This window comes from Amphiprion ocellaris, chromosome 21 (assembly GCF_022539595.1).
Source record: "Amphiprion ocellaris isolate individual 3 ecotype Okinawa chromosome 21, ASM2253959v1, whole genome shotgun sequence".
Lineage (NCBI taxonomy): Eukaryota > Metazoa > Chordata > Actinopteri > Pomacentridae > Amphiprion > Amphiprion ocellaris.
The window spans coordinates 8,281,928-8,426,106 of NC_072786.1; the positions used below are offsets into that span (position 1 = coordinate 8,281,928).

The 144,179-nt window shown below is 42.0% G+C and overlaps 2 protein-coding genes across 8 annotated transcripts; one reads left to right on the top strand and one right to left on the bottom strand.

Moving 5' to 3' along the window:
* Nucleotides 1-1,805: 1,805 nt before the first annotated feature.
* Nucleotides 1,806-103,340, bottom strand: foxp2 (forkhead box P2). 7 transcript variants are annotated; one of them, XM_023262472.3, is made up of 19 exons: nucleotides 102,906-103,340; nucleotides 94,146-94,212; nucleotides 93,434-93,499; nucleotides 62,011-62,197; nucleotides 44,715-44,804; nucleotides 35,333-35,470; nucleotides 33,661-33,750; nucleotides 31,106-31,292; nucleotides 29,688-29,973; nucleotides 27,722-27,826; nucleotides 21,868-21,955; nucleotides 20,012-20,095; nucleotides 15,869-16,079; nucleotides 14,772-14,848; nucleotides 14,490-14,591; nucleotides 11,945-12,066; nucleotides 11,653-11,722; nucleotides 10,471-10,778; nucleotides 1,806-5,720 (listed from the first exon to the last, which is right to left on the bottom strand). In XM_023262472.3, the coding sequence occupies exons 4-19, from the start codon at nucleotides 62,185-62,187 to the stop codon at nucleotides 5,576-5,578; spliced, it is 2,280 nt and encodes a 759-aa protein (XP_023118240.1). In that variant the 5' UTR covers nucleotides 62,188-62,197; nucleotides 93,434-93,499; nucleotides 94,146-94,212; nucleotides 102,906-103,340; the 3' UTR covers nucleotides 1,806-5,575. The 7 variants fall into 7 exon arrangements, with proteins under 7 accessions (XP_023118240.1, XP_023118223.1, XP_054862335.1 ...); XM_023262455.3 differs by having other exon boundaries at nucleotides 14,772-14,875; XM_055006360.1 differs by lacking the exon at nucleotides 62,011-62,197 and having other exon boundaries at nucleotides 14,772-14,875; nucleotides 102,906-103,339.
* ppp1r3aa (protein phosphatase 1, regulatory subunit 3Aa) lies at nucleotides 101,966-114,104 on the top strand. Its single transcript, XM_035944620.2, has 5 exons — nucleotides 101,966-102,143; nucleotides 107,774-108,641; nucleotides 109,539-109,597; nucleotides 109,708-109,799; nucleotides 110,388-114,104. Exons 2-5 carry the CDS (start codon nucleotides 107,875-107,877, stop codon nucleotides 113,373-113,375), a joined length of 3,906 nt encoding a protein of 1,301 aa, XP_035800513.2. The 5' UTR covers nucleotides 101,966-102,143; nucleotides 107,774-107,874; the 3' UTR covers nucleotides 113,376-114,104.
* Nucleotides 114,105-144,179: the final 30,075 nt, after the last annotated feature.

The following is a 144,179-nucleotide window of genomic DNA, read 5'->3' on the forward strand; positions in this document are numbered from 1 at the left end:
AGTGGTTTGAAAGTTGTGCCTGACTGCTGTTCCTACATGACCTTTGGTGCTTTCTGAAACCGAAGCTGTCTTCAAGCTCAGACAAACCAAGTGTAGCTTCGCATTCACCAAACAGACATGAGATTCAGTGTTCTCGTCTAACTCCTGACAAGAAACTGAATAAGCACGTCTCGCCAACTGTCTAACAATGCTTTAAAGCTTCAAAAAACATTCACTTTTTCAGAAATTAACTCCTGTTTCAGTGCATTCTCCCGTTTCCCTGCATGTCATGTACTATACTGCACTGCCACTGTATATTAGAGGGTCCCTCCCCTCCACCTCCACCACCACCACCACCCTCCTCCTCCTCTTCTTCTTCGTCGTCTCCCCTCAACACACCATTCATGTGGAAAAGGCTTGCACCACCAGCTACCCTTTCTTTTATTCATCGCACTGTAAATAACTCCACTTTATGAAAAGCAGCCAGTGTGACTCACGGATACCTCTCTAACCACAACCCATTATTATTTCATGGCCTTTGAAAGAAGGGGTCTATAGCAGGCGCTCTCACACTTTAATGTCGGAGCTCCCTCTGATGTTGTGTAGTACACAGCGGCCCTTGTTGCGCTCCGTATGCAATCCCTCACTTGAATTCACAAACACTTCCAAGTGCATAAATAGCACGGAAAGACAAGTGCCTTGCGAGCTAGCTAATGCTCTGGAACGCCATTGCTGAGGAGATAACAGGAAGCCTGCCATGGCTGATGCCTGGGACTGTCATTGGAGGGGTGGGGTGGGGTGGGGGTGGGGGTGGGTTGAAGAGAGAGACAAGTGTGCTCCCTTTATGAAAAATGCTGTTGTTTTCTGACCTCTCATGGGACATCATATGGTAAAGGAAAAAGAACATGCATCAGCGTTGCAATTAAATGACCAGCGGATATGATTCAAAGGGTCCCACGGTGTCCCTGAGCACCCTTCGGAACGTGTAGGAGGCTCTCGGCATACAGACGAGCTAATGGGCAACCTATTGGTCATGGTAGATTCAGTTTGAATCCAAATGAGGGTGTCAGTGTGTGGCTGCTCCATGACCGACAAGGTGCGGTAGGCCTGCTGGAGTTGATTTAGCCACATTGCCTGTCATAGCGTTTTACCAGTCAACATCCATCAATCGGGAGGCTAAAAAGCATGGTTTTTTTTTCCCTTCTTCGTTTGAAGTGTCAAGAGACCGACTTAGAGATGGAGTTGGAAAATGGAAGCAGCTGATGAAATTTCACATCTTTGTTTTCTCTACATGATGTTAATTAGGCAGTTTTTTTTTTTTTTTTTTTTTTTTTTTTAGCATGACAACAGACTTAATAATGTGGTTTGTGCCAAAACCACTTTTTGCAGCATGGAGTGCATGAAATGGGTCTTACAAAAGCCTTTCAGAGGTACACAGCAGTACTTCCGTGTAAACCGAGGCATGCTTGTGGTACATGAAAGCAGCGGGCTTGAATCATACAAAGGCTAAACCCATTACAGGTCCAGGGGGTGGGCAATACAGTGCCTTGTCCCACTCCTCTAAACAAGACTCTAGGTGCAGGAAGCGGGGGGGGGGGGGGGGGGGGGGGGGGGGGGCCTTGTAACATATACATTAAATTTTAATTGTTTTTTTCCAACCTCCTTCCTTCACATCTCTGAAGTAGCAGCTCCTGAAACGTTAAAAGTGTAATGCCAGCTAGATTTTTATGGCTGTGCCTTTGTAGAATAAAAGATATATGTGTAACAGCGGTGGGGGGGGGGGGGGGGGGGGGGATAATTTACTCTCTGATGCTGGAGGTAGACAGTTGCTTTTTCAAATTCCAAGTTTTGGTCCTTTATTTTATTCAGCAGTGAAATGCCATGAATACAGAAAATAATGTCTGTTACAATTCTCAACCATGACCTTCTAATGTCAGAGAACCTTTAACGTATGGACACAGTACACAGTAATGAAAAGTATCAAAAAAAGTAGTTGAATCTCGATCGAAAATAAAAACAAACGAACGAAAAAAGTTTTCACCAATTACATAAACATATGTTTGCTACAGTCCCAATTTACTGTATACATAGGGGGATCATATTCTCAATTATTAGAGAAGGATAGCAGTAGAAAGGATACATGACTCAACTGCCAGACATAATGCTTCATAAAGTATGCACAGAGGTACAAGCAATAAATACACACATTAGGTTAAGCCTTACAGCTACGCAAAGCAGATGCAGAAAAAGCAGGTTTGCTATTCTTAGCGAGCAATGAGAGAGAAACAGTAAAAATTCAGGTAAGTCAGAAAAGAAACACTGAGATTTTTTTTCCTCTTAGAAAAAAGTCTGGTAAATTTATGGGTCCACCAACATTTTTTTTTTTTACATAAGTATGCACAGTTATCAAAATACAGACAAAATCAACCCAGAAAATCCAGACAATCCTAAAATCTAGTGGAGGAGCAGATCGCAGTTCTGGAGGTCTTTCTGGTATTATGTGCAAGCAACTATTTTAGACATTTTTTTTTTACTTAATTTATACAAAACCCATGCAAATCTACAGGTAATATGCATTCTGTGGCTGACAGGTTTTATCCCTCCCAAAACAGTATATCTGAGGTAATGCACTCCTATGCATTGTACGTACATTTAGGCCATCATCCCGATGATTTTTATTATATTCTTTTTATTAGTTCTTGTTTCCAGTCCACCAAATGATTTTTAGACATGCATTTTTAAAACACAATATTCCCTTACAGGTAATCTATACATTATCATTCTACAAATGTTTGAGGACAACCTATTACAATGCAAATCTTCCATATCTTGACGCAGGGAATGTAAACGTTGGTTTGAGCCACCGTCCTATGAGACAAGCGTAGTAAAGTGTAACAGCTCTTGTGGCATTCTCGTAACTTCGTGCAATCTGTCATAATTGTTCTGAATTTGTTGTGCAGAGGTAGAAGCTTTTAGAAAGCCTTTTTGGGTAAGTGGGAGAACCCTTTTTTTTTTCCTTTTTTTTTTTTTTTTCCTTTTTGAAAGACGCGGCGTCCTTTTTATTTGGTGTGATAAGATTATTAAGAACGTCGTCTTCAAGTCGTTTTGCTGACTCCAGCTAAGTATTGAAGGGATAAGCTTTGTTCCTGGGCCCCAGTCCCCTCTTGACGTGGAACTGGCACATGTGTGTAGCGTGTGTGTGTGTGTGCTTTACATGCTGTGTGTGTGTGTGTGTGTTTTGTACAGTACTGCACGTGTCTGTGTGTTAAGCTCCTGCAGCCGCTTCCTTGGCTTGGCGCGACGCTTGAAAACAACATATGCACAGTGGTGTTTCCATTTTGGTCAGAAAACAGGCAGACGCGTCGCTCGCCGCTGCAGCACGACACGAAGCCACGTCGGTTTCTTTGACAGCTTTTTTCTGCAGCTGGAGATTTAAACCAAAACCAGAAAGTTGGCAGAACAAACAGCATCGGGGGTCTGTGTGTGTGTGTTTGTGTATGCTCGTCTCCAACAGGATGTGTGTGTGTGTGAGTGTGTGTGTGTGTGTGTGTGTGGTTCAGTTTTTTTTTTTAGGATTCCTTTATCCCATACAAGAGGAGGCAGAATTTTGTGTAACTTTGGTTTACTGAAAACAGAAATGACCATTAAAGCAACAACACTTTTCTAGATGACATTGGCTGCGAGGAAAATGACGGGACGTAGTTTCCACAATAACTACTTCTCTTTAGTCGCTAGAAATACCGAGTGTGTTTTACAAAAAGCTGGCTACCTATACAGAGTACATCAGTGTGAACACCAGTTGTATCTATATAGTTTCGAAGCTGTGACCCACACAATGAGTATTTGATGAAGTTTAAAGCAAATATCACCTAGAAAAGGTTACCGTTCACCTTAGATATCCTCTTCTGCAATGGCTATTACTATTTGCTTTTACACGGTAACCAAGCCACATCATTTCATATTAACTTGAAATCATGACTTATTTGGCTTCACTAGATATTTTTCATGTTTGGTTAGCGATGTTTTCAGTTTCGGTTTCGACGCGGCTCAGAACAAAAACCGCCACGGAAATAAGACGTGACATTACTTTGACAGTCCCACTTAGAACAATACATATTCACCAGGTTAGAAAAAATAATTCAAAATGAAACAAAAATAATGACTTCTGATGTGTAATGCGTAACCAAAAAAAAGTTTTAAAAATTAAAATAAAATTAAAATAAACTTCACAACAACACAATGTTTCTGCACTTCCATTGAATACACAAATGTTTCGTTTTGGTCATGATCCACTTTTACAGTTAGCTGCTCTCTACCAGTTAAATCACCAGCACAAAAAAAAAAAAAAAAAAAAATGCCTGCAGTTCAAATGTCACATCACCTTTTTAACCTACAGTACATCTGGCAGAAAATCTCCAAAGTGGACGTTTTATGAGTTATCAAATTACACATCAAAATCAGCATTTATTTCCCCTCTCTCTTTCTTCTCATGATCATCTTTGTATAGGGCTAAATGAAACAATCCCAGAGGTTATTCCAAGGTAGTTTGCGGAACAAAAGCTTCTCTTTGTACTAGTTTAAAGTCACAGAAGGCGGACCAAGAGGAGTTTGGTGGCTTCTGTCTATAAGCTATTGGCCATTGCTAGTGTTGGCTTTGGTTTCTAGCTGTTGCCTGTGACTGTTTGCAGGTAGACAAAGCTTTACAACGAGGAGGTAAGGAGAACAGCGAGAAGAAAATTATGCAGAAATGCATTTGTTTTGTAAATGGTGCTTGAAACAAACTGTTTTTTTTTCTCCCCCCCCCCCCAACTTAATTTCCAGTTTTTTTGAACTTTTCATCACAAACATAACAGACTGGAAGCCAACTTTTTCCTCTTTTTTTTCTCCTTTTTTTCTGGACAGCTGCAACAACAGTCTTGGTACCGCAGTTGCTTTACTGGTGTGATTTAGGGAAATGGCATTTACAGTTGGTGGTGTCGGAAATCATATTTTGGAAATTAACGATGGCAAAAAAAAGAGCTGAAAATAATATACTGGTTTTTATAATAGTAGCAACATACAGGCAGTGACACAAATTTCTGAGACTACTCCTGTGCAAATGATAACAGAGCAACAACTTGAATTGAACCAGCAATTGTCTCTAGACATTAACAACTACTGTGGGTTGGATTATTCACAAACATAAAATGTCTTCCTTTTTGGCAGTATATGAGGCCGCTAGCTTTCAACGGAAAAATGATTTGCTCATTTGTTGTCATGTTTTTTTCCCCATCCATGAGTCCGTCATCCTTGTACTGTACGTGGCCACGCCATCCCTAATGAAACAGGTCTCAAAGAGTTTTTTTTTTCTTTTTAAATCAGACATCTCATGCCTGTCATGTTTGGGGATCCCAAAGGGCTGCAACAAAGAGTTCCTTTGGACCGGTCTCTATCCGGATACATGCTCAATAAATAGTCCCAGTGGTGAGAGAGACAAAGAGAGAGTCAGCTGTGGTTGCGTGGACTGTGGAGTGGTTTCTAGTCTTGCAGGAGGTCTGTGTGAGAGAAACAGTGCAGTTGGGCTGAAGGGATACGTTCACCAAAAACTGTATCCTAGTCACTCCAGGTCTTCCGATAAGTTCCCTTCCTCCAGCTCCCGGTCGTCATCCAGCTCTGGACTGTGATTGGCTGTCGTCACGAGTGACATCGGACAGTCGTCGTCGTCCATATTAAGCGGCTCCTCCTTGACGTGAATGGGTGGCCTGCGACACAATCACATCGGCAATAAATGTTAGATTCCTTCGAGGTTTTGGGAGAAATCTCTGCAGCCACATCAAGAACTCACATGTATATTTGTCAAGTGCAACTTTAACCCTCGTGTCGTCCTGCGGGTCAAATTGACCCGTTTTAAATTTTGAAAATTTGGGAAAAAAAATATTTTCATAGTGAAACTTCTGATGTTCACATTTTCAACATTTTTAGGAAATTTTTGAACATTTTTTTGGTGGAAAAAAAGAAATGTTAAAAATGTCTCTTAAGAACATTGACAAAAAAAAATCAACCAAAATCCAGTGAATTTCGCTGGATTTTGGTTGATATTTTTTTTTGGTCAATGTTCTTAAGAAAATATTAGAAGTTTTACTGATATATAAGTAATCACTTTAGATATTTTTACTCATTTTTTGGAAGATTTTTACTCATTTTTTGAAAATATTTACAAGAATTTTCTTGTCAAATTTGGGGGATTTTTTAAAATAAAACTTTTAAGGGAAACTTTTAAGGAATTATTGGAATTTTCTTCCTGCAGGTTTTGCAAATTTTCAGAAATTTGGGGAATTTTTTTTTGCTGAATTTTTGAATTTTTTTCACACAAGGAAACAATATTTTTTGGTGCCTGTAAATGAGGACAACAGGAGGGTTAAAGTAGCTGGAAAACTCCTGAAGGAGAGAAAAAAACATAGTAATACCAAATAAAACTGCAAGAAAATAATATGCAAAAGAGAAAAAAAGGAAATGTTCAGCCATTACTCCCTTTTACTATAATGCAAAGTGTCGCTCGGCGTACAGATAAATACTCTGCTGTATCAAAAAACAGGCATTACATGCATTATCTAGTGAAAGTAACAACCATGTTGTTTGCAAGACGCTAATTCGACATGATGCCTCACGTCTACTGTAAGTAAGCGCATGAAAATTGCATGAAAAACATGGCCCCTGTAAGGCCGATAAGCTGTGATGTTCCAGACATGTTTGGCATTTAAAAGTTTACTGATGACACCAGGTTGAAATACATGAAAAAGGAAAAAGGGGAAAAAAAAAAAAAAAAACAGGCCACATGATAAATAATGGAGAATTTCTCATCCCTGAGCCCCCTGGAGCAAAGGCAGAGGAGAGGCTTTTTTATCTAGTTAATAGAAAGCGCAGCCACTCGTTAATATGCAGGGGCTGTACATGTCGCTCCTCAAGAGGAAAAACCGGCAGCTAGGTTCTGCCATTAATCAACTTCAGCCCCGGCAGTTCGCTCGGACACCATGATACATGTTTTTAACTCTAAATGGATGAATATCTTTAGCCATTGTCAATAAGCGCTGGGCAGGAAGCGGCTCGCAGGACACCTTTCCCTTCAGAACAACAGAGGAGTGGGCGGAAAGGAGAAGAAAAAAAAGAAGTGTTGGGCGACTAACAAGAATAATAATGCTGTCACACACAAACAAGGCATAACATGATCTGGGGCCCTAGTTGGGTAGAAGGGTTTGTGCCACGATGATAAATCTGACAAAACCTAATTATTTCTGACACATCGGATGCATCAGAAAATCCCCGTAGACTTTGAAAGAGGAGAGTGGGGAGAGAGGGAGAGGGAGACTTATCAAGTGGTAGTGCGTTAGGATGCGACTCTCCTGGGCCGCCTTCATCACTGGAAGAGGGGAGGGCTTTGAATTTGAAAAGAATTTTAAAAGGTACAGATGACTTTAATATTCAGAGCCAAATACTGTAAATTAATATTCTGATGCGGTGGGATGTGAAGAGGAGGCTGATCTTAGCAGGATGCGAGGCGAGCGATGAATATTTCTGTTTCTGCCCCTCAGATTTATGGAGAGAGCGAAAAGAAAAACACCTCTGCCAGAGGTTAGAGAAGCAGAAAAACACCAACCGTGCTCCCTCCCTAACCCTAACGCTGGATTGAAAGATGACTTTTAAAGTATAAATAAATGAGGTTAGGCTGCTCTTTTGTGAAATACAGGAAAACTAGTGCTGAAACCAGTGACTAATTTACAGAAAACGTATTAAATATAGCTGTGATATTTGACTAGATTACCTTTTAGGCCTACAAATTTCAACCACCACTAAAATCATTGTGTTTTCCAAAGGCACATAGTAATACTTTTATTAAATCATATCAACAGTTAATTAATATTTTCTAACACACTACAATGTGCTTTTAGGTCACTAGAAGGTGACTATTAATGTTGAATGCTGAATTGTCTGTTTATACTCTATTTATTAGCACCTAGCGAAGAAGTTGCAGCTGTTGACAAATAAATTAATAAACACTAATCCGCATAGCGTTCTCTACACGTTTATTAATTAATACATAAATACTGCTTCTGAATGCTAAATAGCAAGACTTGTAGTGCAGTATCTCCTATTAGACAGAGCATTATTGGATTACAAAACAATGCATGCCTCATTTTGTGAACTTGTTTTCTACAAAGATTCTGATCATGTTTTACTTCCAAAATAAAAGCACGTGAAATGGCTTCCATACATCAGCTGAATGTAAATCCCCTCCCCCACCCGTGTTCTCACGCGCTTTTAACACACAGCTCATTAGATGTGTGTGTGGCTAGGAGGAAATAAAAAATATGCAGGAGCGTATTCACAGGCCCGAGCTTTCTGACACTTTGGTAAAATATGTGGATGAGCCATTTAGTGCTTAATGGCTAGCTGCCATTATTGAGTCACTCAGGAGTAAACGTCGGACTTTGCGCTTGTAATAAATACTCGCCATACATGTGAGATGCCTGCTCTCACATCAATTGGAGATTAGCACCAGCAATCATGCAGAGGTATGTCAGGGATGCAAATAAGGTCATTAGTCCACAGGCCTAATGGTGGGTTGGAGGGGAGATGTAGTGAGGAAGAGGGGGTGGAGGGGTATGGGAGGCAGGGAGGGGTGAGGAGGACGAGGGTGGGCAATCAAAGACTTTCATAACTCAGTCTGACTCATTAACTAACACCAAAGAAGGGCGGTCACCAAACAATTCCATGTGACGGCACAAGATACAGCTCATAAAATGAAGTCACATTCAATAGATTGCGTTTGCGATGAAGTTTTTAAAGCCTAATTTTGAATAGTTCTGATCTTTCCTGGTTTTTCTGCTTCTTTTACCCCTTAGGGTGTACAAGATTCATGCACACGCATGCACAAACAGCGCATGGCCCAGGGGCAAGTGGGTTTGCGGTTAAGCAGGTATCATTAACCTCTCGACATTTAGGGGAACTAGAGGTTCTTCTAACTGTTGAATTTGCCGAGGAGTCGTCTCCTGAGAAAGGCCCGCGAAGGTGATGTGCTATTTAGTTCAGCGCTACGAGCAGCTCTATTATTTAAACACATCCTGGAAAAGCCAGTCGTGAAAAACACATTTCTTCCATTTTGAGGTTGTCGTGGCTGTGTGAAGGCAGGCGGGGATGGATGGAGGGAGGGAGGGAGGAGAGGGGAGAGGATGGATGGATGCATCTTATCCTCCATGTCAGTGTCAAGGTGGTGTGGCCAGAGAGAAAAGCAAAAGAAGTCAGCGCTGGTCTGTTACTAAAAATTAAATGACCTGAGGGAGTGGTAACACTGGGATTCTGTCTAGAGCTAGGCAGATTTGCTCCACTTAACACCCCATTTCAGAGAGGGGTAAACACGTCCAAACAGATTAACGTATAGACGTCTGGTAGGACTAAACCAAACGCTCCTCTGTTCTCCGAGACACACTCAGCCACACGGAGTGCATCCTTTATCCATTACAGGAGTGCTTAGCTAATGTCGACTGACTTCTGCAACATGAGCTTTGATGGACAGTGGATAAGAATCATTAAAGTGTAATTTCAGTGTGTTTGCCTCAGAATGTGAGTGTGTTTCCCTGCATGCTGCCTTCACAGACCTGTGTGACGCCAGTCATTCCTGAAACTCACATGAGATCAAATTCTAAAAACACTCTCTTTCTCTCTCTCAGCTACACTAGCTGAGAAAGGCAACGATTTTAAAGGTAATTAATGCTACACTTGCTAAATATTAATAGGAACAGTCTTGCATAAAATATAGCAGCTAAACCCCTACAATGCAGACAGTGGTGTAATTAAAGACGAATATGTAATAGAGACTATTTATAGGCTTGAACTAACTGTTACCCAAAACGTCAGGCTCACCCCAGGTATAAGCACAGACACAAATGGAAATACCAAAGCAGATACAGGAAGGGAAACCGTCTGCTTGTGATACAATGCATGCTGGAAATTGAGCCTTGCCCTCAGGTCATGGTAGAACTGACGAAAATACTGATACTGCGGGTTAAATGTCAGACAATTAAGCTAACAAAGGGCAAATAGACAGCGAGTGAATTCAGTGTAGGAGGAGAAATGGGCAGGGTGGGGGTCAACATTGGAGATAAGAACTCTTAAAAATCTGTGAGGTGGAAATTAGCATGTTCCCATTGCATTTAATGTTTTTTAGGCGTTAAACAGGCCTGTGATCCATCATGCACTCAATGAAAAAACATGAAGGGATTTAGGGTTACAGGATTACAGATTCACTTTGGTGCTCGTCTGTGAACAACGTACAGTAGCTGTTCTGGGTGAAGGATGTGGATAATTTGGGTAAAGGGCAGAATAATGACATCCATTAAGGTGCACTGTTGTTGTGTTTTTTGTTTGAAAGGTTTAAAACATCTGAAAGTTGAAGCGAGATCCATGCACTGTATGTGTGAAGCTGCAGGAATACTTAGTCTTTCTGCAGGAACTTACATGTGTACTGGAGGGGAGTATCCGGGGCTGCTGTGTCCGTTGGTGTCCAGGTGGTCGAGCGAGCCGTTCAGCTCCTCATGGGCGGACTGCAACAGGGTGGGGGGGCTACCGCTCAGCGTGACTGGAGGGCTGCCGCCCAGCAAGCCGGGCGGACTCCCGCCCAACAGCCCGTGTGGACTTCCGCCAGTCAGTACGGACGGGTCTCCACCGAGGAGGCCGTGGCAGCTGCCTCCCATCGGGCCTGTGGCACCGCTGTTCATGAGTCCGGGGGTCCCCAGCAGAGGCAGGGAGGTCTCCGCCAGGGCAGCCTGCAGTACAAGGAGGAAGAAAGGGAATATTTCAATAAGGTGGGAGACAATTAAGGAACAGTGAAGATTGGTATCCACTGGGTGAAGCATGAGAGGGCAGATGAAAAAAGCATAACAGGTAGGAGACAGGTGTGTTGTTTGAGGTTTGGATTCAGTGTATAAAGTGCAAAAAAAGGCAGCCGAGTGAAAAATGCATAACAGTAATTAACACAGTAATAATTAAAAAGCATTGTGTTAGTCTTATTCTGTTGCAAGCTATTTTCCCCCCTGTGACACCTTCCTGACAACTGCCTCCCCCAGCTGCCATTCCTATGCCCTTGTGTGGTGTGGCTATTAAAGAAAAGTCCCCCAAAAACTTTACCTCAAAATAATAAAAACTCCTGACACTTTCGCCTGCTGCGCATTAAACTTATATACAGTGATTAAATTTTTAAAGTTTTTGCCATGAGCACCTCGCCGGCGTACACTATGAAGCCAAATCATTTATGACAGCTTAGATAAATATTAATGCACATGCCCTTGCATTTGCACATGCCGCTATCAATCTAGGGTGGCTGCCACAGATGAAGAGAAAAGGAGAAAGAACCGAAGGAAGGAGTGAGAGTTGCTTCTGGATTCAACCACAGGGTGGCCTTCTGAGTCTGACGGTGTAGAGGAAGGAAGGAAGGAGGTGGGAAGAGAGAGAAGGTGTGAGAGAAAAGAGGCAGTGACATGAGTTAGGAGGGAAAAAAAACTTCTTATGCAAAGTGCAGTATGGAGTTCTTTTGTGCACAGTAACCACATTCATTCAGTCACTCAGGCAGCCGTCCTGTCTGTCAGTCAAATAAACCGGCAGCCGGTGACTCAGGGGTTCTCTGATGCTTTTGGTTCGTACCTGTAAGCTGGCGTTTAGTGCAGTTCCATAGCCAAGACTGGAGGGCAGGTTCTTGACAAGTGATGGGCTTCTAGATATGATGTAAACAAAAGAGAAAAAGAACAAAATAATTAGTTTTCAGACAAAATAGTGTTTAATCTAATGTTATTAAGGAAAGAAATGGAGTATATATGTAAAAAATAAGAGAAAAAATAAAGAAACAGGAGAACAGAAATAGGCCCTGCTGACGTCCTGTCATTTTCTAAATTCATTGAAGTACAGATTCTGATATAAGAAGCGACAAAACTCCTACCCTGTGATCTTCTGTGACCTGCGTTTCTGGTACTCCACCTCATCCACCGTCCACACCGCCCCCTTCACGTTCTCCACACGCACAAAGCACTTGTGCAGACTGAGGTTGTGGCGAACAGCGTTCTGCAAAAAGATGTGACACACAGGTCAGAGGGATGAGGGAAAACGAATTCATTCATTATCTATCAAGAAAGGAAAAAAAAGAAGAAGGCTTGGAAATTGATTTTTTCTTGCATTTTGAAGAAATTCTTAACATTCACGCACCATTGATTTAATTAGTAAAAATTGAGTGAGAGCGAATGCTCTTACAAGTCCTGCACACAGTACATATCAATCAGAGTAAGTAGGCTAAAAGGAGGTAATCAGCATAGCGAATGGCTTATGGTGGTGACAGAAGTGGTAATGCCGGCCTTGATAATGGTGATGTCAGTAACCCTTCCTGCTCCAGAAAAGCATTGCTCTTAATGGACACATCGCTTTAAAGATGACAGTATTGCAAGAAAAAAGACAGTCATCAGGAGGCCCCTGTTCTAGTGTGTGTGTTGGAGAGAGGGTGTGTTCGTGCACAAGTAAGCAGGATTAAGTTGAACTGTATCTGACATCTATATGTCCAAATATTCTCCATGTGGTGTCATATCTGGTGTTGAATACGTGCTTACATGACGCAATAAGCTTTTAAATTTACTATCAAAGCTTACTATAAATTAAAGCATCATATATCTTTTGAAAAATAAACCAGTGAGGTGTTTTTTCTTTAATTACAAAATAAGAAAAATCTATAGAAAAAACGCCTTCTTATATTAATACGACCATATGACCATAATTAAAACATGCATCAGACTCTACAAATAATAACCTTGGCTTTAATATCCCTGCTGCTCATATTTATCATCTCCCTTAGCTTGGTGTGTACTGCTCTTTCTCCAAGAAAAAGGGATTCAGAAAAAAAGAAAAAAAAAACTCATAAGCAGATCTCGCATCTGACCTGAAAATCCCAGGATTTGATTGATCTTAATGCCCATGGCTCTGAATATGATAATTTTAATATTAATGAGCAAATGAGCAGTTTTATTATGCATGCTATATAGTTAGAACTAATAAGCTTCTGGGTGAGAGAAAAGAGAGAGAAAGGAAAAGTAGGGTGGGGGGGTAGATCCCTCTTTGGAGCTGATGAGACCAAGCTGAGATATTAAACTACCTTTCATTTCTTTCTTTCTTTTCTTCTTCTTTCTTAAAAAAAACCCCAACAAATTCTCACTGTTAATCAAACGACAAACCCATCGCTGATCATCCCACTAATGCTTACAAAGGGAATTGTGGAGATGTAAATAGATCACCTTGGTGATTGTGCAGAGTGGGAGACATAAAGACAAGACATTTCTGAAGTCGTTGTGGCACGACGGCTACCGCATCACAGAGGAACTTAATCAGGAAAAACGGAATAAAGAAGGAACATTTAAAGCAGCACGTCCGTTGTGTTGTTTTCTGCTACCAACAGCCACACAACAAATTCCACTGAGAACATATCTTGTCATTATATTATTACACAGCAAAACACGGAGCGAACTGTACCTAACAAACTGGAAAAGGGCACCGATCTTTTTGCATGCCCTCCTGAATTGGTGATCACACACCCATGTGCTCATTTGCATCCCAAATCCAAATTAATTCACTTTGCTAAATCTAGTGCTGCGACACGTCTTGCATGCTGATGAGCGGCTGGGCCCAGTTTTCCCTCCAGTCTTCCTGCGTGCAGCCACAAAGGCTAAAGGCAGCTAACGAATGACGCGCAGGGGCCACGGGATAAAAAAAAAAACAAAAAAACACCGAAGACACTGGCTGCTCGGTTGGGGCTTTCTTTATCAGCAGGCAGACACACTTCTGGTTAAAACATGTGCTGCTGGAGAGACATTTTTTACCATCTTTGTGAACGCAGACAGGACAATAAAGTTGTAAGGACAGATATACAAATGGGCCCTTTTGTGTGGGTAAGTAAAGAGTGCTGCCTCCCTGACAGGCCCATTCTCACTCCCCCCCACCTTGGCTTTAGTTCAGCACGAGGACCACTCTTAACCCCTCTGTGAGACGCAATTTATGTGTTTTTGGCTGCTGAGAACTGGTTAACAGGCAAACAGCCATCTTTCTCCCTAATAAACCAATGATATGCGAGAGAGGAAGGTGGTTTCAGGAATAGGAGGAGGGCTGTATCTCTTAACAAAAGGTGCTGATGATGGAGTGGCTGCCGTATAATTAGTGCGTCAGAGCCCTCTCCTCTCCACGCCAAGCCTTCGCTATTAATTGCACCAAATTAGAAAACGATATCTGAGGGAGAATAATTCTTTCGGCTGTCATTTCTAAACAGAAAAGGTGGAAAAATAAATAAGGAGAAAGAATGGGGTCTATTCAGAAGAAAGGTTAGAGGAGTGCTAATGGCCCTGTGCTGAGTAAATGAATGCTTTCTTAAGGTTTTCTTGTGTTCGGCAAGAGGAAAGGCCTTTTACTGTACGGAGGAGTGAAAGGGCACAGCGAGGGTTCATCGAGGTTACCTTCCAAGTTGCGGCGTTGCGTCTGAAGTAGGCGAACGTGCGCGTGAACCAGCTGTAGATTTCATTAAGCGTTAACTGCATGTCGGCAGAGTCCATGATAGCCTGAAATGAGATGACATCAAATAATGGTTTACTAACGAGACCAGGTAACTGACACACACACACACACACACACACACACACACCAACAGATTGAGAGTGGAGGGAGAGAGAGAGCTGCCATGATTCATGCAGCAATTAATTTTAATCTAATCAGGCAAAGTTAATTTATTTCCCACTCACCTGTCTTATGAGGGTTGCATAAGTAAATGGCGGTCTGACATCTGCGTTCTTATAAAACTCGTAGTTTGGGGCAATCTCTGGAAAAATAAATACTGTGTCACCACCTGAAATAATTGGTAAATTTTATTCCTTTAGGTATTGAATTTACTCAAGGTTTCATCAAATTAAAATGGGGGGGAAAAAAGGGAGAAAAGGGGGTGGGAAGGTGGGGGAGAGAAAGAGAGGGTTGGTTGGATGGGTGGAGGGGGGACACATCAAATCAGCATTTTCCATGTCTAACAAAATGCATTTTTAATTAATCTCTCTCGTGAGAGATCTTAAACACTAATACATCCATAAAATGAGATCCGTGTAGTTAGTTAGGGTGAAGTTGAATAATTTATGTTTCTTCACACTAAACACAGAGAGTAAATATAAACATCAAAGACGGACCGTTTAAAATGCAAAGCTTAACACATGGAATGTCTTAATGTAATAAATATTGTATTTTTTCACCATTATTTGAACTTAATTAACATTCATGTAATATTTATGCACAGAGGAAGTTCTTGTCTATTTACATATAGAGTGATTAAACACAGGCTTCCCTTCATAAACCCACCCAGACATCTCACATTGGTAAGACCAACAAGGATCTGTGGTTGTGGGGATGTGTTTATGTCATGTCTGTGCACGTGAACTATGTGTGTGTTATAGTACTAGAAGGTAATTACCGGATTGAGGTATCGTGTGTGATTTGCAAGTTTAACATTATTTTTTCATTAAATTTAAATGGAATATCAGATGAATCATAAAAGTCTGAATTTTATATTAATTTTAAGGCAAATCAGTTGTAATTCTGAATCAGAATGAGAGCTGAAATAGTATTTAATACCTCAATCCTTAAACGTGTGTGTGTCAGGTTAGGCAGAAATGATATTAAATCCAAGAAATTTAGGAGGTAATTTTCCTCAAAAATCGGACATTTTTATAAGCATCTGTGTGATTCTGATTTGTTTAAAAGTGAACTGTGTTCATTTTCTGCCTTGTATACTCTGCATATTCTGTATTTGTGCATGTGTGTGCTACGACGTGCAGTGCTGAGTAGTTGGTCCTACCTGACGACAAAGGCATGGAGTATTTGTCTGAGTGGCGTCTGCGCATGGCTCCCATGCTGGGGACGTTTGCTCCTCCCAGTACTGACGGCACCTGGGGCATGGCGGCCATGGGTGTGATGGGCGCTGTGGGCGTGGTGGGTGTCTGAGGTAAGTTGGGGGGGGACGCTGACGGCAAGTTCTTGGACATGGTGACGCTGGACACCAAGTTGAGCTGGAAAAAAAGGGGGGAAAGAAGACACAGCGCGATTGGTGGAGAGCGGGAAAAGAGATAGATGCAAGTGGGAGGTAGAGGGAGGAGGAGGAAAGCATTATTTTGTGGTTTCTCTGACAGAGCAGAGTGTCTGCTCTCCTCCTCTCTAACACAGCTGTGTTTCCACTAACAAGGCTCGTGGAGAGGAGCCAGCCCATCTCCACTAATTACAACCACCAAATTGTATCATAAGAATTCTAATTAGAGCACGCTGTTGAAGATTATCCGACGATCAGCATCCGTGTTATCCCGGCCCCATCTCTCTTTATCTCTCTATTTATCACTCCCTCCCTGCCTCCCTCCTTCTCTCCCTCTCTATCTACCCCACTGCAACCACCCATAATCCTTATACACTGAAGAAATGAGCCTCGGAAAAAAGTCTTGCTGTTGGGGTGATTTTGCCAACATCTGACCCTGGTTCTAGAAGCCTAATCATGACATAATTCCGCTTTGTTATGAAAAGGGTGAAGCTAAGTTAGATATCATCAGGAAATCCAAATCATCTCAACAAAAAACCCAGATCCAGGACACTCATTCATTTAATACCGGTCCACTAAAGCCTGAGTCTTAACACAAGGCTGTGCAAGAGTGAATGAACAACTACATATAACTCAATAAGATATGTTTTTTTCGTTTTGAATCGATCCACATTGTTAGTCGTGCTTTATAATCAAGTGATTTTGCAATTGAGAAGAATTTATAGCTGGAGTTTCTGGACAAATACATAATACAACAGCGCTGTTATAACTTAATATATCTTAAAGTGACCTTGCGTTTAAAAGAGCAATCCAAGACCCCTATTTAATACCACCCGATTTCGACCGATACAAAGCCTTCTTCATGGCCAGGCTTTACAGACATTGCTCGATAATTTATGTTGGCTAGTCCCCACCAACAGCAAAATTCCTGGTTCACTACCTCAGTGTGAAAGAGGTTTAAGTAAGAGAGTAGCCTCCTGGTCAGGACAGCCATGCAAAATGATTTTGGTGTACGTGCAAAGCAAGAATAACTTGAGACTATAGTTGAGAACACTTGCAGAACTTCACAGGAGGAATCAACAACACAACTGGACGTCATTATTGCAGTTATAGTAGATTTATTGGCCCTAATTTAGCAAGACTTCTAGTGCATGAGGAAGTGTAGAAAGTTCTTTCTTAGGGCGAAGCTGATAAGAGGCTTCAAGCAATCTGCACAGACAGCTATGGTCACTCCACACTCGTGCACTCTTCCTCTTCGTCTCCTCCACTCCTTCAACATGAGAGAGTGTTACTTACCTCTGGCTCGCATGCCAACTACGCTTTGCTAATCGCCCCAGCTTTTCCACCACTTTTGCATTTGCCTTCCCAAATCTCATGTGAGAGGCTCTAACCGACTGGAAAATTCCTAACTGACCTTTTAGTCTCTGCGCTAATTTAGTTGGAATGGTAATGACATCGTTACATATTCAAACCAAATTGCCTTAATTGTGAGTCTACAAGTGGAATGCATCCGTTGCGGAGAGTCTGAATTAAAACCGACTTGAAAGATGGAAGGGAATGAGGGGCCGAAGGCGCTGAGAGACGGGAGGGCTGAGGAGAAGGTATCAGCGGTCATTTGTGGCATGTGTTGATAAATACGATAAAATGTCAAGTTTGAGAGACTCCCGTGGATGTAGGGGGCTTTCAGATGATAATTATATGCCCACTTAGCTGTAATGAGCTGCTATAGTGACGGGCTGGGACAAGGGCTGGGTGCCTATACAGGAGTACAGAGACTGAGGAAGAGAGTTATGGAATATTAATCTGTACTAATATATCTACTTAAAACAATATATTAAGCCATATTAGCATTAATTTAGCACTCCCTGTTGTGTAGTCTTTTTCTCCTAGTTACTGTTCTCCGCTGCATAAACACACGTGAAACTTTTTTTTAAAAATTGTCCAGCATTTCTACACACTGCACACACACTCATAAAAAGTACGTAATGTGCAAATCTCTGTGTAATTCATCCTGGATGAGGTCACGACACCTGCACCTGACACGACTGTTCATTCCCTGCATCCTGTTACATGCAAACCGCACGCCGAACCGTGAAATACAAACTGCATTTTCCTGTAAAGGTTATTTGATAAACACTCACGTTCTATAAGGTGGAGGTGGAGGGGGGAGGGCCTCAAAATATGCAAACAAAATTCAAAGTAAATGCCCTCATATGCGCATATGGGCATGTATATTTATAATGTTAAAACACAATTTCCTGTCCCTTTTTGCAGCCTCTTTACCAACAAGACGCAGCAACAAGCGCAACATGTTTGCAATCCCATTTTGACCAAACAGAAATGATTACAGTCAAACGGAGGGAGGAGTGAGCACTTTGTCACCTCTCGCTCATCTGAATTCACACTCAAGGTTGGGAGAAGGAGAGAGAGATAGCTTATTATTCAAAACTTGCGTTCTTGCTAACTTTGATTCTCATTCATCCATAGCATAGCCAAAAGGTAGCATTTAATGAAGTGCGATTCAGGGAATAAATGGGGTCATATTGGAGACAGTGTACCGGTGTCTTGTATTGGTTGAGCATTGGTTGGTCATAGGCGCTACGAATGAAAAAACTGGATTTATTTCAAGCCCTGATAGGCGAACGTGATTTCTTATTTTAATCAAATGCTTGAGAAGTTGATATGTTGCACCAAATTCATGCTGCCACTTGAAATCCACCAACTATCTCTCTTTTTTAATATCTATTCACTTTTGCACACATGCATGTTATTCTCCCCCTTGCAACAAATCTTTATCTTACCTCTCCTTAAAAAAAAAAAGAAAAAAAAAAACGGGGAAGCCTTAAAACTGAGGATTTAACTGTTCGTTTAGGAATTCTGTCTGAATTGCCCCCACCATCAAATGCAATTAGCTGCTCTTTCATGTGTGCTTTATGTAATGCAATACTTCATTAGCATCATTCATTCATATTCAGGCATGGATTATAGGCTGCAAATTCTTTATTGGACGAGATGGAACCAAGCTGCTGGAGTTTTGAAGATTAAAAAAAAAAACTACAGAGAGGGGGAGAGAAAGAGAGAGAGATTGAATAATAAAAAGGGAGTTTGATTCCTGATGGAATTATGGGATAATTATGCTATCTTGTGATTATCTACATTCTATGATGAGAGGTGATGAGGAAAATTATTCTATTGAAAGTAGGCACTTACTAAGCAGCAGAAAGACGCTAACAATGTTTTGCTCTCAAATATTTCAAAACGTCTAAAATTGGAAGGAAATAATGTTTGCAAAAACGTATCATCTTAATATCAAATTCAAATAGTGGCTGGGAGAAAAAGGCATTTATAATCATTCCATCTAAAAGTAAAAGGCAAGCGAGAGAGAATCCAGAATGACATCATTTTCCGTCTAAGATGACCCCTTCCACAATTTTGGATTTCTTCTTTTTTCTGCAAGCAATTTCTGCTTCACTGTGGGTATTTATGTCAACATCGCGCTATCTTCACCACTCAGCTGTAATTTTCAGGTGTTGGTTGTTAAAATGACACATCTTCTCCTCTCTCATTCCAGTTTTGAGTGCCGCTGCGGCCACTGAGCCAAACAGTCATCAGCTGCCAACAGGTTGTTTTGGCTATTATATCTATCACAAAGAAATGACCCAGTGTTTTAGCCAAGGACTCCACCGCTCTGCCATCTAATACACTTCCAAACTCTATTGTCCTCTCGCAGGCGCACAATAACTGATAAGAAGCAGATGTAACTCGGCATTACAAATCCCACTCCCCCCCCCACTCCTTTCATCTTCTGTCACTCACTTGCCCCAAACTGCTGCACGCTTAAACTGTTCATTTTCTGTGCGGCTGCCTCATTCACAGCCGAGCCTGTTTACGGTAGCCGGAGCAATATGCACTCACTGGTTTGGGAGATGACTTGGGTTCTGAGGGCCGCATGTGCAAGTGGGTCATCATCGCCTGAAGACGCTCACGTTCTTTAGAAAGCTGTTAAGAGACAAGAAGAAGAAGAGGAGAGTACATTAGGGTAGATTAGAGAGGAGAGCAAAGGATAGGAGAGGAGAAGGGAGGAAAGGAATACACAAATGAACGGAAAAAGGTGACGGGAAGAAAGAAAAAGAAAGCAAGGCAGAAAGGAGACAACTGTGCTGCTGGTAATGTAAGGAGAATATGAGAAACTGGGGGAGAAGGTGCAGACAGGTCAGGCAAAACAAATAGCATTTCATCTTTTTGTCAATAGCAGAATTTAGGTCAGTGAGGCTCTGACAGTAACAAGCTAGTCGGGCCATAAATTAGGTGGTCCTGAGCGTCTGCTCAAAGTCCTGTGGACACTGTTAGGGGGATGGAGCGCAGCCAGCAGCTGCTGAGAGGTGAAGGGGTCTTCCAAACAGGGTGCCAGGCGGCCCCGCCTCCCCGGTCCAGTTAGTGGCCCCAGCCATTGCCTATCATCAATCTAATTCACAGGGAGTGACAGGGACCGGACCATGCGAAAGGCTGAACCCCCACGCCCTTAATACAACACACACATACACACACAGGGATCAAACACACTGAGAAACAGACAAGCAAGTAGGTGAAGTGCACACATACACAAAGCTGGGCCTCATTACTAGTGACGGCTCTCGTGGACAAAAAAAAAAAAGAAAAGAGAGAAGGATGGTGGGAGTAAAGAATGGAAGTAAAAGGAGAGAGGAGACAGGACAGCTTGCAACACAAGTGCACCGCTGTAATTGGTCACACTGTGAGGAGCAAGCTTCAGCAGCTTTGTGTTGCAATGAAAAACAAAACAGAGAAAATGAAATAAAATTATATAAACAGCACAGATCCTTTTTTCCCTCTCTTTTTTTACCCCACAGTTTATTTACTTTTAAAACACCCCAGATGCCTCCCAACAAAATGCAAACAGCTTATCAGACCAGAAAATAAAATGTGTGGGAGGGAAAGCTTGACTTAGCACTCTTGTAGAGGGTAAGTGAGGAGAACACATGATTGGATCTGAATTTGGACTCCTTTATACTGTACATACTACACTTTTGCCATCATATTTCTAAAATGCTTTAGACAACTAAGCCAATTTTAATAACAATGATTTTTCTATTTATTGAGGAGAACTGTGTCACTCAATTCAGGCCTGGTTTCAACTGGAAGGCTGAATATTTCCACCTGGCACTGAGTTAAATCCCAGTTTAAAAACATACATGTCTATTTGTTTCTAAAGGAAGAGCAGCGCTTGTCAGCAGTGCTGAGTAATAACGTCGCTCAATCACCGCTCTCATTATCTAGCCAGCATGACTTCTTAATAAGGTCACGCTCCACCTACTGAAAATAGTTCCCTCCTTTTGAGCTTTCTTCAGGTGCAAAGTGCAGTTAATTAACACAGCAGACTGGGAGAGATGCGCTCGCTATTAATTGGAAAGAAAAAGAGAAAAAAAAAGAAAGCAGAGAAAATAAAGCATACGCTTAATTCAATTAAAACAGCCATAATGGCTTTCGTTGTAAGGCCTGAGGATTCCTTTGTTTAGTGGCTTTGTTGAATTCAGCAGGTCCTGCTTGTCTGGAAGTATTAGGCAGACCACAATATTGGCCTTTCTCTTGCTCACACAACTTTCAAAAAATAAAGTTTTTGACCGGATGATTCGTGACTTAAATGTGAACATAACAGTTCAGCACTGTAAAATGTGATAATGGTGAAATGTGACAATAGATAGAACTTTTTTCCAACTAGTTTACACTCATTTTTCATCTAAAAGAAAACTTACCTGTAATTCCAGCTGCTGTACGACTTGCATCTGGACTCTACACTGGGCTGTGCTCCGGTCATCGAGGGCATGTTCACTGTTTAGGTGCCTGGTGAAGGCAGGAGACAACAAAACAGAGATATTACAGTCTAACTTCAAAATTTATCAAATAGTCACAAGTAGAAACAAATTAGAATCATTTTCACCCTGATCAAAATTGTAGAGGATGATAATTACAGTATCAACTTCACCACTGTTTTGTTTTAATGATAATATTTCTATACTGGGACAATTATCTATAGGATCCAGTTAGGACCCATTGTTCCACTCTGAAATGAGGTAATTAGAAGTAACATGACGGTGTGTGGTGCCATGTTTAACATGACAATAGGCCCGCGCCAGTTTAGATGGCTAACTTCAGTGCCACCCCGAGCGCTGCTTTCTACAGAGAATAAAAGATGCTGGCCCAGCAGAATGGCTTTGTCTCCTTCGTTTACCGAAAACAATACACACAATTTAACACCAGCAACATTTGACACACAAAAGCAGCTCCTCACTTGAAGGTGCATTATCCAGCGGCAGACATATTAAATGTATCTGGTGTGTTCGCCTCATTAGAAGAAAAAGGCGGCCAGACAGCCATAACAGTCAATGAGGGTTTTTGTCTTGATTGGATTTCGTCTGTAGGACACAAAAGCTCCACCATTAAGATAGACCTTTATTCCTGGTAGCGCACACATATACACGGACACACACACACAAAACACAAATATGGGGCGAAAAGGGGTTTCTAAAGTGTTGTGATGCTGGGTAATGAGCCTCTATCTAAATGATCATTGGTGACAAACTCACAAAGCAAGCTTTGAGGAGGCATGCTTATGAAATGCCAGAGCTGCCACTTTATCTCCAGTAATTATAGGTTAGCTTGCAGACCCTTCAATGATCATTTACAGCGCTGCCTCCAGTGCATTAGAGGGAGTACAAAATCTCTCTCTCTGGCGTTCACTTTATCTAAGAACACACACACTCGCTTACATTATCATGGACTGGCGCAAACACTGATTGGCACACACGAAAATACACACTCCCACCACATATTCCTCTATTCTCTCGCTTCTTGTTTATCTGCAATGTGCAAAACAAGACAACTCATCGAGCCGGCTTCTCTTGGCCTGCCAATCAAAAGCTGAATAGAACATTTGTAATCACAATAGCACTGTACCTTTCAATTAGACCCAACACATTTAAATCCATTCCATCTTGTCCCTGCGTATACTTTTGTGACCATTTCAGGTCTAATGCTCAGAAATTTTTCATTATAAATCAAGAATGAGGTAGCATTAAAAAAAAAAAAAGGAAGGGGTGGGGACAGGGACGGATGAGGGATAGTGGCAGAAAGGGGAGGGACGAACTGGTGGATTTCTTCAGCCCTGTGCCTAATTGCTGTTTCAGAATGCGCATGCAAAAAGGGGGCATTTCATTAATCATTTAATCACGTCCCTCGCAGGATGAGGGAACTAATGTTGCAAATACCCTTTTCATTTCACTGCCCATAATGCTATCTTATGCACTTGATGTATGGCGTGTGTCATGAATTACAGCTGCTTCAAAAGCACAGAGCGGGCTGCTCGCTGTCCCTGAAGATACCTTGTTTCAAAAAAAAAAACCAAAGACATAGAAGGGGAAATCTTTATTAAGCCTCTCATCGACAAGCAGCTTGTTTCTCTTATATTTTGTGTGTTTGTGTGTGTGAAGGCCTCGCCACAGACCTCCAGCTTCCTGCATCCTTCCACTGCTGGCCAGTTAGCAAGGCGATTACAGGAAGATTACTGAATGCGTTTATGAAATATTCAAATGGCAGCGTGTCCTACTGAGCATTAATAATGCCACACAAAGACAGAAATGGAGGAGGGGGGAGACACAGATGGGCAGACTGAAAACAATAATGAAGGAACACCTTATTTACTGGAAATTGTCCCTATATTTGCATTAAAACTATCTTTACTCTTATTGTATTGGAGGTGGTTTTTGTTATCCACACGAAAAATTTGTCACAACACTATTTCTGAAATTTGCTGAATATTTTTCTGCCTTTATTATGAACAAAACTAAATCATTTTAAAGCAAAAACATAAATTTACTCCAAGACAAACAGAAGGACTCGTCCAAACTGTAGCATCCAGGTAGAAGCGTTTAAACTTGCAGGTGGATGAAGCAGGTCTCACCGTCAGGCCTGGCTATCTACTGTTTATGTTTACTGTTCATGACTCATTCTGGAGGAACATTGATTTCTGCCTTTGAGCGAATTACCCATGTGATGAAGGCCATGTGAGAACAGGGGAAGAAAGCATGTAGATGGAGATTGAGGGATGTAGCCAAGGTAGAGAAATCAAAGCGAATAACAGCAAGTAAAGAGACAAAGAGGCCGATAAGCAGGAAGATGAGGGAGGAGTGAGACACAGCTGTTGTTTTTCAACCCCTAGATAAAGATTTCTTTTTCTTTTTTTTTTTACTGGATGCTGCAATTTCTCTTTTCTCTTAAAGAGATGGGAACAAAACATCTCAAAGGTGTTTCCCCCAATGCTGGGTACATGAATATGTATATGCCATCAACGTACACTAAGGGCCCAATAAATCTACTCAAGCCAGCATATATGGATGATACACTTTTGCTAATTGTCTGTGTGTATTATCAGGGGTGAAAAAGGCCCAGCAGAGAAAGTTAGCCCCCCTAACTGTCTGACACATTCACCAACTCAGTCAATGCACACATGGAGTATACAGCCAGCCATATGTGCTACACACTTACGAGCATGCATAAACAAGGACATATTCACAAGCATGCACACACATTCTCACACACTTTTACACACGCTCCCCCCTTGCCTTGGTGGTGGTGCGTAAGTAATGCCCTCCGTTTTAAAGGTCTTGTCACAGTGCAGCAGACATGTGGAATAGTAGAGGAGAGCATAGCTATCCAGGGGCCTGCATGACTGCCTGCCTCCACACTGTGTGTATGTGTACGTTATATAGAGACAAAGACACTTGGCTGCTGCCTTGTGGGTTTAATTAGCAGTGGCTTACAGACACCAGCGTTCAGGTTAGCGGCTGAGCTTGCCATTTTAACATAGAGTCTGCCTTTTCTGCCAGTAATAAGGAGAGCTGAGTGGTGACAGAAAGTGGAAGCGTTCAGTGTGAGTTTGGGTGCGAGTGTCTGTTTATGTGTACTTTATTGAGGTGGGAGGACATTGGTTTAAAAGGGGTACACAAGGTGAAGAGTCAAAGTAGGGGGGGCGAAGGTGTGTGTACTCTGGAGATGAAACAACAACCTGCATATGTTTATGCTTTGATATTCTATAAAATCATGCAGAAGCCAAAAAAGAGGCACTGCCTTGACAAATATGACAAATAATACTTATGAAGTTTCATTAATTGCATTTTCTCTCTCTTATGTTTACCAAAAGGCTCCCACAAAAATAGCTCACCTAAAAGCATTAATGTTCTTCCCTCTCTCTTTCTGTGTAACTAACACAAATACACCCCCACAACTCGCAGCACCCACCGCTCAAGAAACATTCCCTGCGATATTATTTCATTTTGAACTTCACAGAGCTAATTCGGGGTGCCAGCCACCTCGCGGCTACCTTTTCCAGGTGAGAACACTTAAAAGCAGCGCTGAAGAGCTATTAAATGCTGATCTTGACAAGTTTCTTCATGCAACAAAACAATAGATGACTAAACGTGTCACCGCCGCTGAGCCGAGCTCCTACAGCGAGCTACGAGACGCCAGCTTGACTTGGGTTCCCCTCCCCGCACACGTAACCCACACCCAACTACCAACATCTAAACTGTCATCTAAATCTGACACCCACTTTATGTAACCCCGTTTAAACTGTGCCTGTGTGTGTGTGTGTGTGTGTGCACGTCGGTGTGTGTGTAGTCGACTGGCATCTCCGGAAACATAAAAGGACTCCCTCTGACACCTACAATCACCGCTCCAAGGCACGCCACCGAGCAGTCATCTTTGTTCTGATGACGAGCCTGCCTTCTTTGTCGGTGTCTGTTTTCATGTGCCGGCTGGGTTACAGTATAGAGCCAGCCTCTGACTTGCAGAGATGCGCGTGTTAGACGGTTCTGTTTTGTAGCAGCCAGTGTTCTGGCAAGTGTTCTTACAAAACCGTCTGCCAACCTGTGCTCTCGCTTTTAAGTTTGAAATCTACCTGTTTTCTCTCCTCGTGTCTCTCAGTTTGTCTTTACAACCGTGCAGCTGCTGCATCGGCTTACCCAGCTTACGGGATTCACAGACACATCGCTTTGCACTGTGTTTCTCTGGACCTCACCTAAATAACCGGCTAAGCTACCTAGACACAGTATCCTCAGAGCACACAGACTTACGTGCGTTTGCGTGTGAACAGAGCGTAAAGTGCAGAGGAATAGACTGATGTCTTCTTTAGGAAAGTGTATTAAGGTGATAGGACAAGATATCAGAAAACCTACTAATCCGATAGAGGCTTGCCTCATCATGCACGCATCCGGTCCCAAGCTGCAAGGCAAACTGTTCTACCTGGACTAGTGTACATGTAGTCCAGGTCGGACAATGGATTGTGCACAGCAAACTGGCTTTACATAAGCATGACTTCTAGAATTACACTACATGATGCCTATGGATGTGCTGATATTGACACTGACATGTATGTGGCACGTTTTCTGCATGGGATAAGCAAACACACTTGTCAGGCTGTAGTTGTAATATATATTCACCTCTGATTCATTTACATCCATCGTTGTCAATTACGGTTCCTTGAAGTGTATCATACGTCTTGACAGTGTGTGAAAACAGAGCCTAATGTATTGCCTGGCTGTGTCTTTGAAAAGACTGGTAAACACTGTGTTTATTAGAGTCATTTCATTTCACAGACGCACCTTTTAGCTTTAATTCACAAGCTGCTGTAGAATTAGCAAAAGCCTGACCTAAATCCTACAGCGGCTCCCCATGGGTGCACCAGTTTCTTGTATAAGTGCAATTTTTTTTTAGCTTTCTGCAACTTATTACAGTCACTACTGTAGAGAAATGTATAATTTGGAAAATAAGCCGGAACAATGTCCTGATTTCAAGAGTTTATGCGAATTCACATGGACATTTACAGCCCATGAAAAACACTCGCCAGATCGTTATTTCACAGTTAATTACAAATCTAATTAGAATATTCAAATTAAAGCTTTCCCTTTCTTTTCTTCTCTGTGTGAGAGCAGGGAACCAGGGAAAGAGTGAGAGAGAGACGGAGGGAGAGAGAGAAAGAGAGAGAGAGAGAGACTCTCGGTGAGTGGCAATGTGATAACCTGTAATCGGCAGTGCTGCAAACACCTTCTTCCTTTGATGTCCCCCCACTAACATCCAGGCAACAAAGCCGGCCAATTACAAATGAGCTAATTAACTAAATTGTTGATGGAGCATGAAGAGTTCATTCGCTCTGGCGCCTGCACCATGACAACAGTGAATGGGGGCCTTTGTTGTGGAGGTAAGTGTGCGGCCGTGCGAGTTGTCATTAGCTTTTGACGCTTTTTTCACAAACCTATCAGACCCCTCCATGCCAGGAAGGAAATTTGTTATGGATCAGAGTTGGTTTGAATCCTGCATTGCTAGAGCAGAACCCTGTCAACTAGCTGTCTGGAAGGTCAAAATGTGCTCTTTGAAAGGCAGTGATGTTTTCTTTGTTAAGCCCCTGTACCCACTGAGAGAGGAGGCAGTGTACTGAGAGGGGGATAACGTTTGTGCATTTCACAATAAAACAGATTTTACCACATGGTGTTAACAGGGAGAGGTGAACGGATGTCGTCTGCAGTGTTACACCTCTGTCATGGGGCGTGCTCTTACTTCAAAAACTGTCCAAAGTCCTCGCAGATGTTCTCACAGCCGGGCCACTTGCACACGCCATGACCGTACAGGGGGTGAGTGCCTCCGCTTTCTTCATGTAGTGTACTAAAAAAAGGGAAAAAAGGACAGGGAGAGTAAAAAATTAGCAAATATGAAACCATGGATGAGGCGGCAGGAGTGTGTGGAGAGTGAGAGGAGCAGGGGAGCATCAAGTTCATCATAAAGTTTTCTAAAGACAGTCTGTGTAAGATTAAAATCAAATAGAAAGAGGTCAAAACATGTCAACTGCTCAATAACCAAGGCTAGACAGGAGTTAGAGAGGGAAGGGCAGACATACAAATACATTAGCAGAAGCTGATGAACACATGGATGCAGGGATGTCAAAAAACAATCACTGATCTTCATTCATTCTAAATAATCACTACATGCTATAGTATACAGTAGAGACTAATGTGTGAGAAATATGGGTCCAACTAAGAGCCCCAAGTGGAAATCTGGAGTGAAGTGCAGCTTTGTCTCCACCACAGCCACCATCCCATCTTGTAAAGCTATTATGGGGAGGAGGGGTGGAGGCTTTCAAGTAAACATTAAAAATCCAGACAGCCATATAATTTTCATCAGGAGATTAATACTCTGTGTAACTTATGTTCTTTGAGGACAAGGGGAGCAGGGTGTTCTGGCGTTTCTCAAATGGCACCCAAATAAGTTACGACCCTGCCTAGACAGCACATCCTATTAAAGATGACAGTTTAACCTTTAGGCTTGGCACTGGTGTGTGTGTGTGTGTGTGTGTGTGTGTGTGTGTGTGTGTGTGTGTGTGTGTGTGTGTGTGTGTGTGTGTGTGTGTCTGTCTGTCTTTGTGTGAAAACGTGAATGAGAGTATGTTGTGTACAGCCAGTGTTTCGGCATGTTTGTCTGCTTATAGGTTATGTCTGTGCGTGTGTGGTCGATGACTACATGCATGCATGCCTGCGCCCATGAATATATGGGTGTGTGTGTGTGTGTGTGAGTGTGTTAGTGCTGGCAGAGCTCACACTGTGTTTTACAGAGGGGCTTTCCCCACATCGATCCATGGCATGTTAGTAAGCAGTGCGCCTGACAATACCCCTTGTTCGATCATTATGAGACACCACACACCCCTCGGGACACAAGCAGATAAAAAGTCCTTTTTTTTCCCTCCCTTTCTTCCCTCTCTTCTCATGCATTCCCTACCTCTCTCTTTCTCTCTGTCTTCCTTCTAAAGATATCTTTTTCAAGCCTCCTTTTAGTGGTACTGGAAAGATAGCATCTACTTTAAACCAATTACACAGCACTTCCACCTCCAGTGTGAGTCTCTACCAAGCATCTACGCAGACACACACACTGCTACCCTAAGTCCTTATTATAATATCGCCCAAGAAAAGCCTTTGAATAATGCATGGGCCAGATAGGCAGATATGTGAACAGTCAGTGTTTCGGTGCTGGCTGCATTTATAAAAGACGCCATCGCAAGGATAAACATCCTGGAAACGCCACTCAAGGCATCACGTATTCTGTTTACATGACAAGCAAGCAAGGAAGGTAATTTTCAAAAGAGAAAAAAAAAGAGAAAAAGCACTAAATACTTAATGTACAAGGGGGTTACCTTGTCTTGCCTGCCAGAGAGGTTTGTTCTAAGTGTGTCTGCCTGCATGGCTTCCTCTCCTTGCGTTTGATATGTGTGTGCAAGCTAAGTGTGTTCAATGGCACGCATGGTCCCCTGGGAGAACAAGGCTCTTATTTTTTTCTTAATATCACCAAGACACTAATAAACTATTGAATAAATAAACAAAACATCCTTCTTTTCCTCCTGAAGAAACAATGCTGCAGATTGTTGTGCTCAGTTCTGATGTGTTCCTACACTGAACAACAAGAAGCTTATGCGCTGCTGTTAACTTTTCATCTTCCCTGCCTTGTTTCTTGTTGGATATTATTTCAGTTATTTTACCTCTCTCGCTCCCTTTCCCTTTCCCGCTCTCTTTGTCTGTGGTTGAGGGCTGGGGACTGTCCGTTGGCGATGGAATGGTGAGAGATGGGCGGCGATGCTTTGGCGGGATTGGAGGAGGAGGTAGTTGAAGAAGAGTTGTTGGTGGAGAGGTCTAAACCGCCGCCGCCGCTCACGCCGGTGCCGGTGCCACTGTTGCTGTGTTTGATGCCGTTATCCTCCATGGCGTGACCGCCGCCTCCGGTCACATCCTTCCACAACTGCTGGAGCTCTGCGGGGCTTAAGCCAGCTAAAGATGCCAGGAGGGAAGGGGAAAAAAGGGAGGAAATAGACAGAAAAGCAGAGACAGAAAAGAGAATAAGAGGATGAGCAGGAAGAATATACTGTACGCTAAATACAAACTCTTGCATCTGGTGTGAGGCAACTCTGTAAAGTTTTTTCAGCAGCCAGAAAAGTTCCACAAAACTGCATGACTCAAGGCCTCACACTAAGTGACTATACCACTGTGCTGCTTTCTTGCAGCGTTTGAACTTTACTGATCAATAAAACCAAGTGTGATGCTCTTCATCTCGGCCCAGTTAGATGCCGATTTAAAACTGATAACAGATCACTTGTGCAGCTCTCAAACACAAAGACTTGAATGTTTTCAATGAGGAAGAGCTATGAAACATCACGTTATAACTCCATCTGAGATAAACAAGCTTTGTCCACTGCTTGTTTTCAGCTTGGCAACTAATTAGGCAATAGTCACTCCTTTGATTTCCTTCAAATATCTCCCTGCCTGTTGTGTTCTGTCTCCACCATTTTAGTGGTAAACAACAAACATAGGTGTTTACTTGGCTCAGGAGGAGAAAATGGAGCCTCTATCTCTCTCACACATTTTATTCTTCTCTTTAGCCTCTCCCTGGTTCTCAGTAAAGGCAGTAAACAAAAACAACAACAACAACCGCTGCTGAAAGAAGGAGGGGGGTGGCGGGGTTGGGGAGCGGGGGAATAGAAACAGAGATGGAAAAACAACAAACACAAACAGAGGCAAGAGCAGAGCTGAGAGAGAAACAGAGGTAGACAAAGAAAGCCATAATCAGACAAGAAGAGAGGGAGAGAGAGAATGGAAGAATGAAAGACTAAACAAAAGAATCATGTGGAGAGTTAGGGACAAAGTGGATGGTAGAAGAGCATACCAATGAGGGGAAGGCACACAGACAGACATACTTAGAGATAACGCAACAGGGACACAGGTGCATACCAATTAGAAAAAGCAAAGGACAGAAAGACAGAGGAGGACAAGGAGCAGGAACCTAACAGCAGGAAGAAACAAGAAGAGACACCCAGATAGACACCCAGGAAGTATGTGCAAGTCACGTGCTCAAGATCATCCCTACTCCCTCTTCCTCCCACCACTTCTCCCCTCCTCCTCTTACCTGGTGGGGGCAGGGTCTGTCCGGGCAGGGCGGCCTGGCCTGGAGCGGGCCCAGGCAGCGAGAGCAGGCCCTGCCGCTGCATGTTGAGCAGGTGCTGCTGCTGCTGGAGCTGCTGCATCTGCAGGAGCTGCTGCTGGAAGACGAGCTGCTGGGCGGCCAGCTGCTGCTGCTGCTGCTGCTGCTGTTGCTATAGAGAGGAGGAGGAGGAGGAAGTGAGGAGCAAGAGAGGAGCGTAGAGGAGAGGAGAGGAGAGGAGGCGAGGGAAAATTACAGGCAAATTAACAACTGAGAGAGCGTGGCGAGGAGAGAGAAGATGGAGCGGCGTTTGTGCACAGAGAGTCGCTCGCCTCTGCTGTGACCTTAGCTATACCTCTCTGCCTCTTCTTCTGCTCCCTCTCACTCTCTGTCTGCGCTCACTTTCCTCCTGGTTTTTTTTGGGCTGTACCACAGTGCTGTTGCCTTCCCTCTTTATGTGTGTTCATGTCCACAGAGCGCACACACACAAACAGACACAAAGCTGTGCTGATATACCAGCTCTCCAGCCTGTCAGTGTATGTGGCTTGTGATTGTGTATGATACTAAGCCTCTGGTATAATCCCCCGTCCCACACCCCTCCACCACCCCTGATAGTTAATTGTCTCGCCTTCACTGATGGTCTGTTACAGCTTATGTGACCAGAGGGAACCGGCAGAATGAGAGATTTACGACTTCACGTGCACGTCACATAGACACAGGCGCAAACGCACACATGCACGCACAAATACGCTGCACCACCCAGCCACCCTCCCCGCTTCCACTCCTTCTCAGCTCTCCTCGCCGCCTCACAGAGTTGTTTATCGCTAGGCCAGACAGGCAATTGCATAAGCCCTGTGCAAAACAACAACAAAAACAACAACAAAATGGAAAACACCAAACTCAATCACCGCTGCAAAACAAGTCAGAGAGGCAGAGAATTTTAGGGACTCACATGAAACTCACGTCATGATTACAATCTAGACGCACATAAGTGATGTTTTAACTAGCTAGTTTTTGTTCTCGTCTCCTCTCTATACACGTGTATGTGCAAACACCATGTCATGTGTTGTATTGTGGTGCACCTGGAAAAGTATGGAGGTGGAGGGAAAGAAGAAGAGGAGGAGGAAGGAGGGGGCCAAAACTTGTGATGCGCTCACTGGAAAACAGGCTGCATAATGGAGTGGTGGAGGGAGGCAGTTTGTCGCCCCCACAACCCTCCACCCCGCCTCAAGAGAAATAAGGGAGCAATTTCTATTCCATATTTGATGGCGAGGCCCCTTGAAAAACTCTATTCGCAAATCCAAACAGAAACAAAGCCGCCGGGAGGTCAGTTGCGACTTCCTGTAGGGGCAGCATAATGGGCTGCTTGAGGAGACACTGAGAGGTACGACATGGAAAAAAAAGAAGGAGAATGGCAGAATGTGTGTGTTTATGCGATACCTTTTTTCCTTATCAATTTAACTGCTTCCACACATACAGTGTTGTCTGGATGTGGCCCTGGACTGGCTCTTGAGGACTCAGCACCAGCACCGTTACGCAAATGTGGTTAAGGCTGTCATGCTTGTCTCCTCTCTTCTGATAGCCAAAGAGGACGAGACAGAGCAGTTGTCTGTCGACCGGCTGCCTGTCACCGTGATTTATGAGCGCTGCACGTTGTAACTTTAGCGGTGGCGCGTGTGTTTGTGTGTGTGTTTGTACGCCCAAAGAAACAGTTCATTAACGAGTTGGATGCAGGACCCTTTGTCTCTGGTCTCCTTTCTATAAATCAGCGCGAGAGCATGTGTGCAAACGTCACTTGAAACAGTTCATTAATGGACTCGTTCCCTGGGTCTTACATACCATATGAAGATAGCAGAAACTGTCACAAAAGTAGAACTAGAATTGGTGTACGTGTTATAGGGTTAGTCTAATTATGCTTCTCATAACTCAAACAGTTTAATTAGTTTACTTTAAGGCCTGAAACCTGTCATCTTTTTGAGTGAAAGAATGGGGAACGTATGCTGAATATGAGTGCACTATATTTACCATCATTTCCTTATGCCAAATGCAATATGAGTCCACATTTCTATCCTATTTATGCCAAATCTTTGATTAGGTGCTGTAGGTGTGTGTGGTAGGGCTGTAATGTCTAGATCAACTGGTCAACTGGTTGGTCGATAAGGTCACATGTGACCAAATTCTCATTGGTTGAACAATCTCCAGTGGTCTTTTCAAGGGAATAAAATATTTTTGGTGGGAGGAGGACCAGACTACTTGAGAACACACCACATCTCAGAATTCATCAGTGTGGCTGCATTTTCTTAAAATGCATGACCAAAAACCATGCAAACTCCAGTAACCACCATGATGTATCATCTAAAACAGTACTCTAACTTGTCTGAGTTATATTCCTCGAGTTCTTGTGCTAGGACCATGAGCTGATGAATAGTAGTTCTAGATGCATGCAGATCTTTCCCTCAAACGAATTGATTGGTTTAAGAACAGGTAAGACTTCAGTTAACAAAGTTTCTCTGTGACTGACTAGTTCATGGTGCACATACCTCTTTAACCTGTTTGCCAGGGTGTTGCTGCTGGAGAAGCTGCAGATGAAGCTGCTCCTGTTGTTTCTTATAAAATTCCTGCAGGTGTTGCTGCTCACACACAAACAGAGAAACAAAGGTGGAAGAATGAGTTCATACGTATTTGTACACACCTCTGAATGGTCTCACTTCTAACCCTAAATAATTCTGAAATATCCATAGACTACAAAGCTGACTAGGTGGATCTAGGATGTCTATTCAATGTTATAAATTACATGGCTCCGGTTCAGAGCAATGTTGGGAATGTATAACTAATTCCATCTGATACACATGCAAAAATCCTCAAAGCACATCCCTTACAAATATCGAGACATTTGTTTGTAATCTTGCCTGCATAACTTTATCTCCAACTGAACTTCACATGGCTTGTTATACATAAACTGCTGCACATTGTCAATAACATCTTCTGTTGCTTTTGGCATTTGTATCCTTGCTGTCTGTCACAGTTCTTTTCGTGTTTAATAGTCCTGCAGTTCTGTAGGGACAACAATCCATCATATTAACTGTGCATTTGGCCTCTGGAGTGCACTAGCTTCTTTTGGAAAGTCGATGAAATAAACAGAATAAACTCTCTCAGGATTGCAACACTGAACTGACTCCTTTAACACACACTGTCCAACGGCTATTTAGAGCAATGTTTTGTTTCATGTACTCTTCAGGTGGCTGTTTGGCCTGAAACAGAAGTCCATGAAGCAGGCCAGTTGAATGCATGTCCCAGTTCTGAGCAAATTGCCACTGAAATATCCACGATTTAACGGCCAGGACTGCAACAAATAAATGGGAGCTTGAGGAGCAATTGAAATGAGTAGTGACTTCATCTACATAAATCAACAACAGAACTCTGTTGTGCTGACTTTGGGAAGATTTTGAATTGTGATTCCTGTTGATTTAGAATTTAGGACCGCTGATCTTTATGACACTGACATATGACGTATCAGATTGAAGATGATCAACATTGCTATGTTAAGATTGACCATGTTATCTGTATTAAGTTAAATGTTTAAGAAAAATGTTGAGTCAAATTTTCAGACAAGTGCTTTAACTTGCAATGAAAACCCCAAGCAACGACAAGCGATTGTACTGAAACTAAATCTCGAATCATGGGACTCTTAATGAAGAGGAATAATCAAAATGACTGACATTCTTAATTAAACTATTCTCTTTGCCTTAATCAAATCTACGAATGAGACATGCATTTCAGCTCTGACATGAGACTGCACCAAGTGTGTTCCTCAAGTTGATTCCAAATATTACATCATCCATCACCCATCACTCAGCCCAACTGTGCCCTACTCTCTCAGTCCCTGATGGATGCTTGTCAGGGAATTGAACCAGCGACACACTAGAGACAGTTAATTAGAGGTGACACGAACAAGTACGTCAATTTCAGATCCCTCTTTGTAAGCGTGTCAAGGACACCGGGCTGCGGTGAGTTGGCATGAGTGACTGGCGGCTGCGATACACTGGCACAGGAATGACTCAGGGGTTGTGTGGGGGGGGTTTATGTGTGAATCTTTGAGTCTGTCTGCAAACGCAACAGACAGTCGTGCCGAATGAAAAGCCAGCGTCAGTGTAGTCGTGTCCGCGTGCGCCACAGCGTCCGTGTCAAAATGTTTGTATTCAGTGTGTTTACCTGCTGCAGCATCACGGCCTGCTGCTGCTGGAGCAAGGCCTGGAGCTGCTGGGGGGAAAGCACCTGCTGCTGGAGGATCTGCTGCATCTGTTGCGGCGTGATCACCTGGGGACTCATCATGGCCACTGACACTGGAACCTGGACATGGAGGACGAGGGAGAAAATGGTGGAATGAGCGACAAAGGAAAAGAAAATGGGTAAACAATGAGAGCACAGGAGTGAAACGGATGGTAAGACAGGCAAAATGGGAGAAAGTTGGATAAATAGAGCATTAGAGAAGTGCGTCAGGCACAGTGGCACGGATCTATTGGGAATGTGGTAATTGGTGGTTTGAGAGGTAGGGAGAGCGGGCCTCCCATGGCCGTGACGCTTGGCAGCCTAGAGGAGATGCTGAAGGACAGATGGGTGCTGTGCCTTTGTGTTGCTCATCTTATTTTCCTGCCTTCACCCCACTGGGAAAAGTAAGGGATTTAAATAGACATAGACCTTAATTAGCAGGACCCTTGAACTCCCCCACTTTAGCGTGCCTATCAGTGCTGCTATTGTGAAACAGTGTGAAAATGCACAACTCTGAAGTTGATTAAAACTACTGTACACTGATGAAGTGGACACATAGGAGGCACAATCAGTGGGATGTGGTGGGCCGTGGCTGGGAGGTTGAGGTTCACCCTACGCATTTTTTAATGTTGGAAGGGAGAGAAAAAATTACACAATTGTGTTTTATAACTAGGTGCCTTCAGCAGCGAACAAGGTTTTCAAGTTTTCCCACAAAAGCAGCGGAAAACACACGTGCTTTCTGGTCTCCACGACATGTCATTTTGAAAAATGTATGTCATTTTGAAAAATGTATGTCATTTTTCGGCGCTAATCATTAAAATACGAGCTGTCAAAGCGCAGTAGAAGAACTTCACCAAAACAAAACAAAGATACATATCCTGTATTTCCCCCAAATTCTTCTAAGGCGGCAGCACAAGCGACTTCTGAGGCAGCAGATCAATGGGAAGACGATACGTTTCTCCTCTGTCTTTGATTGCGTGCACACGTTCTAACAGGGGAGTGCAGGCTAAGGGGTATGTTGTGGAGTTTCAGCTCCTTGTGGCTGCTTAAAAATTGAACAACTTTTTGCAGAGAGAAGACGTTACTTTTTTTTGTTTTGCTGTTCAGTTATGGAAAATATATGTGTGAATGGTTTAGTAGCCACTTCACAACACGGTGGTTCACTAGATTGGCTGCATTTCATCCCTTCTTTCCTTATATGACCTTGCCGTGTAATCAGCTCAGATACAAAGTAGTTTGTATGTCCTGCTGTAGCTTGTCAACAAAGACTCCTGACAGACAGGCTTTATAACACAATTAAAATATCAACTTGTAGTAGCACCTTCACTGATGCTAATTGCGACAGTTTTTGGCATAGAGCTGCCATGACAGTAGCTAGCCTATATGGTGTGTCAAGGGGCCAATAAGACATCCCTGTCCTCATCGCCAGCTAATCAAGCTGGCTTGATTACTTTCCATGCATGTCTCTCCTCCCTCCCTCCTCCTGTCTTCCTCTCTCTCCCCCTTTTCTCTCTCTCCCTCTGTCAGGCCTTGACACGTCCTTGTTTAGCTCTCCTCTCCTCGACGCCCACCCCCCACCCCAGGTTTTCCCCCCTCTTTGATTAGCCGAGACATTTGCATGGTCACTACACATTTTTCATTTTAGAAGTCATTATGCATTAGTGGCTCCTGATCGCCCGCCTTGACTAATCCTGATGAACTGAAAATCACAGCTGAAGGTCAACTTCCAGCCAGCCCCGCTGCACATTCATATTCATATTCAAACAAATCCTGCCTCCATTGTTCATTAGGGTCTTAGAGAGAAGGGACTCCATCTAAGGTGCAAGAGATGGAGGAGGAGGAGGATGTTGTGGTACATCTCTTTCTTCTCCGGACTCCTCCATGCAAGAGCACGGGAGAAATTGCATTCACAATAAGCGAGGCGCTGAACAAAAGCCGTCAAAAGTTGCAAATTAAACAGTCTGTGTGTAATTATGCAAATGCTATGCTTACACCTTCAAAGTTATTAACCCTTAAAGGTACATTTGCTAGGTAAGTAATTACCCCTGCAGTCACTCCTGGTTTTGTGTTGGATGCCATTACAATAGGACAAATGCAGCTGAGAAACAACATGAGAGATGCACTCATTAAGACTATTAATTGGTTGCTGGCTCAAAGACGGTTTGGCTCACAAAAAGGATGCAGGCTTACACACGGAGGATTTACAACAAATGTATGTGCATGCATATGTGAAGTAGGATGAAATATAAATTCTACACTGGACTTCAAACAGTTTCTTCATGTGTAAGTGCTAAAAATTAAGCATTCAGAGTCAGGTACTTGTAAATGAATAATGCAGGATTTCAGCAACAAACAATACTTCAACAAAGAGCAAAAAATAGTAAAAAAAAAAAACAGCAAACAACCAGGTTATGAAATAGAGAAGTTGCTTTTACACTTTCATTAGCTTTTTGGAGGCATAATAGGTGATAATCATCTTCATTTCACCACTGCTCCAAACAAAAAAGAAGGGGGAATGAAAAAGAGAGAAAAGGCAGCAGGAAGAAAGCGAGGGGAGAAAAGGCAGTGGCCCACGTCCATTGTGAAGTGCAGCACAATGCTAATTCCAGCATTTAACTGCATGCTTTTCTGCTTGACGTATCAGAGGCTCCAAGATGAAAGCAGATAAGTAATTGCTCTCCTGGTTCTTATTCTTCACTGACAACCCATAAATTTAATTTTACACACACGTTCATTTACATTTTCGAGTATATGACATGATAATTGCAGGAATATAACACCTCCATTCTGCAGGATACTGCAGGAGGGCTTGATTGACGTGAGCGGTGAATTGAAAGGAACAGGAGGCTGAATTGCTTCTCCTTGAAATGATTTTGCCACGAAGGGATAAAATTAATGAGCATTTAGTAGACGTCGGCAGTGGCGTAAACATCCACGTACCGTGAATAGACTCTCTTTCGTGGAAGAGGAGCTGTGATATCCAATTGGTCTGTGCCTCTGTTTCTCTGGAATCCAAAATGGATATATTTCCAGTACTGGTGCAAAAAAAATAAATAAAGAAAAGTATTAATGGGATTTATTAAATTGTTTGAAATTAGCTGCAGCTGATGTAGCCACTGGGGACCCTAATAACAGAAAAGGTTGGTCTGTTGGTTTTATTAGTGCAAATTTGGATTTAAAAAAGGAGCAGCTTGCAAATGAATTTTAAAAAAGACATCTGAATATAAAATGTGCTCGCTTGAGACTGTCCTCGCCATTTTAACTCCTATTTGTTTATGTCTCTTGTCTTAAAAAGAACAATGAGTTTTATTGGCATGAACTTTGAAGCCATGTAGTTTGCCCTCAAAGTTAGAGAGCAAAACAAAAGACCTTTAAATTGGCTCATGATGTAAAAACACTGGTGGGGCCCTCACCAGAACAAGCAGATCATTACACCACTCTTGTCACACCTGCAGCCTGTATCCAGCCTCTCCAATGCTTTGCAAAAGGTCAAGCTCTTCCACAGAGAGCTCAGGTATCTCTTCCAGGCAAATCTGGCACCCAAGTCTCTCGTTATGTTTGATTTAACGAGGCATTCTGGCATTAAATGCAAAACGCCACATCCCCGCTACCTGCTGCTGCTGCACTGGCTGTTGGACACAGCTGTCTATCCTGACCGGTGGACAAACACACCTCCGGCAGTTACACCCACTCCACTGGGTGGCACTTTATCTGTACAGTTTTATGACTGAACTCAAATTACCTAAAGGAGGAGATAAGTGAAATCAGAGTTCAAACTTAAACAATTAGTCTAACAGAGAGGAATTCCTTTTATTCGATTTCCTTTCCATACAAATCACTTCATCCAGCAGTAATAAGCAGGAGGAGGGAGGGAGGATTGGAAACTGGTGATTAGATGGCAGCCATAAACATCGCAGGGGTAACGAATATGTGGTGGTTATCAGCGACAGAGGTTCCTGTAGCGCTGGACAGGGTAGCAGCGCGACAGACACTACTGAGATAAATGCAATGAGAAATGGAAGGGTCCTAGTCGGTAATTACTCTGGATCCTTGGCAGGAGAGTCACTGCTAATTAAGCCACTAGCTTGATTTTACACACAGAAAAAGAGATTATGAAATCAAGGGGGAAAAAATGAGAGAAAGCCCCTTCGCCACTCCTCCCCATTCCTATTTCATCTCAATCTCCGGAGCTTCCCAGGGGCGCAGAGGGCCGAAACCCAGACCTCCATCGTAGCTTGTGGACTTCTGACCTCTCAACTCCCTCTCGGTTGACACTGCTCATTTACTGCCAAATGTGGCCACGCAATTATTGATAGCCAGGACTCTCCGCCACAGGACTACTCAGGGCAACAGGGCGAGCTGGTCTGGCGAGTTCCTGACTCTGAACTTCAAGTGTATGATATGCAAGCAGCACATGTGTGTTTACTATGTAAAATCACATGCATGTGAGCCTCGCTCAAACACATGTAGTGTGTTCAGCTTAGGAAGATCAATACTCCAGATTGTCAGGAGTGAAGCTAAGTAGATAACTGAATGTTTTCCTAAATCAATTTCCATAACAGTTTGGCAGCAGTGCATGGAAAGTGCAATTTATCATAACATAAAGACCCATCATGTAAAAGCCTCTAATAAAAAGCCCGAGGAGACTGGGACGGGCTTAGCACAATTTCCATATTGATTTATCTCTACATGTAGAAAGTCACTGATTAAGCCTCTTGAATGCAGTACACACTAGTGTGGCTGTGCAACATAGATTGCACACATTGTTTGTGTCATTATCAGTACAAATTGCCACACCTTTATCATTAAACTGGCACAATTCACTCCCGACTGATGCTTCCCCGCAGGTGTACACAGTTCAAGAGTAAATGGGAGCGACAGAAAGAGTGAGAGGGAGGGAATTAAAAAAGAAAGTGAGGAGAGAGCTGAAATAGAAAAGAAAGTGAGAGAGTAGAAGTGAGAGCAGGTGGTAGAGGAGGGGTGCACTTTCCTCTGATGTTGCAGGTAATATGGCCTCCACTGGATCAGCCTCTTCATCAGTGACACACAGTAAATTACAAGTGCTTCAAGCAGCTCAGTGAATTATAGTTCATCACTTGGAAAGGCTTTCCCCCTCACCACCGGGGCCCAGGCGTATCAGATCTGCCGGTTAGGATCCAATTAACACCCTGGCCAGAATCATCTGATTGCATGTGTAAGGGCTGGTATAACTCGTTTATTGCAGCCATGTATCTTCTGTCACAAGGTAAATTTGTTGCTGCTACATCAAAGGTCTGAGCTACTTTTTTTTTTTTTTATCCCTCCCTCTCACTTTCTCTTGATCCCCCAAACTCAGCTACCTCGCCTTGGGGTTGCATTTCAACTTCTTTTGCATCACAATGATGAACCTGCTCTGTCCTCGCAATTTAGCAATCTTGTCCTGTAGGTGTTGTAAATGCAGGAGGGGGGAGAAGAAAAAAAAGAGAGGTATGGAGGGAGATGGGACGTGAAAAAAAATCTTGTTTTCTGGTTACAAAAGCAGTAACCAAGGGTGTTTGACTTAAAATGTGCTGACGCTTTTTTTTTCTTCGCTTTCTCTCTCAGTCAACAGAAGTTTTCCTCATGAATAACATATTATTTTCCCTCCTCTCTTTTTTTCTCCTTCGCTGTGATAATTTTTCTCTATTTTCAGATCCAACCAGAGGGGATGCACAGAGAGATATATTCATAAATGTAAATGTGAACTAGCATCCTTTAGCCACGCACCACTCGAGTCAGCTAACCTATACTCACGCCTAGCGTCACAGCCCTTTTCCCCACATCTGTGTGTGTGTGTTCCGCATGAAAGCCAATAAGCAGATGAGTGCTGCTATTGAGATGATATTGGCTCAGTGGTGAGACGTGTGGACCTGACCTTTAAAAGTGTGACACTTCCTCCGATGGCCCAGTGCCCACAGCCGGAGCTGACTGGCTTGGGCGGAAAAGCTGCAAATTTACAGAAAAACGCGGCTAAACCAACATCTCCCGCGATCCACAAACCAACCATTAAATATTTTCAGTCATACTCGGAGCTGAGCATTGCACAGATGGGACTGAGGTTATTAGTCTTGTAAAAAAAGGTATTCACAGCTTGGTAGTGTGAAAGGGGCAGAGCAGCAGTCGCAACACTTACTTGCTCGGGGGGGCAAAGCTCTCAGGTTTTGCATGATTTAAAATTGCACGTTAACTACTGGGAGGTGGGGTCAAGGGGGTAGCTTCACACTGTCAAGCCCCCCATCTAACACACTCACGGTGCAGGGTTAGAGGGGGTCTTTCTAGCTGTTTTATATGTGCCCTCTGACATATAGAGGTGCGTCATGGTGAGAACCTCGTGGTGACATGCTAGAAGGAGATGTGGTAACATAGTTGGGTTGCTTGAAAACCCCACACCTGTTCTGGTTTGTCTTCAGAGATGTCTAGCCGATCTTCAAAATCTTCTGTTCCTTATCAATAACGATCAATACAGCCACTAACAAACAAGATTTGCACCAAGGCCTTTCTGGCAATGTAAAACTTTAAGTAGCTGTCATTGTGGTTGTGTTTGTGCAAGCTGTGGTGTGTAGATACATTATGTACGTGTGAGCGCGAGCGAAACAACTGTCACATTCATAGGCCTCTGTAATCCTCTCCGCCTCTCCTTGTCCGCGTTTCTTTATTTGTATTCCAAATGTCAGTGTATAAATGCCTTTCAGACGGGGGATATTGCCACAGAGAAGAGGAGGAAAGCGAGAGGAGAGAGGAGCAGAGGAGAATGGAGGAGAGACGAGAGGGTGTTGTGTGCCTTGGGAGAGCCGTGTAAGCAGCATGGCAGAGGCAGGGGGATTTACAGGAAGAAATAGGTGTTTATTGAGTGCTCCCGTGGGCTTACTGTGTAATAATAGACCTGTCACATTACGCAAATGTGGAGAAGCAGCTTGTGTGTGTGTGTGTGTGTGTGTGTTTGTATGTGTGTTTGTGGGACTGTTTTTTTTTCTTTTCTTTTAAACATGTGAGTGTGCGTGCATGAGCTGCCTGCCTCCGCATCATCAACTCCTGAGAAGCAGCGATGAGCAAGCGGATAGAATTAGTCAGGCGAGAGCCTTTAGCCGCTAATACGAGTAATTAAAACTGCAAGCTGAGGCACTTAGATGCTTGTGTACTAAATAATTTACATGCCATGATCTATGGATCATTTCTCGCTCCTTTAATACCAAAGATGGAGGAACAAGAGGCAGAAAAAAAAAGACTAGCAGAGGATTTATCACTATCTCTACCATAAGCAGGATGTCATGGTAATAATAATCCTTTTCCCACTTTCTACTCTCACTAATCATACAAGCGGATCAATCCGTGTGATTCCTCTGGTGGAAAACATGTAGCTTGATTGCCATTGACTCTTATCTATCCGTGAAGCTAATAAAATATTGCACTGTAGCACCCATTGTGGCCTCATAATCCAGGTGTATAATGCAGCTTTATTGGGTAAACTCCTTGAAGACTAGAATGAAAAAAACAATCTGGTACAGACAAGGCAAAAGAATTGAAACAATAATAAATAGCTTAAAAAAAAAAAAGGCATTTTAATCAAGAAAGAATTCCAACCGCTTTATGCTGATATTTGCACAATAGAGTATTACGGTTAAAATGTCATTTGAAATGAGTGGATTCAAGGGCGCACAGCAGCACATTCCCAGTGTAAAAATGATCATGAACCAGAATGAGCCTCTGTTTGTGCTGGTGTGTATCAGTCAGCAGCAGCGCCTCTCCTATGGTTCTCTGCATGGAGACTTTTTGGAACAAAGAGGTGAGGATGTTAATAAAAGCTGGATCAACAAATGGATTAGTTGTGAGCTGTGGACAGGCTGATCGGCGGGCCATCTGATTCATATTGATTCATATCGCCAACGAGGCAAGGATGGAGTAAGCAAATGTAAATATTCAATATTTACCATCTGCTGGTGTTATTAGAGGCAGGGGCTTGGACATGGGCTGACGGTTATCATGCACCCACACAGCTCTCATTCAATATTGTTCTTCATGCCATGTATTGTACTTGGTGACTATGCAGGCATTTGTAGATCAGGATCTCATTTGTTTGAATCTATTGGCTTTGGCATACAGACCCTCAAACAGAGGACCCGCAATGGACCCCAACAATAAGCCTCGTGTTGAATGAACAAATCTTTTATTCGCTATACGATTAAGTAAATAAACACCTTTTAGAAGTATACATAATCCCTATGCCTCCATGGGAAAACACACTGACAATATTAGCGCTTGTGATGAGTCCGAGTTAAATTTTATTTCAAGGAAAAGCATGACTGAGTCTTTGCCAACCTTATCTCTTCGCCAGTACGTAATTAGGCACACAGGGGTGTGACTTCAATTGAAGGTGTCGCCATTGTTAGACTGTGAAAATATCAACGGGTGAGGTTAATGCCAATTTCCCTGTCATTAATGAAATGCACAGAGCTCCTAATGAGGTAAACCATTACTCCTTGATAGTACTTATTAGCCGAGTGGGGGGCACAAATTCCCACACTTCAATTTCAAACAGCTAAAAATAAATTAAATAAAAAAAAACTTATAATAAAAAAAAAAACAGAGGCGATGTCAAGGGGCCTTATGTAATTTGAAGCAGGAAAACTGTCTTGTTGACTTAAACGAGGAGAATGAAAAGACTCGCTGGTGTGAGAAAAATCAGGAAGGAGAACGAGGCAATGTGTTAAAGTGTATATATATGTGTGAGTGTGTGGTGTCACTGTGAAACTGTGCGTGCATATGTGTACAAGTGTGACCTTTTCCAAATCACTGACAACAGAAATAGACAGCTCTACAAATCAATAAGGTAAATTAGCGTTGAAGAGTGGAAATGACAGGCGGTTAAAATTAGCTGTCTGTGTAACCCACTAGCCCGGCTGACATGTCTTCAAATCTTAAACAACCTCTTGATTTCCTTGTGTTAACAACACTATAGATCTTGCGTAGTAAAGCACACAGATCAAAGATGGCCTCCAATTTGTCATCCTACCATATAACCTTTGGAGATGCTTGTGGTGTTATTTGATGGACAACATGTATTAAATGTTTTTAAACCAGGATTGGAAATGTCCTGTGGATGAAACTTCTCTGTCTCTGTTGTGTTTTTCTTGTGTCTATGTGACGCTTAGCTTCCTAGGGACTGGCTTGTCCAGCTTTAAGATTCCAATGACAGGTCCGAGGATTGCGTTGGCAAATCAAACACACTTTGTGGAACAGAGGAAATCTTCTTTTCAGAGGAGCATGTATTATGGATGGACTTAAGAGATTAGACGGGGAGCTGCTTTACCTGCAGTGGACGCTGCTTGTCCTGACTCTTTGGAGATTTCAGGCCACTGCCTGGCTGCTGCAAGAGTAATTGCCTCGCTGCTTGTAGGGCCTAGGAAGAAAAGAACACAACACAAAAGGTGTGAAAAAAAATGAGAGAAAGAACGATGGGGAGGAAGGAAGAAGACAGTGAAAATAAACTATTAGATTTCCTGAAGCCGACAGCAAAGATAATTCAAATTTTCACGGGCAAAACAGTCTTCACTGACTGAAAACCCTGTCAAACATCACCTGGTTCATTCTGATGTGGTTAACACTACGCAGGAGGTATGTTTTAGTAACAATTCACAGAGCTGTGATCAAGGATAAATACAGTTTGTCTAGAGCACCTCTGAAGAAGAGGGTGGAGGGGGTGGTGGGCAGGGGGGAAAAAAAAGGCAGAGTAGAATTGACCTGTCTAGTGTGTGCTCAACTGAAATACCCACTTCTCTCCGCAAATTACCGCCGCATTTGCATATTCATAATATCAATTTGAAGTAGAGGCAGCACCATGTGAAGTGTCCCTGGGAGCTGTAATTAAAGTTGACAAAATCAACATCAGATTACATTTAGAGTGAATTAACTAGCAGCCCAGGTTTTACACTATGCATTAAGGGTGCTTATGCGCATGGGATGGGTGATGGATAGAAAGATGAATAGCTTGGTAGAGAAAGAGAGACCTTTCCCTGCCTGATGAAATTAGTTCACAGCTGTTTACACATGACACGGAAAATTTGAAAAATCATGGTTGTAAAATTGTAAAAATTTGCCGTCAACACCCTTTGATGTGTTTGCCAGACATCGATATGATAACAATCAGAGAGTCGGGGATGTGGTGTAATTTATTTCTCTAGGGTTTGATGGGATTGCAGAACGCCGCCCCCCCCTCCCCATCCCCGCCTGGTTGTGTGCACTGAATGTGTGTGACGAACAAGCTTCAGCTTCACAGGTACGGTGGCAGCTGGGCTAGCAGCTTCACTCCAATTCTTCAAGAGCAGATGGATGAAAGAGTCTGGCAGAAAAGAACATTGTGCACAGCTGCTACTACTGCTGCTGCTGCTGCTACACACAACTGTATGCCTTGTACTGTTCGGGCCCACGAGCATCAAGTGGGAGTGGAGGAGGGAGGAAAAAAAAAAACAAGTGCGCTCACACACAACAACAACTTCACAGGTGTTTAGTTTTTGATGAAAAAAGAAGAGGACGAGTCGGGAGGAGAAGCAAGAAGTAAGTTAAAAAAAATACAAAAAAAAAAGCTGGAGAGTAGAGTGACACTTCCTCAGGAATCAGGGGGTGCTCATTTTATTTTCAGGTGCTTGCCAGTATCCATGACAACAGCTGCCTTGACAGGGCGTGCATATGGCGCAGCTCTGCCAGCTGGTGGGAACAATGTTTGAACTAGTACATTGAGATCCTGTGCAAACAAGAGAGGAAGACAGGAAAGAGAGAGAGGCAGTAAAAAAAAATGAGAGGGAGGAGAGAGAAGGAAAAAAAGTTGCCACGTCTTAACCCCTGAGGGAACACAGCCACCCCCCTGATCAATTATGAAAAGACAGAACTGGAGGGGGAAGAGATGGAGGTGGTGCTGGGGTGGGTGGGGGTCTGTCTGGCTGCTCAGGAGGAGCCAGGCTTTCTGAACTAAAGCAAACAAACACATTACACTGGCAGTGAGTCCTAACTGCATTGATCTGTCTCCTTGGTAAGAGGAGCCTAGTCGCCACTGGTTTATGCATATGTGTGTGTGTGCTGTGACATCTGTAAGCCGAGCCTTCCTTCAGAGCACACACTAAAGTCAACACCTCCACTCATGGCCACATAAAGTTTAGTTGTTTGTGCGCAAAATGGACGGGAAAGCAAACATCGCTTGACTTTTGCTTCCTTTCACCGAACGCAAAAGACAACACAAATTCCTTGAATGCAGCCAATCACTTTGCTAATTAAAACACAAGGCCTAATTAATCTCGCCATGATTGGTGAATCAAAGTAATTATAAGGCTTATTGAGTCCTGCACACAGTAGTTAGAGGAAAGGCTGCTTGATGAGTGCAGCTCAAGGTAGCTGTCAGGGGGAAATGTTTATCCATGTGTGAATCAATAATGACTTGCTGTGTTATACCCAAAGTCAAGAGAGCCACTCGATATATTACACACAGTCAAGAGTACAAAGGAGGAGACGGTTTTTGACTGCACTTTCAATATCCATGCCAAGTAAATATCGAGGGAGGTACAGGCATGAGAGGTGGCGTAGAGAGGTGAAGCAGAGAGATCAACCATACAGGGCTTATTAGAAAAGATGTCTGAACACACTGCATAAAGACTGCTTCTCCAAACATAACACAGACCTTATCAACACTAGCCAAACTTTTTCAGAGTGGTTTGTCATGTCTGAAACTGTCTGTCACCTTCTCCGTGGAAGTGGCCATTTCTGTCTGTGATGGTGTGGATGGTACAGGGAGGAATAAAAGTCCTGTCCCCTCACTTTCACAGACTCTGAGTATTCAGCCATTACAGTAAAAAGCACCAATTTGTGCCACCCACTTCCCACTCCACACAGATGGTAAGCTAGAGCCCATCTCCAAGCACAAAAAAGCACCAAAAGCCAAGGAAAGTCATCAAAAGTTTGCTGAAGGGGCTGCTGGAGCGGACAAAAACACAGACGAGTGCAGATGCGCCGTCTATTTAACCTGGGTTGCTATGCACGAAAAAATGACATCCCTGGTCTATTAATGCGCACATTGTATAAACAGCACAATGTGATGCATTCTTCAGAATGAGCAAGCAAGCCAGACGGAGAGAGAGGGAGAGAAAGAGAAAAAGAGCCAGGCCCTGCTATATAAATAACAAGGCACTCAGAGGCATATTTGATGTTGATATCCATCACTGAGGTTGGAAAAGAGGAAAAAAAATAAGAGGAGGGAAAATAACACAGAGCAACCAAGACCGCGACACAGGGATCCTTATGAAAATAAGATTCAGCCCAAATGGATCTGGTGTAATTGGTTTCAGATAGTGAGGTCAGGAGAAAGGCGATACAGGCAACTATTATGCGAAACGGACTGAGAAACAAGAATGTTTACACAGGCATTCCTCTGCTACATTAATAGGCATGCAGAGATCACTGGAGAGGCAGAAAAGGAGAGAGTGAGAAGAGGCTGACAGAGAGAGAGAGAAATGAAAAAAAATCAACCATCCATTCACCCCTCACCTCCCACTATCCCCCTCTCTTCTAGCTATACACAGAACTACAGTCCTATACAGAACAGGGTAATAAGCAACACCGATCACAATGCACCTTTGTGAGAAGCATGCAACGATCTTAAACAAGCATGAAATACATTAGCAGGCCCTGCAATACCGGGCCAAACCATTACAAATCTCCAGATTGCTTATTGCGTGTGGTGGTGGTGGTGATGGTGGTGATGGTGGGGGTGCGAGAAAGAAATAAGCCATCCACTAAGAATGTCACTCCTTTCAAATCCACCTGGAGACTGCACGATATGCAGCCATGACATTGGAATCGGATATATTTGAGGGGCTGTGACACTGTGTTTGGACAGTGAAGATCACTTCCTGGCTCGAGTCACGTCGGGAGTTGTTGTTATTAGGGGATGTAGACGATATTGGAATGATGACACAGGTATGAAATAAGCTGCCCTCAACAGGTCTTCCTTTGCGGCACCATCGTTGGCGTCGGCATGGTGTTTCCAGAAAGTAGCCATAAACACGTCGTATCACTTGTTGATCAGTAAGAAATGAGGTTGCATCATGGTAACAGTCTTTCTGCGGTGTGCGGAACAGATGTTTTGTGTGTATGCATGTGTTTGTTGTAGGGAGTAAAGGGCTGCTGTTCAATGCTAGGCTGTCGGCCAGAACAGCTCCAGTCATGCTGACAGCTTTGACAACTCTCGCACGCACACACTCTTGATGCAAAAGCACACAAAACACACACACAGAAAAACCACACAGTACTGCACCGCCAGGCTTATCTATCTTTGCTTCCAGGAAACACAGACACAGAAGGAGGGAGGGAGCGAAAAAAGAAAAAGTGTGACTCTTTATCAAGCTGGAGGGAGTCGCATGCCATGGAAAACAAGGCACAAACAGTTTAAGCTGAACAAACAAACATGGCTGATTGGACTGAGGCTGCTGGCCCGCTGGCGGGAAAGATATGCGCTGACACTCCACACCAAAATATTTACACCCTATCTTTTTATATAAGTGGATTCGGGGCAGATGGATGGATGGATACGGATTTGGAGGGGCTGGCTGGAGAGGATAGACAAATGAGAAGAGAAGGGGGAGCGGGATAAGATGTCCCACACAATGTCTGAATGCAAAAGTGGGGACTGAGTTTGTGAAAACAAGTAAACCGTAGTCTGAGCAGCACATGGCTGCAGTCGGGTAGAGACTCCTGAAGAAGAAGTTAAAATCACACAAAATCTGAGCTCCACATCTTTGCTTGTTTTGTAAACAGTGAGTCAGAGATGCTGGGAGGCCAACGGGCAGCTGTGATTCTTGAGAATCCATTGGGCTGTTTGAAAACTAAACTGCTACACCAGCTGCTATACTAAACGCATTTGCTGCCACTTTTCAAGCCTGATGTGTATAAGCCTGCAAGTATAAGGATGCTGTTGATTCCATTCACCTTAAGTAACTCATCCACAGAAGCAGAAAGACTACTATCCTTTCATAAAGGTCAGAACTGGCGATGACGCTCCGGTGCCTCAACAATGGCTCTGGATTCAGTTCCCTTATCGCCTCCACAAAACCCACACAGAGCACAATATACGCCTGGGTTCACTAAACTCTGCGTGGTTGGGAAGAAAATTATAAAATGACCACTTCTTTTGTGAGAAAATAAACTTTCTTCTTACCTATATGGCCAAAATTGGACAATCTGGCTCTTAAAACGATAGTAAAAACAAGTATAAATATTATCTTATAAAATTCCAACAGGAATCTAAAGGTGCTTTCTTAGATAGCGCTTCCATGAGAAAGAGGAAAAACTCAAGAGAAAGAAAGTAGGGAAAAGCAGAATTCGAAGAGTATGTAGGAGTAATGAGCATTTTAATGTATGACTCAATAAATCAACAGTCTGCAGTGAAAAAAGGATGGAGAGAGAGAAAGGGAGGGAGAGGTCCATGGAGATTCTGCCTGGGCCTCAGGACAGAAGTAAAGCTATCCAGCAGAACAATGGGCTTCTGTGTCCCACTCTGCTATCTCTATCTCTGTGTTTTCAGCTACTTCAGCTTCCTCTGTCTCCACATACAAAGTTCTCCAGCCAAAAAAAAAAGCAAATAAACTGTCTTATGCTCATTTGTTGTGCTGGGTCTCTTATTTCTACAGTGGATAATGGCTGTTTGAGAAGAGAACCTTGCATATTGATCACTTGCTACCGCCTCTTTGCTGCACTTTGAATTCATCTTCTTCCTCTCTCCCCTCCCTCGTGCTCTCTCATATCACATTATTCATTTCTTCCTCTCATCTTTTCTTTCTCTCCCCTCCCTCTTTTTCTCCCACCCCTCTCACCTCTTGTTTATTGATTCTCTAGATTAAGAATTCCTAGGGTGGAAGATTGTAACACACAAGCATCAAATTATTTTGGGGTGTGCTTATTTGCCTTTCCCTTGCATCTATTTGGCCTGTGTCTGTAGACAATTATGCCTACCCAGCCCCAGACTCAGGTGCTAATAATGAAGGACAAATAGAATCGTATGTGTAAACTTCTCCCACTGATGAAAATTTATATTAACTTTCTACCACAGTAAACAGAGCTGCATAGCTACACCGTCCCGGGAGGATTGACGAGATGAATTTGCTCGCTCCTTCCCCAGGAAGAAAGCTTGTATAAGAGAGAACAGGGAGGGGTGGGGGGGGGGAGACTCGGGGGTGTCGAGCTCCATTGTGTAACCTCGCACTTATTTTTCCACTAACAAAGACAAAACGCGAGTCTGTTTTGCCCATCACAGATAAAGTGTGCGTGTTTATGTCTGAGAGTTGAAGAGTGCATATGCACCAATATGTATGTGTCTGCAGAGACGCTGCTGGGAGGCCGTGCCAGCAATAACACAGAGCGCAGCCTGCCGTCGTTCACTGCAACCACTAACATTCACTAACATCCCACCTCCCGCTGTTGTCACCATGGATATTCTGTGCAAATACAATGATGTATCTGTTCTACCCAGGCAGAGCAATGGTTCTTCTATCTTGAACTTTGACACAGAATCCCCCCAAAAACTGAGGTGGAATCCAAAACTGTCTGTAAGTATAAGAAAAACATCAAGATTTTAAGAATGTTCACCGGTTTTCAAACTCAGATCATAAAAATGATACAATAATTTCCTCAATAATCAGAGATGTGGCATGACTTCACATTCAAAATAATTGCTTATTAGCTCTTAATCATACTGATGTCATAACTGGCTGTTCACATTCTTCTCACCATTGTCTCGGCGCATCTCGCCCATGCTTCATCACTTACGAAACTCAATTTACCCCCACAATGTACCTACTTCCCTTGTCTCTGCTGGTGGCTACAGCAAAGTCTTTACTCTGACCTGTGCTGTACCACTCCATTTAGATAAGATGACAGCAGGACCATTCAGTGAAGGTCTTTATCTACTGCTGCTCCAAGGGAAGTCCTTTAGAGCCTGACAACTGCGAACCTCCACAATATGCTATCACAAAGAGACAGAGAGGAAGAAAAATAGAGACAGACAGAGAGAGGAGGGACTGGGGAAAGGTATTTGTGTGGGTGGAACAAGACAGAGGTGTTTGTTTGAGACAGACTGTGTGCATGTGTGTGTGTGTGTGTGTGTGTGAGGTCAAGTCTTTCCTTTACAAAAGCAGAGCTCATATGGGCGAGTTCAGTTTTTTATTTTTCCCCACATAACACAACACATTCACATTTTCTCTCTCCTGAAGCGCCTGATTTCCTTGTCAGGTGATTATGACCCCTCTACTTTTCACAGTTCCAGGCAAGTGGAGGTCACACAGCTGGATGAATAACTGATATGAAATGCTGCATTCAGGCCAGCCATAGTTCATTTGCAAAAGGCGCTGAGCCCAGTGGAAAAACTGGAGCTGTGAAGGAAAAAAAAAGACCTCAATTGCTTAGACCTAGTTTCTTAAAACTAGTATGCCGATTATCTGAAACGTGTTGTGTGTATGACTGATGCCTGCTGTAGCTGTTCAGAGAGCAAACTAGGCATTTTCTCACCGTTCTTGTCGGGGGATCAGACGCAGACTGAAGTTGTTTTTCATGGAGCGTGTGTCTTGTCTTTGTTGACAAGGCCTTACTAAGAGGCTCCTACTCCAAAAAAAAATAAGAGAAAATGGCCGGAGGCGACTAGTAATCTGATTGTGGCACCAGAGAACAAGCAGCGGCGATGAAACATCTCGTTTTGTGCAAAATACCAATACCAGTAGATGCTGTCAAAGAGAAAAATGTGTTGACACGGTTGTGTGCACACGTGTACTGTACATAAGACATGCATGCACAAACAAAGACCAGGGCAGTAGTGGTAAATAAAAGGTTGAGTAAACCCTGGCGCATCTCTGCTGCTGCATCCTGGGTAGGTAAACTGCATTAAAGTGCATTTACCTTCCATTAAACAACTGATAAAGACCCACACTACATTTAGACTCAAAGTCTACAGAAAACAATCATTAAGGAAAACAAGAAAGCTACTGAATGGCAGTGAAAATGGCTAAAATAGGGCTGATCTCATTTACAGTGCTCACTGTTTGGGTGTGCATTGACACGAGCAACCCAAGCCTGTACTCTGGTTGAGTGCATCTCTGTAAGACCCTTTCTTGGGGGCTCTGCTGTTGCAGGTCAATAGTATGAGTGTCTGTCGGTCTCATCCTGCAGAGCTCAGGTTAAGTGTTCAGTCTAAGTGTTACCCTCTTCTGGGGTCGATGAGAGAGCACCCTGACCTTAGCTGTAAGTGAACTCACCTCACCCGTGCACCCATGCATACAGCAGACTTTCCAGTTCCAAACCATTATTCTGCTTACAGATGTCACACAACAGTTTATGTAATAAGATGTGTGTGTGTGTGTGTTGCTTTATATAATCAATGGCACCAATGAGTACACAGTGGGATTTTTTAATCTGCTGCCACTAAAACAAATCCGGACAGACTTTTAATAGCCAATACATAGTTTATCCAAGTTTATGTGACTACTTTATCTTGCCATTAGCCCCCAGTTGCCTCCGTAAGCATTGCTCTTCATTGAAGGTGATGTATGTTTCAATGAATGCCTCACTTTCCCCAAAGATCAACTCAATAAATAGCCACTGCATCTGCCTGTGGAAGGGCAATGGATCACATTCACTCCCCCCCTTCTCCTCACTCCCATCTCTTTGCTTATGTAATACCTATCTTTTCCTGAGCTCCTCCTTCTCTCTTTTCTCCTCTCCACTCCGCATCGTACCTTGTGAATCGTTGTCTTGTGAATATTCCAATTACAGCAATGTGTGTTTGACCTTTAAGTGAGCAGCAGAAGATATAGTTATCTGCCTTCCACTCTGACACCCAGCGTCTATCAATCAGTAGTCCACCCCCCCGCCAGAACAGGCTACCAGACTGAGCTGGGTCTGGTAAAATGTGTTTGTGTGTTCACGCATGGGTGTATGAGAAGAGAGAGAAAAAGATGGAAAGAAGGAGCTATCATGGGCACAGACTGTGACTGGGGTAAAGTAGACAAAGAGGCTTGAAGAGTTCCAGCGATAAAAAAAAAAAAAAAAAGTAAAACTGTATAAGGTTCAAGCGTGAATACACAAATGTATACCACACATAAACAGACACACACGAGAGAGAGAGAGATGTGTTAAACATTTTTTTCTTTAATCTGCTACCAGCCTGACTGAGCTTTACTTCCATAAACAAAGACTTTTCCAACAGCATCCTATATCACGCTTCTAAGAACAAGCAAGCGTGAGCAGAATCATACTTCTTTAGTTTCATTCTTGTGCCCACCCTTTTCCAAAAGGCTAATCTACATCTTTCATTGAATCAAGAATGGAAATTCACAAGAAATGCTTCTTTTTCAATTTCATGCTGAAGTAGCTCAAGTTAGTGGATGTAATTTCTCCTAACAAGAAAATTTATCACTCTGTCGCACACTTAGTCCGGCTATGTGAGAAAAAGGCCTCCTTTCTGCATTTTTTTTTTTTTTTTTTTAACTTGGGCTTTGATAAATGTGCCAAAAGCACGATCACTCCCTTCATAGCACTCCATACAAGGACAGAACAATTACAGTGGTTATTAAAAAAATAAAACCTATGTCTGAAATTTCATTGAAAGATAAATGACATATGTAAAGGCATTAAAATGAAAGGAAAACTAAGGCAAGACACAGATAGGGGTTGTTTTATACAAATTATAGAGAGCTCAACTTCTAGGTCTAACTTATGTGATGGTACACACACAAAAAACATTTAGTTTCTAGTGATTTTCTGAGGAATTCTCTCCTCAGACATTTAAAACCTGAGCCAACAAAGAAGTATTTCCTTGCTGTGACAGAAATTCCGGGGAAGACTAACGATGTAAAAAAAGAAAAAAGAACTCCAGCAAATCCATTTGAAGTTTTGTGCAAATTAGGATTATCAGGTTCACGGTGAATTGGATGATGAAGTCCAAACAGGTGAAAAGGAATGCATGAGGAATAGTATCACAGAAACAATACCACGCATGGCCAAGCCACCAGGCTAATGTATATTTATCATGTAAACTTCTGATAAATGCATATGCAGAAACAATCAAATCTCTGGGTTTCCATTGGAAGATTTTGCACTATGGACTCAAGCGTGAAACCAATATCAGCTTAGTGTCTACTCAAGCTTGAAGTGCGGCGCCCGGCCCACAAAGCATGTTCTGCATATGCTCATGGGTGTCATTTTTATCAGGGTGGAACAAGCAGCTTTCCAGTGCTATCACCGATCAATTCGTACGAGTTAAGTCTCCAGTGTGGGTAAATAAGCAGTGGTTAGGTCTTGATGAGGAATGGCAGGCTGTTTGAGCGGGAACATAGGCTATAGAGAGGCGGGCCTGTCTATCGCTGCTGCAATGGATTCCTAGTGTGACTTCTATCATTAACCTCAGCCCAGAGTACATCTTATTCTCTGTATCTGCCCAAAACAAATGTTCAGTTGAGTGGATTTTTTTTAAATCATAAATCTCCAGTTTATACTTAATATTATATTTGCCCACATTTGAAAGTAATGCAAATGCCTGAGGTCATTATAAAGTTGTAAATGACACAGATGGCAGTCCACCTTGACAGCAAAGTGAGGGCCTGCCCTTGCTTGGCTGATATACTGTAAAACCCAGCAGCTTCACTCTAAAGCTTGCAGTGAAGAGAGCCAAAGCCAGCACTAAGTGACATGTCAGTCAGTTTGTCTGTTTGGAGCGTTCAATCCCCCACGGCCTGAGCTTATTTACTGCATTTGTATGAAAAGCTGAAGAGGAGAGCGGCTGAGAGCCTGGCTGGCTCTCTTACATATGTATACAGTGTTTGGAGGCAATGCGTAAAGAGCATTCCCCCTTGCAGGCGGGTAGTGTTACAACTACAAACAACTTGGGAGAAGGATAGAGCCATTTATATATTCAAAAATGGGTCAGGGATGAAGGTAATCGGAGCAGCAGAGAGTGTTAACAAGTGCAACAAAAAAAAACAACTGTGATGATACCTGGAATCTGTTAGCACAGATTCTGGGCGCATTAGAGGAAGAGAGCACCAGTGACATTAAAGATTCTTCTTACTAGTCATCTTCTTAACCAGATTTGAAGTCATTTTAATATTAGTTATAGGAGGGGAGGGGGGTATACACAACAAACCATCGGGCATGCGTTTCAGAGTCTGATTTGTTACTATTCATGACTAAAGCAGAGAGGAACTGTAATACTAGACATGCTTGTTAAATTCACAACACTCCAAAGCTGCCTTCTAGCAAATCCTGTCTTTTGGTTGTCAGCTTAAGACACCCCGGCATATGCATATGTAGGATTTTTAAGCTCTGTTAAATGGATAGCGGTGTCGTGGCCTATCAAATGACTATAAGCCACTTGCTTTTTTCGGGGGGAAGGGAGCCATTTACAGAAAAAGCAGGCAGCAATGCGTTACCTTGTATGCATCGGAAAGCATTCCCACCCAATACACACACGTGTTTTCGTCATCCTAATATTAACCCCACATTAGGAGAAAACACAGGCATTTACATGTATGTATTCAGGCTGAGTGTGACAGTAACACTCCACCCCGCCATATTAATGACTGTTTAAGCCAACGACAGGGGAGTGGCGACAAACAATGACAGAATGCATGTTTTCGATTGTGAGGCCGCGACAGATGATGCGCCATTCACCACCAAGCTGGTTTGCAAATAAATTATTGTGGAGGGTATTGAGCTGTAGCAATTGCTCAGTCCCCTCAGAGTATGTGCAAGTGTGTGTTTTCAGGAGTGTGTATGCGTGGCCGCATATACGTGTTTGTGCTGGTGTGAGTGGACTTATAGATCCAGTGCCATTTATTTCCCAGAGCTGGACCAGGGCAGTTAGGGAGGCGTAAAAGGAAATGAGTTGTGAAGTGGCCATTGATCCTGGCCTGCACTAGGTTAGCTGGAGACTGTAGGACTATTGGCCTCAGTGTGAGCAACTGAATGACTGCCTCTTATTTACACGGAGGCGGTTAACCCTGGCTGGGCCATTTATCACCAGGAAAAAAGGAAAAGACAAAAATCTGTCAAGTCAAATAAGAGGCCTAACCTAGACAAAATTAATTAACTGGATTCCATGAAAACATCAGGCTAGCATATATATTTGATTTGATTTCTCAGTAGCTACACACAGTCTGATCTTTTCTACCTGTGCTGCCACTGATCTGCACACTGTTCTGCCTTCCACACCAACTGCTTGAGGATAAAATACCCATAAGTGTTTATTTCCAGCAGATTTCACTCTATCTCTCATCCTCTCTTCTCAATTCCTCCATCGCTCAGTTGCTCGCTCTCTCCCCCTCTCCCTTACTGTCCCTTTCCTCGTCTCTCTTTCAAGCCTTGCAGCTTGACATTTCGCCATGCTCTCTAGGGACGCCTGTGCGAAATGGAGTTACTGGGAGAGCGCCACTGTAAATTCCAGAAGGCCACATGTAATGTGTCTTAAACATAGATGGACAGCTCAGGTTTCAAGGAGCTGAAGAATAAGCAGGGGGGAAAGAAAAGGCAGAGAAGGGGAGACAGAAGGAGAGGAAGAGGAAGAGGTGGTGTCTAGGTAGATAATAGAATAATACTGTGTTTTGTCTGGGGAAGGGTGAGCAAACAGTAGCTATGCTGTCATTCACATCCTATATCTTTAGTGTCATCTCAAAGGGGGAAACTACAGGCCTATATGTCACAGGCCTGTATGTACTATTCTGTGGGGACTGTCTGCTGATAGCCAGGCTTGAAATAAAAAGAAGGATGGCTTTCATTGTAAATAAGTCAGACACAAGGATTGCCAGAGAAGAGCTGTCCTTTCACTGAAAGGGGAAATAATTTTACAAAGACATACAGTACATGCTGCTTTCCTAATGCTTCTCCTGCCTTTACAGAAAACCCTTATCTTCGCACAGACGATGATGGTTAACAAAAGGCTCCTTTATGAAATCGTTCATATTTCAGCGGAGGTCTTTCTCCTGTCCTGAGAGGTGATTGATGCATCAGGCCAGGGCCAGTGTCTTATTTACACAGTTGAGTGGGGCAATCTCAGGCCTGAAAGATAAACCTAATGAGCTTCTTTGTGTAAGGGTGCAAATGAGAGACCCCATCCTCCCTCCCTCCTTCCCTATTCCATCCAAAGGGACAGTCTGGGTGATTAGGCCTTTAAATTATGCTCAAGGGCAAAGCCCAGATTTGCATCTTAGGTGTGTGTTCATGTGTGTGTGTGTGTGTGTGTGTGTGTGTGTGTGTGTGTGTGTGTGTGTGTGTGTGTGTGTGTGGCTTCTCAAATGCGGTATGAAGAGACTTGGAGAGAGGCAGGTGAAGGGCAGAGAGAGATGCTTGAGGCTTGTTTGTGGGAAGTGACAGTAGCTGAAAACTGTCTGTCAGTGTTGTAGAGAGACTGAGTATTTACCTATTGTCTACCAAACAACAAACTTGACTTGTTAAAAGAAGGAGAAGAGCTCATGTGTCTGTCAAATGAGCGTGCGCACACACACACACACACACACACACACACACACACACACACACACTGTCATTTTGTCCTTTGTCTGTGGGGTAACTTTCTCTCTAATGACTTTCATTTTGGGGAGAATTTCATTTGCCCCTAAACCCTAAATACTACCCATCACTTGCTGTCAGATTTCTCATCCTTTCTATTTCCTCCAGCTAAACAGCAAGGAAGGCAGGTTAATTGCTGTCACTCTCAAGTTGGACCACTGCCTAGCTGCCGTGTAGCGACAGGGGGTAGCCTAGAAGTAAGATGGCACCTTGGCGCACTTATTGTAATTTATGTCAAAACGCTGCAGTCATTTAAATGGGGTTGGATAGTTTGCATTTTTGCTGCATCATGTGCCTCAGGAAAAAATAAATGCTAAAATGCATACCTAACCAGTTTACCAACATGTACACCTCTGGCTCTTGTAAGCTGCATTTTTGTGCACAATGTAAATAAATATTTGTCCTCATAAACAAGCATGTAAATAAAAAAATAAACAAGCCTGAATGTGTACAGCTACAGACAGATATTACAATTTAACTTTGAAGCTTTCTAATTCTGTTTGAATTTAATGAGCAGATCCTTTAGAAGCAGATGTGTAGTGGCAGGAGGCTGCTATCCAAAGGTCTTTGGTTAAAACGACTGACTTGACCACAATACATTAGCAGAGGCCTCCATCTTGCTCTGAATATCAATACACTTCCTACAGTAGTGAGCCCATTTAGAAGGGGGCAGTAGTCCTGAGTATTGGCTCATCAATCCCACTGATAACCTTGGCAGGATTAAGTCTACAGACCACTGTAATCAACTAACAGGCTCATTATGGGACATTATGGTATAGATCCAAAGATCAATGTGTGGCTTCCATGTATATACATAGCAGCATATGGTATTAAAACATAATACTGGCAATGCCCAATGACAAATTGATTGGTAATATGAGCTCAGCAGATTTTTTTTTTGCTCTTTTTTTCAAACAAGAGAGCTTTTATAGTGATCATTTTGCATAGTAATTAGGGCTATGTAACATTCATCATTTGCTCTGATACATATCTGCAGCTGGCAAATTGCAATCAGATACAGTGGGTATCTAATCTGTGATCTCAAATCAAATTAGGTCTATTTAGACAACCTTGGGAATGGGGTGATGAAACCCTGACAGAAATTAGGGACTGGAAATTTAATTGCGACAATGGTTATTATTCAGATCTGTGGATAACGGAGTGAGTGGCTTTCACATTGCACTCAATGACCCGCATGAAATAAAGATTTAAATTACAGATATATGCATTATGTAAAATATTTCCAAGCAAAATAAACTCAAGAGCATGATTGAGCATTGTCGGAGGAAAATCTGCACTATCGATATTTGAATATGGAAAAATCTGCAACCTAGTCTTGATCTGTGCTCCACAAGCCTTTGGCCGAGTGTAAGGTGACGAGACCTTAAGATGCTGCTTTTCTAATTATAGCTGCAGGTGGTATTTTGGAGCTGCTAGGTGATGGCAGAACCCATAGGGACAGTGGAGAATTCATCAGTGCTTATTATTAATCATCCCCCCAGCAGCGTGATGAGAGACTGCAGCTTCTATACCCACCGGACCACTCAATGTCATTCCAAATATGGGCGGAAAATTACACCCAACAGCCTTCCTTCAAAATGGACTCAGAGCAAACGTGGACATTATTTTTTTTTAACTGCACACAGGTGCCAAAGAAAAAAAAGTGCAAGTGTAGATTGGGGCATGCATATATGGCCACACAACGCTTCACCCAGCTGTCATTCAAAGAAACCTGCCAACGTCTTCTTCACGTGAAGACAACAGCACTGCCTCGCGCTAACAAATGTATTTTTAAAAAGGGAAAAAACTCATCGTTCTTCCTTGAGCTGTGCTTTCGCTCTGGACGAGATGCGGCGTGAGCGCGCCACAGGAAGTGTGTGTGAAGTTAACAGCACAGGGCCCCCGTTTTAAAAAGCCTCCAGAGACCTGTTAGCTGGACTGCTCATTTCAATGTGTCTGTCTCTGGGTTGGGAGAAGGCTTGGGCTGGCCTCTTTTACAAGGCACACACTGTCTTACACCCCCCCGAACCCCACCTCACCCACCACCACCACCACCACCACCACCGCTCTCAGCCGTACGTCCATCTCAGAGACTTAACTAGACACTTTATGCTTACGTCGCTTTTTTCCTCTCTGTGCTGTGGCCTTTTTTTATAATATTTTAACAGCACTGCTTCTTTGTTTTTTAGATCATTTACTGACTTTACATTTACAGACACACTTTTCTTACTTTAACCTTCATTACATCTCGGAATCTATTCCTCAAATCGGGGTGATTTTTGTTTAATAAAATAATTGCAACAAGAATAATGTGAAATATATATATATATGGAAGGCATTTTCAATTAAATTTAAACTGTTCGAAAGATTTCTACCAAAGAAATTCCTTCTTCAGCCCTTTACAATCCTCTCTAGTGCAGCCTGCAGTGGGGTTCTATGGTATAACAATTCAATTTATCCTGCTCTCTATCTCTTTCTATTTTACCCTCTATCTGTTGAGAGTATTGACGCAGATGGAAGGCAGCTCTCTACCCAACACCTTCAGATGTAAAAGAGTGATGACTGAGAGAGGGAGAGAATTGACCCCAATCAGATGTGTGTGTGCAGTAAGAGTGGCAGAGTGGTGATAAATCGGGGGTTGAGGCCACGGTGCTACGATGCAGCCACCAGCAGGACCACTGGGGTTGAAGCTGTCGATGGATGGGGGAGTGTATGGGGAATGGAAGTAGTGATGGTGGCGGTGGGGGGGGGCCTGCGGGACATGCTTCGTCGTGCTATACACTGAATACCCCATATACACACACACACACATACAGAGAAACACATCGGCATCTATTGTACAAACTGACCACAGGGCTTCAGCTGCCTCCAAAAACGCGACAAATACACGCTTGCGTGAAAATTCCCATCAAGCCAAAAGGACATCATTACAAACCCACGGCGCTGCCCCCCCCTGCCTCCGTCCACCCCAAAGCGTGGCCCTCTGACCTAATCTCCCACTGCTCTTTTGGCAAACTGTCAAAACCATCATTCACCGTGAAAAGACACGAGAGACACTTGACTCCTTTACTCTGCCTGCGACTGACTTTCACAACTCCTGCCCCCTAACCACCACCTCTCGCAGCCCCCCTCCATGCAGTTCATTCACCCTCAACTTGCTCCCACTGAGATGAATAGCAACCAGTACAATGAAACACGGGTTTTAAAAATGCAAAACAAAAAGTTAAATATATTCAAAAGGCAGCATCAAATATTTGTGAGCAAGCACAATCAATGCAACAAATAAGAGAAATGAACAAAAAAAAGTTGTTTTAAAAAAAAATGGAGATTATTTTAGTTAATGCAACAAAGACAGAAAGACTGCATGCAAATAAGTATTTCAAAAGTGTCCCAGTCAAAGGTTTGTCTGCCGCTGATGGGTCTGCATGTGCATGTGATCCTCCAACTACTGCCGAGTTAGGAGGCCCTCTGGTGGATACTGCGCCGCCATGACACACACACACCCATGCACATTCACACACATCCACTTACACACTGCCCAAACTGGTCCGTACGACGCCTCAACACACATCCTTTCCTTTTTTCTGTCTCTACCTCTGTCATGCACTCTCTTCCTCTCACACGTGGCCTCAAACGACTGCTACAATAACCTCTACATACATGTACAAACTGAAACACCGGCGCAAAAAAATATACAACAACTACAGCAAAACACTTCCATCATCAGCTGCAAGGCAACAGCTTCAGGCAAAACAACAGCACAACAAATTGACAGGGAAAATTTACCAACAACATAAGCCTCTTAAACAAACAATTTTTTTCCTTCCCTGTGTGCTAAAAAAAACAACAACACTCACAAAACAACATAATAATTCAATGTGCCTCCTGCCTATGTAGAACACCCCAGCGCTGCCTGAGAAGAGAGCAGAGAGGGAGAGCGAGGGGAAAACAGAGTGAGAGAGAGAGAGAGAGAGAGAGAGCGGCAGAGAGACGAGACGGGGAGAAACACAACTTACCTGCTGTTGTTGCAGATGCAGCAGCTCGACTGTGCTTACTTCGCTGCTTGTGTCACCAGCGCTTGATCTCCCATCTCTACTGCCAGCCTCTAATTGGCTGCTGCTTAGGGTGCTCATTCCATTTTGACTCATTGAACTGTTGCTTATTGTCTCTGTGGCCGACTCCTGCATCATCATGATTTAAAACCTAGAAGTGATTAAGAGGCACCGGTTAGGGCTCTTCTTGTTACAATTCCCCCCTTTTTCCCTCCTATTTTTTTTTTTTTTTACACGCTTCTATTATCAAGCCCTCGGTCCCCCTCTGAAAATTAAAGCATTTAAAGAAGAGGGAGAGGGGGGTTAGAAAGGAGAAGAAGGGGGGAGATGCAGGAGGAGCAATTATGCATTCATTGTGTAAATGAAGCAATACAAAGAGATGCATGTCCCGGTGCTATTTGAAATGTGGTTTTTATCCACTAAAATTTGGAGATAAATCAAAGCACCAGGATTTAAAACCTCTTCTCCTACTATTGCTATCATCATTACTAAAACACTAAATACATTTGTAAGGGAATAAAGACAAAAAAAAGCTTCAACAATTATCAAAAATAAGCTCAATTTTTAATATCACCATCACACTTCAAGAAAAAACAGAAGCATGGGCACTCCTAAAATATTTGCCGTCTTGAAGCTGTCAGATTATTTAGTGTGTTTCGCATCTGAATGAAGTTGCCTAATGACGCAAAGCTAATCATGCAAAATTAAAATTTGGTGGCGGGGCAGGAGGGGGAGGAACCAAATCACATGGTGCATGGTGCTGGTGATGAACACTATAATGGGTTTGTCATCTTTGCTGTGGCTAAATAAAATCTGCCTCGCAGGCTTCCATACAGAAAGGATGTCATTTATTGTCTTGAGTCCTTTTTTTCGCCCTCTTCTTTAATCAAACCTTAAATATTCATTTATTTTGTGACTTTAAAAAAAAAAAAAAATCATCTCCGCTCTCAATGAGATGCAATTAAACCAAATGTGGAGCTCCAATCAAACTTTGTGGTGGGAGATTTACAAGACAAAACTACATTTTTAACAAGTGTAAATAAATATAAAAAACTGAATTAATTGTGTCAGCGTCTATGGAAAATTGGTGAGAGAAAAGAGGAGGGAAGAAAGGGGGGAAAAAATTCTATCACGAATATCACTAATGATTGTGCTAAAAACAGCATAAATTATGCATATTACCTCCTCTCTTTCCAGTAATACATGTTTTATCATTATCCCCTGCATTTAATGCTCTGTACCTTCGCTGGGGCAGAGACAAACCCCACCAACATCAGTCGACGCTCTGACAATAAATACACGACACTCAGAGCCATCAAATGGAAACTCAAAATGCACTCCACAATCAGGGATTTTGAGCAGCCTCTAATTGGAAAATATTCATTTTTTATATTTAAAATGTAAATTAATATTTTAAATAATACAAAAAGCAGCTACCTTATGGAGAAAGTTTGCTATAAAAGCTGTGAAAATCAACAAATTTTAATACTGATTTTGCCATTTTTACAGCTTTTTCTTTTTTAATGTGCAAGAGCAAACTAGAGAAACCACACACATTCAACAACCGAGGGATGATTATGATTGTGTGTGTGTTTTTGTGTGCGTTTGTGCCCAGCCCACATGGGTACCGTGTGTATTCTTTGGCCTGTAAATACCATTTTAATAGAAGTGTGTACACGTCCTTCGCCGTGTTTGTGTGTGCGCTTGTGTGTGTGTTTGACGAGGGGCAGATACAGGACAGGCCTTAAAGGATGTCCACAGCCAGGATAAACAGGATCTAGGCAGGGAGAACAAACAGGGCTGAGCTATTACACAGAGCAGGGCGACAGCTGCCCGGGACACAAGTAAATAGGGAAGAGGCCAGGACGAGGCGTGCTTGTGAACAAACAGGCCCCTGTTTAACACCGCAACCGCTCACTACTGATGGAGACAGTGAAAGAAGACAGAGAGGGAGACAGAGACAGGGGAGGGTGGGGGAGAAAGACAGAATAAGAGAGTGAAAAAGAGAGAGAGGAGAGGAGAGGAGAGGGAGTGGGAGGAAGGTGGTGGTGGGGTTATTTTTTTTTGGTGGAGGTGGAAGGGGGGAGGAGGAGGAGGAGGAGGAGGAGGAGAGGACTGGCACAATGTGACATCCAATCCGGTGATGAATCTCAGCATAAGAAACTCAAGGCTGCAGCCGAGATCAGCCGGCTAATAAGTATTCAAATTAGGCATAAATTTTACATGCCCAATGTTTAAAATATTCAGAGAAAGACTGTCTGATTGCCTTTACTACGATTTTATGAACATTCTAATGGAGCTTGGATCTCTTTTCTTTTTTCCTGCTTTCTTTCTTTCTTGGACCGGCGATGGATGTTCAGAAAAACCTGAAGATGTATGAGACGAGGAAATAAGGATTTTTTAATAACATCTGAGTGCAATGCAAACTGCAGAGGAAATCCAAGGAAAATTACTGCTTTGATATTAACAAACCGGTGTAATTTTGTTGAACGTTCTGGCATATAGGGGAAAAGACAAAAAGAAATTAAGAAATCTGACAACAATTAGAAATATCACCTGAATTTTAAAGCACAAATAATAAAAAGCTCAATGATATGGTCTCACTCCTGCAAAATAAAATGTGTAGCTGCAACATAATGATAATGCAGATATATGCAAAGTATATTCGCAGAGATCAGATGGTGCTTTAACCTTAATGACAGCGGTGAGATAAATTAATTAGCCATCTAAAGGCGGCATTCAAATCTGCCAATTAGAATGTCAATTAGAAACACAGCCAGGCTGCAATGATGAGCGGGCGACCAAGCTGTGGATCTGACTGTGGGGGTGATGGAACTGTCACAGACACACACACAATCACACAATACTCAAGAGAGACCGATAGTGACAATACTCAGCACCTGAGGGTGTGACTGTATGAAGCACGTATCTACATTTGCGTCTGTATATGTGCACGTGCCCACCACAGTTCCTCTATGGCCTCTCCCTGAGGGCTACCAGCCCTGACCCCGGCTCAGCCTGTCCTCAACCAACTGGGCTGGAAGGAGCCTCGCCACCTCCGGCTACAATATCAGCCAGAGCCCTCGTCCTGATCTGTGGCGGTGCAGGCAGCTTTAACGCCGCACAAGCGAGGCTGACGGCTTACCCACACGTGTGTTTGACATCCATAAATTGCCGGTGTCCTGCATTTCAACACACCCGCTATTTGATGCCATTTCCTCAAGCCATAATCTTCCAATGAGGGAGAAGCTAGACCACTTATTATCATGATCGGAAGCAGAGAGGAAGGCTGTTATTACCTGGTAATACGCTGGTAATTCTGTCGATGTATAGCTTTGGGAAGGGTGATGATAGTGATACTCGGCGTTTAGGTTGTGGGGTGGTGTGAAGACAGAGAGAGGGAGATGACGATTGCTTGGCACTTTCTAAATCTACGATCGCTGATGGCTCCAACATTTCTATTAAGGTGGAGGTACAATAGAAAGAAAGGCATTTCCTGATGAAGCAAAGAAAGGCGATTTACTTGCAAAGCTTCAGAGCAACTCCAGCTTTTGTCTCATTTCTTGTGCAACCGTACAGTTGCTTGCTATTCCTCTTCAGCTAGAGCAAATATTTACTCTTCAATGTTGCACTACGCAAATCTGTCTGTTCCATCAGGTACGGAATCTGAGAAAGGGTCTTCACGACGCATTTGGCCCAGACATTGGGAGAATTTCTCCTCTTTCTTCCGAGAAGTGACACAACAAAGGTGTAAGGAAAATTGAGCCTTTCATTGCCTCGTACACACACACTCTCTTCTCTGCCAGTTTTGCACACACACACCGAACACACACACCTATCATTAAAGGGGAAAGAAGCAGCCCTCCATCTTTGTTTGCGAGCTCTAAAAGCCCTTAATGTAGCCTCATTACCTGGCCTGTCTCCCGCTCTATCATGTGCAGTAAACACACACTATGACACTGGCCATCCATCTAGTGGGAATACACAGCTGTCTGCTGTGCTCCAACACTGTCTAGGGAACACTGAGGAATTTAACGCACACACTGGCGCGCACTCACAATACATTGTTAACACACAACTGTCTTGACACTGGTTTCGTTCAGAGTCTCTGGGCTATCCATTTTCTGCGTGGAGACATTCTCCACTGAGTCTCTATCTAAAACACTGATCCATTTCCTCATTTTATATGCATGAGTTGCAAAAAATATTTTCATTACGACGACACAAAAGAAAAAGAGGAGGTGGGGAGGAAAAAAAAGTGACCGGTGAATCTGTGATCCCAGACGTCCGTTCATTATCAGTTCACATTTCAGGTGGCTGGGCTGGAATTCTTGTGATTTGTGAGATCAAAATAAAAAAAATAATAATAGAAATTACATTTCACAGTCTGCTGACTCCTCACAGCTCTCTGATCAAGTCGAGATATGGTTACCATTTAAAATAATCACAGATTCTGTGCTTGAGTGAAATTAATTCATCATTGCCATAAGTTACTATGCATACAAAATAAAGAAGTAACTGGGCAAGGGCAAAGAGCTCACATATTCAATACTTCAGATTGCTTAATAAATCAAAATGCCACGTATGTGCTGACTAAAAAATGGTGCTTAAAACCACTGCATTTTAAAGTCATCAATTTAATCCAAAGGCAAAAAAAAGTTTAATAACTTAATCAAAAGTCTCACAGACATTTATGCAAAGCGTGCAGTAAATTTATGTCTCCAACAAATCTGTGATTACGATCATGTATTTGTTTGTACTTTGGGTGTGACTGTAATTTTTGCCTGGTAGTGAGCTGTCACAGCACAGGGACACCACAAGCAATTCATTACAGCTTCATGCAGTGTGGCTGGTTTTAGAGATGGAAAAACGACCACTTGGAAAGCCACGTTCGACAAAACCCAGTCCCCCGGATTAAGCAAGGCAAGCCAGGCTGCCGTGCCTTAGAATTAAAAGCTTCCTTTTTGGCGCTAAAGGACCACCATAAAAGAGCATTAATGACTACTTCTTATAAACCTGTGTATGGTAATGGTTTCTGCTCTCAGATAGAGGAATTTCAAAAGTGCTTCACCGGTGAATAAAGATTGCTTTGGGAAAAAAAGGGGGCTAAAGAAATCATATTTACAAAATCAGGAGTGGGGCCAAATGAAAAGAGATGAATATGAATAATGGACTTTGCTTTTTTCGGGATTAACATTATTCAAAGCAACAGAATCAAATGTGGTTATCTCCTGTCCAATGAGCCCTACATTGAGAAAACCTCAGTCATATTTCAATTCTTCATTTGAGCTGACAATAAATTGTAGTTCTGTGATAGGAGACATTCAGTCAAGAATGTTCAGAACTTAATTCTCTTCTATTTACAATAAGGAGATGAGACAGAATAAGATAAAAGACAGACTATTTGCCACAGTGTGCAAGTGTCCCTGAATGGATGTGTGAGTGTGTGTCAGTCAGTGTTCGTGGAGAACAGAAAGGGAAAAAAATGACAAAGAAAACCAGAGGAAAGAGTGTAAAGTGCATGTTCAATTGTACAGACTGCACAATGTCTCTTTAGAATCAAATGCAAGAGGCACTCATGAATACTGTGCATGATACTACGTTAATACAAATCAAATTGTTATATGAATATAACCAGCTCTGAAATATGACAATGACAAAACAGTTATTGTACACGCTTACTAATAAAAAAAAGAGAGTCTGGAAAGGCCAACATCGAAATATTAAATTAAAATCCATGAGTCATTCAGGGAAAAATGGGGAAAATGTTTTAAAGAAATGTAATATATTTATTTGTTGAAGACAAAAATGCAGCACTTCTCAAATATATTACGATAAAGCAGCACACCCCTCGCAGAAAGAGGAAAAAGAGGAGGAGAGAAACTAGTTTTCTCCTGAATTTAGGCTCGTCCCATATCATTTACATGTTACCCATCAGACACCTCATTCTGCTGAAGCAGTAGACAGCCCCGCCGCTGTGGCTGAGCGAGACAGTGACGAAAGCTGATCAGTCGGCTCTCATTTGCATATTTGCCAATTCCATTAATTAACTCAGCCCACCTAATCAGGGCTAATTGACCTATAAAGAGGGGAGGCCTCATTGTCTCGTCCAATCATCTTTATCAAGTGTAGAGGAGGTGCGCGGTGAATACAGGGCACTTCCGACCCAACTGTATTTATAGACCTCATGCGTCGAAGTGTTCCACTCAGAAAAGACGTTTTATTCTGTAAGTGATCAGGACCGGAGTTGGAGAATACACACACATACACACACACACACACACACACACACACACACACACACACACAGACAAAATAAAGAAACAAACGGGCAAATTCTTTACACTACTCCGGTGTTCTTGTTCGGGGAAGAGGAGGAAAATCAGAGAAGCAAATGACAGTTGGACGGTCTGATCTGCGGTGCTCTCCACAGCGATGCAGATCCAGCGGACAGGCGCAGGGAGCCAGCCACGGCCAGCACAGCTACAGAGACATAGCTCATTGTGACGTTTCCAGTTATTTCTGGTTGATTAAGGCCATTATGTCTCAAGCTCTGATTTATGTTGTCATTCCCTCTCAGCAGTCCTGCATCGATAGATCTTAATGAATTGGTAAATAAGGGTGAAGATTGCAGTTGACAACACCGCAACATTCCTCATTCATACCAGACAAGATTTATGTAACCAATTAGAAGCATAAAAGTCGGGGTGGGGTGGTTGGTCAGGAGAAAGAAAATAATCTCTCCTCAGGAATATGACCAAAGTGTAACTCACGACAAAATAGATAATGAGGAGTCTTTAACTTTGGCTTAGTCACACTTTCAGAGATTTTAAAAAAAAATGTTCAAAAGGAAGAATCACTTTTGCACCTCTCAGGATTAAAATAAAAAATGATTTGATAAAAAATAATAAACAAGACTTCAATGGATAGTGTCTTACTGCTTGACTGCACCTCTTCTTTTAAAAAAAAGGAAACACACCCAAGCACCCAAACCACATCTGAATAACGTCCAAACCAAAGGTAATGATGAAATCAACAGATTAAAAATTAAGCCAGAGCACCACAAAGAACCACTTTGATATGGAAATGTTAAATTCAAGAAGCAGCCCTTCACACACCTCCCATGCCCCCAACATCCAAAACAGAGCCACTGAAAATGAAAAGGAAGTCATGTGCATCTGTGTACAGGTGTGTGTGTGTATTCACAAAAATCAATAGTTCACTTAACGTCTGATATATCAGCGACAAAATGACTATTTGCATTTTTTTTTTTTTAAACGTCTGTATTTAATTTCCCTGGATTGTAGTTCTAGGAATTTGTAAGCAGGCAAATAAGGGGCACTTTGTCATTAAAAAAAAAAAATTCAGATAAAAGTGCTGATCATCAATAGGCAGCGACAGGCCAGGAAGACCCATAGGGCAGGAGTGAACAGAGGTGGAAAATTAAAGCAGAGTGATACGGGAGCCGGCTCCTTTCTGCCTCTCTCCCCTTCAAGCACATGCAAATGAGGCTGTGCTGCTTAACTGCATCATTTATGTGGATAATAGCGGCATCATCATTACGGGAACTCAAATTAAATTACATCACAATTAGCATAACAAAGTGATTGGTTAAACTTTCAAAACAAATAACGCGGCTCTGCTAATGAACAGTGTTAATTGGCCAGTGTGCATTCTAAATAAAACATGTAGGTAAACATGTGTTTTAGTTAAACAATTTTAAAATTCATTCCCTCGCTCCTTCTTCTCTCTCTTTTTTTTTTTTTTTTTACCAAACAAAATGAGACAGGCGTGGAAAAAGGAAAACTGAAAAAGAAGACTTGAAACTCAATACTGCCAGGGGGATTTGTAAGCTGAAATATAAAATGTGTAGCATTTAATTTTATTGCGCTAAAGAACCTATTATATGCCAGACTCTGGAGAACAATGTAAATTATCTGCCTTCAAAATGGAGTTTGGCCAATTCTCCATGTGAACTAATCACATAGCTCATTATGCATTAGGGTATTAAATTATGAAGAGGAGTCCCTTTCGCATTCCTGCACAAAGCCCTATGAAATGTTAATAATATGCCCACAATAGCCCAATACCATGCCTTGCTCACCCTCATCAATATTTAAGTAAACAAATGATCCCACTCGCCTTTGATAAAGATAATTAGTGCTTCACCAATTATCAGTCTTGTGACCTCTCTCCTCTTCAAACTAAACATCTGCTCCAAAGAGTGTGGGATATATTTTTTTTTACCCCCACAGACACCCAAAACAAATAAGTCAAACTTCAAGTACAAGCTTTGCCCTCTCAAAAACACATATCTGCAGCTGATTAATATTTGATTGTTATTAGCTCAGCAAAGGTTATACAGTGGCTGTGCCCTTCTGTTCGGTTTAATCATAGCGGTGCATCTCTGTCCTCTTGATTTTAATGATCAATGATTAGCTTAGCAAAGCAAGCAAGTAGCAACATCTGAACAAAAAAACACGCTGACCAAATAATACAAGAGCAGAAAATACCACAGCAAGTTCACGCATGCACACACGTACACACACGCTCCTCGTGCAGACACACAAAGTCACCTCAGTGCACACACACACACCCCCACATGCGCACGCACGGTCGCACACACTGAGCCATTCATCAGCACTAATTAAGCAGCAGATTAACAGAGCCCGCAGACCAAGGCTGAACGGTTACACAGTGGGACGACCAACGGGGAAGGCAGGAGACACAGCCCGGCAATAAAACACAACCATTAAACATAGCCAAGAGCCTGGAGTAGACTGTGGATGACAGAGGATTGATGGGTGGATGAATGGATGGATGCATGATGGATGGATGGATTGATGGATGGGACACAGTCTGCCTGACTTTTTTTTCCTTTTTTTTTTTTTTTTTTTTTTTACCTGAAGGTGAGGAGTCTCAGAGAGCTTGACCAGAGAACAGAGCCTCTGCCACCGCCGAGGGTGTCTAGCAGCAACGGCCGCAAGTCGACTGGTGTCACCGTGTGAAGAGGCAACACTATCTGTGTCATCACTTCAGCCGTGTTTATGGAGGATGGCATCATAAACAAGCCAGCCTCCCCCCTCTCCACCCTCCACCTCCTCTTCCTCCTCCTCCACCATCGCCACCCGCCCCAGTTCCCCCTGCTCCCTCTCCCTCTCTCGCCACCTCACCACCACCACCACCACTGTGCCATTCATGCATACTTAAATCACCCCTCGTCCCATTAAAAAAAAAAAAAAAAAAAAAAAAAAAAGAAAGCCCAGACGCCTCTCCTGACAATTATTCTATCATTTCCAGTTGTCACCGGGGCAATTACCGACCCGGGGCCCCCTGTGCAGGTTGGACACGTAGGCCCGAAAGAGGAGGCTCGAGTTGGGGGAGAGGAGGAAAAGAATGGGGAAAGGGGACAGCGGAGGGAGTGTGTGTGAGCGCACATGTGTGTGTGTGTGTGTGTGTGTGTGTGTATGGTATGGAAGAGGGGGAGGAAGTGTACAAAATGGAAATTTACGACAGAGAGACGGTGGTGTCTTTCTCTCTGCACTCTGGATATAATTAGACCATCATTTTTTTCTTACGCCTGCTGCTGATGAAATTCACAATTAACGGAAAAACTACTTTTTTGGAAAACTGAGCTACTGCAATTATTAGCTTTTAACTACATTTTGCTGTCTTTTAATTTAGAAAACAACCTTCATCCTCTCACCTTTATCTCAGTTACTTTCAATTTTTTTAAAGTAAGTGTAAAGAAACATTTGCTTTTCTGTGCATTTTGGGTGCAAATGTGCAAGAGTGTGTGTGTGTGCAGGTGCTTTCTGCATGTGGGTGGGTCCTGTGTGGGGCTGAAAGAGTGTGTGCATGTGAGAGTGTGTGAGAAGATCCTCACACGGCGACTGCTGTGACTCGTCGCAGGATGCTCGCCGGCTCTCCCCTTGCACCTCGCCTGCATGCTTACCAGGGAGCTCTAATCACACATCTGCTTCTCTGAACACACACTCTCTCTCTCTCCCTCTCTCTGTTCCTGTGCATGTGCGCACACACACACACACATTCACACGCACTCTTAATGCACAACCTGCCGGACTGGCTCTTGTACTTTGCTCTATGTAGTCGCTGAGACAAGAGGGGAGACGGAAGCAAAAAAGGACGCTGCTAAGAGAGGTGCAATCGCCGCAAAAGGTATGTGTGTCTGCTTTTATACTGGTGCGGTTCGGTGCTTTTCTTTCCAGCTCTGATTGTGTGCATGTCAAAGTGTGTGTGTGTGTGTGAGTGTAAAGAGTCTGAATGGGATTAGTGAAGGGCTGAGCGGCAGTCGGTTTCTTCCATATCGTGCTCCGGCGGAGAGTGTATAGAGCACTTAAAAACAATTAGCTGTGTCACATCCACGCATTACCAAGTCACACGCTATCACAAAGCACCGCTACCAAAAGTACACATCCAAACAAAGTCATAAATAGTCTGACTGAAAAAAAAGAGAAAATGACCTACCTTTTAAACAATGAGTGAGAAATCCACTCTCCCCAGTAAGAAGCATTTGAAGAAGTATTCTCAGAAACCTGAAAGCATTACTGTCTCAAAAAATGAAGAGAAGGGGAAAATGCCGCTAGTAGAAAACAGAGGATGAAAAGTGTGGGGGGAAAAAAGGGGGAAAAAAGTAACTAGCGGACGCTTACTGTCAAAGACATCACCAGAGAAGTATTTACAGCGGTATTTACAGTAGTAGCGAGGGGAGAGCACCTCTGCCTGGTCACGTCTGAGACAGTTGCCGTTTCAGTGCTGCCTAATTAAAACAAGTCAGGCAGCCCCGCTGGATTGTTTTGACGCCTGAGGACCAATAGTACACAAAAACCAGTGGCTTGATCGGCGGGGTAGGGGGGCTGGTCGTGGGGAGCGGAGAGGAGGGGGCGGAGGGTGGCGAGAGTTGGCAAAGAAATAGGGAGGGAGGGGGGGGGAGAGAGTGGGAGTTCTGGAGGAATCTGAGAGGGGAGGGAGACCACAAAGGTTCAAAACTGGGGAGACCACCACATGCCGACTGCTCGCTCACTTTTTCTTTGACAAAATGCTTAGATGATGCTTTTCCATGCTCTTTTGCTATAACTGCAATCCACAATTTAAATGCCTTTATGAGCATTAAACAACAAACTACAAACTTAGTGATGTTAAGTGCAAAAAATACACCAAAAAACACCCAAGTTGACAAACATTTCACAGCTTTTCCCCCTCATTTACACTTTTTAAAGGCTTCGTTTACCACTTGATAAATACAAATGTGCAACATTTAAATAGCTGTAATCTCTCCTCATGAATTAGGTCAGTTTCTTTAACCAGAACAGCAAAATCTGCCAATCCTCGCCATCTGACAAAAGCTGAATTGAGCTCTACTCTGCTACGTGTGATGTATTGACATGTTTCCCCTACTGTAAACAATGCACATCAGGCAATGAGATGGAACATTGAGGGCTAATGGTGTTTGCCAATCCTTTTGTCAATTTTTTTTATTCCCTCCTCTTTCCTTTTTTCTCTCTCTCTCCCTCTCCCTTGCATGCCACAGATGTTTTTCTTAGTCGCTCCAACAGACAGGAATCTACTGGCAAGAAGAAAGGCTCGGTCTTCCCCAGGAGAGAGGAGTACAAAGCCCCCAGTCTGCACACAGCAGATGCAGAAAGCTAGTCCATCTGCCACCAGCTTCCTCTGCCACATGGGTCTGAGAGATTTAGTACAAGAGGGGACATTTATTTATTTGTTTCCCTTCGTAACTTTGTGCCATATGTATAGAAACAAAGACAAACACATGTCTGAATTTGGCTGAGACGCAGCTGCAAAATGAAATTCATAGCTATACACTAACGGGCTCACATATGTGCAGGCATACAGACAGGGTTATAGGGAGTGCAAGAACTTCTATGTTTTAAAGAGAGGCACCCAGGGCAACTATGACAGATTTATTTAGGAAAAGATGTAGCCCCAACACGGGGTAAAGACCACTTGAACTCGCAGCTCTGAGCGGTGCGCTGGTATGATTTAACAGGCTCTGAATAGCACATTATCTCCCTGGCTCCGCTGGAGCATATTTCAGCCGTATGATATCATTATTAAGAGACCAACACAGACCTAAAGACGTAGCATTTTCATTAGTGTCAGCTGTCTGAGCTCTGAGGCAGCGAGGGTAAACACTAAACAATCATGGCAGAGTGTGAGAGATGATGGGAGTTGAAGCAAGTGAGAGAAAAAGAGAGAGAAGATGACAAGAGTGCAAAAGCAAGCAAGAGAGAGAGGAAAAAAAAGGCAGCGACGGAGAGAGTCAAAAGGGGCTAACATTAAACAACTGCTGTTAATTGCTCCAAGCATCCACATTATGCCAGTAATTTCTCCCATTTCTCTTTCAGCGCTAAAGGCTTCAGGCTAGAAAGCTCCTTCAGCCCCTTTAATAAACTACTCAGAGTGCCTCACTGGAAAAGACAAACAAGAGGCCCCTGGCCTTAGAAACATTTGCCTCACTAGGGGGAATGCTATGCCTGTTTCTACACATCTGTGACAATTGTGTGCCTTCTCCCTTCAGGTATTTATTCCCTATGTCTCTTCTTCCAGTGCTTTCTGCTGCCAAGGTCAACGGAGACAAACAGGCCCACTAGCGTCTTGATGTGGTGGCAGCAGAACAGTGAGGGAGAGAATGAGAGAGAAAATGGGGGAGAGGGAGATAGACATGTGTAGTGGGTACAGTGGGGAGGGGTGATGGTGGTGGCAGCTGGTTACCAACCTTGGCAAGAGCAGCAGCAGCAGTGGGGGGAGCAGTGGATCTGAGATGCAGTGCAACGCCGTGACAACAGCGGCGGATGTTGCTTCCCATCTCCCAGCACCGCTATAATTTCCACAGTTTACACACACGCACGCACACGACTACCAGCTATTCATTTTCAATTAAAGCTACCATGAAGTGCACTGCCTCTGGGGAATAAGACAAAGTCAAGCGCCGCAGTTTCCCTTCATTTCTGCCACCATCACATCAGCACTACCACTAAAGTACATGCACTGCCATAAGGTTCGTCAGTCAGCGGCAGCCCGGTCTTCAGCCATGTGACTCACTCTTTATTAACCCCTAAACAACCTTTCACCTAAATGAGAAGAATTTCTAAAAGGGAAAAACACTGAGCTTTGTATCTTTCAAATATTCACAAATGGAATTAACACAAAAGACAAAGAGTGAGATGCACAGAGGAAAAACTGCTGTTGCCAAAACCAGCAATGATGTTCACTTTTCACTGGGAGGTTATCCAGTCGACTTCCTTCCTCCGTTCTCACATTTAATCAGACAAAATGAAGTGATTTCACTACAGCCCCTGACGACAATGTTCCCAAAGAGCAAAACGTCTCACATATGAAATGAAGCATTCAAATATGAGCACCATTCATGAGTTGTTCCACAAATGTTCCACAAGCACAATTCATGATCCACTAAGTCCTGCCCCTAAAAGATAAATAAATAAGCCAAATAAGGAATAATGAGGGGGTAGGGTTCCTTTTAGTGCTGGGCAATGTTGATCACACGATTTGTTGCTTATAGCCACAGAGCAGAGACCATTACTGACCGGTGATTATATAAGTGGTTGGAAGGCAGCACCATTTTAATATACTGTACTTAAGCACTGGGGTATCCATGGCAACTTGCCTTGCACCGTGCATTCAGAAAATCCCTAATGAAATGCCTATTAAGTGGATGATAATGACAGTGTCCAAATATATTTGCATATGCATTTTAGTGCAAAAAAAATCAGAGCATCAATGAAAGTAGACGAAAGCCTGATTACTGCAATAAATATGTTGATTTGTTTGTGTTCCATTTTTTTTTGTTACTTTAGGAAATATACAATTTTTAAATCAGTGACAAATGAAAGGTTTGGTCACCTAGACTACAAAATTAGGCATTTTAGCATTGCTTTTAATAAAACCTGCACAACTGATTATTAGTGGTGATGGGTGTGAATTGAGGCCTCATTGCCTTCCTCTGGGAGTCTCCACATGTGACTTCCATTTGCGACTTTGGCCGAGTGCCCAACAGGACATCCCTGAGAGAGTGTTTGCTTGACTCAATATCAACAGCCCAAGTAAGCAGCTGGGGGGGACGCTATGGCCAAGCCTGGCTTCGGGTTCCTATTGAAAATAAACTAGGCTGTACATTCATTGGGCCCAGAAATATCAACACGCGCTGCAAGGAGCCACGTATAGCACTCAGCAGCGTTCCGCTGGTGCTTCTCCAAGGCTTAATGATACCTGCACCTCCCCTCCAGCTGCTTCTGCCGACGCCACCGCTACACACAGACGGCAGGCGGGCGGGAATTAAAGTATACATTACAGCAGAAAAATAAAAAGAGATCGAAATGACAGAAGTCAGACAGTTCAAGCTGACCGGGCCTCTTGAAACGAAAGAGCCGGTAGACTAGCGACAGACACTCCAGGTTAAATTGGCCCTCCTGTGCCTCCTCTTACTCCCCCCTCAACCACCACCACCACCATAGCCGCCTCCAATGCCCAACCCCCTTTCCGAAAAAATGGCTTTTCTTCAAAAGCGTATTTGAATTAAACGAGTTGCTGAAATCAAAGGCTCAGCTGAGATGGATAAATTTAAACAAGCAAGTGCAGCTCACAGCAGTTTACCTGTTATACAGCCTATTGGAATTAGATGAAAGAGTAACGCATGGTAGACAACTTCCTTTTTTCACAGTAGTCGATATTATCATATAGTAAAGGCAGCTGCAGTTTAATTGGATTCATACTTACTGAGTTATGTTTTTGAATGTTCCTGGCCACTGAGATGTCACCAAGATGAAGGAGGAGACAAAAAAAAAGTGAGATTCAATAGTCATCCAGATTTCCTGTTAGGGATGAATCTGAAACCCATTTATGACAGTGATCTGTAGTGTCTGAGGATCCCACCGCTCCAGCTCTGCCAAAGAGATTATCATTCCCAGAACCACAGCTACACAGTTGAATGCCAGCAAGACAAGCTCCAGTGGCAGTCAAAGGAGCACAACACCTGTATATGCTATGCAACAACCGCTATCTAGCATCCAAGGAATCCTGTCAATGCATTTGCAAGTCGCAGTGAAAAATACTTTCATGCAGGATAAAGATTTGAACACTGACCATGAATTAGACAATAAGGAAAGTTTGGGATTAATTTCCAGAAGCTACTGAGACGTGGAGCTTTTGGTTCCTACAGTGCTCAAAAGTAGACTTCACAGTCCTCTGATTACCGCGGCCTTCTGACTTAGTGCTGACACAGTGGCCATCCATTCATGACTAAAACACCATTCAACCAGATACCAATTACACCTAAAAAAAAAAAAACCCTGATCAAATTAATTCAGGAAAATGGCATTCTAGCAAAGAATAATAAACTCATTATATGGAAAATTCAAACTCTCATATTCTCCACACCGCGGCTAATTCAAACCTAATTTTTACTAGCCACTAATTTGAGGGTGAAGGGTGGGGGACAGGAATTACATCTGGAGGTAATTCAATGTGTGGAACTGAGCCCAGTGGGGGCTGCGATACCCCCCCACACACCGACCCACCGCCCACACAAAAAAAAAGACAGACAAGACATAGAGAAGGAACTATTTAGGTGAGTGGGACTTCCGGAGCACTGAAACGACACTTTTCACAAAAATGTTTTCATTGTGCTGTCACCCGACACAGGCTGGAGAGGATATAGGTGCTGCAGGCACAGGCAGAGAGACAGACAGAAACACTGATAAATGAGGAGAGAGAGGGGAGATTCTTAGGAAATGTGCGTCTTTGTATAAGGTGCAGGCTTCTCCAGACAGCTGCAGTGGTTCAGGATTCAGCAAATAGCCAAGTATGTGGAGTCGCAGGAAGGTTGTGGGTTAATTTTGACTCCACAGTTGGGTGTTGTGCCCGCTGTAAAGGCTCAGAGTTTATGAGGAAGTCTCCCTCTCAAGTGACCAGCTACATCTGGGCTGCCTAAGTGGGCTGCCTAATAAAGGGCACACTTTTTCAATGATCTGCAATTTCAAAGCACTGGGTAAAGGGTATCCAGCTGTATCAATTTCACTGTAAGGATGCAACTTAACAGCTATTTGCAAGAAAGTATTTGCGAGGCGGACAGGACGAAAAGCGGTTCTGTTTGACAGATTTTTCTTGATTGCGCTGAAAGTAGTCGCACTGATCAAATTGAGAGAGCAAAATACAAAGTTTGGCTCCCAACAATCCCTGCAGGAGGACATTAACATGTGAGAGAGAAACTCGCCTCAGTCCCTTCCACACCAGAACCCCCTGCTCTTCACTTAAATCCTTTGCCATCCCTTCAACGCTAAATGTGTTTTCCAAATGAAAATAAACGGAGTCCGACTGGTTTGAGGCAGTCATACTCTGGAATATGAGATCAAATAAAGGCTTCTGTGGAGGCTGAAAGGAGAAATGAAATGGCTTCTGAGGGGAGATGTACCGAGTAATAAAATTACTCCTTTATATCTTCCTAAACAGCACATGTTCCCCTGGAGTGGGTGAGGGCTTCACTTTGGTCAAAGACAAGTATGCAAGTGGCAATTTTTCCTTCAGGGAAGATTCCCTGATACACTTCTTGAGACTTGCCGCACAGCAATTTTCTTGAAAACGAGAAACTATTTCAGCAACAAGTTAAGCGGAACTTTGGAAGTTTCACTTTGATGATGTGCTGGTACACGCTGTCATTGAAAGGTATGTTCCATTAACTTGGAACAGCAAGATGATTCATAAGCCTATTGCTTTTCAATGAGTTCAAACTAGGCTGAAATGTTCGACTGAACAGTTGTATTTTATACTAACACCTACGGTTGACTTAGAACTGACCATGATGTACCACAAACACAGCAAATCATCTGTGGGATGAAAAATGTCACTACTTTCAAATTGGTTAGCTATTCCAGTTATACAAGCACCATTCCATTTGGCATTGGGGGAAATTTACAACAAAAGTATGAGTCTAACTACTTAAAATCATGCAATTGATTTGTATTCTTTAAAAGCTGGTCACAATAATATTCAGATGGACTTTTTCACTACGGCAGAAGGGCTATATTAGAGGAAATTTGCAATTGGAGAGAATACATTATAATTCATTATACAGTAGCTATTAAACCTTCAGTAAAAAATGCTTTAGTACAAGGATTGAGCCACTTATCAGACCTACTCACTACCTTTAAAAGCTGTCCATGTTCAGTGCTCTGAGTGGCAAAAAAGCAATCGCTGATGACTTTGAAAATAGGACTAGATGTACAATTTATCAAAACAGAAACGGCTGGCAGGGATTTCAAAGAATCAAAGGTTGTAACTGTTTGTTCAAAATCACAGGAGAAAGGAAGACTGCAATTTGTAGAATTAAAAAAAGGAAATTCAAGTTATCAATCGAGTGGCTTGGGTTATACTGCTTTTAAAAAACGAAAGAGAGAACGAAATGCTTTATAAATGTAAATAAGAAAACTGTGTTGTTCACAAAATTGATTCATCTTATGCTGCATGGATCACAACCTTTTATCTAGAAATCTGTGCACCTTTCCAACAGTATGTTTTAATGTGTTTTTTTAATGAGGTTAATCTAAGAAAATTATACAACAAATTAAATGAATTGCTTCCAGATGCACACAAGTATTCCTGTTTCAGTTTGTTTTATGCAGCCTTGGCATGTAATTAAGTGGTTTATACCAGGTTGATGATGTTTGTGTGTTAATTTCTTGCATGAGGATAATATGTAACTTATTTCTGCATGACAACCAGTAAGAATGTTGTTTACAAACATATACAAGTCGAGAGCAAATTCATTATACGTCTCATGACACGAGAGCCAGAAATAGTGTGCAGCGTGCATCAGTGGCTTACAACACTTGTCAAGAAATCTTCATTGGCGACTTTTAATTCAAACAAAGGCACCCAATTACACTTTCAGGCGACATTTTTATAACTTTGCGAACTTGGGAAACAGCAACTTTCTCTCTGTATTGTCTTTTGGCTCCTGTCGAAGCCTGTTGCCATCTATTCAAGAAGACAAATGGCAAAGGGGATGCTTCTGACAACTTAAAAGTACCCATCAACTGCCTGTGACACATCTCCCTGCACATCCATCCCCGAAACCTCCCCAAACAAACAGCAGGCTCCACTTCAAATACATAGCAGGACTATTAGGTAATCTTCTCCTTTGTTCACTCTCCCTGAGCCTTGGTGACTAACCTCAATCTCTCCCCTTTTCCACCTAAAGCTGACAGAACTGCAGCAGCGCACCAAAATGAATGGCTAGGAATTATCTGGAAATATGCTCTCTTCTGATTTCAGAGAAGTTGTATTTGTTGTGTTATGATGACAGGACCGGTTTTAAAAGTGAGAGGGAAAGTGGATAAGGAGGGCGGCAGCACAAGGGCTCTTTGTTATGGGACGGGACAAATCTGAGGTTTCCTTTTGGATATTCAATATCCTGCAAGGTACCAAGCAGAGTTACAGTAGTCTAGTGTCTGAGCTTTTTTCGAGGCTGAGGGGTACAGAGGCTTTGCTACGTGTGTCTGTGAATTGTTGCATGCTTCGTAGTCAATTGCTGTGTGGCTTGCATGAGTCAAAGCCTGGGAAATCAATCAATCTGCAAAGAAATACCTCTTATGCCAGATGTGGCACTTGAAAAAAAAAAAGACTTAAAAAGACTTGCTTGTATTAGGGACTCTAAGGGTCCAAACAGTATAAAACTATGTTGAAATGAAATATTTATTACAGATGAATCAAGCTGTCAAAATGCTACCTATTCCACTTTTCTGCTTGTTATTTTAGGTGGCTTCTCGAAGGCGTAGCATGTCAAATCTTTAAGTGTGTAAACGTCTCGGTCTGAAATATATCTCCACTATTTACTTTACAAGTTGCCAAGGAGAATGAAAGACAAATGTTTCATTAGCAGGTGACGTTTTTTTTTTTTTGTTGTTTCTTTTACAAGTCTTCAGTAGTTCCGCTCCTCGACACATATACACGCACCCTTGCATACACTGAGTATAATTATAAATGCAAGGCTTGCTATAGGGAGCTGAACTTTTCACACCTTTCAAAGCCACAAAATTGGATGGTTTTGTGGTTGTGCAGCTGCCGCTCCGCGCTAATGCAAGGCGGTGTCATATGAAAAATATTCCTCTCCCCAAACCACAGGGCTGGTCATTAATGAAACACAGGCCGTGCAGTGAGGTCATACAGAGTCTAGATTTCAGCAGCCACACTTAAAAACCGCTCAGAGAGAATAGAGAAACATGAACACAAATCAGATTCCAGCTCCAAGGACGGGGAAAATAAATAAATAGAGAAAGGCACTGGCCCCTCTCACATTTTCCCCCAGCGCTCTGCAAACAACCGTCAACTGCAGCTCAGAAACAGCTCACAATGAGAGCAGACTAAACAATCCGGTCCCGGCCAAGGAAAATGCTAAGCAACTCCGCACACAGGATGTCTCACCCTAATTGCCAACTATCAAATCTCACAATGGAATCTATCCATTTGGCAGAATCTTCACAGCAAACTTGGCAATCTACCTTTGCTTTTAAGTGTCAACTTCTGTGATGGGAAGGCAGGACAAATAAAGATGGGGAAATACAGAATTGCTCGGGTTTGTCGAGCTTACAGGAAAACTTTGTGGCGAGGAGAAAAAACTTTTATTAGATAAAGGTGCTAGGGGTCTTGTAAACGAGTGATTAAAATCCTCAGCATTAAGATAAACACACTAAATAGGTCCCAAAAGACGTGCACAGTCAGGAAGGAGAGAGCGCAAGGGCAAGCTCAAGTCAGCAAGACTGACAGACTGTGTATGGGAGGTGGGCATGGGAGTGTAACTGGAACCTTGGGACTGGTATAAGAAACAGGGTTACCAGGAGGGACCGGGCTCTAAACAGGAAACTAATGGGACAGTCTCCACCATCCACCATGTGGCATTGTATTTTCCAGGCAGTCAAAGCCACGCTTGCAGAGACCCCATGACTTCAAACGGCCAAAATAGCAGCACATTCATGAAACAGAACAGAACTACTGGGAATTAAAGAAGGCAGGGGAAAAAAAGAAAACACACACACACAAACACACACACACACACAAAGGTAGCAGGCCTCAACAGCAGATGGTAAAATTAACATTTCAACAGTTCCTTCCTTTCATGTAGGTCTCGGCAGAACTTTTTCTTTTTTGAAAAAAAAAAAAGTAAGAGGGGCTTGGGTTTTGGTAAGATATAGTGGTGTAGAAGGCATCTGGAAAAGGGGAAGAGGAATATTGGCTTATTGCTCCTGATGGTCCACCTCTATGAAAAATTAAATAGGTCTGTTTTGCAGGTTTCCCCTCTCTAGAGTGCCCTAAGCTGTGTTATGGAAACATCATCTCGGTAATTTATACGCCAAAGAACACCTGGTGATGAAAGAAAATAAACTATTCCTCCCTTTCTTTCTCCATTTAAAACCCAACACTTTGACTTTGTGGTCGCTTCCTTTGATGTTTCTTTTTCCACCTTTTTAATGTCCATCCATTTGGCTTATTTTGCAAGAAGTTATCATCTATTGTGGAGTTAAGTCGTTCACAAAACGCTTGTCAGATTTCATTTTGAAGTCTTGATACACACTTCAAAAGGTGCTGTAGAGATGTTATCGTGGAGAGACGGGAAGACTGAGGCATCTCTAATAAAGACCCAAACAATGGACAGCCTCTCTCATTTCCAACCCTGTCCAATGGAGCGTCTCAGTAGTACCCATTAATTTGGACACAGTTCTGGCTAAATTACATGTGTTCCACCTCTGTGACATTTTAAATGCAATTAAAAGCTGGTTATGGAAGTGTGCACGGACTTCCCTGTGATGAAGGGAAATCACTGACGTGATTAACATGCAAACGAGCTCATGCTGGCAGACTAGATTGGGGTTTGAAAACCTCAATTACTTTTGTGTGATTATCTATTTACCAGTACACAGATTTCCATTTCTCATCTCCAGCCGAGTTCCCCACGCACGAGCCTCAATTATATGTGGCACACCTTTATTTATGATGCGCACAATGCTGAAATACAAGCTCCAGTTATTTTTTACCGTGATATATTGCTTCTTTTAAGGGCTGCTCATGAGGCAGGACCACCACACCAACACATCCTAATGCTGAACTATTTGCTTTGTGAGCACTTAATATGATCTTGACCCCCTCCACCCTGCACACCCCGAATCCATCCATCCAACCCTTAGTTAAACTCTGTTTAATCCCCCCGCCCTGCTAGACAACAGGGAGACTAATGGACAAACTGTGGCCATTTGTCCCTTTCAGCTCAATTTTATCCTTTTCATTTATTTTTTAATGTAACGCCCTTTTAAAAGTGCATCTAAATGTTTGTGTGGGTCTATTCAATGGGGACTAATTGATGTTAAAGATTCAACTATGTCTAGTGGTAGTTTAGAGGAAGGTGTGGGTTGAATTAAACTAAAGAAACATACCAGGCCTTATAGTATCTTGCTCGGAATAATTAAAGCGATGCCTGGCAGCACAAGAGGAATACATTTTAATTAATTTAAACAGCTTAATCGTGAGAGAATTCCCCCCATTTAATGTATTTTTTACAACTTCTTTATGGAAAAGAAGCATCAAGTAAATCAATGAAAATACTCCAAAAACACACAAAAAAAGTTAATAAACTACTGTACCAGAACTGTGCCGAAGTGTGCTTGCATTTCAAACATTTTGAGGCATAATGATTTTTTTAAAAAATAGCATAGCGCATGATTTTATTGTTTGTCAGTGTTCCTGCCTGTTTCTCGGTGCCCAGGGACAGGAAGAAAAAGGAAGACGCACATATCTGTGGCACAGCCAGGCTTTTCACACTGTGCCCAGCATACATAAAACATGCCCTGTTGCTTCAGCTGGAGCAAAAAGGAAAACAGTGCCATCAAGTGAAATTTCTGAGGATTCCTCAAACACCTTAGCAGATAGATCTATCACGTCATCAAGCTGGAGAGAGCAGAAGAAGCTCGTCTCCTTTGGTAAACTTTAAATAATAGGATTTATTTATCCAAAATAAGAGATTTTTTTCTAGTCGTCCACAGACATCATCACTGGGAGAATACTTTTTAAAAACTGTAATTCAAATATACTCTGTGCATGTTTTTTTAGAATACATCATCTTCAAATCTGCACCCTGGATGAGAATATTAGGCACCTCTAGCAGTGAAGATGATAAGACAAGGAATAAACATGGAGCTTTGCTGACTTCATGTTCAGAATCCTGTTCGAGGTAGCTCAGGAACAAAGGGAATCATTATTACTATTTGAACTCAGCTGCCAGGACTTGGCTACAGCTCTGGTATAAGGTTGCTGGAGTGGGTAGAAAAAAGAAGCGGCGGATACAGCATACTGAGCGAGTGAAACTGGTGGTGACGGCTAGAATCACGAGTGAGGGAGAATAAAAGAGAAAGAGAGAGGGAGAGCTTAGATAATAGTAGATAATGGACAATTAACTCGGGCTAGTAGTGCTTGCTGCAGTGAATAGCAGCTTCTGGTGCAGCAAGTCCCCGATCACCACTCAGCCATATTCACATTGGGAATACAGGCGATATCAAGCTGCGGGCTACTGGGCCTCAGAGGTGTACACGCTGCATTAGCAATCTTCACAATGCCTTCAAACAATGCTTGATACCAACAAAGTGTCCCAAAGTGCAGACGCAAGCACTCTGCTGATGGGAAGTCTGTGGTGCCATAACCTTGTCCATTGTTTCATGTCCTTTCACCATCAAAATAAACCCAGGAGCTGTAAATCCATTTTTTAAAAAAAAAGTGACATACTGCCAGTCCTGTGTGCAGACATAGAAATTTGCATAATTAAACCTATATAAAAGCTAATTGCATAAATAAATGAATGAATGTCACTACTGGGCATCACAGAAACAATGCATGTGTTCATATCGGGGGCCTCAGAAGTGTTTTAACTGCCCACCCAGCCCCCCCAACACGCCCCTTCAAACTCCATCTAAATCTATTGATCTTTGAAACACAGGGACCCAGGGGAGGCAATTCACTTAATATCATACATCTAATGATGAGATGAATAACGATTATACCATTTGGTAATTAAACGTCTTACAAACCATTTAACTGACTGTGCGTCAGGAGGGGTCGCTGGAGGTCGTACCGAGTGTTTTTCATTTCTTGCTCGGCGCGAAAGAAGACACACGCAGGAGGTATGGCTGGGTGTTGGAGGTGGTGGTGGAAACAGTGCATGACACAATAGTGGAAACACACTAATGATTGTTAGTAGCTACGGCGCTAATGTCCAATGCTGTCAAGACTCTGAAAGGAAAACAGTATGGTGGGGGAAAGGAAAAAGCAATTCTTAGCTTCAGGCTATTTGTTTTTCTCTGTACAGTTTATTTAGAAATCTTGAGCTTGCTTTTGTGTCTTTTCACAAAAATGGGAAAGCGAAGGAGAAAAATAAGGCCGTATTCATTGGGTAAATGTAACATACACAACAACAGGCAATGCAAAAGAGAAAAAAGGGGAGTGTTTATGTACAGACACCTTCCTTTTCTGCAAGAATGTGTCTGATCCACACAAAGGTGTGCTAAACACACGCCATGAGAGCCAATTTACTGTCAACATCTACAACCATAATCCCTACTTACAGGCAATAATTACCCAGCGTTGCCATGTTAGTGAGTTGCTGCGTGGACAGTCATCTGCAGGGCTTATTTTTTTTTCAAAGTAATGTACACAGTAAGTGCCGGCGAGAAAGAAATCAAGTTTTAAAGTTCTGACAGGTTTCCAAGGTTGCAAAACATACAAAAGTCCAATCACTTTGTTGAACTAGCCTCAGACGGCTAACAATACCTTTCTGTGACTGCTTCACACAGCATTTACCGACACAGGGATGTGTGTCGTGCTCCTGGTTCCTTATTGAATGATAGCTAGTAAACATTGTCATTCCAAAGAGAGACGGGATTAAAGCCTGCTTTGCCCATTGAGGGGAACAGTACGCGAAAAGAGACGGGAACAATAGCCAAATGGAGGACGGTATCACAAGGGTCCAATGTCTGCGGTGATGAATATGCGGGAGATTATAACCCATTCCATCATTTCCATAATGTAAAACTCTTTTTCTTCTTCACCCGCCGACTATTCACTAAATAAATGAGAAAACTATCACCCGCGCAGAAATATTGGACAAAAGGCAGATGGGAGGGAGACGGAGTTTTGAATGACCCCCGTGCCTTTGACAATACAGCCGCTGTCCGGACACATTCGGAAGCAGCCGAGTGAGTAAGACCTGGTAGAGTATTTATCATTGGGCACAATGCAAATGTATTACCATGTCACCTATACCACTTTACAGCACAGAATGGAACTACAGTGAATACAAGGAAGTTTTACATAATACCAGGTTGGAAATATGAATGCAGGGTTCTTTTGATGTGTGGCTTTACTGCCTCACTAGCACTCTAAACTGAGGGGATCATTCAGCGGACGTTGGTGTAAAAACCCTGCAGCCACAAAGAGTCAGACCTCACATTTAACCAATACGATAACTAGCCTAGCTAATAAGTTCTTCTGACAAAAATTATTCGAATTGAACTCACTGACTGATGAGGGTTTGAAGAAGAAAAAAAACTTCTGAAAAGAAAAGTTGAAGTTCAGTGAGGAGGATAAAAGAAGGAGTGTGTGTGTGGCTGAGCTATCTGTGAAAGCTATCTGGTTAAGTATGGCTTCCGGGTGATTCAACAAGCAAAGAATCAAAGTTCTTCACATTATAACTTACATATATACCCACACTGTACTATGTGCTGGCTATATAAGCGGCCACTTGACTGCAGATCCTTGAGTCCAACTGTTACTTTTCAAGCGAGCTCCTCAAAAAACATTAAACCTGTGAAATTCCTGAGCCATAGAAAATATCTCCCCCACCCCAGCTCTGCTCACACCTCAACATCGCTGACATCTCTTCAGCCATTCACTTGATGTATGTGTGTCTTGTTATGTGTGTGTGTGAGAAAGAGAAAGCCTAGATCACTGCAGTCTATTCCAGAGATTTCTCCCATGGTAACCTAGTTTATTTACTTTATCTACAATATAATGCTCCAGTGAACATTAGCAACTTTGAGACACAAGTTTCAATCAGTCGTGTAGCGGCGGTGCATGCAGGTTCGTGCGTGTGCTCAGCCAGGTGCGGAGAAAAGATGAACACTGCCGCGGCTTTAAAACCAAAGGACAGACAAAGAGGTCCCAAAATAATACAAAATAAAAACGGACAGCTAGAGAGGCAGCAGAAGGGAAACAAAAGAATAGTAGAAAAAGAGAAGCAGGGAAGAAAGCCAGAAAAAAATAAACTCTAAAGGACAGCAGGGAGAAGAACAAGGAGGGGGGAGGAAAGGTAGTAGATTTAAAAAATAAAAGAGAGAAGCTAAATAAAAAGTGATATTGTGTTGAGAGACTGGGAGAAAGAGCGAGAAAGACAGACGTGGGGAATGATAGAAAGAGACAAAAACAAAGTGAAAGAGAAAGCATGAGGAGGGAGGGGGGAGAAAAGAAAAGGAAGGGAGACGAGATGTTCTCCCTGGGCAGCATGGAGCAGGTCTTGTCCAATAAACACAGGTGAGCAGCTCGACAGGCCAGGACCACCAGGCTGACTGACAGCTGAGCGCGCTCACTGACCGCCAGCTTTATGTTACATGACACGAGGAGCGCAACTCAACTGACAAAGAGAAACTGCCTGCACCTCTCGGAGTGTAGGAGGGTGAAGAAAAGCGCACGGCATTTGTGCACGGCTGCTTAAAGCTGCATCCACGCACCGTGGCCACAAAGTTGCAAAACACAAAAATATCCACTCTCTCTCGCCCGCCCAGACAGGAGCAGAGCCATGCCATTTTTCCTTCACAGGTGAGCAGAGGAAGGAAACACCCCGGTGCTTCGGTTGTTACTTAGTGGGAGAAAGTGAGGAGTTATAAGGGTGAGGAGGACGGAGGGGGGGGAGGTTGGATGTATGCTGTGCGCCGACTGAATCTTTTCCACATGACGGGCCTCGGGCTGTTTTTGTCAACTGCACTCTTGAGCAGCAAGGAGTCAGGTAGTGTGACCACATGATTGCCCAAGAGGCACTGCGGTGAGAGAGGAAGAAATGGGGAGAGAGAGGGAGTGAGAGGGAAGAGAGAAGGGGAGAGAGCGGGGGAGAAGGATCGGGGGGCCGGGGACAGGACCGATGCAACACGCATGATGAGGTGTAATCACAAACCCCATTCAGAGTGCAGTGGAGTTTGTCAACATACACACATTCACATTCCACTGTCTGTCAGCTCTATGACCCAAATCGAGCATGCTGTGTGAGTGTGTGTGTGTGTGTGTGTGTGTGTGTGTGTGAGTGTGTGTGCGTTTTCCACACACATGAATACTTTCTGCCCATTTCGCCTCCAACCAGGTAGTAACGGCTGCACTGTCTAGGCTTGCGGTTTGTGGTGAGGAAGTCAGATTCCAAGCTCTTGTAGGATTTTGCTGCCGCCTGTATCCCTTTTCAAGCCGCGATCAAATGATCATTATGAACAAAGGACTTGGCTTGTTGCCTCTGGAGTAAAAGCTTTTTCAGTGGCTGTGACCGTGTGGTTTGATATGAAACTTTTACTTTAAGAGAGAGTGAGAGACAAAAAGAAAAAAGTGTGCTTCAGCGGAAGAAGGTCTTATCTCGCAGAGGAATCTTAGCAATGTTAATTCAAAACCAATAGAAGAGTGCCATTTTTATTGTAACACTTTAAGAAGTGTAATTTTGACGCACTTCTGTAATTAAAACTTAATGTGTTGAAAGACAAAGAAGAAATAAAAACTGTGTGAAACAATTTCATTGCTGTTGTAATATACAGTGAAGAAATTCTCATCAGTTACAGAACATTGAACAAAACAAACGATATCATTCATACGAACCTTCTCTGTATCTGATTAGTTAACCCTCTGAATACCTGCTATGCAGATTTCAAAGGCATGCTGTGTTTAAAAATATATATAAATCATCAAACTGATGGCTTGTATCAGAGCAACAAGCTGTAAAAACAGGATTTTCAGATTTTCAACTTTGTGTGAGGTGCTGTTCTTTCGGGAAACGTAAGAAAATACAGGTTTCAAATTGTGATACTACATCAAAATCTTATTATTCTACATGTCTTATTTGAAAATTTGCTAAAATTTGCTCAAACCATGTTCTCTAAAAAAAATGTAAAAATTAAAAAATATATTAAAACTGTGAAGCTCTTAGTGACTCTGCTGCAACCAACAGTCACATGTCAAAAATTCAGGCACTTCTTGACTGAATTGCAGGCAGTGTTTACACAGAGCAGAGAAATTAAAGAAACTAATTAAAAATGCAATAAAATAGTAGCAAAAGTATGTAGAGTCACATTTTTTTTTCCAGCATCAGTAACATCTGTGGGCATTTGGAAAATGTAATACATGTTGATTCCAGCTTTTTATTTTATTTTTTTTATTAATTTGTAAAATAAAAAAAACAAGAAATTCAGGTTTTGTTTTTTCAATTTTATGATTTTTTTGGCATTAAAACTGCATCTCACTGCAAAAGACACATTTGACTTCTCTCTATTTCTAGTCATAGCTGTGCTGTTTCCATGGAAGTTCAAGACTATATATTCCAGTGAAAAATTAGCTTGCGCTGAGTAAAAATGTGATAGGCAAAAAAAATGCCCAGAGACTGCTTGAGGGTTAAACAATTCAACTTATTTCAACAAACAAAGCTCAAATCCCATTGTCAGAATTTCTTTTGAGGTTGATATTGTACCAAAACAGAGGTATGTTTCCTAAAAACTAATGTCTATAGATGACATAGAGTATGTGACAATATTAACACAATGTCTGTGTTTCAGAAATCTCTCAAATACAAAGAATTCAGCATCAACTTCCTGGCAACTCCTGCTACACAGTGAAACCGTATGCAGACAGTGAGATAAACAGAGCTCATCAGTAGGTTAAAATACTGTACATTTAGTTTATGTCACGATGACGATATCCCTATAAAACACTGGACTGTGAAGGGCTAACATAAACTTTGGACTATGCGTGCAGGCGGAAAAATGAGGCTGCGTGACAGTTTGGTGATAACACACGAGTTCAATCTGTCAAGACAATCAGCATTTAGACCTTGGTAGAAGAATGCACGACTGTGTGCGACCGATTCGCTGGACACGATCACCTGCGAGTGAAGCCACTCATAATTCTTCCCACCTGAAATAAGGAGTTCAAACTAATGTCAGGCCTCTCTGATGTCATGCCTGCCTCAGGTTGGGTTTCACAATAATCTCAGGCTCTTGGAGAGATGCCATGGAGCCCAGCTTCCGCACCCAAGATTTCTCCAATTAAATTGCAGGGAAAGAATAACACTTGAAACACTAGATCCCCGCTCGTTTTTTACAAATTAACCGAGTGCATGCACTACTTGCAATCACTCATTTCCAGAGTATTGCTCATCTCTAATATGAGGTATACACAACTATTGAAGGGGCCCCAAAGTATGCTGAGGCCACCTTAGCTGAGGGCAAATTAACCTTTATTTCCGTATTGCAAAAAATCCCTCGGCAGAAAAGCATTTTGAACTTTAAAAACTGGACAAATGATAGTGTGAAGAAAAGAGAGACGGGAATACCATAGGCAGCCATGAGGATCAATAGACTCATTGAGCTTCTTTATCTTCTTCTTAAGTAATGATGGCAATACTCATTCTGAGCCTCCCTTCTTTCTCACTTCATTCTCATGGCAACTGTGCACTTTGGACAAACACTCTCCCTGCAATTTCTTTTCTTTCTCCTCGCCATTCACATCTCTTGTTTTTCTACTCTGAGCCTCAATCATTTCTCTTTCACATCAGATGTAAGCAAGATAAACAAGTGACGGCTGCTTTATAAAGCTAGAACTATGGAAAAAATAAGTAGGGGAGGGGCAAATATGAAATGTTTACATTAAGTAGGAGATCTAGACTGAATTCAGCCTTGTTTTATTTCCTAACTGGGTTTTATATAGGATATTTTCACCTGCAAGCGCAAAAGTAAAAAGTGTAACTATCAGATAAAATAATTCTGGATTCTATTTTAAAAAACAGGACAGCTCCTAATCAGAGAGATAAGCAAAGGAGAGGATGTCATTAGTCCATCCACTTTTGCTCAGATTTCCTCACAGCACGACACTATCGGCCTCCAAACCAAACTTCATTATGTCGAAATATGGAAACTTGGGGAACTTCCAAAAACTTTTAACTCGTCTCCCTCCCCCCTAAGTGTGAAGACAAAACAGTGGACCATAGAGAGAAGAGGTGCATGAAGAACAGCAGCAGATCCTTGGGACTGAGAGCAAAAAAAGAAGGAAGAGAGGGGAGAGAAGGGAAAGTAAACCTTTGATGAGTAAGACTTTTTTGTTAAGCGATGGGGCTTAACTTTAAAATATTCTGGGTGGCGGTGAATGGGGGATTGACCAATGGCCCTGATCTCAGCCACACACTGGGGCACTGGGGTTAATGGTGGATAAAGATTAGGAAAAAAAAGGGGGTTGCTTTGCCTGATCTCCATCCACCCCCACACCCCACCCCACAGCGTTCACCTTCCCCACCAATCCCAAATCAGCTAGACAATGGAGGCTGCCAATGGGGAATGATCCAAGTCCCTTTGATTTCTGCCTCTACCCCCTCGACTGCTCTGAGTGCCCAGGGTAAAGACCCGTGGAGGTTCCCCCTGTTTGCCCACTCGCAGGGACTACAGTTAGCAGGCTCAGAGAAACCATTTGAGGATTGAAAATGGAATGACAAGAGGTCTCTGATCTATGACAAGAAATCAATTTCAAACTGGAAATGCGAGCAGAGGGCTGTTCAGTCCGAACTGCAGCTTCTTTAAAGCAGCCAAAGATATGCTTAATTGCTGTAGATTTTTTTTAATATATATATATATATATATATATATATATATATATATATATATATATATATATATATATATATATATATATATATATATATATATGTCCACACTGGAAATGCGGCTTGCAGTGTTGGGGCAATTACACTTTTTTTTTTGCAATGATTAGAAGGACTTTTTTTAGGGCCAGCAGATATGCAGTAAGAGTTCATCTTTGAAGATTTAACTGAATACTTGACAAATTAAGAACTAATATTTAAATCTCTTTTAGGTGGAAAAAGGAAATCTGGACTGTGCTTCACTCTGGAAAAGTAGACTGTTGGGGAGGTGGACCTGGTTCTACATCCAAGCTGCTCAGCATCTTTGCTTCTGCCCACATGCTTTAATCATATTTTTACCTCAAAGGTGATGGTGTTTTAAAATAAATAGATTCTCCCATTTAGGTAGGGGGCAGAATATATGAATTTAAAGCAAACAGCTCCTGACTTCAAACCTAAAATCACCTTTCTGAACAGTGTCACTTTACCATCTCAGACTTCAATTAGTCATCATTAACATGAACAAAAAATACACTTTTATTATTGTAAAGATTGAAATCTTCATTTCAAACACTCAGACACCGCTTTCTCCATGTTTACTCCATTTCTTCTCACCATTAATACCAGAAAGAGCTCGGAAATGTGTTTCTATATGTATGTGCACTCATGTGGCATGGATGCATGAGTGTCTATGAGAGATCTGGTCAATAAAATGACCACCATTAGTCATGCTGGGAGGTATAATTGGTGACTCATATTGCGTGACCCGAGACCTTCATATGTGGACTGACCTGATGACAAACACCATCTTATATCATTAGCCTGGGGGAAAGAGCTATTTTTGATCCTGTGCAATTTCTGTGGGATCAATTTACTTCATTCAGTTATAAGATTAATGACAAAAACCTTTCAAATCAGCTATTAATTTTATGTTTTTAACTGCTTATTATTGAGCGAAAAATCATACTAGGCTTGAAAAATAAAAACATCTGTCTTCGAATGTGCATGAAAACTTCCAAGATCCCAACAACTTTTTAAATGGTGGCATTTAATTAATTGTAATGGCTGCAAAATTATGCAAGAACCTAAATCCTCAACACAGCTTTTAATACTTTAATTTTGAAACCGTTTTTCTCTTGTTTCAAATTTTTATGTGCAACCATTTTTATACCACTCCTGCTTTATTAATAGGGTCACAATAATACCTTCCAGACCGTATAATCAATATCCATGACAAAATTATGTACTGACACTTTTCTCATATCTCACTCTGCTGTTTTGTCATTTCAGCACTCAGGACTGTGTCTCCCTGAAGCCAAACCCCATCAACAGTTATGACTGATGTGGCTCTTTACATGGGACACATTAATCTGGGAAGAAAAACACAACACCCGGCATGCAAGGACAATGAAAACTGCTTTCACTTACCACTTTGCACTTTACAGTGTGTGTCGTCTGCTTTTTTCTAAGGGCGCAGAGTGTGCATATTTCATCCTGAAAAGAAAAAAAAACGAGAAAGTAGATGTCTGACCTAAAATATGAGTGGTACACTGAATAAAACTCCCTTTGCCTTCCACTCAGTCTGGAGTAATACACACCAGGTACTGCAAGATTGGGTTAGGGCTAATATAACCCCTGTTCACTTTATCCTGTTCAGTTCTGCTACAAATCTCAATCAAGATATCAACAAAATGAATAAGAAAAAAAATACCCTGAAATCTGAGCTTGCCCACATTTGTCAGCCATAGTGCATATCATAACTTCTAAGTTAGAGTAGATTGAAAATCCTTGGGGTGTGAAAACCAAACAGGCACAACTGAAAGGTTGCCCAGTGGAGGGGGAATTCTATCAAGGTGGACAAGATGAAGATTTGTTACATTTGAGCAGGAACGGGGCCCCCTTGACCTCCCCCAGCCGCTACAGCCAAAAACACAGCAGATCTAACGATACTGTAAAACCACCACGCAAAGATACAGTTGGTGATTTAATAAACTGTTATTTTTGTATCGGTGAAAGACTTTGAGAAATGTAGGGAATACACGGTTAATTTTAAAGCTGCTTGGTAATGCGACTCTAATCTTTCTCAAGGTTGAGGATTCTTTGACAGAAGGACATGAAGAAACCATGTTCAAATACTCACCCTAAGGGGAAGAACTTGCTGTTGTTGTCCGTCACAAGAGGGGAAGGAGTCCAGCGATGTCAGCTCTCTGAGATAGGAGACAAGAAGAGTACTCCATTAGTCCAACTGTAATTCAAAACACACTGATCGCTTTTTTTTCTTTTCTAGGGCACATTCATCAAACAAGTGTGGGCTAGATGGTGTATTGCATAACTGTTTTCTCTACGGTTTGTAGGTGAAACTAATAAACTTTGTAACAACAAAGTGCACCTGGATTTTTGCTGTGAAGCCTGAGAGCACATGTGTGTGGGTATGTATGTGTGTGTGTGTGTGTGTGTGTGTGTGTGTGTGTGTGTGTGTGCATGCACCAACAGGCAATGTACAGTACTGTATTAGCACAACACACAACTCACCCTCCTTTAAGTATGCATGCACACACACACACACACACAAACACACTCGCTCACTCTCTCTAAAAGTTAAAAGGTGCCGTGCCTGCAAGGCTCAAGCTCTCAACGCCAAGTAAATCACACTGTTAACCTGACACGATTGATTTCTCATGTAGCTCCATTCAGCTGTCTGCATCTAAGTACACATGCTCTGGTATCCATATAATTTAGAGACCATTAGTATTGATGATTTTTTGTGTTAATCACACAAGCACAGCAAGAGTGTACAATACCACAAGTGCAGCTGCTGATTGCTCTGGACATTTTTACTGCACATGCATCACATTTAGGGCATTAGTACAAAAAAAAAAAAAAAAGAAAGTCCCCAGGAGCATGGTGGAGGCCAATTTCTGCTACTGGGGGCATGAGGGGCACAAAATGGCCTGGATGTTCCACTCTGAGATGGTTTTTTTTCTCCCTTTTATTCTCCCAGAATTCCAATGACCCCTACAGGCAGCCAGCGACTGCTGAATCCTAAGGAATGTGCTCTCTGAACTGTACAAAAAGCCCTCAGCTCAAAGAGCACAGCTGAAAACAAAACATGCCAACTGCTATAATTTTTCACTGTTTTGAGTTTGTGGGAAATGCTGCACAGATTGCTGTGCAACATTTACTCAGGATGGGGTTAGAGGGTTTGAAGTGGGGGCAGGCACCAAACACTGGACTGGATTTTGGGAAAAACAGAGATGAAAAGGTTTTGGAAAGTATTGATTTGATTACATTACAAAATTGTCTGTACTGCATTTAACTGGATTGTAAATCTTTGAGGAATAGCCTCCCTTCACATTATGACTAAATCATCTAACATTTCAGAGAATAGTTTTAAGTATAATTTAGATATAATTTCAAGTTAATGCCTCTTTTCTTAAATTATGTGCTCATGGGTAGACTTCAACATCACAACACCTCTGGGCTGTGCAGATGTCATATTTTATTCACTGGAAAAGCATTTGGAATGCTATTAGTCTGTATGACCTCCAATTCGTGGGGATTTACACATACCACACATGTCTTTATGCCAAATATAAAACCATTGGTAAATTCTATCAATTTATAAATATGGCAAATGCATTCAAGTATTCATGAAGGCCTAATAATGCTATAGGCTGATATTTACATAAAGCGCTCGCGCACTAAGTCAAGATAAACTATTTAAGACCCGGACCACAAATACCTCCACAGTGCAGAAAAAGGAGGGTCCTGCGATGAAAGAGGACATTATGCTAACAAGTCAGATTACTGTACACAATAACTTTATCTTAAAAGTAAATACCATCCTTGGTGTTGGAAGGGGGGGGGGGGGCGTTATGGAAAGTCACTGGCAATATTTCTGTGGGGACCAAATGCTCCTTATCAGTGTTAGTCGAGCAATTCAGGCCTGCCCGAAGAAAGATGAGTCTTCAAACTCATTCTATTCATGGTCAGACGTGTAATTACCCTCAGCTCACAGTCTAGACGTAACCGCTTTCACAGTATTTAAGACCCCCTATGCAACGCACGGACGCTGGCTCCTACCACCAAGCCCTGCACGTTAAATCTGTGGGCAGATAAATTAGCGAAGAATGCAATAAAATAGACACAATGAGAGGAACTTTATCCTCCCTGCTGCTAAATGAGATTTCTTTGAAATGCAGATCAGTGGCTCTAGATTAGTGAATTTTAGCTGCTGTCAACATCATAACAAAATACAAATGCGATTGTTCGCTGGTGCCTTATCTACTTGCTTCCATCTGCTGGCTGGTTATTTACTCCCCCCTGATTTACTATGCAGATCTAAATAAGTCGCATCAAAAGGAGGGCTTACTGCACAATGCCTTCTTAAGCTTCTACATCAAGGTATTTGAAAAACCGGTAGTCACATGAAAAGGCTGCCCATCAAAGGCACATCTCTAATGAACTCTCCCATATCAGAGGGGGCTTGTGGGGCCTGGCTTTAATGCCTTCTGTGTGGTGAGAGAGGAGCAGAACTACAAATCAGGCCCACCAAGCCATGGCAGAGAAGGGAGGAGGAGGAGGACAGGGGGGAGAGAAGAAAAGAGAGACAGGAGGAGGAGGAAGGCCTCAGTTATCAGATGAGATTAACTCAGCACAGGGACTAGTCTTAGGTCTTTCCATCCTTCCATCTAACTCTTAAGTCCAGAATGAGGAAGGAACTCCAGAAAAAAAAAGCGTCAATGGTGACAGATTAGACCAAGCTACAATAGATTAGATGTGACTCAGACACAGATTAGTTATATTGGACAACGAGAAAAGAGCAACCTGGAATTCAAACTGCAAGTAAACACATTCAAAGTCAGCCTAAATGCAATGTCTTCAAAGGCTTTTTATGCAACTGTAATGCAAGGAAATCGAAGAGTATTAAAAAGTATGGATCAATCCGCTGACTGAGAGTTAGATTCTTGGGCTGTCAAATAAAAGAAAGAAAAACATATTCCGCCTCCCTTCTCATTCTCGCCAGGTCTGCAAACAGCTTTAGTAATCTCAAACAGAGCTTTTGCATTACGCTCCTGCAATAACCTTTAATTTCATGGTGTATTTGTTGCATTCAGCACACCGGCCGGATTACAACCGGCAATCTTCAGACTTATACAGGAAAAATAAACTGCATGGAGAGATCATGATCTGTCTCCCCTCTCCTTCGCTCACCGCCACCCACCCACCCACCATCATCACCGCCACCACCCTGCTTTGCAGCCCCGAGTCTGGATGAAGGGGAGACCCCCACCAACAAGCATGGAGTTTACCAGTGAACAATTAGCCCCGGAGCAAGAGCAGGCCCAGCGCTGGCACATGTGTTTAAGAGGCGAGCACCACGGGAGAGCGCCAGATGATGAAGGGATGAGGATGGGAGGAGGAAGAGGAGGGTGGGTGGGGAGAGAAAGGACACTGAGGGGGTGTGGAGGAAGGCGTGTGGCTCGTGTCAGACACGCGTGTGCCAGTTTTTTTGGCTTCTAAGCATGTCTTTCGTCATTCACTTCCAGATCCTCTTTACAGGGGGAGATAATGGGAGAGGGAGTTACCCACCTCCTTAACTCCAATACAACTTTGATTTTTAGGAACCCGTCCAAATTGAGCTGTGATGTGAAGGCGCCCGACGGTTGAGTCGCTTTTTGCTACAGAAACCCAACTTCTCATCCCTCCCCTCACTTCGCCTCAAGCGTCTTTCTGCTGCGTGGCATGCCAAGTGGGCCCAGTGCCAGTCGCATTTGCAACCACAAGGGACCCTTGTCTTTTAGCCTTGCCTAATGAAATGACAAAACAACAGATTTGCATATGCAGAAACAGGTGTTGTAACAGGTTTGACTCCTCCTGACCCAAGCCGTGTTAAAGAGAGAAAATGCAGAGCAAAAAATAAAAAAATGCTAGAAGAAAAAAAAAAGTTTATGACCAACAGCTGCCTGGAGGTATTTAGGCTCTGATGGGCACTCAAGTCTGCACCATCTGCCCCACTGCCTGCCAGAAGTGACAATCTAAATTAAAAACCACTCATCAACTATCATAAAAATAAACCATTGTTTTGCTGGGTCCATATGTTGTGGCTATTTTATTTCATTCTCAGAGTTGCGTTGGAGGCTGAGCTTCACGGGCTATAGCTGTGATCCAGGGAAAATCCAGAGAGCCGCACGGTAGCCTGTAATTACCCTCCCACCGATCTGCTGCCTTCAGACCAAAGCCATGCGTCATCCTACACATTATCCAAGTCCATCCTCTCCACATTACAAAAAGGAGAGAACGTAGAAGAGCCAGTGTGGTGAAAACATGGCCATTGTTTAGAGTGGGATTAGGGATTGCCATCCAAAGCGCGAGCTGGGTGTTCGGATGATGAAAGAAGATAAAATCACTGTGCTTTGCTTGCTTTTAACTTGATAACTGCTATTATGTTTTATGCAAATTTATATTTTGCATGCCAGAAATAAAAATTGTGGTGGAGAGCGTGCGGCTGTGAAAGTTAAAAGTGATGCATTTCTGGAAATGTCAAATGTCTCCTCTCCACATTTTGGCCAAATTATGCCCTGACTCTAAGGGTTTGACTGTTAACATTCCTTTTGTCCTTTACTGAAAGACACAGCTAGGGTACAACACCCCACCACCACCACCACCCAACCCCCTACTTCCATATTTTTCCTCCTGTTTTTATTTAGATGAGTGAGACAGAAGGAACAAACCTGAGACAGTCGTGACCCTGCGCGAGTGTTGTAACTTGGTCTAGAGCTACGCCAGCAGAAGGCAGCACCATATGCCCTCAGCCCCGAGCTGGATGCTCTTTCTGCAGCCTAATGTGCCTGTCAAAAACTGTTACTGTCATGACCCCCGCACCCCCCCCCCACCCTCCCACCCCCTTGTTTTTTTCCACTCACAACATGTTTGAAATAAACATTTTTTTTTCTTCCTCTTTATCTGCGTCTCTCTGGGTAAAGAGGAAAGGTCCTTGGAGACGTGATGCACAGTGAAGGTAGTAACCGCTTGGGTTTTTTGGGGGGGTGGGGGGGGGGGTGTCTGACTAGGATACAGCTCATCGATACAAATCATTCTGTGGCTGAAGCCTGGTAATTAAAACCATGCATGCAATACACACAAATCATTTTTCTCATTCTAAATCTGGTGGCCAAATGTGAGACATTAACCCATTAATACATGATGCAACATATGCTTGCACCTGCACACATGTTTACAGGCCTTAGAAATAATTAAATATAACTTTTTATTTATTTTTGACCATCTGTACTCTCAAATGTGCAGCATATCTGTCACACCGTTAATAATCAAATGATATTGCCATTAATCATTCATCTATTGTAATCGAAAAGATGCAAGAGAGTTTCTACCACTGCTAGCCTCGGTGCTGCTTCACATGAGGTTTGACTGTTTACGAGTGACAGGCTGATGGCTGAATGCAGTCTGAGCAACAGTGACCTTGCCTTTTACCACGACTGACCTTCTATCTTTAATTCAGGGCAAGACCCCAAAACCAACACAGTTTTTCACACGAGGACACTGTCCATCTGACCGTGACTTGAATAAAAGCTGCCATGCCTTCACACCACACTGACCAGCAAGTAAACATGCAATTGTTAACTCAACAAGAAAGGGAAAAAAAAACTGAGGGCAAGCAAAGAAACATTCAAGGTCTGTAGCTGCTGTTGGTGTGCTGCGATTCAAATGAATACATTGTTTATTGGATAAACAGGCAGACGGGTCAGCTAGAGCTGACCGTTAAATACGAGGTCATGGTCAAGACTGTGGTGCCAAGAGAACTCCAAACCTCATGAAAAGCATGAATTATTTTACATACCTCTAGGAAATATTGTGTACACAAACCGAAAGTTTGTTTTATAACTCTGCATGTATGTCCTTTAGCATTTTAGAGCCTGACACACTCTGAGGTTACACACACCAGCCAAAAACTACACTTCTTGGCTTGTGGGAGTTTGGTCAGTCATTTGTTTGCGGCTTTTACAATCATCAGAGGGGGGTATGATGACGTGTGGCATAATATTTGCAAAACAATCTTTGCAGGATATTTTTGACGCTTGATTGTTTTGGTTCAAGTAAATATGTAACCACGTAGTCTTTTAAACACGACCAAGCAAACACGAAATCCATAAAAATGAGCTCCAACAAATTCCGCACAAGTGAGCCAGTAAGTTGCTGACTTTCCCCAGATATGTATTAAATCACCTCCTATGTGCCTGCAATCTCCTTCATAATCCACATCCCCTGACCCCACCCTGTACAGCTTTCTCCAGCCAAAGAGTCACAACGGTTCTCGTGGGCAACAGTGTCTGGTCGGGCTTAAGAAGTGACCCAGAGCGTAACTAAAAAAGTCTGAGCTGTCTCAAGGCTCTTAGTAACTGGGGCACACAAAACATCATTACTGTGATGTGGATAATTACAGTGCAAAAGGGTGGCCTCTTAAGCATGTAATACACTCTTTTATCTTAAGAAGTCAATCTCTCCAAGGCTGACAGCTTGCAGCATATGATCCTGGTAAACAAATACTTTTGCGCGGCACAAAAGTGCCATTAAAGGCCAAAACTGTCAACACAAATTCCATTCTTACTGGGGGAGGGAACCAAAGTGCGAGGGAGGGTGGTGGTGGTGGTGGTGAGGGGGAGGAAGGAAAGGAGAGGAGGAGGAGAGAAAAAAAAGGACTTGATCACTTCTGGTTGCTTTAACTTGCATGGAGGTTGTCATGGAAACATTTCTATGAAGTTAACAGGGATAAAACCTGAACACATGCCATTTAATTGACTTTAAGTTTAGCAACAGGGTCCAGTTAGCCGCAGATGAAAACACGCTGCGTTGGATGGGCCCGCTGACATGTTTAGAAAAGTGATGCTGGTGCACCACTCCCTTGATTTTCTTGAGCACTTTCCCCCCCTTCAAACGCAGAAACACCTCAAGGGTTGAGCGAGCAGTCTGTTTCATTACAGTGGTGTTGGGGGATGGGTGATAGTGCAATTCAAAAGCTAATCCAAAAGTGAGCAAGTGTTTCATTGCCTAAGAAATAGTCTGACTCAAAACAGAACTGATGTGATCTGCGACGAAAATCCACTCTCTGCACTTCATTTGTGCACCTCTTAATTTCGGATTCAAAGTTTTATTATAGGAGAATTACAAACACAAAGCATTTCCTACTTCAGCTCCACTGGAAGCAACAATTTCCATATCTGAGATAAAATAATGCATCAACCAGTGTTCATTGAGCTGAAAGCGGAATCTTAATTTTGATAAATGATTGAAACGTGTGACAGGGTATACACATTAATCCTGTGGAGGACATTCATTTTCCTATTACCATAATGTAGAGCACGACCACCCGATGATGAATGCAGCAATCAAAAAATGGACGCAGAGTGGGGAGAGCCGGGGTAATAAGTGCGCTGCTCCCAACAACGGTCAAGACTAATGGCAGGTTTCTCGCAACCATTTCCCTCATCGCCTTAAGGGGGGAAAATTTACAAAACAAAAAAAAAAAAAAAAAAAAAAAATCAAGTGACCTCACTTACCGCACACGACAACAACAAGTAAACAAGAGAGCGTGGACTGTTTGAAACACGCTTTAAGAAATGATTACAGAGGGCACTCCAACAAAGGGGCTGATTGTGCACTGTCGCTGACATATTTCACAAGGGGCATTTATTGCTGCCTGGCCTTTGAAGAGTGAGAGCTGCTGAGTGAGGGGGGAACTGGCCCACACCTGCATAACTGAGGAGGGAACACCTGTACACCCTGCGGCTTGAACAAGGAGGGTCGATCCAGCTAATCCAGGGGTGAAAGCTGATCAGACGACAGGCCCGAAGAAGTTCTGCTGCTGCAGCTCTCACTGCCTTGTTAGCCTTTCTTTACCCCAAAAAAAAAAAAAAAAGTTACATCTATTGATTTCTGGGGCCACAATGATTGCAAGAGAGCAGTGACAAGACACAGAGAGAGAAACAGAGGAACTGAGCAGAGGTGTTTGAGACGAATGAATTGTAGTTTAATCATGATGAAAACTAATGTGCCACCAGCATCCCTGTTTGTTTCTGGACGAGAAAGACGGAATATAAAAATGGAGCGTGCAACTACGGTAAGAGTGCTGATAATCATAGATACTGAAGATGCAGATGAAGCACTGATAATTAACCTTTAAATCTAATTGCATCTTTTTTAAATGTGTGGATAGCATGAGTTGTTTTTTATAAAAAGTGTCAATCTTATTTTTTAATTAAAAAAAACATTCAAGAAAATTGTTTTAAACTTAAATGCAGCCTGTGTGTGTGACAGGTGACAACACAATGGCTGCAACACTGAAGGAATTTGTTCAGAATATGCAACAACATATGCTTATTTGTTAAATACGATCACTAAGATGAAATGCAGATTTAAGATTTGACGTGCACATTAAAAATAAATTACCAGTAAATCACAGCAAGCACTGAGTTGACAGTAAAATAGCTTTAAATGACGTTAAAGTAGATGCAACACTGTGGTATTTTGAATTTGGCAAAACAAAATCAGCATATTTGACCTCAATTTTGAACAGAGTTAATAAGTTTTTAGATTGTGGTAAATAAAAATAGCACATAAAATTAGTTAGAGGGGTTTAACAATATGCAAATATGAGTCCACAACACTAAAGAGACGCATGCTGTCAACAGCTGCTCGCTAATTTACAAAAACAAACGCACATGAAATACCTTGTAAATAATTATGGAGCAAGTCAAGCTAACACAGAGTAAAAACTTGTGACCGGCGGTGCACTGCCTAATACACGCAGAGGTGGAAAACAGGACAAACAAAACAGAAAAAGTCCGAGAAGAAAACAAGCTCCTGTGTAGATGAAACTTACCAGCAGAAAACACGGCAGGTATTATTTCCCTCACGGTTAAAGGAGAAGAAGAAAAAAAAAAGGAAGTCGAAGGGGACACACACACCAGGTGAGAAGTCCTCTATGCACGCGGAGATGTTCGCACGTGACTGTCCAAGTTCACCATAACGCAGTGGAAAAACGAACAACAGAGTAAATAAAAAGAAGAAGAAGCTGGAATATTCCTCCGCTGGGCTGTTTTTCAGGAGACCCACACACACACACACACACTTTCTCCTGCTGCTGTCTCCCGTCAACGCCGCTGTTATTACTAATGCAACAGAGGGAAAAGCACCGAGTCCTGTTTGAATGACGCGCAATGCGAGGAAGAAGAAGAAGAAGAAGAAGACGCGGCTTCTTGTTTTTTTTTTTTCCTCTTTTTTCCCCCCTCGGTTCAAACACACACCAAGCCAGCAAGCAAGCAAGAAGTATATTTGGGACTAGAAACCCCCCCACACTCACCCCCAGGGGAGGCACTTGCTTGTGCGCGGAGGTGTGTTTGTTATTTTTGGGCGTACTGCGACCCCGTGTGACGTCAGGGCCACCTGCTATGTAAACAAAAAGTATTTTTTTATTTCTATTTTTTTTTAATGAAAAGTGTTTCCTTTTTTTTTTTTAAAGAATCACTGGAGATACAAGCTTCAACTATGTTTTTGTTGTTGTTGTTGTTTTCCGGAATTGAACCTTCCGGTAACGGGACGACCGAAACTTGTGCTCACGTGCAGGAACTAAAGCAGCTTCAAATGGAAAACCATATGTAAATAATAACAACAATAAACTTTATAAAACCTATTCCGCACAATATTCTAATAAGGCAATTCACTTTTTCTATTATTGTTTTTATCATTATCTTTTATAAATACTCTAAAACTTTAAGAATTTTAAAATATATAATTGTGAAAATCGGTGCGAATTTACGTATTTGTGCATCATCATAAACCAAAATAGACAATAGCTTTACCTATTCATGTCAGTTATGTCATCTTTAAATACATTTTACACGCATCTCATTAAATGCAAAGCGATCTATACTTTGTAATAATCGTCTAGAAGTGTTTGGATACAGAAAATGACTACATATATACATATACACTGTTAAAGTTATTATTAATATTAAGAAAACGCACTTCTGTGTCATAATGTTAACATGTTCAAGTTTAGATCGTATATTATGTGTATGATCTAAATTACATCAAATAAATTCACGTCTAAATAAATACTTTATAATAAAAACAAGATATAAGCAGATTGTTTGACTGAAGGGATTTTTTATTACCCATTCTGTCATAGCTTCACCGCGTAATTTCGCCTGTTTATTCATCTAATAGTAGATCCGAAGCTTGTCATACATTGAGCAGCAGTTAAAATGATTTGCTTTCTTCTGTCTCGTCTTTTTCTTTTCTTTTCCTCCGCTTTCTTCGCGTTTTACGGTCAAGAAAATGAATGTTTTCAAGTGAAAAAGAAAAGGGTAGGGGGTAGATTTTCTCACAAGTGAGGCGATGAGTGGCTCTCATTCGCTCTTATGTTATTTATATTGTGAATAACTGATGGACATAAAAGTGATCTTATGTATACATTTTTAAAAACATTTCTTTTTAAATCAATGAATCACAAATTGTGTTGTAGACTGTGTGTTATCCCGCATGTCAATGTGAATTTCAAATATATTAATACATTTTTTTAAACTATAAACATTAAATACTTAGCATCTCCGAGTTAGTTATTATTGTTCATATTAATATTAACCCGGATTTCTTCCTCAAGATTTGTAAAACCTGTAAAGCAGACACTGACTATTCTGCACCAGCGTCATACAATATATTTAGCCCTAAAGCTGACTTTCATTTATAAAATTATCCACATTTAAAAGTCAATTTCCTTTTTGATGTTGATAAAATGCATGGATTGTTCCATTTGACAGTATTTACAGGGATGTTAAACTGTCTTATATTTAAAAGGTATGGTCTTTTGGGGGATTTTTGTGTTAGAATTCTTTACTGCTATTTAAAATTCCATCAAATTAAAGTAAAAAGGAAACAGCATCTGGAAAATGATGAAGCTATGAAGGGAAAACAAGTGGATTGTACTGTGGTGGTTGTCTGCTGCCACCTACTGGTCAATGTTTGGAACATTCTGTCCAGCATCTCCCTGACAATGAACTGTAAATTACATTCGAGAAGTTAATTTCATTACTTTTTCTCCTCTATATTAAGGGATTTTCTTAAACATGATCCTTAAACTTGAAACTCATGATCACAAAAGAAATGTATCCTGAAAATTCAAATTCATTCGGCTTAGATGGAGGCTAAACTGACATGAATTTTACTTTGATCACATAGTGCCATCTACTGATATTTGTGAGTTATTTCTAACATTGCAAGACTAGCATTGACTAAGCATTTGCTGTTGTGTTTAAAATTATTGCAATTATCTATCAATACATAGCATTTTCACACAGATTCATGTTTTTCCTTTCTCAAAAGTTGCAATTTAATGACCAAAAGTGCAATTAAGCCTCAAAAGAGAACCTATTTGGCTTCAAAATGCAGAACAAAGGGTCCTTTGAGGACAAAAACCCACTCACCTAGCAGTGCCGGATTGTATAACAAGCACTAAAGTCTATTTACAAGATATACTGGATTTGGAGGTAGAGTTACGCCGCATATCAAGGATTAGTTGAATTAAACTTCCTATCTGAGATGGTTTAGTGTGAACGCACAAACACACACTCTTACATTTGTATGGCTGTCTTTGTGAGGACATTCACTGACATGATGTATTCCTTTACCCTCACTTAAAACCATCGCATTCTAACTTTAAGTGTAACCATGACCCTAAAACCAGGTCTTAACCTTTAAAGAGCCTTGGTGTGAAATAGTGATATTTCCAAAATATTCTCACCCCAGTGACCAAAATTCAAACTGGTTCTCACAAATGTAGCTGCACAAGGACACACAGAGACACACACACACACAAGAGGAACATAATAACATTCAGTCTTCAGTTCCAGGATGCAGTGAACCTAAAAAATTCAGGCTGCCTCTAATGGCAATGATATGAGAGGATCTGTGGATACTCAAACCACAGAGACCTTCCAAGCGCAGTAGTAGAACTAATAATAATTTGATACATTATTGATGATAATGTGGAAATTCTCTCATTTCCTTTTGCTCCACGTGGGGGTCAGTGGTCAGATCCCCAGCAGAGGGTTGGATGATGCCATACTGCAAGGTGACACTTCAGCAGGGGAGACACTTGGTCCTTCAATACTGGACTGAATCACTACAGCATTTTATTCCACATCATGTAAATACTACAAACTGACACTGAAAATTAGTGTTTTCAAACATCACAGCTGGAGAAGAAAATCCGAAATGAAATGTTAAATCTCCTCCATCTGCTCACATATGTGCATCCTACTTCATTTCTGCTGTTTAATCCCACTAAACAATAACTGGTTATGATTTTGTTTTGGTCTTTTAGGTTTGTTTTTTACAATAGGCTACACATTTGCATTCATTCTACATTTGCTAATTGAAAAAGACGTTTTCCTACAGATACGGTCACCACTGGTCTGAGATCCAGAATAAGGACAAATAGTTGTGTAGCAAGAAACAAAACAAAACAAAACTTTATAAAACTTGAAGCTGTAGATTAACATGGCCAGGTTTGATTAAAAAAAATAAAATCAACTATATTTAGAACGTAACAGACAGAGCAGAGATACAGAACAAGGTGTGAATTGTCAATTAGCAGGCAAATTTTCTGTTCTTGGATATGTAAATCATTTTACAGAGTTTAAAAATGCAAACTTTGGTTTACTTTGTATGTTTTTGTATTATCACCCACCCTCAACGTAGACCAAGACACCTTATGATACTATTATACTCAGGAAAATATTAAAGGTGGGGCAAAATAGAACAACAATAAAGCAAAGATGCATTAAAACTTTATCAAACTTGAAACCTTCCGACTCTAGATTTACAGACACATAGATAGATACAGTTAAATGACATGGCATGTAATCACATTAACATGTAGCATAAAGAGCAGAGGTACAATATAAGCTGTGAATTGTCAGTTAGCAGGTCAAATTTCAGCTTGCAGATATATATCAGCAGTTTTGCAGAGTTTCAAAATGCAAACTTTGGGTTACATTGCATGTTTCTGTATTATCATGCACCCTTATGCAGACCAAAAACACCTTATAATAACATAATAGTCATTGAATTCACATTTCAAACATTTACTAGTAGCATGCTGAAAAGATAGAAAGTTCCACTTGTTAGGAATATATACATTTGAAGAACAGATTTCCTTTATTGCACAGTGTACAATGAAATTAAACAGCAATCCTATCAGTAAATTCACACAATCAGACATTCAAGTAAAATAAGAAATGTGCAAATCTAAAATATAAACATCTACTAGGGAGGAAAAAGCATGTGCAAGTGTTTCTATGAAAAGCTTATTTTTTAAAGATAGTCTATTTGGGATATAAAAATGATTTAAAAAAAAAAAAAAAACAGTGATGCTGCACATCTGGATATTGCACAAAATGTCCAAAAAAGTACGGCTTAAGTAGTGAAGTTGCAAAACACACACACGGAGTCAGTATACTTCAAATATGGGCCTTTTTCGGCTGTAGTTTTCCTTTAAAGCCCATCATAACAGCTATTTATTTTGTTACTAGCAAACATATTGGTGAGAGGATAACGGAGGGGATAAGCGGCCAGCTCTGGTCTAGTTATATATGTCCTATTAATAGGCCTGGCTCAGACTCACAATGTTCAGCTGTAACCGAACTCCATCTGTCAAGTCACGTCCTCTCCCTGCTCTCCCCTCTACAGTATCACTGCAGCCAGGCTAGGGGCACTCTGGTCTGCGCCACCCTCCAAGCCAGACAGACGGCAGGACGGCCAGACAGCTGCCTCTCCGGCCAGCGAGCATTATGGAGGCTCTGTGTGTCCAACCGGTGGAGGAAAAGGGGGTGATGGCGAAGAGGGAGGAACTGGGAAAAAGCAGGGAGCAGGATGAAGCGGGAATGGAGGCCTCGACTTCCACCACAGACGAGGAGACAGATGACGATTCAGAACCAGAACCTCCACTGGTTGTTTGCAGGAAGGTGTCATTCGCGGATGCATTTGGCCTCAACTTGGTGTCAGTTAAGGAGTTTGACAACGCTGAGGTGGCAGAGTCAGAGGTCAGCCAGGCCAATGAGAGGGACGTGGCCCATTCGTCGGAGGAGTTCTACATAAGCTGTCTGTTCTCAGTCCCCTCATCCCAAGAGGAGCTGGACCAGAAGCTGGAGGCTCAGATGGTGGAGCTGGAGAGCATCGAGCTTCTCCCTGGAACCACAACTCTCCGTGGCATCGTCAGGGTGGTCAACCTCTGCTACAGTAAGTGCGTTTTTGCCCGGATCACTCTGGATCGCTGGAACAGCTACTTTGACCTGCTGGCAGAGTACGTACCTGGATCCAGTGACAGAAAGACAGACAGGTTCACCTTCAGGTACACTCTGCTTCCTCCCTTTGAGAGAGACGGAGCCAGAGTGGAGTTCTGTCTCCGGTATGAAACTTCAACAGGCACATTCTGGGCGAACAACAGCGAACTTAACTATGTGCTGTTCTGCCACCAAAAAGGACACATAAAGGAGCCTCCAATGCAAGAGGAGAGCAGCGGCTACAAGAGCAAGAGGAGCTGTCTCAAAGCTAACAGGTGAGAGAATCTGACGCTGAATCTTTTTTTAAACATGCCTCTGCTGGAGGAAGTCACGTTACCCTCATATGTCAACAATAAGACTTAATGTTCTAAAAACATGAAAGTTTGGATCCTTAAGGGCAAATTTTGTAATAAAATGAGGCTAATTTCTGTGACTGCCTGGCAGAAATCCAGCAGAAGTCAAGAAAAGGCCCCGTTATTTGTTGTGGGAGGAACATTCCAGATTTGAAACGGTGTGAGTGGTCTATTTACACTGTGCTGCTCTTCTCATTAGGTGAATACAGCCAGCTAGGTGGGCCATTGTGTGGTTACAGTAAGCCCTTATGTAACCATTCGAGTACATATTGCCCATTTATGGTCAGCTGTCTGTCCAGGTTTCCATGACGTCTCAGACAGATATGCTCACTTTATCCTCTTTCACACCAGTCCACCAAATCCTCCTCTATGCTTGAGGAATGATGGCTCCTTATTACACATACACACAAGTTCTAGCTGCACTACAAAAGATAGAAATGTCATAACAAAGTAGACAAACATATTTCAATTTTCAAAGGCTCCTGGCACAGGCAACAAGCTGTGTGCAACAGCATAATATCTATTTTATGTACACTTTATGTTGTGTATTCTAATCATAGCGGGGGCCAGAGCTTGTGCAGGATGTCTCTTTAATAAAGCAGACTAAGTGGAAGCTCTGACCTGCTTTCTCAGATGTGTTATATACGCAGGGGAGAAAACATTACAAGCTCGGATGCATTATGAGACACAGCGGTTTTTGGGAAGAAAGCACAAACACAGTTTTTTATTACCACTTCACAATGCAACAGATAATAAAGAACTGGCGTTGCATTTTAATAATTATATGTAATAGTATCCCTTTCTTATTTTGAACCACAGGAATGGAGGTGCAGAGGAAAAGACCAGGGAAACTTGTAGCATAGCAACAGCTGCTGCAGGTGTGTATACACAACTTTTTACACGAGTGCGTAGGTGCATGAATATGTGTAATGAGTGTATAAGCATGGAAGCAAACTTTGATTCTTGTCTTTGCTGTTTTTTTTGGCAGAGGTAGAAGCAACACATAAAGCAGAAAAGGCTGACAGAAAGACGGTGAACAGCGTAGAGTCTTTACTATACGATGACGAACACAAACCTTTGGTGAGGTTCATTTATTGTCTCCTATATATAAGCCTGGGAATCACCAAAAAGTACACAGCTAGCCATAAAGTAGCTAAATTTGATTGTCAAGTTGTGTGGCTATAAAAACAAAGTTTGTATTTGTCTCCAACTGTCACAAAAGTTCATGTATTCCTTCTGCACAATTATGAATATATACTGAGTCAGACATGCATGTCACACTGCACAGTGCTGATTGAGTCCCAGAAGGCTATGCAGCAGAGGATCTGTCAGCTGACCTGACACTTGAGAACACGCCTGCAATCACTCAGACCATTAATAATAAATGCAACCTGCTTGTAAACATGCCCGAAAATTGATAATGTAAACAAAAATAGGCCGGTGTGCTGAGGTTGCAGCAGTGTTGCAGCACGTTGCATCACTACAGTCGTGTCAAAAAAAAAAAAATGAAAAAATACTTGGTGAATAGACCATTAAACAAATTCATCAAGCAAGTGTTTCACAGAGCTGATGACTTTAACAAAACATTGAGCAGGCAGCTTCTGCTGGCAGTTCAAGGAGTTCAAGCAAACACTCGACTTAACCGTTGACTTTTGGCCTTTTTGACAGGTGGAAAGCATAAAAAGCAGGCACAAATCAACACGCTTGGCACGTGTGCAGGACCACCTCTCTCAAAGGAAGCAGCAAGCGCGAAAGGTTTCTCCACATGCCTCTGCTAATGGCCAGAAAGCGTCTCGGTCTACGCTGGCTCCGTGGGGCGACTCTGCCCGCTTTCTCTATAAATGCCAAAAGACTCAACCAAACAAGAGTCCACAGGTCCTCACCTACCATCAGATCCCTCTGCTTACTCTTGACTGGAACAATGACAAACCACAGCAGTTGGGGGCTCCTGATGTGGATGACATCTGGACTGGAACAGCTAAAATGACCTTGTCAAAGGCGTCAAAAGAGAACACGCCTTGTGGTAATGATATGTGGGAGACCTTTCTTAACGGTGCAGGTAATACCAAAAAAAAAGAAACCTCTGTATGCAATGTATGGCAGGATTTTCTTAATGGCCCAAGCTGCAGGGACCTTTCTGGTGTTCCGGAGTCAGTGTGGTTGCAGACAGCTGCATCGGTGTCTCCCTCGAATGATAAGGAGCCTCAAACCCAAAACGCAGCAAGTAGTCAAGGGTTTCCAGAATTTCAAGTGGGCACAGATACACCCACCACCTCAGCTGCATGTCAGCCGCTGTCTGACACGTTGCTGGCTAACGTCGCCTTGAACGCTGAAGACCACCAGCCAGCCGAGGCACGTGTCGGCAGCCCCAGAGATGACAACACAGCGACACACGATGCATCCCAAAGGTCACAGACAAACTCTGTAAAAGACACTTCGCAGGAATTTAGCCTCGAGGGGGCACCGCCTGTGTCCGAACACTCTGTTGACAGTACAGCCGAGTGTCGCAAGCATGTGGTCCGGGAGCGAGAAAGTGCAGGAATAATAGGAGGAGCAGATGGAAGCCGAGGAGATGAGCCCTTCACATCGCACACAGCTGACTTAGTAACAAGCTCAGGGGAGTCGGAGACAACAGACATGACAGCGATGCCAGAGTCTCCGAATGCCAGCGCTGGTGATAGGATCTCACAGGGAGCAGGGCTGGATGAGGGTCTTTCTTCCAGCGGGGAAGGGGAGGTTACAGGTACTGCACACAATGCCAGCGATGACATGCTGGCATTTAGGGAGACAATCAGACAGGGGACAAAGGATGGGGCGAGGTATGTCTATTCCACATCCAGACAAGGAGCGGTAGAAAGGATCACGGCGAAATATAGGCAAAATAAAGATGAGAATACAGAAGAGGTGATATTTAGGCCGCAGAAAACTGAGTGTGAAATCTCCCAAAAGTGTGGAGATGTAATGCAGTGTGGCAGCCAAAACTGTGGAAATCCATTACAGGAAACTGATGAAAATGAAATAAGATTTGCACAGTCACATGCAGATGGATTTGATGCAAAGCAAACATGTGAGGAAAATTTAGAGGAAAATAAAATAATGGCATTGGAATTGAAGGAAGATGTTCAAGTGTTCGAAGATATGGAGGTGGAAACCTGTACAAGCAAAAGACCGGAGAGGATAACGAGTGCTAGCATGGAAATCATCCACGTGTTCAATGAGGAAGCTTTACAACCAAATTCATCTCGGCAGATAGATAACATGTCAATAATTTTGGAAGGATGTGATAAACAGTCAAGGCCAATCCAAGTGGGTGGGGAAGTGCATGAACCTGAGGGAAGAAGCTCGACTTGTGACATGAACCCATCAACTCAGACACCACTGGAATCCAGGGAAAAGAAACAAGTTTCCCAAAGTGACCACAACACAGGCAGACATGATCTAACAGATAAATGCAACCCAAACCCCTCGAAGGCAGTCGAACAGAGATGGACTCACTCACAGGAAGACATGAAGGGTCAAGAAGAGGACGTAGGAGGCGAAATAAGCCCAGAAGCAGCGACAGCGAAGGAGAATGTTGCAACGGAAGACAGTTCAACAGAATACCAACCAGAGAGAACAGAAGAAGGTATGAGTCAGGAAGACAAAGACGAGAGGGTGAGTATTGGAGAGCTGAAAATAGACGCAATGAGGGAGCTGATGGGTAATGTGGAGAGCCCTTGGGGGGAGAGGAAGAATGCACCAGCTGGATTGGAAGAACAAGAGTTGTCAGCAGAAGTTGAGAGCTCTCCACATGTTGAATGTGAAAAGCTGTTAGGTAGAACAAAAGATGCCATTACACCAGAATTGGTTGGATCACTGGAAGCAATGGAGTCTGTAGAAAGATTTGGAGAAGACGTGGTCAGAAGGATTTGGGAAGAGGTGTTTGGTAAAGAAGTAGAGGTCGCTAATAGAGACGCTAATGTTGTTGATGGACTGGGGTGCAGGGTGACGGATATTACACAGAAAGACTCCAATGACGCTTTTGATTCGGGTGTATTTTCCTTGACAGACTTACCAACAGATCTAAATTTAAGTCTCTGTCAAGGCCAAGAGCAAACCTTAGTGACTAAAGCCAATGACCTTTCTTCAGAGGTAAGAAGCTATCCACTTACCACAGTAGAACAAACCCCCTTTCCCTCTAAATTACAGACAGATTTGAATTCAAGTGCTCATCTCAGTCAAGATCTATCCACCACTTCAGCAGCTCCAAGCACTCAGTCATCCACCAAATCAGCCCAAGTTCTCGGCTCTCTGAAGGATCAGGAACACTATTCTCAAATAAAAGAAAGATCAGTCGCTCGTCAGCAGACAGCCAGACATATAGAAGACTGTGTAGTCGCCTGCAATGAGAGTTTTAATCGCCCATCTCACAAACATCCAAGTTCTTCTCCTGAGAAATTAAAAGAGTCCGATGGTTTTGTATGGTGGAGTTTATTATACGTCCTCAGTCACATCACCAGACTTCTAATCTGCATCCTGCTAGTCGGTGGATTCTTTGTCATTGTTTTCCTGTATGATTTCCCAGCCTTCTTTGCTCTCTACGTCTTTTCTGTGTGTTGGTGGTTTTACAAGTGGAAGAGACACCAGGTGACGACGAAAAAGGCGATGGGGAGATGAGCTGATTGAGGAGTGCTGTGTGTAGCATCAGTGCCTTATTGTGAAATGAACTGTAACATCCTCATACTGTATATTCAACCTGCTGAGACCATAATTGGAATGATTAGTAGCTGGTAAAACACTTCAAATAAACAAAATGCCACACACAGTGCTAAAAATGTGTGTGTTTGGTTGTGCATTCTATTTATGATTGTATTTTCCACATCTTAAGTGAATTAGTGCAATGGTTCCCAATGTTTTTGCCGTTTGAAAGCTCATCTAGGCACTGCATTTGTCTACCAGTTCAATCAAAACGTGTTCTTTGGTTTAATTTGCTTCATTTGAATACATACTAGAGGGAAAATGATACGGTAATTTGGAGGAAAAAATGAAAAAATTAGAGGGAAAATGGTTTATCAGAGTAATGTTTTTCCATTATGTCTTCTGGCCTTTTAAAATTGTCGTGGAAATTGGTTTTGTTTTGCTAATAAAATTCACCATTTAGAAAATGACACATTAAAAATTAAGTGAAAGTACAGCTGAAGCAAAGTTGAAGTATTTTTATTTCAATCATATGATTATTCACCTGTTGTTGAATGTCTTTGTTAACACAGACTTGGCGTTAATGTTTATGTGTATGATGTGTGTACATTTGCCGTGTCTTCTGGGCCCAATAACACATTACCTAAAGGAACAAAGTGACTTTCCTTGATTTTCTTCAATAAAAAGAAATTCAGGTGACTGAAGAAAGATCTTGAAACTTTTTTGGGGGGGGGTCTTTTGTATGCACAACATAAAGTTTTATTTAGGAATTTTGATATATATATTTTTTATTATTATTTGCATGCAATATTATATCATTATGAGTTTTCTTTAGATATAGTCTAAAGGTGTTTTTTTTTTAAGTTAATTGGTGATTCTAAATTAGCTGTAGATGTGAGTGTCAGCATGCATGATTGTCTGTTTTTGTTTGTTTCTTTTTTTTGTTGTTGCATGCATGAAATCTTTCAGGTTGTCCAGCTTCTTCGTAAAATATCCAGATATGTTTTTAGGTAAACTGGTAATACTAAATTGGCTGTAGATGTGAGTATAAGCATGCATGAGTGTTTATCTTCTAGTGTTAGCAAAATATCTGTTGGAATACAGCAGGTATCGCTAATAGATGGATGGTGTCTTCAACTTCAGTGCAGATATGGTATATATTTGGCATTTTCTGGTCTGCAATCATCTAGGGTTTGACTGAAAAAAGGCCATACTACTTTTTTCATCATTTTCAGACAGACATATACTCTTTCAGCATGACTTCTGAGATATCTCCCTGTCCCTTAAATGACACCCTTCACAGACCAGTGGAAGAAGTCTGTTCTTGCTGATTTTCATAGAGATTATTTAGCCATCGAGGAACTTGTAGGAGGGTTAAAATGATCAAAATGCTTAAAGGATATAAATGTAGAAATCAAAGAAAATCAAAAATTTCTCTCATGTGATTTGATACTTTTTTTTCAGGACATGTTGATCGTCAGATAAGCCAGCCGTTTGAACCTCGGCAGCATGTCTTCAGAGTGAATAAATGCTCCGATCGGTGGCTCTTCTTGTCTTCTAGTAGTCATTTAATTTTAGTGCCTGATGACAGGAGCTGAGTTTTTATGGATGGTGTTTTGACATCACACATTGGACATATTGGCTCCATCTGGTAATACACAAATGAGCTGATGATTAAAACAGATGTGTGCAGTAAATGAAATCGTACTGCATTATATGAGCGATGTGTGAGCGAAACTGCATTGATTTTAATGTGAAAAATGTATTTAAAGGGACGCAAGTTTACTCCATTTTCGATTACTTCAGTGTACACTCACTGCAGATACAGATGCACTACATGTCTTTATGTGTGCATGAGTGTGTTGTTAATGGTTGTGTATTGCCTCTGCATACACCTGTGTGCTCCATCCATCACTGCGGCATGTGCTGAGGTCAAGACAAGAGAAAGAGACCTGCATGCATAGTACGAATGTAGCCACATCCAACCCTAAAGATGGGTAAAAACATAAAATTGCATATTATTGAAAAGCATTACATTATTTGTTTTTAGCAAATTTTAACAACTCAGATGTGCAGCTGACAACACAATGCGATTCACAGCTAGACAGACATTGTGTTCATTTTCATCTTGGCACCGTAGATGCCATGAACACATTATCAGTCGGTCTCGACACAAGCAGAAGGGTTTCACTGTGCGACACTGTGCACGATAAAGTGGCAGCTTGAGTGACACTGCAGTTCAGTAGAAGTCACTTGATCCTGTCTGGGGTATGTTGACCTTTTGTAAACTGGCTCCAATCCCACGCTGGTACCTTTAGCAAACTGGCCCAAAGCCAATGTTGGCACAGCAGAGGGCTACTCTTTGTACCGCTGAGAAAAAGCACAGAGCAAACCTGGCACAGCTGCTGTTGGGTGTGTGAGGACATTAAAAAAAAAAAGGAACTGAGAAACAAGAAGCGAATCCTGATTAAGTGGGGTTACCCAGAGGTGGGAGGCTGCTTGTTATATTCCTGACTAAGTCGCATGCCAACGTGGACGGATTATAAATTAGTCAGTGATGCACTCGGTGGAGAGAGAGGCCTGCGTTTTTACAAAACCAGATGGCAGTGAGAGGTACAGTAGCAGTCAGAAGCCTCAATAAATAAGTAAGTTTATCTGATTATCAATAGGGGGAATATTAAGATTAAAAAAAATCTATATAAAACCATATACTCATGAAACAGTGCTTTAAATAAATGGCAACACAGCAATTTAAAAATGACTTTGTGGGACTTGATACAGTGAAAAACGTTTATATGATTGGGACATCTTAATTATATGGTTTTTCAGACACATTTTAATAAAAATGGGTACCCAAATTTTTTTAATCAGTATTTTTCAGCAGCTCAGACAGCATGTACCTCGAAGGTTCTGAGGGTCCCTGCAGAGGATAAGTGACTCTGGATCACACCCTGAATCTTGTGATACGAGACCTTGTCATCATATGTTCTCCTCATCGGTCCTCTCACATTACGGTGTGTATACAGGAGTGTGTGTCTTTGGCATTTGTTCCTGCGTACGTGTTGTATGTGGGGTACGGGAGGCAGATTATAATAAGGAATGCACTAATCCTGTGATTGGAGATTCTCGGGAGGGCGTTCCTGTATTAGCAATTCAGTATCAGTCATCAAAGCTATAAGAGATTAAAGCAGTAATTGTTTCCTCCTGCTGCTGCTGCCTTGTGATCATTTTGGTGGGGGTTTCACTATGTAACAAAGAGAAATTAAAGAAGAAAATGAACTCAAGATGGCTCAGAAGCCCATTTATTCATTTTCCATATGTAGTATGTGCAGAGTGGGGTGTCCACTAATCGCAAGGTTGGCGGTTCAATTCCTGACCCCTCCGCCTGCCAAAATATCCTTGAGCAAGACACTGAACCTAAAGTTGCTCCCAATGGCAGCTCTGGTGCTACTGCTGTGTGTGAATGTGTGTGTAAATGAGTGAATAGGAAGCACTGTAAAGTACCACTAAGGTAGAAAAGTGCTATATAAGTGCAGACTATTAAATATGTAGTGGCATCCTGTGAAGGCTGATCTTAAAAAATGACACTGTTGTACACGTTGGCTTTACACTAGGAGCTAACAATGGAAGAAAAAATGTAATTCTTATGTGCAATGCTGCATTTCTTCCAGCAGATGTCAATGTAGCTCCACTTTTAAAAGAACTTATTATTATTAAGTGGTTTTGACACCAAAAATGATGGTTCAAGGTTTTCGTTAGTACAAAAACACATATATCTATTGTTATGCAATCACTTCAATAACCAGCAGCGTTATGCTAAACCTCACATGTAATTTAGCATGATAAATACAGTAGGCCGATCCAGGAAATGACAACAGTCTATTAGATCCCGGAGGCCAAATCAGTGCGCAGTGAAGTGCACTGCCGGAGACAGGAGGGTGCATGAGGACAGGGTTTGTGAGAGCAAACCCAGGCGGTGCCGTGTTGTTGGGCCTGAGGGAACCAGAAGCACTCCGCTGACAGACTGGAGACCTGACAGACTGCATTATACACTCCCCCGTCTCTGGGACAACTTTTTTATTCATCCATCTCTCTGCCTTCGCTGCATCCCCGTTGGCTCTCCGTGCTCTGCTCCCTCAACCTTCAACCTTGCCAGCATCATCTGTCTGCGACCATCCTCCCCTCCTCCTCACCCTTTATGACCAAATCTACATGCCTCCCCCCCTCCTCCCTCCTTTGCCTCCTCTGCTCAGGGACTCGACATTCCCAGATGTCCGCTGGCCATTGCATCACTGAGACAGTCAGGCTATCCGCTGTTGCCACTTGGCATTTGAAAGTTGTGCGTGTGTGGGACACTGTCACCCACTATTCAATGCTAATTGCAGTATACTGACTGCTAGAGAGGATTCATGTGGGAATAAGGCTGCCGTAGGACTGCAGGTTATTTCTGAATGTGCTTCCTATCAGATAAAAGACACAACTGATTGATGGCAGTCAGTACAGTAGAGCATCTACTGTATTTTACTACATTTCCTGGAACCATATGTTCATGAATGTAATGAATCCATGAAATAAGCTTCCTCTTTAAACAAAAAAAGACTTAATATTTTTTTTTTAAAATCAGCCATCATGTTTCTTGTGGTTTGAACACTTATATTCACACATCACATAGTATATCTTACACTTTTATTGCGCTCATCACAAAGCTCCTGCTTCCCTTTGCTTTCATTTGCAGCATTACCACTAGATGACAGAGTTGTTTGTCATCTTTACTGCTGTCGGTTGGGCTTTTCTGTCATCGCAGCGAGGAGGTGCGGGAAAAGAATGAGGAGGAAGATGAGCAGGAGAGGAGGAGGGGGAAGAGGAGGAGGAGGTGCAGATACATCACTCATACAGAATGCTGTATTAACATGAGCCGTCAGTTTAGTCACAGCTCCTGCACAAAATATGGAACAGCAAGAGGAGATTGACAAGCGGAGGGGGGGAAAGATGTGAGGGCATGGGTGAAAAGGTGCCCTCAAAATGCTAAACAGTCACGATGAAAGTGAATAATATAACATTTAACTCGATTTATGTAACACTTGTGGTAAAGTTAGGCAGCACGTCTCACTGTGGGAGATAAGAAGGTGAGCAGAGGGTGCAGCAGTGAATAATAAACACTCTGTTTTTTGGTCTAAATAATCTTTTCACTAGAAAAATACCAAGTGTTAGTTGGAGTGGCTCGCGAAGAAGGATGTGTTTTGCAGTGCAGAGTGAATCACGATGAGCTGTTTGTTGCGCCGTCCTGCAACTCAGCCAACTAATACAAGGAGACATGCCATTCCTGAGAAAAAAACTTCCCCTCGGCGTCCATTTCTGAACCTGGTAGAAAAACCACACTGCCAGGCACTTCTTTGTTCTCAGTGAGCAAGCATCCCAGCTGCTGGCTGTTGTTTGGTAATGCTTTCAAGGCCAGGAAACCACTTTCTTTTTCTCAAAAGCAAACAGTATGGAAAAATGCAGCCAGCAATTCAGACATTCTTCCCATACATACTGTATGCATTGATTATTCTGCTGCTACAAAGATCGGCCATTGTGTCCAGCCCAGTTAAAGTGGCTATAAAAGCAACGTATTGCCTATTGTCACAAAAATCGTTTTGCCTTGTCCTCAAACATAATGTTCCCTAAATAAAGAAACTTTTCAAGAATGGATTTTTTTTGTTTGTCACCGTCTTGTCAGTGCGACATCTTTTTCTCGTCACAGTGAAATAGAAAGCTTTGACAGTCGCTGCGATTTGAAAAGACAAATCACCACCTGATTTCATTTATTTGATATTTTTAGACCATTTTTTCCCAGATATTACTGGCATTCTCTGTATTTTACTCACTTTGCCATGACCATTTAGTTGTCGTATTGGTGAAGGTGTTTTGTCCATTTGCATGTGTTTTCCTAAACTGCAGTGTGAGGAGTTTTCAGGGTTAGCTCCTTCAAACCACAGTTTCAAAGTAATGCAATTCTTCAAGAATGATCCAAAACACCAATATGCCTCACAAAGAACATTCTTATGGTTCTTCCACTGAAACAACTCTCACTTGCAGAACCACAGACTCTACAAGACCTCTGGAGGTCCTCTGGTGTATCTGCCAATAAGACCTTAAAGTCCCTTTCTGGTCACTGATTAAACCCCCAACCCCTGCATAAAAGCATTAAAATAATCACTTAATAGCTTGAAATCATTCAGATATAACTGTAACTCTACTCTAAAACTACTCTATGCTACAAAATGGCTAATTGTAGCATTAGAGTCTTTCAGCTATCTATGTTTGAACCAAAAACTGATTCTGTAGAACAAAAATTATACCCTGCAGCTGACATTATTTGCTATTTAGGTATGAATCCTGGGAAGTCTGACTCAGTGTTTGTTAGACAGTCTTAAGGTCTTATTACTCAATCCCGGCATTGACTGCTTCTGCTCATGATGTGCCTTCCAGCATATCAGAAAACACCGTGTGGACATTTTAATAAGGTAATAAAAATATCTGATTTTCAGCGGAGGGCATCTTCAGCATCTTCTAAGTCCAGTAGGTTGTGAATTCAATCTTTCGTGGACTTGACACCCTGTCGCTATTTTGTGTTTTGAAGTTCCTTGGACCACCATTGGTATGTATTCATTGCTAGTAACTGGAAGTACACCACAATCCTAACCACTTGGGTTGTTCTGCCCATTTCTCCAACTTTCAGTAAGATAATTATGATTGACCCTGATGTGCTCCATTGTTATGAGATAATTAACGTTACTGGCTTCATGCGTACATGGTCGTATTGTTTTGGGTCATTGGTGTATGCTACACATAAGTTTATTTTCCTTTTGGAAGGTGGTCATGATCATTTTGATTGATGATTTAATGCTATTGTCTATTCGACTTATGTGAAAGCATACTTGAATAAATGACAAAAACATCAGGACCGATATCTCTGGTTTAAATAATTTCTGCAAAACCAGTCGTACCTTTCAAACTGACTAAAGTGGCTCCTCCAGCAACATTGGTAATATGTTTTTCAGTACCCTTTCTAATTAGCTGGGTTTAGGCTGGCTGTTCCATTACTGAAGAGAAGTTTGAGGGTGGAATCGGTGTGAAAACGTAAGAAAAACAGCAATCAAATTAGTTACAATGGAATCAGAAGCCAATTGAAAGTCAACAAAACCTCAAAAGCAGTAAAGTTACGCATGAACAAAATTTATTCAAAGATGGTGGTAAAAAAAAAAATGCCCTTACAGATTATGCTGAGACGAAAGCATCAAAGGGTTAAGAAAAGCTTCAGTGATGACCAAGAAGGCCCTGAGTGTGTGACAGTCAGAAGACAAGTAGTCGGCCTCTCTGAAAGCCCTCAGTAAATCTGTGTGCATGCCATTTAGAGCTTTGGCCTGACCTAAATGTCAGAGCAACATTTGACAGAACCATATAACTCTCTCTCTCCCCCTCTGGATCCTTTCTCATTCCCTCTGCGACGGTGGTCTTATAAAAGGGTTAAATCACCCAGACGCAGCTCACAATGTCTGTTTACTTCACAGGCTCCCAAAAGACTAGTAAAATGGAAACTGAATGGGAAAGCGATTGAAATTCTCTTGTATGTTTCTGAGCCTCTTATAAGCATTTTGAAGCCTGAAGGTGGGCATTCTTGTGAAGCCAATTACGACAACAGTTACACATTTGGGTTTATATTTCACTGTAAAAAAAAAAAAAAAGAATCAGACGGGCAACATGACAGTGCCTTTTTCCCCCACCGTGTTTGTTGTTTAATTTAATACCATCATCCTTTGTGGGACAAGTCATAAAAGCATCATTATCCACTGATTTTTGTTGTCTGCTCTTTGGAGCAGAATAGGATATTGAGGCTAGGAGTTTTGGACAGAAGGGACAGATTTCTCAGTGATTCATTCAGCGAGGCTGGAGCCAAGGTAAACCGTGTCATGCTTTGTGCCTGTGTACTGTATGCGCCTGCACGTTTCTGTTTCACATTCACATGCCATCACAACCATTCCTTCTTGGATGCAGGTGTGTGGAGTACAGGCGTGTGAAAAGCTGCAGAATGTGTGAAATATATGTGTCTCCAAGATGCATATGAACGTGTATTATACCGCCGTGTGTGGGCAGCTAGGATTACACAAAGAGTGCACCATATTGAGAAACAACATATTGCTGGCAGACAGGCTCACACGAATGGGTTTCATCAGAGAGCCTTCCCCCTTTCTCGCTCTATCTGTGTCTCTCTTAGTGGAAAAGGTCATACATAGAGCAGGATCTGTCTCTCTCTTTTGATTCAGCTTTAATCTTTTTCCTCATTTCAAGTTGTGTTTTTTCCTTCCCCTTGCTCATGTCTTTTTTTTTTTCCTTTCCAATTTCACCCTAGCGCTTCACCCCGCAACCATCTCCACAGGCTTTTTTTTTTTTTTTTTTTTTAAACAATTGAATCATACAACGGTATTGACTGAACAAATCAAAATGCATTTCATCTGAGTCAGAAAATTAATGAAACAAAAGAGTGGCTGCCTGGAACTGCCAAGATAGAAGGCTGATTTTGCTGCTATTTTAGCATCTCCTAAGGAAACACAAAAAACCCAAACGCAAATGGCTCGTAAGCCCGTGGATGAGTAACCGCAAGTTGATTCATTTGAGTTGTTGATCATATTTACTCGAGTGCACAGATGAGGAGGCAGAAATGAAGGCAGCAAGAATGTCCCGAAAGAACAAACCTTAAAAAAAAAAAATAAAAAATTGGTGGTGTTCCAGCGGTCACTGATGAATACAGCTGACTGAGGAGGAATTCTTGTTTCCCCACATCACTACGGAGAGGGCGAAGTTAGCGCCACCCATACAGCCACAAAAGGCACATTTATGGGATGTATGTCAGGCTGAAATAAGGTGGAATCATCCCTCAAAATGTCCAATATTCCTGTATCAAAAGGTAATATTTTCTTCGCTTCCATTTACTTTTCCAACATCCTTCCTTGCTTTCTCTGTTGCCAACAGCTCCCTCTCTTGCTGCCTGTGTCCCCACTTCACCTCCTCTTGCCTCCTTTTCTCCTCAAATGCACTATTTTCCACCGAACCCTTCATTTTGTTGCACTGATATGGTGAGCAGTAATCCTCTTCACTTGCCATCAAGACTACAATGCCAACCACAAACCGACAGATGATCATATATATATACAGTAGAAGGATTAAGAGGGCAAGAAATGGTACAGAAAGACACAATTTACAAGTAGCTGCAAGCCATGCAGAAACACGAGGTATCGGAAAAGACATGAAAGCAAGAAGAATGAGAAACCCGATGGAGAGACGAACAGGAGCGGACGAAATCATGGCAAAAATATGGGACGTGTGAGGTGCTGAGGTGTGATGGATGAAAGGAAAGGAGGGATTCTAAAGGAGAAACGACAGATAGAGGGATGAGATGCGTCCGTTGCCGCCGCGTATGAGGTGACCCTGAATCCGATCGATTTTTACAGCTCTGTAATCGTAAATCATCGGCGTTAAGTGTGTATATTTTTGTGCGACAATATGTTTGGCGCACATGCATGCGAGTGTGCGCGACTTAAATCACCCGGACAATGTGACGCAGAGTGAACGTCAGCGCGGGTCTAATGACCTTGTGTTAGCGATGCACGGGCTCTATGTGGGATCTGTCACGAGGTTCATCCATCTATGCACACAAACGCTGGGCACTGAAGCACACAACTCTGCTTCACACCGAACAGGAAGGATGGAAAAGCTGCTCCATGGTGACACAAATCCAAAAATATTGCTTATAAAAAACAGAAAAGAAGGCTTGTTTCGTATATCTCCTGGATGTACCCACATTCATAGTTGTAAGATAGTGTATTCTTCTTTTATATCTATTGCCATTTAGTAAAGAGAACATGGTAAACTATGTTATTTGACCTGCAGATATTACCAGTTAAACGTCAGCACTTTAGCACAGTCCAGCAACTGGGTCTCAACCTGCTGGTCAGCTGGGGCCTTTCTGTGCAGAGTTTGCATGTTCTCCCTGTGCCTGCGTGGGTTTTCTCCACTGACTGTATATAAAGATGGACGAACCAGATAGCTGAGTGGTTAAATGAACATACATGCCGTCAGCAGTCGGTCCAAAGTTTGATTCCCAGCCGCCTGAACCTTTACTGCACCTCGTTCTCCTGCTTTACTTTCCGCATGTTCCCCGTCTACGTCTGATGTTCCTGTCTATTAACAGAAAAAAAGCCCCAAAAATGATCTACAAAAGGGAAGATTGTAAAGTAAATATTTGAACTGTTCTTTGATTTTTCATCTCACAAGTGTGTCCATGACAGATGGATAATTGGTTTCAAATTAGAGTTTAAAGTATGAATAATTAGGTCAGTGTAATACAATGTAAGAACTAAAAATAAGGTGGATAAGCGGTTCAAAACAGTAGATAAATTGTTCAAACTGATCACTAAAAGTAACAGACACATGTTGAAAAAGCTAAAACTGATTAGCTGTTAGCTTCATTACTGGATATTTCTGTGCAAATGGGAGTAAAAGTTAATGTTTTATGTGACAAAACAACCCATGAACATATTGTCACCCATAGATTTCCAAAAGAGAATTTCTCAAGTTCAGTGTTTCCCCGGTATGGTTGTCATGAACAGGGAAATTAGTTATAGAGACCATAACCATTTCATGTACCAGGCTGCAAACAACTTATTTCTGCTGTAAATTTGGACAATTTAACATGGAGATCTATGAAAGTTGACTTTTTTTTTGGAGCCACCCCTAGAGGCTATTTAATGAACAGCAGTTTTTGGCACTCTAGTTGTTGCTTGGTTGTTGCCAGATGCTTTGGCTTCATCCCAGAATTCAAAGACAGACATAGTAGATTAAGTGGTGATTTATAATTGGCCCTAAGTGTGAGTTGTGTCTTTGTGTTAGCTCTGTGCACCATTCCACTCATCCGGTATCAGCTGGAGCTCAACCCTGTGACCCGCTAGCAGAGTTAGCATTGTCACTGTGATCAACACGGCAAGCTGATGTTCGTATTTAGTCCAATGGCTGTAGATTCTTAAGAAAAAGTCAGCATCACTTATTTAAAGGGACCAAAACATGATTATTTCTCCATTAATTTGTGACTTTTCTCTTATACTCTTTCACAATCTCATTTCCATTTCCACCCAATTCCCGCTTATCTTTCTATGTGCCCCTTTCCTCGTTGCCTCCCTATCAAGAGCAGTCATTTGAACATTGCCCCACCACCCCACCCTGGATCACATTCACTGACACACCAGCACACACATCTCTCAGAATGCCCTGTCTGAGCCTGGGGTCCCCTGGGTCTGATTAATGCTCTCTCTACAGGCCTCCCAATGGGAGATCACTCACACTGCACACACTCATGTTCGCTCTACTCTGCTGATATATATATACACACACACACACACACACACACACACACACACACACACACACACAATGTCACATACTGAGCATACAGCACGAGCGCTGCTAACAATGTACTTTGCACCAGAGGACATCTGCTATATAGTAATATGTTACCTCATCAGTGAGTGTCTATATGACAGAGAGAGAGGCTGTATCTTACTTTTACACCACATAAAAATAATATGGTGTCCTCGAACAGATAATAAAGTTACTATTTTTCTTTAAATTACAGTCTTCAAAAAGCAATTTCTCTGCCACTACTTTTACCAGAGTTCATCACAGTTCATGTGGAAGTTTTGTTTCGGCGCTGTGAAAATGATTCAGTGTACAATTGGATACCGGCACTTGCTGTAAAATGCTCCACTGCATTGAAAGAAGCAAAATTCCGGTAACCTCATCGTTCTCGTCATTTTTTAAAGCTTATCTTAGAATGGTTCATCTCACAAAGTGATGTATAATTATCTCACGCCGGAACAGTCTCAGTCAAAATGAAATTCTCTTGGTGGCTGGATAATAAAAGTGGATGCAATGATAGTTTTTACCAGGTAATTTGGCTGGATGTTGTGGATTTGTTTTCATATTACTCTCTTCAAAGCAAATATTTGCTTTTCTGCCATTTTAAAATGTCTTAAATTGTCATGGCATCACCTTTGGGGCAGATAAGTCTCAGATACTGAACACAATAAGCAACATACTGCTGATGTGCTTAGGTAAGAAACAGGTAGACACGACTACTGGAACAGGAAAAGGTTGCCAATGTGAAGTTTGTGGTGGTAGAAGAAAGGTCAGGCGGCCTTTAATATCAAAATGCTTTGTTGTTTCTAGGTGGGAGCATCATGCTGAACAAATTTCACTGTAATCTTTTGGGATATTTTGTGTGAAAAGTTGACATTTTGGCCTGATTGTGTGGAGAAAATCTTATGAGGTGGAAATTGTTAATCCTCTGGAGAGCAAGAATGTCAGCAAACTGCATATGAGTCACAAGATGTCACATATGAATCTTATAGTGACCATTAACATCTGTAAAATGAATTTCATGATATTTCGGCCATTAGATTAGTGATTCAAACCAGAAACAAAGGGCGTTTTTTCAAATTGTACATATAAAATATGCAATGAACGTGTTACAAAAGTAAACTGTGCATGCAAGTGCCAATGTTCCACACATTTAAATTAATATTGACATACCTCAGAAACATAATAAAAGAATTAATAAGCACAGACCAAAAACAGTGATGAGCTCCCATGAAACTTTGCAAAGAAAGCCATAGTCCTCATAGAATGTATCCTAATGGCCTCGTTGATCGGCCCCCAATCTATTTCCTTCAGTGCCTCCAAAGGAGTGAAATATCTCTGCAAATATTGAGGGATTGCAATGAAGTTGGTGCTGACATCGACAATCACTTCATAAAAAACTGATATAACGTTGGTGATCCCATGGCATTTCCTGTAGTATAACCAAAAGGTTCAAACTTCACTATTTTCACTATCTGTCTAATATTGTAAGGCCTCAGTTCTAGGTCAAGGACCCAAATACAGACACAGCTGGCAGGTTTCAAAAACAAAAGGGTGACTTCTAATAACTAAAGCTGATACAAGATAAGACTATGGTCCAAAACATAAGTAAAATTAAAACAACACAGGAAGCTGCACCAAAAATTCAGCGAGGCTAGTAAAGGCAACAACTGATGCATGCATGTAGAGATACTAGCAAGACTCATGAGCTGTGTCTACAATCAAACACTATATAGACCACTATATAGGGTGTTTTGTAGTACTGTCCAAATGTAAAGTTACAAATGTTACACCCTATACAAGGCACTGAAAATTTCACAGAATTCACTGTGAAAATGTACGATCATATATTGCGTGATGGAGACGAATGGGAGCGCAAAAACTTGTCATTAAACCGTAAGTAATTTCCCATTCGGGTTACATTATTGAATTTGATTTTACCTGTTGATTAGCTACGTAATAAACTGAATCTGATGTGTTTGCACTACGCTGCTACAGCAGAAAAAACGGTTAGCAAGCAACATAATTATTAGCGTGAGTAGTGTCTGAAATGTTCCTCTGCCAAGGTGCTAACTATGTAGTTCACTATGTAGTGGTCCCTAGATAGGGAGTAGGGAATGAGCGAATGATTTCGGACACAGCCATGGAGTAGAGGGCCAGTCAGGAGGAAATATGAGTTGGCTGTAGCAGTAGACAGAAAGATCATATTCTCTGGGTATTAATACTTAATCCAAAATTAAAGACCTGTCAACATACTTAAATTTACACTATGGCTTTTGACAGGAATGGAACCAAGCTCACAATCCTTAAGCAGAATATATGTTTCCAGTAATTGCAATACCTCACATGGTACAATGGCTTCTTTATTGTCATGTTTTTGTGTACTTCTGATGTAGATTGTATGTTGTGGGCAAACTTTAAATTTAAATTTATTTCCTTCATGAAATATTCAACTTCACAGTCCTAAACTAGCATTTCTAATCAGAATAGTTTCCACCAATATCTGTATAGCTGACAAAAGTTACCCTATTGTTGCCATAATAGCACAAATTCCAAGAGCAATGTCGAATCTGTGTTAAAACCTTGTTGTGAATAGAAGGGAACAAGGTTTAGCAAAGAAAGGAAAGAATTACTTTATCTGCAAGAACCTTTTTTCTTCTTGTAACGGGTCATCACATAAAATATATCAAGTCGCTCTTCACTGAGCTGAAATTACATCCCAGGGAAGCGGCTATTATCTGTCTCCTTGAGGTTCCTGAACTCTCACGCAGATATGAGTCTCTTTCTGCGTCTTCCCCCTTTATAAATGTACAGGAGTCATATACCCGCTTCCTTCTGACTCCCTCTCGTCCTCCTCCTCTCTGCTAACAAGGAAAGAGTAGGGGAGACAGGCCTGTTATGGTTCAGTAGCTGCGAGGCTGCTGAAATGTGAGGATGGGTGTGTGTTGCATGCTTTGAGTATGTGACTGTATAGTAAAAGAGAAGACAAAGTTGGGAAGGGATCGGTGGATGGGCGTGCATTTGTGTGGAGGCTGGAGTTCGTAATAGAGAGAAAGAGGCTGCCGAAGTCCGGCTCTCCTCATTGCTTTTTACAGCAATTGATTTTAGTTTGAGTGACAGGCGAAAGGAAACAGCACCTCAGCCTGCAGCTGTCAGCTTATGTGAATAACTGCCTCTCCTCTCTCTCTGACATCCTTTCCTTCCCTTCCTGCCACTACACACTCCATCCAAACACGCAAACTTGCCATAACCTTTCGTGAACTTCCCCTCCCGTCTCATCAGGCATCCTGTTTGGTAAGTGGACCTTGTTAATAAGACTTCTTCTCTGACCTGAAAGTAAAGGAGAAAGTTGGGGGGAAATTAATAGAAAACCGTGGAGTCCGCCTGTCAGCGCTCCGTCAGAGAAAACATATCATAATAGTTCGGCATCGGCAGGCGCCTGTATACCTTCGCCGGTGAGTGCGATGAGAGGGGGCGAAGCTTACAGTGGGACTGCTGTGTTGCCATGGCGACTGTCTTTGCATTGAATCGTTAGAAAAGAGATGCTTGGATTTCGCACACTTCCCTCTGCCTTTCTTTCTTCAAGTCCTATTTTCTTTTCTTTCTTCCTCGGGGCTTCGGCGCTTTCTGTCTCACTGCCTGTGATGTGCACACATTCCTGCACACAAACAGATGTATTCGTTGAGAAATAAAGTGAATTTTTGTCCTCTTCCCTCTTTCTTTAACCATCCAGTTGTATCAAAATGCATCGAAACAAATCAGGTTCTTGTGAAATTCCATAAACATTTCCGGTGTGATGAATAATGAGGTGGTTGCAAATTTTTGACCCGACCTCTGGTCCTGTTTGAGGACTGGGAAGCCGTACCTCAAAGCCTTGCTTCAAACTAACAAAGACCTTAGATTCTCTGTCATTTAATGTACTACAAACGCTTCTTCTATTTCATCCGTCCCTGATAGCGATAAAAGTATAGGGGTCTTGCATGGCGTGTCATTTCAATTATCCTTTGATCAACTATGTCTTTGATTCAAAATAAGATGGATAGCCAAAGATTAGAGGATTTATCTCGCAGCAGCAAACTGGACTGAGAGGATCACTGGTGCAGAATCACGATGATTATTCTACAGCAGGTGCTTGATCACTGGGAATGACTGTGTTTTATGTGCGAACAGCGCTATGAGACATACATTTCAGAGTGCCTGGTGATTAACACAACTATGACTGGAATGCTGGGCTAAATGAAATCTTTGCCATGGTAACGCATCGGCACTGTACCGATGCCTATTTCCATGGCAACGTTGTGTAACATTCAACAGGCGCCACCTTAAGATCGCCGTATGCTTTCTGTAGGATGTGGTTTTTTTCACATTTCCACGTGCATTTCCAAACTCAAACACCAAAGCCACTGTCCTATTTGCATGGCCACTCCAGATTCGAGCATAAAAATACACAGACGTTCCCTTTTACTGGCAATGCTAAAAGGTTCAACTGAGTCCAAGCTTACAAGGCAGCATCTGTGACACTGGAGGATGGAGCGGAGGGGGAGTGATCACAAGCCTGCCAAGCTGAGTGCACTGTATATGTATGTAAACACAGGAGGGGGAAATGCGATGTGACCACTGTGGTAGTGACACTAACAGAACACTCATTTACCTCCATGATGGGCCCACAAACACAGCCGCAGACTGGCAAGTGAAAGAAAAAAAAATGCATTTATTCATATGACTTTTGTTCTCAAATCTGTCTTCTACCCTCCCTCTCTTGTTCTGCCTTTCATTCTGCCCTCGTTTTGAAAACAGTGGGGATGGGGATTCCATTTGAACAAGCAAAGCCTCTGCATCGCTTGTGGGAGACGGCTTGACTCAGAGAGCGGAGAGAGAGAGAAAAAAAAGAGAGGGAAGGACAGAAAGGAGGGAGAAGAGAACGTGAGAGGTGTCTTCCATGCACCAGACGATGCAATCCTTAGCAGGAACATGACGAGCGCTCCGCCAATGGCAGCTCACGCACGGCCCGACGCATGGAGGGTTTCCACGGCTACCCCCAATCTTCCTCGCCATCGGTTCTCGCCGCCTCTCCCTCTCCACCCCCACTCTCTCTCCTTTGCTTTGGAATAAATGTCAGATGGTTAATAAACACAGCATAGTGCGCAGCTGTTCCAAATGGCCACAGTAGTTGGTCAATTTGTCAAGATTCACCCATGCAAGCGCACTCCAAAAGCAGACTGCGTTGTGTTGTTCACACATGAGCATGCTGCACTCCCAGCTTTGACATCCTACAGCTATTGTGCGTGTAATACGGCTATATTTTTCCTCAATGCGCAATGTTTATTCTGGTAATAAAAGAAAAAAAAAACATCTTTTAAATGTCATTCTACTCAGTTATACTGTGCCGTGACACACTAGTCCAGTCTAGTCACCAACTCCTCACTCTCCAGCTGCATCCACTCTCCGTGTCAAGCCTTCTGAATCAGAGATTTAATACCCAATGTGTTAAAATACACTTACTACTAGGCTACAGGCTGAACAATATGTCCAGTGCTATTCTGGTGCAGTGCATTTGAGGTTGTGGCGCCCCTTACCATGAGGTTACAATACTACTTTTGTTATGTAATCATTGTGCCGACTGATATTAAGGTGATTGTGGTTCAAATTCAGAAAAGTTCCTTTTGCTATCAGGTTACGAGAGGTGACATACCAAGTAGTTCATGTCCTTATCGCTCTATTTTAGATGTTAGATGAGCTGCTGCATAGCGTGGGATCACGTCTACTGAACCAAGGTATCTTTGAACGAGGTATGTGATCATATTTAAAATGTAATGGCCTGCGGCAGCCCTCTCTGCAGGTTAGAGTGTGCTCATTCATGCACAAACTGTTCATTCATTCGTTTCTCTTATTATTAAATCGAGAAAGCACATGCAACCTGGTGCACTGTACCTGCATGGCATACAGGATGCGCATTCATGCATGACAGCGTGCATGCATATACCAACATGCATGCATAGCCTTAGATGTTGTGTTCATGTACGTGCGGAGAAGCATATGTTTTTGTTGTGGTAAATGAAATTCGACAATTTTTGCCTGCATTTGGATGTTTGATGTGAGCACAGGCAGGCAGCCTGCTCGGCTTGCTGTGAGAAGTGGCACACTCAGATCATTAATCAGACTCGACGGCACAGTGGGTAGCAGGCAAGCCACAGGAGAGCGCTAATGCATGCAAATGTATACTCGTTTTGGGGGCAGGTTGAGCCAAGGACAGAACCTAGCCAGCAACAGAGATGGAAGTAAAGAAGAGAGGGTGAGATGAACATATCGTAGCTGGGGTGAGGGCTTGCTCGTTGTGCTGTGGTCCGACACCGCTGAAGCATGAATGAATGTGCTGCTAAATCAGCGTGACAATGGAGAAAAGGTTAAAAAAAAAAAAAAAAAAAAAATCATGCAGAAAATTTCAACGTTAGCTGAGGCAAGTCCAGAATCTCATTGGACTGGTCAGATTTCATATCAGCGGCTGTATTATATCTGCCATGTCTTGCTGCTTGATATGAGGATTGTCAAACAAGCCTCTTAAGTAAGACATCATTTAACGTGGCAAATGTAGGCGTAAGAGCTGATCTGCTGCCAGCTGAGCGCACAGCTTAGTATCCCACCCTTTATTATTCTGCTCAATGCACGAGCCTCATTATGGCCTGGACTGTACCTTGGTTGAGATAACCTTACATGACTTTTTGAGATGTGCCTTCTACTAAAGGAGCTTAGGAATGTGAATGGAGTGCTGATATCGATGCCGGTGGGCGTCTGCATCATCTAAAATAACAGAGGCACCATAAATCCTCCTCACATTTTTCCTGCCTGCCAGGTTATAAAACAAAGTTTAGGTGAGTCAATGTGTATTTTGTTGTAGATCGTGTAGAATACATATACAGGGGATTTTTTGAAATATTTTCTTCAACAATGGCAGGTTACTCATTTCAAGCTGCTTTTGTTGGTTAAAACTGTGACTAGTAGATGCAGTTGGCGGTTGCTAGCGAGCATTGAAGGAACGTAACAAATCAATGGGGGTTAAAGTGGCTCCATAAAGGTCCATTTAAATTCACACAATCAGGCTAATTCGACAAACATTCAAGTGATCGCGATAATTGTGAGCTATTCTCAAGCAGCCCAAGAGGTCGAGCATTGATCAAATCATTCCACCAGAGCAAACAGCAGTGAAAAAGAGAGAGTGTCAGTGTTTACCAGAATGCATTACTGAAGAATTTAAACAATTAATCTAGATCTAAACATCTAAAGAAGGTCATACAGCTGCCACAAACAAAGCCAGAGAGATTAGCTGGCAAGTAATTACTGATCGATTGAAGCAGCCGAGCGGAAATGTTCAAAAATATTTTGATACAACTGGATTAAATCTAAGGGGCAAACTACAAGTAAACATATGGTGGTGGAGTTAGAAGTCACACAGTTAGTAAAATGGAGATCGTGTGAGTGCAGTGAATGTGTCTCAAGTGATTGTAGTATAAAGACGCCTGGATCTGGAAGGTCCAGTCACTGGTGAACAATAACTACACCAAGAGGACAAAAGAACACTCCTGTGAGAAAGTTGCTGAAAAACAAAAGTCAGGGGATGGATTTCCAAAAAGATGAGTTCCAAGAATATCCCTTGGAGTACAGTTAAATCATTCATTAAGAAATAGAAGGAATACGGCACATGCAGAAAACTACCTAGAGCAGGTCGTCCTTAAAAACTTAGTAACGGTGCAAGAAGGAGGCTAGTTAGAGAGGCCATCAAGACAAAGCTACTGAGATGGGAGAGACTGTGCACACAACACATGTGGACTATTGATCAGCAGTCAAAGCTTTATGGCAGAGCGGCAAAGAGAAAGCCTAATGTTTACCAAAAAGCTTGTAAGAGTCTTTGAAGTCAGTTTGAAGGGTTTTTGGTCTGATGAGATACTATATTTCGGGTCAATATTGCCACAATTCTGTACTGTTGACTATTTAATTTATGTAGTTACTGTCATTCTATTGTGATAATTTACATCAATACTTCATGCAGTATAATTCCAAATTATTTGTCAGTCATATATTTGAATTGATGTATTTAAATCTATATCTCATCATTTAACACTATGTGATTCATTGAAGTTATTTATTTACATCGATTTTCTGTAAACTTACATTTTTGGACTAAAAATGGTTAATTGAGTCAAATAATAAAGTAACATGCTGAAGAGTCAATGGTAAAATCTTGGTTTCTCTGCTGGGTCAGACACTGGTTTAAGCACCTACTCAGACTTAGCCTGACAGTTAGCCTGACAGTTAGCCTGATAGTTGGTCTGATAGTTGGTCTGATAGTTGGCCTACCAGAGACCAGGCTAGTTCCCCAGGATCAGTTTCTGGAGTAAGTGAGATCAAACCATGTTGAATTTGCTTCATGGAGCCAAAGTAACCTGAAAGTAGGTCAGAATAACTGAAATAAGCCTGGCTTGTTTGGTTAACTAGCTTTATGGAACAGGCCCCAGGTGGTTTCTTTGAAAACAAGGACCGGCTACAAATACACCATGAAGCTAAAGCAACATGTCACAAGCAAAACTCTGTGTAGGACTAAAAAAGGACAATTTATTTTACAATTAACTTTGATATAGAAATGTTTTTTTTAAAAATGTTTGCACCAAAAAACATATTCTTTATTTCTGGAATTAGTGCTAGGCTCCTACTGGAGGTAGTAAAGTTGTTGGTATGACATGTTAACATTTACAGTTTACCTTAGAGTAGGTCATTTTGGTTTGAGAAGGTGAATAAATAAGATACCAATCCGAAAACTGTTAGATTTTTTAGTATGTAATGCTGCTGCTTTATTCAATTCAGCTTTCTACACAGGCCGATTAAAGGCCGGTGTGTTACTTCTGCTACACAGAGCTGTAAGCTTGACCTGAAGTGTATTTTTAAGCTCCAAACTGCCTAAGTACAGTGACTGTGTACAGGTCTTTGAGCACTTCCAAATCGTGGGTGTCCTACAGCTCGACAGCCTGCCTGAATGCTTCCTTTGTTGACTCGACATGGTGTCACTCTTATTACAGCCCCATGCACGCCACTTGAACATGTGGAGAAATTCAAAGCCGTGCCTAGTTACAGTTGCTACGGTGCACTCAGGCAATTCTCTGTTTGGAGGCAGGGGTTAAGCGAATAGTCAACTCGCAGGATTCATAAAGTGGAAGCTTGTGTGGGATCGTCCCCTTATCGCTGCAATGCTTTTGGTTGGTCGGGACACCTTTTATGAGGGGCTGGGATAAATGATTCAGGGTATAGAATTCACTGTGTATTCAAAAACAGGAATAATTAATGTCCTACTCTGCTTTTTGATTAACTACTTAAAAACTCCTCTCTGTGTACAAGATTAGCATATTTGGAAGTTTTTCTTCCAAGGAAATAATCCCTTCCCTTAAAATGGTTTTAATGTAACTCTACATTGTCGCTTCTTTTAGAATACGCAGATCTACACAGTTTCCGTCTCTTTCTCCTGCAGCTGGAGCACACCAGCTCACCAACAATATCTGTTCAAACATTATAAAAGTACTCTGTGCAACACACTGTTAGAACCGTTCCAGCCAACCAATCATATATCATATGGATGGGCCTTGTCACCCCAGAAAATGGATGAGAAATTTCAAATGTGTGTACAATAAAACCAATAATCCTGATGAGGACCCATGTACCCCAGCCCTGCTGTATGCTGCTTAATAGCTGTGTTTCCACTATGTACCTCTTTGTACTTTTATAATACTCTGTTTTATTGTAAATACCAGCATTTTTGGCACCTTATTCTATTCGACCAGCACAATTTGCAGGTTAATTGCACGTTCTTTTGTACATTGTTTCCTTATCTATATTGAATGTAATGTGTGAGCTACTAGATACCTTGAATTCACCCATGTACATGTACAAAGCATCCATCCGTCTATCCATCTATCCATCTATCTATCCAACTAGCTAGTGAAAGGTTGTATTTTTACTCAAGTCAGGACGCTTTTCCCAACCCTGACCAACCCAGTGTTGGTGCCTAACCTTAGTCTCAATCTTAAATATGTTAAAGTATCTAACAAAGTGTGATATTTTAATAAAACCTAGCCAAACAGTGCATTTCCTCCATCACAGGATGCTAACCCTGATCTTTCCTGGGTGAACGTCTGATCTCTGGATTATGGCTCCATCGTCCTCAGAATACAGTTGAGTTTTACAGGAATTCATTTTGTGGAGACAAGGTTGCAGCTGTACTAGTCAAGCCAGAAAAATACAGATACCCAAAGATCCAGATTCTTGGTTTCTTTGGTTTGTTACATGAGGTTTTTAACATGGAAATCTCCGCCATGGTGTTCACTGCTGATTTTACGCACCACGTTTCTTCTAACGTGTATAAAAAACACCACATGAACATGTTAACAGGATGAAAACCTTGATTATCACCGGAGGGGTATAAAATAATTCGGAACTATTTTATATCCAGAAAACTATTTTATTCCTTCCACTCCTGACTTCCACGTTTGTCAAATATTCTACATTCCCACTGTGGTGTCCCAGGAAAACATCTGCCAGCCGAAGTCACTGCTCATGAATCAAGGTTTTGCTTCCTCTTTTCCCAGGATAGATGGAAGGACGGGAGGAAGGATGAAAAGATGGAGCGAATGAGCAATTGTTCTGCTCCTGCAAACGGGCCATTCAGGGAAGCTCCTTGGGGAACCGGAGCTTTTTCAAGGTTGCGTCCTACTCCGCTAGCTACCTCGTACTGTGTGTGTGTGTGTGTGTGTGTGTGTGTGTGTGTGTGTGTGTGTGTGTGTGTGTGTGTGTGTGTGTGTGTGCATGCCTGAGTGCATGTAGTCCTCTGGGTCTCAATAACGTTCAGTCAGGCTGATATCTCTCCCCTAACGGAAAAAAAAAGTGGATGTGTGTGTGAATGTGTGCTGACTCGGCCAAGTGCCAGAGGTTCCCACAAGTCTCCCAGGTCAGATGGAGGGTCAACAGCTGTTGGCTACAAACGTTCTCTATGTTCATTTCGTCTCGCACGCGAGTGAGGCTTAAACATGTCAGAAGAATGAAATGCACGACAGCATTATTGTTCTGCACAATAAAAATGTTTTTTTTTCTTTTTTTACTAAACATATTGTTGAGCATTTTTGCATCTGTTTATTCTGACCATGAAAAAGAGAGCTGCACCAAAAGTCATGGTATAGTATTGACCACTGATTCAAGAGTAAAATATTATACATGACATCAGATTGCAGCGATTTAGGTTTAGACTGGATTTAGATACTACATTTCTTGTCAATATAGCCAAACCTTTTGCTGTTTTGTACTGTTAACTATAATTATTTTCATGGGGTAACTTATATTATCTAGCGTAAGCCTAAATGCCGCATACTGTATATGTATATGCAGGTCTACATCTCATTATTTATCATCATGCAATTTATTTATTTAAGCTGACTTTCTGTAAAGCTAATTTTTTTGGAATGGTACAGGTTAATGAAGTCAAATAAAATGGTACCACGCTCAAGAGTCAAAGGTAAAATCTTGACTTTCCTGTTGGGTCAGTGCTACAGAAACTCTGGTAAAGCACTACCACAGGTTTAGCCTGACAGTTAGCTTGACAGTTAGCTTGACAGTTAGCCTGACAGATAGCCTGACAGTTAACCTCACAGTTAGCCTGACAATTAATCTGACAGTTAGGTTGACAGTTGGCCTACCCTCGATCGACTAATTTCTAGAATAAATTTCCAGAGTAAGTGAGATTCAGCTATGTTGAATTTGCTTGAGAGACCAAAATAACCTGAAATGAAACCAGAATAACTGAAATAAGCCTGTTTTTTTTGGTAAACTACTTTATGGAAGACGCCCCATGTGGTTTGTTTGAGAACATGATGAACTCTTGAAAGGAAAATTCCACTCTGTGAATGTGATTTTAAATAACATTCACCATCAAATGATTGTAGGCTTTCAAGCTGTGTAATAACTTACAAGTATTTGGTTGCCTGCACAATTCACTGAAGCTTGAAAAGGTTTAATACTTTCAATTCTAATCATTGAATCATCTCAGTAGCTCTGTATTATTAGATTGAATATTCTTGCAGACGAATAACATCCTTTATGCTGCAGTTAGATATAAAACTGCAAAAGCGACACTTCTGCAGTTTCGCCACGACCCTCAATTTAAGTGGAGGTTAATGCAATAGACTTCATTTCTGTGCACAAAATGTTCCCTCTGCCCTGCATTGTTAAAACACATTATTCTACTCTCCACTCGTTTTGTATTGTTTGTTATTTGAGCGAGACGCATATGGAAATTGGCCTGAAGGATTTCAGAGGTTGGCAAATTGCATCTCCAATCAATGCCAGGACTCTGCAAAAAATAAAAAAAATCTATGTAAGCCTTGCGTGCAAAATCAAGTTTTTATAGATTGGAGCAGAAAGCGCTCACAAACAAACAACACAAAGCAAAGTAAGAGGCATTATTTCTTTGCATTGTAAATATTTCTCCCAGGCAGAGATGGCAACACCATACAAATGAAGGCACAGCAGCGGCAGGGGGAAAATTAATTAACAGCAGAAAGTCGGGGAAAAGAAGAATAGCGTGGCTTCATTTTTATGTTGTTTTTAAATTAGACTCCAAAGACATCTTCCCTGCTGTTGTGACGAGGTTGAGGGGATTATATTATTAAATCCATGACATTGCTTCTCTCCTTGTGTTCCTTGCACCAGCTTGGGGAACCTCATGTAGCCTTGTTGGACACACAAACATGCGCGCATGCACCCAAACAAACACACAAGCATGCACATGAGCGCAACACAAAATGCAGACACAGACGGCTGGGTGACCCTGGCCTGTCCAATGTGAGGCAGAGGATAGAGACAGACTTATGTAACACTGACGTTCAAGCTGAATTGAAGCAGTAACCTTGAGCCATGGGCTCTTTTTTCCAAGAAAGGCTCTAATGTTTGGTTTATAGCGGAAACTGAGTCTCTCAGAGCTTTATTCTTTATATAAATTTTTAATCACCAATACAAACTTCATCGGATGAAACCACACACACCTTCTTGCTTTCAACAAGATGGAAGATAATATACAAAATATTGCAGTGAGTTGTGAATTGGTTATGTTTTTCTCATGTTATAAATCTGTAAACATGATCTGAGATGTTTTTCAGGCTTAAACTCTATTTTCTTGCATACAGTGATTTTATATTTGGTCCTTTCCAAAAAAAAAAGCTCCATACTGTCCCTGCTCTAGTGCTAATGCCTTCTGTTTGGACACGACATCACTCTTACCACAGCCCCATGTTCGCTACTTAAACATGTGAAGAGATTCAAAGCAAAGTCCTGACGTCCCTAGTTACGGTTGCTATGCTACGCTTGGACGGTCGCAGTTTGGGGCCAAGGATTAAGTAAATAGTCGGTTGGCAATGTTCAGGAATGGGAAGTCTGTGAGGGATCGTGGTCTTGTCACTACAACAAAAAGCGTCTGTTAGTTGCCGTCTAGAAAATGAAAGTCCCTGTGGTGAGTTTACTGTATGTTCAAAGACAGAATTGTCTCATTAAATGGTTACTATCTATGAAGTTTTTTTCCCTGCACAGATAGTTGTAGTTCAGCTGTTGAATAGGCACTGTCTTTAGCACACACTAAAATGAAAACCTTTGAATAAAATATGATATAATATTGATTTTTAACTTGGTTTCATAACAACAGTATGGCATATTAACATGGCTTAAAAAATAAACTGAATACGTTACATTTCCATCTTCTCAATTTACCCAGCTTTTAATGTGGGTCCCCTCCAATCTATAAACTGCATTTTATTCTGAGAAAATTAACAAATTAGCTGATTATTCATTTTTTATATATGTCTAAAATGCTTATTGCTTTGTAATTTGTAGTATATGAATATTGAAATTCAAGGAGGAAGCAGATGAAATGACACTTTCTCCCCCAACTTTTGGACTGACAAATAATCCAAATGCACATATGTGTATACTTGTAAATGACAAGCCATGTAAACATGCACAAACAAGCAATATGTCCTACTTTACATTGCAAATGCAGCATCAGTGATGTATAAAACCATCCTAATGAACCAGAATCCCAAATTCCTGGTGTTAATGCATCCCATAAAAGAACTAAAATCCTAAGAATCAAGCTTTATGGGGCAACAAAAGTCAAGAAGCACTCAGCCTCTTAGCAGAATGTTACTTGTTTCTAGATAATGTTGCTTGCTGGCTAAGAAACTGAAGGCTTGTGCTTTTAGAGCTGTGAGTAATGCACGGAGACCATATTGAAATGACCACAAATACAGTAAAAATACACTACTGACACATCCATCTCCTCACCTCTTACACCTGCTTTATACTTATATTAGCTGCTATTAGTTCAAAGGAAAGATTCAACCTTGATCACGCAGAGGAGAGACTGTTTTGCTTAAGTATTTTTGCCCGCTATGAACCGATTAATTTACCATTTGGTCTGGATAAAATCGCATATTCTGTCGTATTTATTTTGCGATTTGGGTGATGTGTGGGAGGGAGAGATGGCTGTGCTGCTCTGCCCACCACTTTGAGTTCTGAATAGAAAAAAAAAATTAAAAAAGCTTTCCAAAGAGACCAAACAGACACAAAAGATGTAAAGACTCACAGTTTGAATGGCGATGATTCACTCCTCTGTAATTCTGAATTCGCTCTTAAAGGACAAACTCAAAAGCTCAGCTGCTTATGACACAAAGTTCTAAGTGCAACAATAAATCTTGTGCATATGTGTGTGGTTTTTCTTCCTTTTCCATGCTTGCTGGCATACCGTTTTCTCAGTCAGGCTTTGATAGAGTCTTTATGTTGTTGATCAGAGCAACCAGATGTTTGCTACTGGAAAAAAAGGGGGAATTTAAAGGTCATTGGTTGTGGCATGTGAGGAAATCTTGGAGAGTGTGTGTGCAACCTTGTCTTCTAGAAATTACATTTATATATCGCTAAACTGATTTCCAGGATTGCAACACCAGAGCTGCCTCCAGTTCAAATCGTGATTTGGTTTAAATGTCCATACAAGTACTGTGTTTTCTGTCACTGTGGCCTTTTTATGCATTAAACCAGACCACGACTATAACTGCTAGCACCTAAGCATGTCTGTAAATGCTTAATATCGCCGTAGTCACAGCAAAAAAGATGCAAAGATCAGATATTTGGGCACAGATTTAGTCATTTTGCAACTTGCAATTTTCTAATTATGCTACATATAAAATGTAACCTACACATCAAAAATATGTGCTTTTGAGAATTAGTTTATACAAGTTTCTTTTCTAGGACACTCATCTGGTTGGTGAAGTGGTGTGAAATTGAAGACAAAAAGCTGAACTGCAAATATTCCAGCATCATTAATGGATGCATTCAACCACAAGGTCACATTAAAAAGTGTTAAGTGAATTCAGGTGTAAAGTGAAAATGAGATTTACTTTTGAAAAATGTCTTACAAAAGTTTGTTTTCTTGCAGAGTGCTAGATGGCAATTCACCGTGAAGTAGTCCGGCTACGTCACCTAACATTCAACAAGAAAACAAATTCCTAAAATGTCAAAAGAAAGTATTCAGACCTTTTATTTTGAAGTAGATTTATTTTTAAATGAATAAAACTTCTCTTAATCCTTCATGACCAAGTGAAAGCATGTTTTTTCTGCACAAAACTTAACAACCTAATTTACAAAAGTATTCAGACCTTTACTTCAGCGCTGTGAAGAAGCCTGTTTGGCAGATTTGAATGCTTTCAGGCAGTGGATGTGTAGGCTGTTTATCCGGACTGTGTGAAATCCATGTGTGCTGACTAATAAATGGACCTGCGGAGGACAGTTACATTGTCCCCTTGTTGCCTCTCTCTGCTTGAAAGCCTTGTTAAAAGCCACAGTGGAGGCTAAGGGGCAGTGCCATTTGCTGCACACAGCTTTATAGACTGCTGTGCGAACACTTAAACTTTACTCAGTGCATGACAGCGCCTAGTTTTTAAATAATGACCACGGACAAATCAGGTTGCCGACACACACGGCTCCGTAGTGAATCCTGGATGGAAGAAAAACGAAGCTGCAAGACAGTAAAGAGATCCTGAGCAGACATACTAAAGTCTAATGACTACACCTATGGTAGCAATAAAGTGTGATGTGGATCTAGAATCTGACATAACGTTCAACACTTCCTGTGCACAGGGAATAAGAAAAAGAGCTTCAGGGATCTATAACCTGCACAGAAATGCTATCACACCCTTATTAGCTATGTATCATTATGAGCATTGAACTAAATAGTAGTATGCAATCAGTTACAGGCTCAGTGTCTTCCTGAAGGACACTGACCGAGACGTTGCCTCCTGCCGGAAATGACGTTGTTGGTTATGCCACCACCGGGGAGTTCAGTCGGTTACACATATTGTCTGTGGTCACTTAAGAGCCCTTTGCTGATCCTCTGTGGAGAATTACTTGACCTGGCTGTTGGGAGAAAGGACAGACGTAAGCTTAAAATACCTCCCAGGCTTGACACAGCACTGCTCCAGCTGCACTCTGTAATTACCAGCAGTGCAATCAGCGGACTCGTTAATTTCCCCTGACTGACAGCCGCTGACGGCTCAATTGCAGAAAATGCACTGGTACAACTTCATAAGTAAATGGAACTGACATCCTGAAGCACTCTCCGGCTCGGGAGGCTGCACTCAGAAAAAGTGCATGATGTACAGTCAGTTATAGACGGGGTTCTGGTCTGTCTGGCAGCCATGACGGTACATCCTCCCAACATGCTTCATTAACCAACAAAGCAAACAAAAACACTGAAAAAAAGCAGAATGGCGTTGCTGCATGCTCCCCTTTGCAAAGCCTTCATGTTATGCAACATGTTTACAGCGGCACGCCAAGAGCGCCTGCACACGGAGCAGCTTCCCGGCTCTGCAGGAGTATTGATTTAAGCGTAAAAAGAATGCGAAGCGGTCCAAAATAGACACTCCACCAGCAAAGTAATTGGGGTGAGTGAGCCAGCAGAATTGGCCCAGATAAATAGGTCACTTAATAGGTTGTTTATGGCTGCGATTTGACATGATGCATGAGAGAACCGGCCCACTCAATCCACAGGTGCAGCCACTAAAAACACAGAATAAGACACTTCTTCTGCAATGATGGAGCAGTTTATTTGCAAATAGGACATATTTCTTGGGTCAGAACCGCACTATTTCCAATATGGGTGCCTTTAGAAATGCTTTAGAATCTTAATAAATACTACAATATTGTTACAATATGTGATTAGAATTCCATTGTGCTGCTGTTCCATCCAGTTTAATAATTTCTCTCCTCCTTCTTCATTCTAACCTAATGCCACGGACTCTTCTGATGTCTTGCACTGCAGCTATATTGTGTCGTAGAAAACCAAAATGAAAAGGATGCTGTGTCAGTGCTAGGGATATGATTCCCATATCCCCAGGGCTATCTATAATGGATTGCACTCATGCTACACTTTTTACGAATTTCTGTCATGTTATGTTGATTATGATGCTCACTAACAAGACTTGGAATGTATAAATTCTTAAATAGAAGAAGCTAGTACCCAGTGGTGGTGTTAGAAATGCGGTAAGGTTCAATATATGGGTATATTTGTGCCTTAAATAGATGAAAAACGAGTATTTACAGCTGCATAGTCATTTTTGGAATGTTTCTTTTATGGTAAGATAGAGCAGCCTAAAACGTATTTGCTGAGAAAGTCATTCTTTTGTTTTTCCTTCATCTGTCGAAGGGCTGCAGCTAAGGGCACCGAGCACAAGCCCGTCTGATAATGGACTTATCAACAGGCATGAACTTAAAATGGATGAGAGAAGGGAACTCACTGAGGAGAACTGTACTTCCTTTCATCGCTTCGCTCCATTCATGCATGCCACTTTCATTCAGCAGTTACACAAAGCGCAAAAATAAAAAAAACACATGGAATGTTTTGTTATGTCATGGAGGTTAATTATTTATTATCCATAATTAAAGTGAATTTCCATGTTACTGCTCCTAAATTTTAGCCAAATGGGGCCCGCAATTGCAATAAATGTCTGTCTCGAATGTGACAGCTTCGCTAATTTATTTTTAATGCTAAATGTGTTTTGGGGCTGCCAAATGAATCAGATCAAATAAGACACTCCAACCTTAGCAAAGCGGACATGAACGCCGACTTTTATCCCCTGTCTTCTCTTCTCGAAGCAGCAGCCTTAGCGGGTTTTTGCAGACCTGCTCACACCTTCTGCCTCGTGGAATTTTCATGGACTATTATCTGAGACGAGCAACAGTCACACTCTCAACAATAGGTGTAAGCCCGCTAATTAGAAGAGAAATCCAACAGATGTATAGAATTAAGAGTTTAAAATGCACCATACAAATTGCTGTGCTTATAATGTTGGTGTGTCTTCATGTATCTTTCTATTTTTGCCTGTGTTCTGTTTGTTTTTGAAGGCATCAGTATAGCTGTTTGTATAAGGACAAATAGAGAAAATGACCTTTGCAGGAAAAAGACTCTTTTATGTCCAAGTGAAATCTGATTTCTACAAAATAATACCAAAGGTGCATCTACTACACACTGGATTGAAGGCAGTTAATACTTATGCAATCACTTATTTTGCTATTTTTAGTTAATTGACATTACTCTCTTGAAATCAATTTTCACTTTGCCACTAAACAGTCTTTTTTTCTAGTCTTGTCAAAAAGGCCCAGTTATATTGGCCATGATTTTATGTTGAAAAGCAATAAAAGGGAAAAACTTTCAAGGGGATGAGTGCTTTCTATAAGGTCCATATTTTCAGACAGTAGCATCCTGTCCTGTTTGTGAATGAAAACATCATCGTCGCTGTTAGTATAGGAGGCATAAAGGAATAGACTGACATTTTGGAACATATATTTTTTTTTTTTTTTTTTTTTTACAAAAAGCAATTCTTTAATGTCCAAGTGGAAACACATTTCTTCAAAGTAAAGCCAAAGGTGCGTCTACTAAATGCCAACTTGAAAGGGGTCAAAATGTAAAAATCATGATGTCTCTAAAGTTCTCCTATTAAAACAGCTAATCCTTGCAAAAAAAAAAAAATGTGAAGAGATCATTCATGACACTATGTCCTGCAAATATGAAAAACATTCATCACCCTTCGACTTTTTTGCATTTTACTGCTTTTCATTATTGAGTCATGGTCAGTACAATCTGGCTTTTTTTGACAAGAATTTTTTTTAAAAAAAAGTCTTTTCTGTGAAAGTGAAAACAAACACCAGTGGTAAATCTAATAAAAAATACTGGTTTGAATGGGATGAATACTTTTGCGATTA

What these genes read in the sequence shown, in the direction of transcription:
- foxp2 (XM_023262455.3), bottom strand. Translation starts at nt 62,187, where the DNA reads ATGATGATGCAGGAGTCGGCCACAGAGACAATAAGCAACAGTTCAATG. An exon ending in ACAAGCAGCGTCCACTGCAG is followed by an intron (nt 35,471 to 44,714) that starts GTAAAGCAGCTC and finishes CTCCATGTCCAG; the next exon opens with GTTCCAGTGTCAGTGGCCAT. An exon ending in ATGCAACCCTCATAAGACAG is followed by an intron (nt 14,592 to 14,771) that starts GTGAGTGGGAAA and finishes ATCTCATTTCAG; the next exon opens with GCTATCATGGACTCTGCCGA.
- ppp1r3aa (XM_035944620.2), top strand. Translation starts at nt 107,875, where the DNA reads ATGGAGGCTCTGTGTGTCCAACCGGTGGAGGAAAAGGGGGTGATGGCG. An exon ending in AGCTGTCTCAAAGCTAACAG is followed by an intron (nt 108,642 to 109,538) that starts GTGAGAGAATCT and finishes TTTGAACCACAG; the next exon opens with GAATGGAGGTGCAGAGGAAA. An exon ending in CATAGCAACAGCTGCTGCAG is followed by an intron (nt 109,598 to 109,707) that starts GTGTGTATACAC and finishes TTTTTTTGGCAG; the next exon opens with AGGTAGAAGCAACACATAAA.